The following is a 140,347-nucleotide window of genomic DNA, read 5'->3' as shown; positions in this document are numbered from 1 at the left end:
CAGAGGGGGAGTGGCTGACCTGGGGGAGCGGGCATTGACGGCACCCATCTTCCTGGCGAGACACCACCCGCAGGGCCCTCAGGAAGGGAGGCAGTGGGGGGATGGAGGGCCGCCAGGTGGGGTGTAGTGGAGGCACATTGTTGGGGACCCTGGTGGGGGGGCCAGAGACCCCCGGACTCTGGTGGCTGTTACAAGTTCCTCTCTGTGTTATCATGCCCTCTGTTCAATGGTTTCAGTCAAAGTTTCTCTTAGTAAATTTCTCTGAAAGTTTCAGCTGAGTCTGGCCTCTGCTGTGGGCAATGGAGGGAAAGGGATGCTGCAGGTGAGGGCGGGGGTCAAGCGTCGGAGTCCTGCTCAGCACCCATGGGACACCTCTCCAGTGAGAGGGTAGGGTAGGCACTTTGCAGACCCAGAGATGGTGAGCGCTTTTTTCCATTTCATAGGTGAATTGTAAAGTTTTAGTGAAAACTGATAATTGCCTAAGAAGGCAGTAGAGAAGTTAAAATGTAAATGAAAACCTTGAGTATCTCAGCAGGAAAAAGGGGACATAGGAGCAACAATAGTTGGACAGACACTGCTATGGACTATTTGTAAACCTCTCCCCCTCATTCACCTGTTAAATTCTAACCCCCAAAGGGATGGGATTTGGAGGTGGGGCCCTGGGAAGTGATTAACCCATGAGGGGGGAGCCCTCATGAATGATTACCTCCCTTATAAAAGAGGCCCCAGACGGCTGCCTCATTCTTTTGTGCCATGTGAGAAGATGGCTAGTTGATACAACTAGACAAGAAATCAGTCCATATGAAGAAGAGCTTTATTACTATTATTTATTACTCAGCTGTACAAAGGAACGAAATTGGGTCATTTGTAGATGCGTGGATGGATCTAGAGACGGTCATACAGAGTGAAGGAAGTCAGAAAGAGAGAAACAAATATCGTGTATTAATGCACATATGTGGAACCTAGATAAATGGTACAGATGAACCGGTTTGCAGGGCAGAAATAGAGACACAGACGTAGAGCACAAACATATGGGCACCAAGGTGAGAAAATGGTGGGGGCGGGCGGGGGGTGTGATGAATTGGGAGATCGGGATTGGCAAATGTACACTAATATGTATAAAATGGGTAACTCATAAGAACCTGCTGTCTAAAAAAATACATAAAATAAAATTCAAAAATTAAAACAAACCAAAGAAATAAGAATAGGTTTATGACATTATCAATCACAGTAGAAAACCACCTGTGAAGACAAGTGGACGTACCTGCCACAATGGGCTCTGCATCGCCAAGTTTGCTCCCCCAACTCCGCAGCCTTGCAGGGAGGCCTTCCTATTGGTGGAAGGCCAATGGGCGTGTCTTTTGCTTCCGGAGGCGCCAAGCCTTGGGACCTCAGGCCCTCAGTGCGCGTGGCTATTGGTGCTTCCTTAGCAAAGCCCCTCCTCACGTGCTCTTCTGATCCAACCACTTTCTCTGTAAAGAGACGTCTAGAACTTTCTCCCTCATCTTCCTGGGGCTTCCGGGAGCAGCCGGAAACGCACGTGGCGTTCGCACAGACTGCCTGGGACAGTCGGCTGCACAGTTCCTGGCTGCTCTGCTGAGACGAGCTCTTCAGCCCCTCGTGAGCCGGACTCCGGAGCCACCCACAGAGTCAGAGCAAGTCAGGAGACAGGCGGGGGCTTTGCCGGGGGCTGGACTCCGCAGGTACCGGGGGCCCTGGGAAGGAGTGGAGGTCGGGGGAGGGCTACGGGCTGCTTGGTTGGGAGTGGGGGAGCGGCGGCGGAGGGTAGCGGGCTGAAGGGGGGCTGAGGGACGGGTCCCCCAGTGAGCGGGTCAGAGGGGAGGACCGCTGGCTTCCGGGGTGGCTGGTGGGGGGCATTCTGGAGTCGGGGTGCAGAGGGTGGGGCTAATGGCTAAGCGTGGGTGGGGGGCCGGAGGGGAGGCCTTCCTGCCAGTCGGGTGGGGCCGGCTTTGGGGCCAGAGGAGAGGATGACTGGCTGCGGGGGTGGGGAGCACGGGACGGGCGGGCCCGATCCCCCACCCCCCCACCCCCCACCCCCGGGGCCGAGACCGGAAGGGAGGGCTAACGGCTCCTGCGTGTGGCGGGAGGAAGGGGGAGCTACTCCTGGCTGAGGCGGGGTCGATGGGGAGGACTCCCGGGCGTGGCTGCGGTAGGCGTTAGGGGAGCTCCCGCCGGGGCGGGGCGTGGGGTGGGGGGGAGGACGCTCGTGGCAGTTAGGGGGCTCCGGCTTCCGGGTGGGCGGGGGCAAGACGGGTGGGCTGTGCGTCTGGGGTACGAGAAGCGAGAGCCCCCGGCGCTGAGTGTGCTCGGGGGAGGACTCCCCGGTGTGGGGAGGTGAGAGAGGCAGTCTGGCCCGTACGCATGGCGGGGCGCCCGGCTTCCAGGGCCCAGAGCGGAGCGCCACCAGCTGGTGGGTGGGGGAGGGTGTATGGAGGGGATGTAGTGCGAGGGGCCGGGGAGGAGCCGCCTGGCCACGGGGGGCGTAAGTGATGCTGAGAGGGGGAGGCGCTGGGGCTGCTGTGATCTGGTGGAGGTTGTTGGCCATGGCAGATGGATTTGTGGGGGTCCAGGGAGGGGCTCTGGCCCACTGCATGAGGCATGGAGAGCTTCAGGTCGCTTCTGTCCGGGTGGCACAGGAATTGCAGAGGTGGGTGGGCAGGGCAAGGCCCTGGCCTCCACACAGAGTACACAGATTCCTTACGAGGGTGCTTTGCACATTCACCCGGACACGCCGTACCAGAGTTGTAAAAAAGTCTCCATAAATTTACCAGTATTGCAAGTTTACATGATAAGTTTTCTCGTCACGGGGGAATTTTATTTGATGGTACTAATGATAATATATCTTCAAATATTGGGAAACCCATGGATCAAAGAAAAAAATCACAGAGGGACTTAGAAAATATCTCAACGTGAATACTAAGAAAGCACAACTTACCAAAATTAGTGGGAGGCAGCAAAAAGCGACAGGAGGAAACTGCATTCCTCTAAATGCTTCTGTTAGAAAAGAGTCAGGACATAAAATCAATGAGCTAACAGTCCATGTAGAGATGCTAGAAGAAGAAGAGCAAAGGAAACATAAAATGAAGTAATAAGAGAGCTAAGAGAGGAAATCAGTGATCGAAAGCAAATTATGGACACGACGAACAAAGCCATGCGCTTCTTTCAAAAGAGCAAGGAAACCGAGAAAGTCCTAGAACGATGAATCACGGAAAAATAGAAAGAACGCTGATCACCAATATGAGGAATGAAAGAGGGCCAACGTTACGGATCAGATGTACATTAAAAAAGGGGATATAGGGGAATATTATGGGATATTATGGAAATATTTATGCTAACAAATTGGAAGACTTGAAAAATTCCTTGGGAAAAAGGCAGCTTCCTAAAACTGAGGCCAGAAATGTAGAAAAGGTGACGAGCCTTCTATCTGTCTTTTTTTTTAAAATTATTTTATTTTATTATTGTTTCTTGAGTCGTCCGCAACAAGTGCTCTTTTGTTATTATTTTTAAATTTTATTCTTTCTTTTGGCTGCGTTGGGTCTTTGTTGCTGCGCGCGGGCTTTCTCTAGGTGCAGCGAGCGGGGGCTACTCTTCGTTGCGGTGCTCAGGCCTCTCATTACGGTGGCTTCTCTTGTTGCAGAGCACGGGCTCCAGGCATGTGGGCTTCAGTAGTTGTGTCACATGGACTCAGTAGTTGTGGCTCGTGGGCTCTAGAGCGCTGGGTCAGTGGTTGTGGCACGTGGGGTTAGTTGCTCCGCGGCTTGTGGGATCTTCCCGGGCCAGGGATCGAACCTGTGTCCCCTGCACTGGCAGGTGGATTCTTAACCACTGCGCCACCAGGGAAGTCCCTAGCCTTCTATCCTGTAAATAAATGTAATTTATAAAAAAAGTTTTCTAAAGTAAAACAAACCAAACAGGGCAGGGAGGTGCTCCAGGCTGCTGCTGAGAGGGGCACTAGGGTGGGCTGTGTGGCACAAACATGATCCTCTCCTCTTTGCACCCACAGGCCGATTCCCACACTTCAGCAGCCTGTGCACACCTGTTTGATCGCTTCCCCCCACCCTCAGGTCCTCGAAGATGGCGATGGCTCTGGCGGTATTGCGGGACTGGTGCAGGTCGATGGGCGTGAACGCTCAGCGATCTCTGCTCATCCTGGGAATCCCAGATGACTGCAAAGACCAGGAATTCCAGGAGGCTGTGCAGGCTGCCCTGCGTTCCCTGGGCAGGTACCGAGTGCTGGGCAAGGTCTACAGAAAGGAGCTGGGGTCGAGTGTTGCCCTGGTCGAGTTTGCTGAGTGTTTAAATCGAAGCTTGCTCCCCCGCCAAGTACCAGGCAAGGGAGGGCCCTGGACTGTGGTCTGCCTGCCCCAGGCCCCTGATGCTGATTCACAGGATAGACCCAATTTCCCTGAGCAGCCCCAGAGACAAGCAGTGGTTGGCAGGGCAGGTGAGGCAGGAACTGCAGGTCACTCAGGAACTGCAGGGGAGGAGGAAGCTGCAGGGGAGGCGGGAGTCACAGGTATGGAGGGAGACACAGGTGAGGAGGAAGCCTTAGGTGAGGAGGGAGCCGAAGGTGAGGAGGGAGGTGGGGGTGAGGAGGGAGCTGCAGGTGAGGAGGGAGCTGAAGGTGAGGAGGGAGCTGAAGGTGAGGCAGGAGCTGCAGGTGAGGGAGCTGAAGGTGAGGGAGGTGCAGGTGAGGAGGGAGCTGAAGGTGAGGGAGGTGCAGGTGAGGAGGGAGGTGCAGGTGAGGAGGGAGTCGCAGGTATGGAGGGAGACACAGGTGAGGAGGAAGCCTTAGGTGAGGAGGGAGCTGAAGGTGAGGGAGGTGCAGGTGAGGAGGGAGCTGAAGGTGAGGCAGGAGCTTCAGGTGAGGAGGGAGCTGCAGGTGAGGCAGGAGATGCAGGTGAGGCAGGAGCCGCAGGTGAGGCAGGAGCTGCAGGTGAGGAAGGAGCTGCAGGTGAGGAAGGAGCTGCAGGTGAAGCAGGAGATGAAGGTGAAGCAGGAGCTGAGTCAGATGAGGAAGGAGCTGCAGGTTACAGAAATGTTGCAGGCGTGGCAGGACTTCTGAGTATGGCAGGACCCACGGGCGAGGCAATGACTGCGCCTGAGGAAGCAGTTGTGACAGCGGCAGGCGCCATGGGTGAGGCAGGGCCCGGGACCCAGCAGTGGAGGCAGGCCTTGCAGCCCATGCTACACAGCATGGGCTACCAGTAGCTGGGAACCTTCTCTGGGATGGAAGAGCCGGGCCACGGGGAAGAGTCCTCTGAGAGCTGGCTGGAGCAGGCCAACGACATGCTGCACCTGTGGCGCCACGTGTCTGAGAGGGAGAGGAGGAGGAGGCTGGTGGAGAGCTTGCGCGGCCCCGCGCTGGAACTCGTGCGCGGCCTCCTGGCGGAAGATCCCGAGCTGGCTGCCCAGGACTGCCTGGCCGTGCTGGTGCAGGTGTTTGGGAACAAGGACCCCCGGGGGAGTGCTCGGCTGAAGTTCGTGACCTGTGCCCCGCGGCCCCAGGAGACTCTCTCTGCGTACGTGATGCGCCTGGAAGGCCTGCTGCAGTCGGCCCTGGAGAAGGGGGCCATCCACCCGGCCATGGCGGACCAGGCGCGCGCCCGGCAGGTGGTGATGCGGGCCCGGCTGAACGACACGCTCCGGGACACGCTGAGGATGATGCGGCTGATGAGGAGGCCTCCCGGCTTTGCGGGGATGCTGCGGCTCATCCAGAAGACCGAGGCCCGGGAGGCCGACCCGGCTAGCAGGGAGCACTTCCCAGGGCAGGAAGAGGCCCGTGTGGACGTTGGAGTCCTGGCAGCAGCCGCCCAGGCCGCCGCGGCCCATGAGGCCATCACCGCAGGCACCAATGCACATGGCACCAAGGCCTCCCCGGCCGGTGAAGATACCACCGCCCAGGCCGCCCGTTCCAAGGAAGGTAGCGCCGAGGACCACCCGGCACGTGAGGAGGCCAGTGGGGCAGTTGCCGGCACTGCCAAGGCTGGCGAGGCGGGCCCTGAAGACCATGGTGCCACCAGGGCAGCCCCTGGCCCTGGGGAGACCAGCAAGGCATCCGCGGCCACTCAGGAAGACGGAAGTGCTGCCGCCCCTGCGGGCCTAGGTCAGGCAGGACCCTCAGATGCCCCCAGAGTCCCCGTGCCTGGCCGGATGGGCAGTGCTTCCCCGGTGGCCCCAGGAGGTCTTGGCTGGGAGCCAGAGGGCCTCGCCCAGGCAGTAGGCCAGGAGGCCGAGGAGAGCCCCGAGGAGGGGCTCAAGCCCATCCCAGAAGAGCCGGGAAATGAGGACGGGGCTGCGGAGATGAGCCCCCCGGGGTCCACCTCGGGCCAGTAGGCTCAGCAGGTCCCGGGGCCCCCAGGCTTGGAGGCAGGGGGAGGCCAGGCCTGGCAGCCTACGGGCCCCATATTACGGGCCAGTAAATGTGTCTGGGCCTCCCTCCTGAGAGGGGACCCCTGTTCATCATCCCCTGGGGCAGGTTACTCCCTGTACTGGCAAGCCCAAATGTGTCCCTGTAGGCCCCAGAGGGACCCAGGTGTCAAGGAACCCCCCCAGCCCCCGCTCCCCTCCCCCCAACACACACACCCTAGCCATCGCCCCCCACCCCCACCCCCCCCGCAGAGCCCTGAGGTGCGCCACGTGCCAGCCAAGGCTCTGGTCTCTGTGGGCCAGTGTCGTGAGCTCGACGTGTGCTTTCTGGGCATAGATTCAGGCCCAGTGCTGCCTGTTGTTGTGGAAATGTGCGTGTGTTCTCCTCTGAGCAGTTCCCCCAAGCCCTGCGCGGCGTGGAGACCCCGAGCCCAGTCCCAGGAGCCGGCGGGAAGGACGGGATGGACGAGGTCACAGCCAGCACCCACCCCAGGACCTGGGATCCCACCTGGGACCTTGGGAAGGAAGACCTAGACCGGGCCTGCAGGAGGTCTGCGGGAGGCCCCCCAGGGCTTGTGTTCTGCTGGGGCACCCCGTTGTTCCTCGGGACTCCACGTCCCCGGCTCGGTGGCGCGCGCCCTGCTGTGGGACTGTCCTGTGGCCGCCATAGGGCAGGGCCGGGTCCCAGGCATGTGGGCCAGAAATGGAGGGTCTGCCCTGGGGGGAGCGAGTATGGCCGGCGCCCATCTTCCTGGCGAGAGGCCACCCGCGGGGGACGATGCCAAATCCCACGGCACAGGATGAGGGGCTGAAACAGCAGACACAGATTCTCACGGTGGTTCCGACCAGGAGGCCGAGAGGGAGGGTCCAGCAGGGGTGGCTTGTACTGCGGCCGGTCTCCTTGGTTGCAGGTGGCCGTGCTCTTACCGCCCCTCACGTGGTCACCCTCTGTGCACGCACCCCCAGCCCCTGCCTTCTCTCCTTGCGTGTGCTGATCCGCTCTTCCCTCAAGGGCACCAGCCATCTTGGATTAGACCTCATCCTAATGGCCTCATTTCAACCTAAGAACCACTAACTCCAGTCACAGTGACATTCTGAGGTTCTAGAAGATTAGGGCTTCAACATGCACATTTTGGGGGGACGCAGTTCAGTCCATAACAATAGCCCAGGGAACGGACAAGACATCACAAGGGAAATTAGAAAATACTTTGAAATGAAGAAAACACATAGCAAAGCCCCCAGGACTTATGGCACGCAGCCAAAGAGGCACTTGGGACCTAAAGCTACAAACACCCCTGTTCCAATGGAGGCGACACCTCAAATCAACAGCCTCATCTTGAACAGGGACAAGCGAGAAGAAGAGGAAGGCGAGCCCAAGCATCCTGACAACAAATTTTCACGAGAAAAGAAAAACTGCGCTAATCTACGTACGTGGGATCACAAGATGTGTACTGGTTGGGAACCTTCACTACATGGGGGAGGGCGCATCTTTCTTACACACTCAGTAACAAGAGCTACATCCGCCGACCACTTCATTTGGCCCAGGCTTTTTACAAGCAGGTCACATCATGGGGAAATTCACACCAATGCTTTTGCCTTGTACTATTAGGAGGCCCATTTCACAGATGGAGAAATCGAGGCATAGGGAGTCTCCATGATTTGATCAGCTTGTCACTAGAAGGACTCTTATTCAAGCTACACATCATATGCGTGCAAAGCCCCATCCCCGCACTGGCCTGACCTGTCTCCCCAACAGTCAAGGGGGGTTCAGCTGTCCTCCACGGGGTCCTACTAGCTGATGCCTCAGACCACATAATGGAGAAAACACAGGGAAGCCAGGCATTAGTGCCCATGAGAGCCTGACACTGGATTCTGCCCACGTGGCCTCCCCAGCCCCATCAGGTCACCATCTCTCGTGAAATGGACACGAGGGCCAGGGAGGAGGGTGAGGGTCTAGGACTGAGGGCGTGAGGATGGAGAAGGGTCTTGGACGTGGGGGTCCGAGGCACGGCCCTCTGAAGGCGGCTCCTATGCTCAGGCTTGGGCCCTGCTCTCTCCTTCCACTGCCCACTCTGCTCCCTTCTGTCCCAGCGGCGTGGTGGCCCCACGTTCTCCTGCAGGCTCACTTCCCCGGGCAGACTGGCTGTCAGGCAGGCGGCAAGCCTGCATTCAAAGCACGGGGACCGCCGGGCCGGCGGACTCTCCGCATCCCCACGGGGCGTGAGTGTCTGTGCCCTTCAGGGCCCTGCGGATGCACCTCCTCCTGGATGCTTGCTCACACGTGGCTTTACACCCTGCTGCTGTCTTCTGAATGTCACTTGGCTTCACACCCTGCATCCCGCCACCAACCCAGCCCTATCCCTGTGCCCAGCCCCAGCTCAGGGACCACGGACAGGCACAGGCCCGTGCCCCCTCACTTGCTCACAAAGGCCCCTAAAGCAGCAGCCGGCGATATTTGCCACACAGGAGGGTAGGCGAGAGCCAGGCAGGAGGTCAGCCCTTTGCCAAGGAGGCTGGAGCTCAGAGCAGACTTTAGCTGGGGCTGGGGAATGGGGGCTTCTCGGGAAACAGGGCCACGGCTGAGACAACTCACACCAGCCCCTCAGGGGGCAGGCTCAGCGCACGTAGAGAACGTCAGAGCTTCCCGCTGACGGGCAGCAGCTCCCGTGTGCCCTGCCCCGCCCTGGTCAGGACTGGCTGGGTGCCGGGGTGGTGTGTGCTCGTCCAGAGTCTACTGGGGAGGGTGCTGCTGCCCCCCTGAAAAGTGCCTCCCTGAATGTCCCTGGGGCGCTCTTGGCGTGTCCCGGCCGCTGCTGCGCTGCCTGCCACGGCCGTCCCTGGGCTAGCACTGTCCCCCATCAGTCAGTTCACTGCACGAACGGGCACTAGGAATCCCTGCTTTCCCCCGGCAGTGCCCCACGGGGCTCTGGTCTTGGAGCACCCGTTGTCCCAAGAGCACCCATTTCCTGCTGGGGTCCAGGGCTGCAGCTCACCGGCAGAGGCATCTGCTCCCGCCTGCCTCCCCCGGCCAGCCCAGGGCAGGTCAGATGGGGTCTGGTGGGTGCTGTTCCTTCCACCTCTCTGGGGCGGCGGACCCTCTTCACAGCCTGCATCACCGGGACCCCAAAGCCCTCTCCTGCCTGGCTCCTTTCCAAAACCCTCATGCGGGTCTGCGGGTCTGCGGGTGGCTGGGGCCTGGGGGAGCGTCCTGGGGACCACCCCTGCCATCTGCTACAGCCTGTCCCTCTGCTCAAACACCCTGATCGGGGACACCAGAGTCCTAGGCGGCTCTGCGGGTGGCTGACAGGACACGCCTGTGCCTCTCGCACTCAGGCTCAAAAACCAAAACCTCACGGTCACATTCAGAAGGCCATCAGTGTACTCAAACATTTGGGCATTACGTAGGGAATGATTTCAAAATAAGTCGGAAGCACAGAGATTCGCCCCACATCCCCGCGGCAATGATCATCACTTACCAACCACGAGGAGGCTCGCCGAGTGGCTGCATCACGTCCTGCCAGCTCCACCCGAACCATGATATTGGTGGGGGGGGGGGGGGCGGGGGGTTATGCTTCTCTGGGACTTTCAGATAAACATACATGCACGAGGTCATCAGGACCGGGGCCTAAGCGGCTCTTAGTCGGGGGACAGGCAGGGCAAAAGCCAGGCTGTGCAGACCGAGGCCAGGTTCCGGAGAGAGTGGGCGCTGTGGGCAGCAGGGTCACCCCTGAGGGGGACTCGGGGCTGGGCCCCACGAGGACGCCCCCGACCCCAACGGGGCCGTTCGGCAGCTGGCGGCTGCCCTCCTGACAGAGACTCAGCACAGCCCCGCGGGGACGGATGGGTGCAGCTCAGGGACCTAAGGGTGCGGGTTGCTTGAGGGAAATGCCCTCCGCCAGCTCCCTGTGGGGCAGCCTCTCTCTGGAACACCTCCAACCCTGGCCAGGGCCTTAAAGGCACAGAGTCTGGCATCTCACATCTAAGGGTCAGAGGCGCAGGACTTAAGACCCTGGGGGAGGAAGCACAGTGGTCTGTGTCTGTGTTGTCATGGCTTGAGGACTAACCCCCGACCCCGGTGTGCCTTCGATACAGATGGCCGTGACAAAAATGCTTCTGCTCAGAATTCAGTGGCAAAGGGTCATCCCATGACCCCTCCTAAGTGAAGAGGACTCTGGCAGTGCTGTGTCCCCACTTGTGCGGGGAGGAGAGGAAGACAAGATGGGGACGAGCACCTGACGGCTCTCCAATGCTACACTGCCTAGTAGAGGCTCAACAAAAGCAGGGCTTACCTTTTGTGATGACAAAGTCCCCTTCTTTTCCGGCAGGAGTGTCTGAGCAGGTTACATTGGCCCTGAAATTCTCCACCTTTTCCAAGTGCCCACCTGCTATATGGCAGGTGCTTCAAATCCAGGATCCCACGTAAGGTTCACGTTGTCGTACGGCGCTCAGCAGGGAGGGCCGCCTCTTTAGCCCCCGGCGCCGTCTGCACCTCCCACTGCAGTGACCTCCCAATCCCATTAGGCCCAGAAGTTGCTCCTTCCTTTCGATGCCAGGTCACAGCCCAAACCTGTGGGTCTCTGATGCCGCCATATTTCTGCACCTGCCTGAACGCGGGGACACTGGCGGACGTTGCTCCTTAGTGGCTAGGACTTATTTCTAGTATTATTCTGATCCCAGACTCTGTCCTTCTCCCCTCTGGAAGTTGCTTTCTTTTCATGACATCTCAGAGAATTTGCAGCTCCATAGGAAACGGAATAGAAAACCAGTCAAAATTGCTGTTCTGTGTGTTTTACTCCTGCAGGATATATTATTCAATTTGGATATGTGTGTGTGTGTGTGTGTCTGTCGGCATGGAGGGAAGGGTGGTGATTTCCCCAGCTGGGTGCAGCTCACGCAAAGCTCCCAGGATTCCAGTCACACGGCGACTCCTTTCCACTTCGGCAGCCTCTCTTCTTCCAAACCCCCTATTTTCATCCATTTCATCCCACTGAAATCTAGACCTTGCTCACAAGTGGCCAAAGTAAACTCCAGGTGACTAAAATGGTCGTTTCCATACAGTTGGTAATTGGCTCTCCCAGGGCAGGGAGAGGAGGGCCAGCCCCGGGAATACCGAGCAGGGCTTCAAAGAGCAAGACCCTCATTTCTCTGGAAATCCTTGCAGATGGCGGGTATGAAACACCTACCTCTTCACTGTGGCGCACTGCAATGCAACAAGAGCCAGCACCCCTTCCTTCCTGCCCCAGGGCGAGATTTCTCTCGGCTTTATCCGTGACCCAGAAGGACATCTCACAGCAATGTCCCATTTCAGACTTTCCCCTCCAACCCAAGACACACCCTCTGCATGTCTGGCTGCTGCCACCGCCCAGCTTCATCACCATCACCTCCCACAGAAGGAACCCCCACTTCCCAAAGGCCCAAAGTGCCCTGGCTCGGGGCACTTAACACTCCAGGGCTCGCTCCTGGAGCCCCACCGCCTCGTCCCATGTTGTCTTATTCTGTGGGACTTAGGGGACGTCTCACCACCTTCCTCATGTGACAGTGGCTCCTAGACCATCACTCTAGGTGTGGGTGTGTCCTGCTTTTCCTAGCGTTCCAGCTACTAACACAGGCCCTTCCGGAGAGCAGAGGCTCCGTGGAGGTCTGTGGAATAAGCAAGCCAGTGGGCAGGGGGCTTATTGACAGAGATGAACCTTCTCCTACTTTCTTAAAATACCCGTGCAAATCCAACTCAACAGAGATAGTTCGTTTTATTTGCAGAATGACAGACAAGACAGGGAAGCAAGAATTGGAACAACAATGGCTTTTATTTTTCTATTTCTTCCCCCATCTATATCACTGCTCAGTACTTCCACGTTTCCAGAGCAGTTCTGATTCCAATTCCGTTATCTTGAACACGGTCACAAAACGAACTGGGAGATTTCCCAACCTCTCTTACAAAACAGCAAAACTCTTGTTCTTGAACTGAATTAGCGCAAATAACTGTGGGATTAACGTCATACACAAAGTTAGACACTGAAGCTTGTTTAGTCTTCTATTCAAAGAACCAACATTTGAAAAATTCCTAAAGAAAACAGACATGGAAGTCCATGTCAACATACGCAACAGGAACCCAAAATGCCGCACGCCGGCTTCCCCCACCTCGCCCGGCTCCCACTGCTTAGAAGGCTGACCGCTCCCTCTTCAAACTCAGAGTGAAGGATCAGCCCCCCTTCCTGCCCCACGGGAGAAGCTGCTGGACGTGGGACTGGCTGCTGCACTGGCTGAGGCTCCCTCTTCCTCATCGCTCACGCTCTCTGCAGACACGGATGGGAAGAACCTGGGATCCATGCTATTGACCCTGAGCAGATGCTCCAGGACCTGCCACTTGCTGGCCTCCGCGTAGGCCCGGGGACCCCACAGGAACTCGTAGCGGGCAGGGTCGCTGTGGGGCACCTGCTGGTACTTCAGGTAGCCAGCCTGCACCCACACTTCGGTGAGCAGCTCCCTCCTGGCACACAACCCCAGCTTGCTGAGCGCTCCCCGCAACTCCTCCTCAGGGGCGCGCTCACCGAACAGGGTGATCATGGTCAGGACCATCACCAGGAGGCCGTCCTCGCACGTGCGCTGCCCGGCCCTCAGCACTGCATCCCAGGTGAGGCCCAGGGTGGGGACCAGGACGTAGGTGCGATCGCGGGGGCCCACCTCCCTCACATCCAAGCCAAACACCACCTGCAGGCACTCGCAAGCGTGGCGGAAGACCTCGGGGAAGTGGTCCCGATGCTCCGGGAGGACCGTACTCAGCATCTCCACCTCGGAGGTCGGCTCCCCGCTATGACACTTGAGGAGCAGGAACACCACCAGGTCAACCATCAGCGAACCAAGTGCCTCCTGGGGCAAGGGCTCGGCATAGGCGGAGACGGAGGGGGCGCCAGGGGAGGCGGAGGACGAGGGGGATGCGGCCTCCTCCCCCGCAGCCCCCAGCAGCGGCGCCTCCACCGGACCCTGGGCCGGGACTGGGGCCTGAGGGTCGGCCTCAGGCTGGCAGAGCTCACTCATCTCGACCGGGGACCTGATCACTGGGGTCGAGCCGCCCACGGGAGTGTGGGCACGGGTGACAGGCGTGGATCTCATACCTGAGGAAGAGAGGGGGTGTGAGCGGCCTCGGCGGAGAAAGGCCCCCTGGGCAGCCCTGACGAAGGCCACTTACAGGTCTCCTCTTAAGGACTGCCCTCGGGCCTCACAGGGGCGCTCCTATTGGGCAGCCTGTCCCCTGCCAACCTGAAGAAGGAAGTGAGGGGGCTCCTCAGGGTGCAGCCAGCACAGCCCCAGGTTCTGGGGCTGACAGGGCAGTGGGGTGACTTGAGTGTAGTGCGGTCCCCTCAGTTCTGGAAGGGGGAGCCCCTGGGTACACACTCAGGGCACGCACCTCCCCTGGACTCCTGGCGCTGCCTGGGCCTCCTCTGCTCTGTGCCCTGACGACACGGTCCTCAGACCTGGGCCTTCGCCTCCCGGTTCCTGGAGCCCCTGTAAGAGGAATGGAGGGCGCACCTCTTGTGTACACTGTGGCACAGTTCCGGGCCTCGGTGCTGGCAGGAGAATTGGGCCGGACTCTGTGAGGTCCCCCCAGTTCTGAGTTCCGGGGTGGGTGGTCCCCTCGGGGCTCGCTCGTCGTGCTCACTGTTCCCCTTAAGGGCCTGGACCCTCCCCTTTGCAGGCCGGAGGAGAAACTCAGAACAGGACCCCGAATCTGAACAGAAAGCAGGGAGGGGGTCCCACAGGTGGCCGCACCTGCCCAGGGCCTCCCGAGGGTCCTAGGATGGGGAGATGCTGGGTCCTCACCGCCTCCTCACATCCTGCCTGGCCTCCCAGCGCTGACCACAAGGGCAGGTTTCTGTTGAAGCCCCTGTTCCAGGGCTGGGGGTCTGCTCAGTCCTCCCTCGGGGGCCTGGGAGTCCACCCTCTGCGGACCTGAAGGCTCACCCCTCACACCAAACACCTGACCTCCTGAGGACCCCGACCCAGAGGTCAGGAAACATCTCATCTGCTGACCGAGCTCTGGCGCCTCCAAGGTCCCCGCGGAAGGGCAAAGGATCCCTCCCTGTGTTGGGGGTCTAACATCCTCAGTCCTCCCTTCCTCGCGTGCAGGCTGGACTCTGGGCAGGACCTGGGATTGTCCCGTCTGCCAGTGTGAGTCCCTGCTCCTTATACCAGGTCTCCAGTCTCTCAGAGACCCTGACGTCAGGACAGGCCTACCGTGCTCATCCCGCCCCGGGGCCTCCCACGGCCACCTGCAAGGGCGGTGATCTGGTGGGTCCCTTTTCTCCTCCCTCAGGGTCCCCTCAGTCCTGCCTAAGGGCCCTAACCTTAGTCCACCAGGGACCTGACATTTTACCCTCTGCGCTCATGAGACCCCGCCCCTTATCCCAGGTCCCCAGCTTCTCTGAGACCCGGATGTCAGGAAGTGCTGCACGTGACGGCCCCCCAGGACCAACTCAATTCTGGGATCCAGGTTGCCCTCAGTGCTCCCTCAGGGCCCTCACCTTGACTCCACACAGGACCTGGGATTCTCTCCAGTGCCCACCAGACACCCCGCCCCTTATACCCCCTCTGCAGCCTCTCTGAGACCCCGCCCTGTGCTCCCCCTCCGCAGCGTCTCTGAGACCCGGATGTCAGGAAGTGCTGCACGTGCTCATCCCGCCCTATGGCCTCCCAGGGCCAACTCTGTTCTGGGGTCCGGCCCCACTCAGTCCTCTCTCAGGCCGGTCTCCTTGACTCCACGCAGGACCTAGGATTCTCTCCCGTGCCCACCAGACACCCTGCCCCTTATACCCCGTCTCCAGTATCTCTGAGACCCCGCCCCTTATGCCCCCTCTCCAGGGTCTGTGAGACCCGGATGTCAGGAAGTGCTGCACGTGCTCATCCCACCCTATAGCCTCCCAGGGCCAACTCTGTTCTGGGGTCCAGGCTCCCCTCAGTCCTCCTTCAGGGTGCTCACCTTGACTCAGTGCAGGACCTGGGATTCTCTCCTGTGCTCACCAGACACCCCGACTCTTATACCGCTTCCCCAGGCTCTCTGAGACCCCGCCCCTTAGTCCCCTCCCCAGCGTATCTGAGACCCGGATGTCAGGAAGTGCTTACACGTGCTCATCTCGCCCTATGGCCTCCCAGGGCCAACTCTGTTCTGGAGTCCAGGCTCCCCTCAGTCCTCCCTCAGGGCCCTCACCTTGACTCCACGGAGGACCTCGTTTTCTCTCCCGTGCCCACCAGACACCCTGACCCTTATACCCCCTCCCTAGCCTCTCTGAGACCCCGCCCCTTAGTCCCCTCCCTAGCGTCTCTGAGACCCGGATGTCAGGAAGTGCTGCACTTGCTCTTTCTGCCCTATGGCCTCCCAGGGCCAACTCTGTTCTGGGGTCCAAGCTCCCCTCAGTCTTCCCTCAGGGCACTCGCCTTGACTCCACGCAGGACCTGGATTCTCTCCTGTGCCCGCCTGAGACCCCGCCCCTTATACGCCCTCCCCAGGCTCTCTGAGACCCCGCCCCTTACACCCCCTCCCTAGAGTCTGAGACTGGGATGTCAGGAAGTGGTGCAGGTGCTCATCCCGCCCTATGTCCTCCCAGGGCCAACTCTGTTCTGGGGTTCAGGCTCCCCTCAGTTCTCCCTCAGGGCCCTCACCTTGACTGCACGCAGGACCTGGATTCTCTCCTGTGCCCGCCTGAGACCCTGCCCCTTACACCCCCTCCCCAGCGTCTCTGAGACTCGGATGTCAGGAAGTGCTGCATGTGCTCATCCCGCCGTATGGCTTCCAACGACCAACTCTGTTCTGGGGTCCAGGCTCCCCTCAATCCTCCCTAAGTGCTCTCACCTTGACTCCACGCAGGACCTGGGATTCTCTCCTGTTCCTGCCTGAGACCCCGCCCCTTATACCCCTCCGTAGCCTCTATGAGACCCCGCCTCTTATACCCGCTCCGCAGTCTCTGTGACACCCTGACCCTTATACCCTTCCCCCCTTCAGAACTGGGGGGACCTCACAGAGTCCGGCCCAATCCTCCTACCAGCACCGAGGCCCGGAGCTGTGCCACAGTCTACACAAGAGGTGCGCCCTCCATTCCTCTTACAGGGGCTCCAGGAACCGGGAGGTGAAGGCCCAGGTCTGAGGACCGTGTCGTCAGGGCACAGAGCAGAGGAGGCCCAGGCAGCGCCAGGAGTCCAGGGGAGGTGCGTGCCCTGAGTGTGTACCCAGGGGCTCCCCCTCCCAGAACAGAGGGCACCCCACAACACCCAAGTCACCCCCATTGCCCTGTCAGCCCCAGAACCTGGGGCTGTGCTGGTTGCACCCTGAGGAGCCCCCTCACTTCCTTCTTCAGGTTGGCACGGGACAGGCCGCCCAGGAGGAGTGCCACTGTGAGGCCCGAGGGCAGCCCTTAAGAGGAGACCTGTAAGTGGCCTTTGTCAGAGCTGCCCAGGGTGCCTTTCTCCGCCGAGGCCGCTCACACCCCCTCTCTTCCCCAGGTATGAGGTCCCCGCCTGTCATCTGTGCGCACACTCCCGTGGGCGGCTCGACCCCAGTGATCAGGTCCCCGGTCGAGATGAGTGAGCTCCGCCAGCCTGAGGCCGACCTTCAGGCCCCAGTCCCGGCCCAGGGTCCGGTGGAGGCGTCGCTGCTGGGGGCTGAGGGGGAGGAGGCCGCATCCCCCTCGTCCTCCGCCTCCCCTGGCGCCCCCTCCTTCTCCGCCTATGCCGAGTCCTTGCCTCAGGAGGCACTTGTTGTGCTGATGGCTGACCTGGTGGCGTTCCTGCTCAAGTATCGCCCCAGGGAGCCGACCTCCAAGGCGGAGATGCTGAGTACGGTCCTCCGGGAGCATCGGGACCACTTCCCCGTGGTCTTCAGCCACGCTTGCGAGTGCATGCAGCTGGTGTTTGGCTTGGATGTGAAGGAGGTGGACCCCCGCGAGCGCACCTACGTCCTGGTCCCCACCCTGGGCCTCACCTGGGATGCGGTGCTGAGCGACGGGCAGAGCACGCCCGAGGCCGGCCTCCTGGTGCTGGTCCTGGGCGTGATCACCCTGTTCGGTGACCGCGCCCCTGAGGAGGAGGTGTGGGGAGTGCTCGGCAACCTGGGGGTGTGTGCCGGGAGGGAGCCCTGCATCTATGGGGAGCCCAGGGAGCTGCTCACCGAAGTGTGGGTGCAGGAGGGCTACCTGGAGGACCGGCAGGTGCCCCACAGCGACCCTGCCCGCTACGAGTTCCTGTGGGGTGCCCGGGCCTACGCGGAGACCAGCAAGTGGCAGGTCCTGGAGCATCTGCTCAGGGTCAGTATCTTGGATCCCAGGTCCTTCCCATCCCTGTGTGCAGAGGGTGTGAGCGACGAGGAAGAGGGAGCCTGAGCCAGAGCAGCAGCCAGGCTCCTTCCAGGCCCAAGTTCACTGGTAGCAAGTGAGGCTGGTCCTTCACTCTGAGTTTGAAGAGAGAGCGGTCGAGTTTCCAAGTAGTGAGGGCCCCTGCGAGTGGGGGGAACATGGTGTGTAGCATCTTTGGGTTCCTGTTGTGTAAGATGACGTGGAATTTCATCTCTGTTTTCTTTGGGAATTTTTCACATATTGTCTCATTTAAAAGAAGGCTTAATAAGCTTCAGTATCTACGTTTGCAAATGACATTAATCACACATGTATTTGCATTAGTTCAGTTCAATGACAAGAGTTTTGCAATTGTGTAAAACAAATTGTAAGATTCCCATATTATTTTGTGATGGTGAACAAGATAACATGGCATTGGAATAGGAATTTCCTTGGAAATGTGAAAGTAATTAGCAGTACAACTGAAGGCCACCACGTTGTTCCTCGGGACACCCCGTCGTCCGCTCAGTGGTGGGTGCCCTGCTGTGGGACTTTCCTGTTCCAGCCATAGGGCAGGGCCAGGCCCTGGGCATGTGGGCCAGAGGGGGAGTGGCTGACCTGGGGGAGCGGGCATTGACGGCACCCATCTTCCTGGCGAGACACCACCCGCAGGGCCCTCAGGAAGGGAGGCAGTTGGGGGGATGGAGGGCCGCCAGGTGGGGTGTAGTGGAGGCACATTGTTGGGGACACTGGTGGGGGGGCCATGACCCCCGGACTCTGGTGGCTGTTACAAGTTCCTCTCTGTGTTATCATGCCCTCTGTTCAATGGTTTCAGTCAAAGTTTCTCTTAGTAAATTTCTCTGAAAGTTTCAGCTGAGTCTGGCCTCTGCTGTGGGCAATGGAGGGAAAGGGATGCTGCAGGTGAGGGCGGGGGTCAAGCGTCGGAGTCCTGCTCAGCACCCATGGGACACCTCTCCAGTGAGAGGGTAGAGTAGGCACTTTGCAGACCCAGAGATGGTGAGCGCTTTTTTCCATTTCATAGGTGAATTGTAAAGTTTTAGTAAAAACTGATAATTGCCTAAAAAGGCAGTAGAGAAGTTAAAATGTAAATGAAAACCTTGAGTATCTCAGCAGGAAAAAGGGAACATAGGAGCAACAATAGTTGGACAGACACTGCTATGGACTATTTGTAAACCTCTCCCCCTCATTCACCTGTTAAATTCTAACCCCCAAAGGGATGGGATTTGGAGGTGGGGCCCTGGGAAGTGATTAGCCCATGAGGGGGGAGCCCTCATGAATGATTACCTCCCTTATAAAAGAGGCCCCAGACGGCTGCCTCATTCTTTTGTGCCATGTGAGAAGATGGCTAGTTGATACAACTAGACAAGAAATCAGTCCATATGAAGAAGAGCTTTATTACTATTATTTATTACTCAGCTGTACAAAGGAACGAAATTGGGTCATTTGTAGATGCGTGGATGGATCTAGAGACGGTCATACAGAGTGAAGGAAGTCAGAAAGAGAGAAACAAATATCGTGTATTAATGCACATATGTGGAACCTAGATAAATGGTACAGATGAACCGGTTTGCAGGGCAGAAATAGAGACACAGACGTAGAGCACAAACATATGGGCACCAAGGTGAGAAAATGGTGGGGGCGGGCGGGGGGTGTGATGAATTGGGAGATCGGGATTGGCAAATGTACACTAATATGTATAAAATGGGTAACTCATAAGAACCTGCTGTCTAAAAAAATACATAAAATAAAATTCAAAAATTAAAACAAACCAAAGAAATAAGAATAGGTTTATGACATTATCAATCACAGTAGAAAACCACCTGTGAAGACAAGTGGACGTACCTGCCACAATGGGCTCTGCATCGCCAAGTTTGCTCCCCCAACTCCGCAGCCTTGCAGGGAGGCCTTCCTATTGGTGGAAGGCCAATGGGCGTGTCTTTTGCTTCCGGAGGCGCCAAGCCTTGGGACCTCAGGCCCTCAGTGCGCGTGGCTATTGGTGCTTCCTTAGCAAAGCCCCTCCTCACGTGCTCTTCTGATCCAACCACTTTCTCTGTAAAGAGACGTCTAGAACTTTCTCCCTCATCTTCCTGGGGCTTCCGGGAGCAGCCGGAAACGCACGTGGCGTTCGCACAGAGTGCCTGGGACAGTCGGCTGCACAGTTCCTGGCTGCTCTGCTGAGACGAGCTCTTCAGCCCCTCGTGAGCGGGACTCCGGAGCCATCCACAGAGTCAGAGCAAGTCAGGAGACAGGCGGGGGCTTTGCCGGGGGCTGGACTCCGCAGGTACCGGGGGCCCTGGGAAGGAGTGGAGGTCGGGGGAGGGCTACGGGCTGCTCGGTTGGGAGTGGGGGAGCGGCGGCGGAGGGTAGCGGGCTGAAGGGGGGCTGAGGGACGGGTCCCCCAGTGAGCGGGTCAGAGGGGAGGACCGCTTGTTTCCGGGGTGGCTGGTGGGGGGCGTTCTGGAGTCGGGGTGCAGAGGGTGGGGCTAATGGCTGAGCGTGGGTGGGGGGGCCGGAGCGGAGGGCTTCCTGCCGGTCGGGTGGGGCCGGCTTTGGGGCCAGAGGAGAGGATGATTGGCTGCGGGGGTGGGGAGCACGGGACGGGCGGGCCCGATACCCCACCCCCCACCCCCGGGGCCGAGACCGGAAGGGAGGGCTAACGGCTCCTGCGTGTGGCGGGAGGAATGGGGAGCTACTCCTGGCTGAGGCGGGGTCGATGGGGAGGACTCCCGGGCGTGGCTGCGGTAGGCGTTAGGGGAGCTCCCGCCGGGGCGGGGCGTGGGGTGGGGGGGAGGACGCTCGTGGCAGTTAGGGGGCTCCGGCTTCCGGGTGGGCGGTGGCAAGACGGGTGGGCTGTGCGTCTGGGGTACGAGAAGCGAGAGCCCCCGGCGCTGAGTGTGCTCGGGGGAGGACTCCCCGGTGTGGGGAGGTGAGAGAGGCAGTCTGGCCCGTACGCATGGCGGGGCGCCCGGCTTCCAGGGCCCAGAGCGGAGCGCCACCAGCTGGTGGGTGGGGGAGGGTGTATGGAGGGGATGTAGTGCGAGGGGCCGGGGAGGAGCCGCCTGGCCACGGGGGGCGTAAGTGATGCTGAGAGGGGGAGGCGCTGGGGCTGCTGTGATCTGGTGGAGGCTGTTGGCCATGGCAGATGGATTTGTGGGGGTCCAGGGAGGGGCTCTGGCCCGCTGCATGAGGCATGGAGAGCTTCAGGTCGCTTCTGTCCGGGTGGCACAGGAATTGCAGAGGTGGGTGGGCAGGGCAAGGCCCTGGCCTCCACACAGAGTACACAGATTCCTTACGAGGGTGCTTTGCACATTCACCCGGACACGCCGTACCAGAGTTGTAAAAAAGTCTCCATAAATTTACCAGTATTGCAAGTTTACATGATAAGTTTTCTCATCACGGGGGAATTTTATTTGATGGTACTAATGATAATATATCTTCAAATATTGGGAAACCCATGGATCAAAGAAAAAAATCACAGAGGGACTTAGAAAATATTTCAACGTGAATACTAAAAAAGCACAACTTACCAAAATTAGTGGGAGGCAGCAAAAAGCGACAGGAGGAAACTGTATTCCTCTAAATGCTTCTGTTAGAAAAGAGTCAGGACATAAAATCAGTGAGCTAACAGTCCATTTAGAGACGCTAGAAGAAGAAGAGCAAAGGAAACATAAAATGAAGTAATAAGAGCTAAGAGAGGAAATCAGTGATCGAAAGCAAATTATGGACACGACGAACAAAGCCATGCGCTTCTTTCAAAAGAGCAAGGAAACCGAGAAAGTCCTAGGCGCGCGCCCGGCAGGTGGTGATGCGGGCCCGGCTGAACGACACGCTCCGGGACACGCTGAGGACGATGCGGCTGATGAGGAGGCCTCCCGGCTTTGCGGGGATGCTGCGGCTCATCCAGAAGACCGAGGCCCGGGAGGCCGACCCGGCTAGTAGGGAGCACTTCCCAGGGCAGGAAGAGGCCCGTGTGGACGTTGGAGGCCTGGCAGCAGCCGCCCAGGCCACCGTGGCCCATGTGGCCATCACCGCAGGCACCACTGCACATGGCACCAAGGCCTCCCCGGCCGGTGAAGATACCACCGCCCAGGCCGCCCGTTCCAAGGAAGGCAGCGCCGAGGACCACCCGGCACGTGAGGAGGCCAGTGGGGCAGTTGCCGGCACTGCCAAGGCTGGCGAGGCGGGCCCTGAAGACCATGGTGCCGCCAGGGCAGCCCCTGGCCCTGGGGAGACCAGCAAGGCATCCGCGGCCACTCAGGAAGACGGAAGTGCTGCCGCCCCTGCGGGCCTAGGTCAGGCAGGACCCTCAGATGCCCCCAGAGTCCCCATGCCTGGCCGGATGGGCAGTGCTTCCCCGGTGGCCCCAGGAGGTCCTGGCTGGGAGCCAGAGGGTCTCGCCCAGGCAGGAGGCCAGGAGGCCGAGGAGAGCCCCGAGGAGGGGCTCAAGCCCATCCCAGAAGAGCCGGGAAATGGAGACGGGGCTTCAGAGATGATCTCCCCGGGGTCCACCTCAGGCCAGTAGGCTCAGCAGGTCCCGGGGCTCCCAGGCTTGGAGGCAGGGGGAGGCCAGGCCTGGCAGCCTACTGGCCCCATATTATGGGCTACTCAAGGTGCCTGGGCCTCCCTCCTGAGAGGGGACCCCTATTCATCATCCCCTGGGGCAGGTGGCTCCCTGTACTGGCAAGCCCAAATGTGTCCCTGTAGGCCCCAGAGGGACCCAGGTGTCAAGGAACCCCCCAGCCCCCGCTCCCCTCCCCCCAACATATACACCCTAGCCATCGACCCCCCGCAGAGCCCTGAGGTGCGCCACGTGCCAGCCAAGGCTCTGGTCTCTGTGGGCCAGTGTCGTGAGCTCGACGTGTGCTTTCTGGGCATAGATTCAGGCCCAGCGCTGCCTGTTGTTGTGGAAATGTGCATGTGTTCTCCTCTGAGCAGTTCCCCCAAGCCCTGCGCGGCGTGGAGACCCCGAGCCCAGTCCCAGGAGCCGGCGGGAAGGACGGGATGGACGAGGTCACAGCCAGCACCCACCCCAGGACCTGGGATCCCACCTGGGACCTTGGGAAGGAAGACCTTGACCGGGGCTGCAGGAGGTCTACGGGAGGCCCCCCAGGGCTTGTGTTCTGCTGGGCCACCCCGTTGTTCCTCGGGACTCCACGTCCCCGGCTCGGTGGCGCGCGCCCTGCTGTGGGACTGTCCTGTGGCCGCCATAGGGCAGGGCCGGGTCCCAGGCATGTGGGCCAGAAATGGAGGGTCTGCCCTGTGGGGAGCGGGCATGGCCGGCGCCCATCTTCCTGGCGAGACGCCACCCGCGGGGCCCTCAGGAAGGGAGACTGTGGGGAGACGGAGGGCCGCCGGGTGGGGTGTAGCGGAGGCATCTTTTTGAGGACCTTGGGGGGAGGGCCGGGACCCGTGGGCTCCGGTGGCCGTTAGAAGTTCCTCTGTGTGTTGTTATGCCCTCTTTTCAATGGTTTCAGTCAGTGTTTCTGTTTAATAAATTTCCCTGAACGTTTCATCTGAGTCTGGCCTCTGCTGTGGGCAATGGAGGGAAAGGGCTGCTGCGGGTGAGGGCGGGGGTCCAGAGTCCGATTCCTGCTCAGCACCCATGGGACACCTCTCCAGGGAGAGGGTAAGGTAGGCACTCTGCAGACCCAGACATCGTGAGGGTTTTTCTTCCAGTTCATAGGTGAATTGTAAAGTTTTAGCGAAAACTGATAATTGCCTAAAAAGGCAGTAGAGAAGTTAAAATGTAAATGAAAACCTTGAGTATCTCAGCAGGAAAAAGGGGACATAGGAGCAACAATAGTTGGACAGACACTGCTATGGACTGAATATTTGTAAACCTCTCCCCCTCATTCACCTGTTAAATTCTAACCCCCAAAGGGATGGGATTTGGAGGTGGGGCCCTGGGAAGTGATTAGCCCATGAGGGGGGAGCCCTCATGAATGATTACCTCCCTTATAAAAGAGGCCCCAGACGGCTGCCTCATTCTTTTGTGCCATGTGAGAAGATGGCTAGTGGATACAACTAGACAAGAAATCAGTCCATATGAAGAAGAGCTTTATTACTATTATTTATTACTCAGCTGTACAAAGGAACGAAATTGGGTCATTTGTAGATGCGTGGATGGATCTAGAGATGGTCATACAGAGTGAAGGAAGTCAGAAAGAGAGAAACAAATATCGTGTATTAATGCACATATGTGGAACCTAGATAAATGGTACAGATGAACCGGTTTGCAGGGCAGAAATAGAGACACAGACGTAGAGCACAAACATATGGGCACCAAGGTGAGAAAATGGTGGGGGCGGGCGGGGGGTGTGATGAATTGGGAGATCGGGATTGACAAATGTACACTAATATGTATAAAATGGGTAACTCATAAGAACCTGCTGTCTAAAAAAATACATAAAATAAAATTCAAAAATTAAAACAAACCAAAGAAATAAGAATAGGTTTATGACATTATCAATCACAGTAGAAAACCACCTGTGAAGACAAGTGGACGTACCTGCCACAATGGGCTCTGCATCGCCAAGTTTGCTCCCCCAACTCCGCAGCCTTGCAGGGAGGCCTTCCTATTGGTGGAAGGCCAATGGGCGTGTCTTTTGCTTCCGGAGGCGCCAAGCCTTGGGACCTCAGGCCCTCAGTGCGCGTGGCTATTGGTGCTTCCGTAGCAAAGCGCCTCCTCACGTGCTCTTCTGATCCAACCACTTTCTCTGTAAAGAGACGTCTAGAACTTTCTCCCTCATCTTCCTGGGGCTTCCGGGAGCAGCCGGAAACGCACGTGGCGTTCGCACAGACTGCCTGGGACAGTCGGCTGCACAGTTCCTGGCTGCTCTGCTGAGACGAGCTCTTCAGCCCCTCGTGAGCGGGACTCCGGAGCCATCCACAGAGTCAGAGCAAGTCAGGAGACAGGCGGGGGCTTTGCCGGGGGCTGGACTCCGCAGGTACCGGGGGCCCTGGGAAGGAGTGGAGGTCGGGGGAGGGCTACGGGCTGCTCGGTTGGGAGTGGGGGAGCGGCGGCGGAGGGTAGCGGGCTGAAGGGGGGCTGAGGGACGGGTCCCCCAGTGAGCGGGTCAGAGGGGAGGACCGCTTGTTTCCGGGGTGGCTGGTGGGGGGCGTTCTGGAGTCGGGGTGCAGAGGGTGGGGCTAATGGCTGAGCGTGGGTGGGGGGGCCGGAGCGGAGGGCTTCCTGCCGGTCGGGTGGGGCCGGCTTTGGGGGCCAGAAGAGAGGACGACTGGCTGCGGGGGTGGGGAGGACGGCACCGGCGGGCCCCACCCCGGGGGCCGAGACGGGAGGGGAGGGCTAACGGCTGCTGCGTGTGGCGGGAGGAAGGGGGAGCTACTCCTGGCTGAGGCGGGGGTCGATGGGGAGGAGTCTCGGGCGCGGGTGCGGTAGGCGTTAGGGGAGCTCCCGCCGGGGCGGGGCGTGGGGTCGGGGGGAGGATGCTCGTGTCCGTTAGGGGGCTCCGGCCTCCGGTGGGCGGTGGCAAGACGGGTGGGCTGTGCGTCTGGGGTACGAGAAGCGAGAGCCCCTGGCGCTGAGTGTGCTCGGGGGAGGACAAAACAGTATTTCCTCAGGCAAGTCTGAAAATTGCAGACCTGGTTAGCCTGCAAAAGATTTCAATTTGAGCATGTTTGTTCACTTTGCAAATTAAGTATTGAGGTTCTATGGCCACAGGTATTTGGGCCCTTGAAGCTAATAGCTAGCCAGCCCAGACAGCTTCTATGCCCTGGACGGGGTAGTCAAAGAACTAAAATCTTAAACGCACCAACACCATTAGCTGTCCATTCTGTGCAGTGACAGCTTTAGTGCCCTATCCCTGCATGGGTTGCAATGTCAAATCCGGGAGTCTCCTACAGGTTGCTGCAAAGGTTAATCCTCACTCCAGAAGCCTTCTGGGTGCAGTGTCTTTGTTGCCACTAACCACAGACTAGGGACGTATCTAACTAACCTGGAGAATACTAGAGGCTAATTTGAAAAGAAGTCATGGGAATTCTTGAAGTTTAAAACTTCTGTTGCCTGAATTAAGAAAATATTCTGGTTCCCTAGTGGCTCAGCGGTTAATAATCTGCCTCCCAATGCAGGGGACACGGGTTCAATCCCTGGTCCAGGAAGATCCCACATGCTGCGGAGCAGCTAAGCCACCGTGTGCCATAACTACTGAGCCTGCACGCCACAACTACTTAAGCCTGCGTACTCTAGGGTCTGCACACCACAGCTACTGAGGCCTGCATGCTCTAGGGCCCGCGTGCCATAACTACTGAGCCCGCGTGTTGCTACTACTGAAACCTGAACGCCTAGAGCCCGCGCTCCACAACAAGAGAAGCCACTGCAACGAGAAGCCCGCGCACCGCAAGGAAGAGTAGCCCCCGCTAGTGGCAACTAGAGGAAGTCCAGCGCAGCAATGAAGACCCAATGCAGGCAAAAATAAATAAAATAAAATAAAATATTCCGATAGAAGGAAGGATACCACTGATGACTAAATTAGATAGCTGAAAGTTAACACTGAGTAACTCTCCCAGGAAGACAAAGAAGTGGAAACCGTGAGGAAAAGAGCACTAACAGCATTTCCCAAAAGAGAAACAAAGGAAAAAGGAATACAACTTCTTCCCTTGGGATGTGGAGAGCTCCCTGTACCGCGTGTCTCCGCTCCTCCCGCTTCCACGCCTCTCCAGCTGCAGTGTTCCATCGGATCTTGTCTTCCTCCTTGAGTGTTCTCAATGGGAAAAAGCTGTTCCAGAGCGTTATAACCTGGCTGAATCCATTGCCGCCCAGAGCAACTCCCCAGAGCTGCCTCGGCAAGCCTACTTTAACTCTGGTTGGGACATCCGGACTGGTTGTGATCCGCCCCCATTTGGACGGTATGTGTACCGCACACACGTGTTCCCTGCAGGAATCGAGGAGAAACACCTTCTGTTCCCCAGCATACTGTGGGGAAAGCACTTCCTGAGCCGTTCAGGCTTGTGAGGGGCTGCAACAAGCTTAGCAGCATCCTCATCACTTCTCAGAGCCTTCCCCCTCGGCCAGTCAAGAGGCCGCGCTGTCTGGACCACTGCCCCCTGCTGGTGGGAGGTCCTAGTGCGGTCACAGACTTGGAATCTAGCCCCCTGTCTCTGAGAGCCTGACAGTTAAAGCTTCTCTCCTCCAGGCTTTTAAGGGTATTTGAAACAGTAAAGACAGTCCGATATACAGGTAATTTTCCTTAAATGCTTAGGAGTGTTTGATTAGTTTTGTAGTCAGTGTTTAAAGGTTTGGGGAAAGTTACTTTGTCAAATCCAGAACTAACAAGGGAATATTCATTCAGAGGAATCTTGGCCATTTGTCTTTCTAAAGTTATTATTATTAACTGGTTGCTTTAAAGTTCATAAGATTGATTTAAAGGGCATTAAACAGAGTACAAATAGCAGTGACTATTTCTATGTCTTCCCCCTTTCCCCTGAACCTTACATACAACCATAGGCGGCCTCTGACGTGGTCTAGGGCGTCCTGATCTCCAGTCAGTCTCTGTCTCCATTTTCCCAGCATCCTGCCATGCATAGCCATCCCATGTCCCCTAGATTTCTTGTGCACCACGGTGCACAGACTCATTACAGCTTTAAGATTCTGCCAAAGTGCCACTAATTAATTAAGAATTTATTAATATGGCCCCTCGAATCATTGGCCTCTGACCAAGCCTCTCCCCTAGAGTGCTCGCTTAAAGAATGAGGACCCTGTAACTCTATTCACTGTTGCCTTCCTTTGTCTACCTCACAAACCACTCACAGGGGAGTAAACATTGATCCAAGTCCTCAGATTCCCCTTTAATTTCTCTTTCCATTCCTCAGTCGCAGGGAGACCCCCAAGGTCAAAATCTTTATGCATTGTTCCTACTGCTGGAGCCTGTGGATCCAAGCATGTTGGCGGTTGCCTCTCCAAAGCTCCTACCTCCTCTGCGAGCATCTGACATTTAGCACTGGCACACTAGGTGTGTATGGAAGTTGTGGCTGACACTTAAACAGTTAGACTTGGTCCCGTATGAGTTTCCTATGGCTGCTCTAACAAATTACCACAAACTGGGTGGTATAAAACAACAGAAATTTATTCTATCACAGTTCTGGAGGCCAGAAATTCAAAATTATTATCACTGAGCTGAATCCAAGGTTGACAGGGCTGAGCTACTTCTGGAGGCTCTAGAGTAGAATTCTTCTTTGCCTCTTCCAGCTTCTGTTGGCTGCCAGCATTCCTTGGCTTGTGTCTGCATCACCTCAAGGTCAGCATCTTCCAATCTCTTTGTGCTGCTTCACATCACCTTCTCCTCTTCTGTGTGTGTGTGTGTGTGTGTGTGTGTGTGTGTGTGTGTGTGTGTGAGAGAGAGAGAGAGACAGAGAGAGAGACAGAGACAGAGAGAGAGATCTCCTCTGCTTCTGTCTTATAAGGACAGTTGTGATTGGATTTAAGGCCCATCCTGATAACCCAGGATAAGCTCCCCATCTCAAAATGCTCCCTTCCCCTGATATCTTCTGTTGGAAAGTTCCTGCAGATAATTGTGTAATAAATCCACACAGTAAAACAAAGTCTTGGCTTTCTGGTTGAAAAATTATTCTTGACCTTTATATACCCATCCCCCAACCTGGGAGCTAATAGCTCCTGGCCCCAAGTTTGAAGGGAAAGGGTGATGCTTACAGCCGTCAGCCACCGACAGTCCTCCATAGGAATAGTCTTAAACTTTTCATATGCTTCATAGTGTCACACTTGCAAGACAAACAACCTTCTCTCTTATTAATATAGACTTTGTCTCATGACATAATCTCAATGTCATAACATGCCATTCTTGACATAAGTTATGCAGGGGTAAAGATGGAGAAGAATAGAGCACACGAAGGGGATGCAGAGTCACACTCTGTCATCTTCAGCTCCGTGTGTAATATTGTGTCCAAAGTTTGCATGTGTACACACCAAACGATAACAGTGTTTACCTTTGAGGAAGAGAGCGAGGTTCAGGAAGGGGGTCAAAGATGGACTCTTGCTTTTCACTCAATTGTATCACCTAATATTGTAAGCACTGAATAAATGTTTTGTTTGTCTAAGTAAAAAAATAAAAGATAAATATATGTGACTTACCAATCAAGAGGGAAAACAAGACACAAGCAATACTTATAGAATGATCCCATTTAAATAAAGTAAACCAAATTTTTATATATATATATATATATATGTATATATATATATATATATATTTATATGTATGAATGTTAAAGGAATAGGCAGTGCTCCGGAAGGATGTTCACTGAGAGGTTGACAGTGTTCATCTCTGTGGAGGTAAAGGGGACAGAGGTGGGAGTGTGACTCTCAGTGTTTCTTCTCTATACTTCCCACTGTTTGCATTCTTTACAATGAAAATACAGTCAGGTAGTATGGTGGGTGATTTTATGTGTCAACTTGGCTGGGCTGTACTGCCCAGTTGCTTGGTTACACATGTCTCTAGATGTTGCTGTGAAGGTATTTTTAGATGTGATTGACATTTGAATCAGTGACTATAAATAAAGCTGATTATTTTCCATAATCTGAGTGCACTGCATCCAAAGAGTTGAAGGTCTTAAGAGAAAAGACTGAAGTCCCTCAAAGAGGAAGAAATTCTGCCTGCAGACTGCGTTCGGACTCAAGCTGTAACATTAACTCTTCCCTGGGTCTCCAGTCTACCTGCCTGCCCTGAAGAAGTCAGGTATCTATATATCTATATCTAACCTGTTTCAAACACGTACATTGGAGCTGAAAAGGCCTGGCTTGGAATTCCAGCTTCACCACTTCTAACTGTGTCCTTAACCAATTAAATTCAGCTTTATAGATTTCTACTTACTCATTGGTATAAACAAGGGAAATAATGGAAATAATCATTTGCATTACTATGAAGGTCAAACGGTACTGTGCCTGGTACATGGAACATTATCACAACTCAGCCAATGCCATTTATTGTGATTAAAAATGTTTTTCATTTTATGCTAAGAAAGCAGTAGGAAGAATTGAAGGGTTTTGAGCATGGAAGTAACATAATATGATTTGTTTTTTAAAAATAATTCTGGCTGCTCTATGAGGAATGCATAAGAAGGAGGCAAAGTGGATACAGATCAATGTAGGAGGCTACTGGACTAGTATAGGGGATATGTAGTCATAACTTGGACTACATGGTGGTAGAAGAGATGAGAACAGGTGGTAAAATTTGAGAAACATTGAAGGTGTCATGATTTTATTGATTTGACTTCTGCTTAATGGGTACGACAGGGTAGTTTTTGGCAGACAAACGCTCCTATAGAGAACAACAGGAAAATCCCATTAAAACATGACGTGTGTCCCCACCACAAAAAATAAATGATAATTATGTGATGTGACAGACATGTTAGCTAACCCTAAGGTGGTAACACATTGCAACATATAAATGTATGAAGTCAACACATTGTACGCCTTAAACTTACACAGTTATACGTCAATTATATTTCATTTTAAATGAATTTTTTAAAATAACAATAATGTAGAATAGTTGCATGAGGGTGGACCGGGACTGAATATAAGTGAGGAGGGTCAGGGGGCCCTGTACCTAAAGCTTACCTTCATGGTGGATTTGTTACCGAGTCCAAGCTCATACTATTCGGCACATGACAGGCCAATAAATGGAGACACAAGGTGTTGAGGCAAGGAACAGCGACTTTATTCAGAAGGCCAGCAGACTGAGAAGATCGCAGATTCATATCCCAAAGAACCATTTTACCCAAGTTAGAATTCAGGCTCCTTTTATACTAAAAGGGGAGGGGGTGTGGCTGGTTGTTGCAGACCTCTCGGTGCTGGCCAGACCTCAGAGAGGACGTGATAGTCTCTTGTTCTCGCAGGTGTCCAGGTAGGTCAGGTCACGGAGTTCCTGTAAACCTTCAATAAGACAAATTTTACTTGCTGTTCTATAACTTTTTCTGTCTATATGAATGAAAGTGTTATGGCTTTAACGGTTAAGCCTGGGAGGCAGAGCCTTGAGAAAAGACTATTGTATATTTCAGGCTATAGGCGATGTTCTTTTACTGATTGAAGAGACAAAGGTTCAGAGCCAGCATGACTAAGCACAGAGATTAGAGCTAAAGGAATAGATCGAATATGGAGTTAGGTTTGTTCTTCTCTGTTACAGATTCATGGGCGTTTGGTTTTCTACTATTCCTTGGACTGTTAATGTACACGATACATTATCTTTCTTTTGTATATGTGCAATATTTAATAATAATAACATTCTAAATAGCAAAAACAATTTTTAAAAATATGACGGAAAAGATCAGTTTAAACCACTGGAGACCTCCTGAAGTGATCAGAACTTAAGGGGCCACCGTGCAGGAGGAGAACCATGGAAAGGTACACTGGTATTTTGCAGCTGCTTCTCCTCTGGGGACGTTTGCCAATTCTAGGGCAGTGAAGGAGGCTGAGAATTCAGGCTTCATCCAGGTAGATGGATATATCTGGGGACCAAAAAAACAGCACAGCTTTCAGTGGTCTCACGGGCCTGGAGACACAAAATTGGAGATTTAAGGAGCCAAGATTGCAATGACAAAGAAGAGATAGAGGACTGAGTCAGAAGCTAAGGAGCTGAGCAGAAAGCCTTTCTAAGACAGAGAAGAGTTTTGTCTCATGTTAAGAAAAAGAAATAAAAGGTATTCATTATTAGAAAAGAAAACTGCTGTTATCTGAAGACAACATTTTCTGTGTAGAAAAATCTCATAGAATCTACCAAGAAAAGGCTGCTAGAAGTAATAAGTGAGTTTAGCAAGGTTGCAGGATACAGGAGGGAGGGACTTCAAAAGGGTAGGAGAAGGGCTTCCCTGGTGGCACAGTGGTTGAGAGTCCGCCTGCCACTGCAGGGGACACGGGTTTGTGCCCCGGTCCGGGAAGATCTCTTCCACGTGCCGCGGAGCGGCTGGGCCCGTGAGCCATGGCCGCTGAGCCTGCGCGTCCAGAGCCTGTGCTCCGCAACGGGAGAGGCGGCGGCGGTGAGGGGCCCGCGTACCGCAAGAAAGAAAAAAAAAAGGATATGAGAAACCTTTATCAAACTGTACACTTTAAATATGTGCATTTTAATTATACCTGAGTAAAGTCATTTAAATAAAGATTAAGTGAAAAAGGAGATGGCTGACAGGTAGAGACAGAGAAAGGCAATGCCTGAAGGCCCTGAAGAGGTTGGAAAATGACCACAGCGGGGATGCTTGAATCACTGATTATCAAGGTGGGGGCAGTTACAGGAGATGACAAAGCCTGGAAAGTGACAGCAGAAGTGGGTGGCTGAGGTAGAGGTCACTTTTGTGCCCACTGCATACTCTGTTCTTTTTGCCTGAGCACAACCTCCCTCACTCTTTGCCTGGCCAACTCCTACTCATCCTTCAGGTCTCAGCATCCATGTCCCTTCACCAAGGGCACCTCAAGTGGCGCTCCTGCCTCCATCTAACTTAAGTTCCTCTCTAACACACTCTTGTAGCAGTCTCGTAGTACTTGCCTTTCTCAAGCACTTAACATAATGATTACATATGTATTTGTGCAATTCCTCCCGCAATTCAAAGCTCCATGATGGTAGGAACCATGAGTGGTTTTGCTATCCATTGTACTTCTAGCACCTGGGGCAATGCATGGCAGAACATAGCTATATACATATTTATTGAATACATATTTATTAAATATGTAACAGGATGTTAAATGGAATGTTGCCCATCTCCTCAGGGTTTTAGCCCAAACCTGAGGACAGGAGGTGCTAAGTCCCTGCACGGTCTCCGTTCTCAACAGAAATACATCAAAATGCTTGTTATATAAATCAGCCTCAGATGGCCTCTGTGTATTGGCCCCTCACTTTTCTATTTCTTCATTGCAGGCTGAGATTCATTAGCTCAAAATCCCACTGGTGCCAAACTCCAGTTTTTACACATTAAATTATTTTTAAAATAGCCCAAGCCAGAAGATTATTAGTCAATTAGGGCCTGCCTGCCTTGCAATTCCCAGGACACCTTACCCCACATCCGCTGGTCATTGATAAGACGCCAAGCCACTGCTGCCCTTCAGAATTCTCTGACCTAGAGACTCCCTGCCGTGCTGCTGAGTGCCATCACCAGGACATTTAAGCCTCCTCTCTGATTCCTCTCCCTTAACAGTTACCTTACCCTCCTCTCCTTCTGGGTGGTGTTTCCTTAGCCCACCCATAAGCCTCTGGATGGTCTCACGCTACGGAGCACACGCAACCCAATAAAGCTTGTTGCGTGTGAGCAGCTCCCAAATCCCTCAAACAAACCCCCTACAGTGCTGAATTTACTAAAATATGGCAAAGCCACTTCAGCAAGCACCATCCCATCAATGCTATTTAAGAGAAGATAAAATATTTCGAAGGTAATTTTTAAAGGAAATTTTTAGGAGGAAAGAGTGTTTTGGCTTTTCTCCTACCTTCACCATGAAAGAAGAGGAGTACTCTCTAGCCTCAAATGAAATGTGTCAGTTCAGGTCCGCCAGGAAGCCAATATGGAGTTAGAAAGTGCAAAAGATTTACTGAGAAAGATAAAGGGGGGTAGGCAGGAAGAGCCTTCAGACCACAGTGAATGTAAGACACCTGTGGAAGGAGGGAGATGGAAGAAGGGCTGGAAGGGAGCGCCTTAGACGATGGTGCAGCTTTGAGAAAGTCTTGGCCAGCCCACTGGGAGCTCTGGTGCAAAGACGGCCCATTGAGGAGTCCCACACTGAGCAGAAATAATTCTAGTAGCCCTGCTGTGCTAAGTCGTAGACTGGGTGCTGCCTGGGAATAGCATGACCTCTGTGCAAATGCTGCAGTGGATCCTGAAAGCATTGCATCTGGGTGCTGTCAGCTGACTGCACTCCTGTCTTAAAGTGACATCTAAGCAGTGAACTTCCATAGCTGCCCCGGTCCACCCCTTGTGCCACACACATCCACTATTCCATATACATATGTTCAGGGAGCAGTTTCTCTATGGTTCCCATGTGCCTGTCTTCTTGAGTGTCCACTTAGAAGAGAGAAATTGGTGGGACACAGTACAACGCCATTGATGCAGTTGGTCTTGCAGCTGTGACAGCTACTCATTACCTCCCTCCTCCACTGCCCATTCTAGGTCTCCCTCACCCTCTGCTATCACCTCCGCAGTCTTGGTCACTTTCCTTCATCCCTGAGGTCTGAGTCCCTGGTATCCATACCCTTCTCAGGGCAGAATTGCTGCACTTGGCCATTCACAGGCACAGCTGGGCAAATGAGTACCAAGAGTCACGTAAGCACATCATCTGTGTTCCGCACATATTCCAGCTGTAAGAGCAGTTCTCCCTCTTCCTTGGTAAGTGTTGGTTACTGCTGAAATGGCGACTCTTCCTGCCTGCCGGTCTCTGGACACAGAGGACAAAAAAATGCCGGGCAGCAGTCATATCTATAAGCACCACAGGACTCTGGCTGTGTCTCCTGGTGAGCTAAGGAGATGTGACACACGATGTCCACCTAAGTAGGTCACTAGGGAAGATGGAAAGTGGGGCCACTCTGGCTTCCACCCCTCGGCTCCCAGTCCCACGTATTCTTCCTATTGGGGACACAGTGCCACATGGAGGTCTCAGATGCAGTGCATATGTTGCATTCTGGAGGATGGCACCCCATCACTGCAGAGTATCGCCTCTAAGCATGTGCTTCAGCTGGGTGATGGAATGTGTGATACCAGAGGATCCCATGCTCGTGCGCCCACTCAGACACATCCTTCAGTCTGAAGTATATCCCCTGACAGTATACCATCTTGTATGGGATGCCAGGCCTGCATTTTCGGTCCCGGCGGCAACAGGGCTGACCAGCAGTGCTCACCCTCCAGCTCTCTGTGCCTCCACTCTGTTTTCCACTCACTGAGCTGCCCGTTCTGCCACCACAACGAAACAGGCCCTCTCCTTTGCCAAGGACTTCCTGGCCAGAGGCATTGCCGCCACCATCTCCAAGATGGCTGTGGCCCCGATGGAGTGGGTAAAACTGCTGTGCAGGTACAGTACACCAGCAAGCAGATCACAGCCGACGAGCAGTACAAGGGCATCGTGGACTGCATCGTGCGCAGCCCCAAGGAGCAGGGTGTGCCGTCCTTCTGGACGGACAGCCTGGGTCATACACTACTTCCCACTCAAGTCCTTAACTCCGCCTTCAAGGATAAGTACAAGCAGATCTTCCTGGGGGCCTTGGACAAGCACACGCAGTTCTGGAATTATTTTGCTGGCAATCTGGCCTCCGGTGGGGTGGCCAGAGCCACCTCCCTCTTGCTTCGTCTACCCCCTGGATTTCACCAGAACCCACCTGGCGGCTGACTTCGGGAAATCTGACATCGAGTTCAAAGGATTAGGAGCCTGGTGAAGATCACCAGGTCTGACGGCATCCGGGGTCTACGCCAGGGCTTCAGCATCTCCGTGCGGAGCATCGTCATCTACCAGGCCACATACTTCGGCATGTACGACAGCACCAAAGTCACGCTCCTTGACTCCAAGAACATGACAGTGGTGGCCAGCATGGTCTCCTGCCCCTTCAACACCAAGTGGCGGCAGATGGATGCAGTCAGGGCACAAAGGAGCCAACATCATGTACAGGGGGACTCTTAACTGCTAGCAGAAGATCTTCAAATACGAAAGGGGCATAGCCTTCTTCAAGGGCGCCTGTCCAACGTCCTCTGCCTCATGGGTGGTGCCTTCATGCTGGTCCTGTACGATGACCTGAAGGAGGTCATCTAGGCCCCACCCCGCTGGACACACGGACCCAAGAGAACCACATAGAATACTTAACTTTTATGGACCATTGACCTTCGAGAAATTTCACCATGTTTGTGGAGAGCTGGAGGTGGCTCTGGCAAAAGGCTCATTGTGATCACGACCGTTGGCACCCTGTGTCCATGTATTGATTAGGGAGGGAGTGGAATTGTGATGTCTTCATGGGTCCACAGGTGAGGCAGCTCCTACCAGACCTAGACTTCAGGTTGTCATAGGACCAACTTCTATTTAAGTATTTATTTTAAAAAACCATGTCTCCCATTTGTACTTAAGCATTATTATCTTTGGCACAGCCACGTATTTGCAGTTATGTTCAACGTTGGGCATTCTGCTGCAAAACAATAAAACCAGGACACAGACAAACGAAAAACAAAAAACACCCTTTGTCCCTCCACCCTAACCCACGTAGGGGTTTAGATCTTCCCTCCCCCTTTTCTTTCAGGGACATCCCTAGGTGTGGCTAGAATGTAACTGCCATCCATTTCCAACTTGTATCCAAAGACCAAGCAAATCCATCCAAAAGCCAAGCTTAGGCCTTTTCCTCCTCCTTCATCTGGCTGTATGGGATCATGTGGCCATAGTGTGAGCTGAGGGAGGAGCTCTGGTATGACTGTGACGCGTAACGTGAGGGCCTGAGCTACTGCTCACAAACCTTACTCACACCTCTGTCCCTGCCCAGCCCGCATTCCAGATGCACCACTGCCATCCTACAGTGAGTTGCCATCTGATTTTGACTTGGCAGGACCCAGCTCATGATGAGAAGTTCCAGACACAGAGTCAGTTGGTGTCCCATAGTCAAGCATCTGTCTCTACCGGGGCCCAGAAACACACCAGAGGCTATTTCTAGAAAGACATAGAATCTCTGATGCTGATGGCATGACCCTCCTCCAGAACCCCAGGGGACTGAGTGGCAATTCTCTTACAGGGGCTGGCCTTGAACTTGACACTGCATCCTTGCCCATTACTGATACCTCTGACACCATGGGGTCTGTCGTATAAGATGGTCCACACGGCTACTTCCACCACAGCCTGGACCTGCTGCAGGTTTCTCTCCCGCACCCCACCTCTGCCGCAGGCTCCTCTCCTGCACCCTACCTCTGATGCAGGCGCCTCTCCTGCACCCCAACTCTGATGCAGGCGCCTCTCCTGCACCCCAACTCTGATGCAGGCGCCTCTCCTGCACCCCACCTCTGCCGCAGGCTCCTCTCCTGCACCCCACCTCTGATGCAGGTTTGTCTCCTGCACCCCAGCTCTCAGCCTTCTGTGTAACCTGATATATGGACCGCAGCAATAATCCTGGGGCCTACCAGGTGTGCTACTTTCTTCTTTGTGCTGGAGGATCCAAGACGCAATGATTCGTCTTGTACTTTGGAGGGGGCATCCTGGCATGCCTCTGATTACTGGACTCCTAAAAACTTCACTGAAATGTCAGGTCCCTGAATCTTCATAGGGTTTATCTCCCATGTTCTTGAGACGCCATGTGTCTTAGAGAGGCCTCTTACTCTTCCTGTCCAATCAGTATGATGGTGTCAGTGTAACTGATCTGATGTTCTATGGGCTGTCTAGATGATACACATCTCTTTGTACTATGTTATAAGAGAGTACAGATATGACATAGGGCAGGAGAGTTAACATGGTAGTGGACCAAATTGTAAATAAAGATGTCCACATAATTGTGAACTGCTTCTTATCCTCTTTCTTTGATTGGTTGGAATAGAAAGGAATGCACTCATCAAATCAATGGCCACGTAACATGGACCTAAGGCCTTATTCATCTGCTTGAGCGATTATACCACGTCCAGCACACAGCATCCACAACTGGAATTAATAGTTGGTGAAGCCTGGGGTATACAGTCACTCTATGGAATTCATCCAATTTCTGCAGTGAACAGACTGGCAAAGTAAATGGAGATATGATGGGGACCACCACCCCTACATCTTTCAGAGCAGCTCTAATCTCTGCCATGCTTCCTGTGATATTGTCTGTAATTGACTCTCTTGGTTGTGTGTGGGGGGTGGGGGGGCAGTTCCATAGACTTGCACATAATTTCCACCAACGTAACCTGAGAGACAGACAGACCCCCCACCCAAAATTTGCTTTGGACATGGAGACCAATGACACCACACACACACACACACACACACACACACACACACACCAAGAAGTCAAGAAATGGTTCATTACTTACAGAATCAAGGGTTCTCAAGAGAGCAGGGCAAGCCTCTCAACCAGTTGTAAAGTGACTTGTGAGAACAAAGGATAGAGAGTGGCCTGGGATTTTACCATGTGAGGGGGCGGGGCCGAGGTGAGAGTTCTCACATGTGGTCAGGGGCATACATGGTTCTAATCTCCCTCTGGTGCCAAAGGAAGGAGCACCCAGGCTTTCTTACCAGCTTGCCCAGATATCGGGCACAAGGGGAAGACTGAGGGCTAGCTGAAAAAGAAAGGCCCGATTCTACCGAGAATAAGGGATGGAGGCGGTACTCTTCCCTGAACTGCTGGTGCTATGGGAAATGGGGGCTCTTAGGACTTGAAATATAAACCTCAAAATTACCTGTGCTGTGCCTGGCCTTAATTCAGGGAGAGGTTTTGCTAGAAAGAATAAAAATCAAATAAGGCTGAAAGGCAGAACCTGACTGTGGAAAGGGAGACAACGAGAGCCACAATCATGTCACCCAGAGTGTAACAGTTGAGTTTTAGTTAAATGACACAGAGGGTCTGTCTGGCATGAATAGTAATGTTAGATGTCTACATAGAATAGAGGTGTTGGCGCACCATCATTAGCATCTGGGAGGCAGGAGGTTAGATGACAAATAGGACAGGTTAAGAGGCACCCCTCCCTTACGTTTGGACAGACTGCCAGAGCTATCAGTATGGGTCCACCAGGCTCACCAAGGCCTTAGGGGTAATAACTACCCACGAACTGGGAGCAATACATAATGTGATGAAAGCAGCACAGGTCCCGGACTTAAGAAGCCTATAGCTCTGCAACTCGGTAACCTGGACAATCCCCTCAGTCCTCTTCTACTCACTTTCGACCACAGAACAAGGAAAGGCTCCATGAACTCTGAGCTAGGAAAAGGCTCCACTGCTCTGCAGGAGGTCCCTGCCCACCCCATTCCCCTCCTTCTCCCACCTCTTAGGAAAGAGGCCCCTTCCCCACGGAGCCCCAGCGCCCAGAGCAGCATCTCCGCCCGAGGTCCCTCGTGGTTGGAGGGTCGAGCCGCCCTCCCCGCGTGTCCACAGCTCCTGGCCCCGGCCAGCTCTGAAGGCCAGCGCCCAGAGACCACCGACACCAGGGCACCCCGCCAAACAGCCCCCCGTTGGCTCCTTGCGGGCACCCAGCTCCCTCCCTCTCTCCCGCCTCCGCCGGCACTGCGGCGAGGGTGCACACGTGGTCGGGGGGCGGGGCTGCTTCAGCCGCAAGGCCGGCGAGACCACCCACGTCCTCCAGGCCAACGGGGGAAGGGCAGCAGGAGGCCAGGGTGCCCGAGACGGGCGGCCCGGCCCAATTGTGATCCTCGCGCGCCATCTAGCGGCAGGAGCGGGCACGACCGCGGGAGAAGCGACACTGAGGCCTCTCGCGCCCCCGGTAGCCATTTCGCTGTGTGGACGGTCCTGTTTCCCGATAGGCACCGGACACAAGCTCGGGGCTGCAGGAAATGGCGGCGCGCGCAGGCGCACACTCGCCGAACGCAAACGCGCACCCTCCCGGGGCACGCACGCGCAGGACCACAGGGCACGGTCTCAGGGTCAGGGAGGCTTCTCCTGGATCACTAGGGCCCCCAACCCTGGCCGATGCCCTCGGGTGGCACCGAGGGCCCCGGGGGTCCAGAGCCAGCTTCTGGTCAGGAAGGGGTCATCCCCGGGCCCCATCGCAGCCTCCCACTCACAGGACCCCAACCTCCCCCCCCCCCCCCCCGCCTCCCCCCCCCCGCCTCCTGCCTGCTCCCAGGACACAGGAGTGATGCAGGGGAGTGGGACAGGGTGGGGGCGCCCCTGCCCCTCGGGGAGCCGCCCCGCCCAGGACTTAAAGTGGAGGACAGATCTCCCTGCCTTTCTGTGCCCCCACCCAGGGCCTGAGGGCTCTGCAACTCCTGCTGGGCGGCCCTCCTTCCCTCAGCCACCCCATAGCCCCAGGTCTCCAAACGTCCCTCAGCGCCTAGACCAGGGCAGGCCGCTGTGGGCCGGCAGGGGTAGACGGATCTCAGGCAGGTGGGCAAACACCCCCCACCCCGGAATCCTGCACTGCGTTCCGGGCAGGGGCCTCTGACCTCACGCCCGGACCCTTCTGTGGCCGGCTGGTCCTTGGGAGGGCACACGTGACCTCTCTAAACCGTCTGGGTACCCCGAGCCCCACAGAGCTGCCAGGGATCCTGGAGCTTCTGGTCCTACCTGCCGTCCCTCCCCCTCCCCCTGACGCCTAACCCACTGGTTCCCGGGGACTCCCCGAGTTTCCCGGGGACCCAACCAGCCATGGCCCGTGCCCACAAGGCCCTGCTGCCCGGCTCCATCCAGCCCAGGAGACCACACGGACCCTCTTGGACCCTGCCCGGACCGTACCTCCGTGCCGACTCGGGGTGCCAGGCCACTGCTGCTGCCCCCAACCATGACCCCACCACAGCAGCCCCTTCACTCCATTGCCCACAGCAGAGGCCAGACTCAGATGAAACGTTCAGGGAAATTTATTAAACAGAAACATTGACTGAAACCACTGAACAGAGGGCATGACAACACACAGAGGAACTTCTAACGGCCACCGGAGCCCACGGGTCCCGCCCCCCCCCCCCCCCCCGGGTCCTCAAAAAGGTGCCTCCGCTACACCCCACCCGGCGGCCCTCCGTCTCCCCACAGTCTCCCTTCCTGAGGGCCCCGCGGGTGGCCTCTCGCCAGGAAGATGGGCGCCGGCCATGCCCGCTCCCCCCAGGGCAGACCCTCCATTTCTGGCCCACATGCCCGGGGCCCGGCCCTGCCCTATGGCGGCCACAGGACAGTCCCACAGCAGGGCACGCGCCACCGAGCCGGGGACGTGGAGTCCCGAGGAACAACGGGGTGGCCCAGCAGAACACAAGCCCTGGGGGGCCTCCCGTAGACCTCCTGCAGCCCCGGTCAAGGTCTTCCTTCCCAAGGTCCCAGGTGGGATCCCAGGTCCTGGGGTGGGTGCTGGCTGTGACCTTGTCCATCCCGTCCTTCCCGCCGGCTCCTGGGACTGGGCTCGGGGTCTCCACGCCGCGCAGGGCTTGGGGGAACTGCTCAGAGGAGAACACACGCACATTTCCACAACAACAGGCAGCGCTGGGCCTGAATCTATGCCCAGAAAGCACACGTCGAGCTCACGACACTGGCCCACAGAGACCAGAGCCTTGGCTGGCACGTGGCGCACCGCAGGGCTCTGCGGGGGGTCGATGGCTAGGGTGTGTGTGTTGGGGGGAGGGGAGCGGGGGCTGGGGGGTTCCTTGACACCTGGGTCCCTCTGGGGCCTACAGGGACACATTTGGGCTTGCCAGTACAGGGAGCCACCTGCCCCAGGGGATGGTGAATAGGGGTCCCCTCTCAGGAGGGAGGCCCAGGCACCTTGAGTGGCCCCTAACGACTCCCAGGCCAGTGTGGGTGGCAGCCATCTGCAGGTGCCCCTCACCTAGGCCGGGGCCGGCCACTCAGGGCTGCTCCCAGGTGGCAGGCTTTGGGGCTGGCCTTGGCATTGGCAGCTGGTGAGCTGTGGTTCTCCAGGCCAGTCCCAGGACTCCAGTGGCCATGCACAAACCTAGGGAGAACAAAACACTCCTTCCTCCCGCCAACTAATTCTCTTGGACCCTGCCCGGACCCCCTCCCCCTCCTGCCCCTCCCCCTCCCCCTCTTCTCCAAGTCTCCCTCCTCCTCCTCCTTCGGAACAAACGCTTCCCTGCACCCCCACTCACACCAAAGCCAGTTGTGGGGTACTGGGCAACCAGGTACTCAGCGCCCTGCCTGCCAAGCTGACCTGACGCTCTCGCGTGGGATCGTCTCCTCAGTGTTTGCTGTCCTTGCCCCTACTGCCCTTTCAGGCTGCAGGGGGAGGACACTTGCTCCTGCCCTCACCTGCGCAGAGGCTCCAGGGTGCTGCCTTCCCGGGGCTCCCCTCGAGCGGTGTAGATGATCCTGAAGTTGGACCCTGCGGTGTCCCTCCGGGGCATCTCCTCTCTGCGCCACAGCCCTTCCACGCCAGCGCCAGCGCCGGCTCCTTCTGACAGGGGCGGCCCCGGGGGAGGCGCCTCTAGGCCCCGCGTGGCCTGGGGGCCCATCAACACCCGTAGCTCAGAGCCCCCAGGGTGGGCGTTTGAGGGTGGCCAGAAGACAGGGCTGACGCCAGAGCCCCCGACTATACCTTCTTCAGCCTCTGCTGTGTTGGGGTCTCTGTCTGAGGCTCGGGTACGCCTCGCGCTGCGTATGGTGGCTCCCCGCTTGTGTCGCCGGTGCCTCCCTGAGCTGATGTTGGCTTGCTTGGTGGAGTCCCTAACAGCTGGTGGATGCTGAGGGGGTTGGGGCGGGGCCTCGGCCTGGCTGCCCTGCCCCTGTGCCCCAGTCAAGGCCCCCACTGTTTCTGTGGACTGCCCCTTCCCCTCGTTAAAATAGCTGTGTTGCCTGCTAGGGGAGGGGGTGCCTGGATATCTTGAGCCTATGCTTCCTAGGGCTTGGGGTGGCTCACGGCCCCAGCCCGCATCTCGTTTCCCGACGCTTCTGCTGCAGGCTGAGGCGCCTGCTTTGCCGGGGGCTGGTCCTCGGCCCTAGGACACGCTGCCTGGCTGTGGCCTTCCTCCCCAGTCTCGGGGCAGCATGGCACCTGCCTGCGCTTCAGTGGCAGGGTGGCCCCTTCCTGGACGGTCTGAGTGCTGATGTCATGGAACTGCCCTGCCCGCACCATGACCGGAGGGGCTGGGACACTGGCTTCTGCCGCTACCTGGGTGCCAGAGGCCCTGTGGCCCCCTCCTACCTGCCTCTGCCTCTCCCTGGTCACTGCCATGGCGGTCTGCCACTCCTCCTCGTCTCGAACGAGCTTCATCAACTCCAGGAAGGTGGGCGCACAGCCTCGCTGATCCAGGAGCCTGAGCTTGCCCTGGAGGCCGGTGCTCACGTGGGCCTGGGCTAGGGTGTGTTTCAGGCGAATCGCGTCTGCGCTTCTCACTGACGAGGGGCTGTGCCGCACGGCGTCCTGCAGCACGGGCTCTAACCGTAGCAAGAAGGCAGAGGCTCTCTCTCCGGGCTTCTGCAAGGTCTGGAGCAACTTAAAATATGAGGTTCTATAGTTCTCTTTATTCCCGAAGATCTGCTTCAGGGCGTCCAGGCACTGTTCCACGGTCATGGAGTCACTGGTGGCCCGGAGCATCCGCATGATGGACAGGGCGGGGCCGCGCAAGCTTTCCAGCAAACGCCGCTGCTTCTCTACCTCAGACACCCGCCACATCTGCAGCACCTCAGTCACCTGCTCCAGCCAGGCTTCAAAGCTCTCTTCGCCCGGGCCTGGGGAAGTGCTTCCCGAAAACACCTTCAGTTTTCGGTACCACATGCTTTCCTGCGGAGGCTGCAGGTCTGGTGGCCTGACTTGGGCCAAGCCTTCTGGCTGTACCTCCTCAGGGCGAGTGCTATACCCCAGGGTTTTGACCACATCTACCATCCTCCGGCCCTCAGCTTTCAGGAAGTGGTTCAGTCTGTTGATAAGTTCATCATCTGGGCTACGGGGTTTCACCACCACTTCCCAGGTACCTCCCTTTCCCGGGATCTGACTCGGCACCGTGGCATAATTGACCTGGTCGGCCAATCCAATGAGAACTGCCTTAGAGCTGTCTTCCCTTCGGAACATTCTGCCCAGCACACTGTAGGCACACAGGGGCTGTAAGCCCGCCTTCAGGGTCTCTTTAATTTCCTCTTCACTACACTCCACAGGGATGCCCACGATCAGCAGGGCCTTCCTGGGGTCCAGGTCCATGCCCTTGCACCAATCCTCCAACAGATTCACAGGCATTGCTCCCACTATCTGTGGACTGATCTAATACTAGGGGCAGTAGTCAGCTCACAGAGTTTGACCGGGACTCAGGGAATTCTGAATCAACGCCAAGTGTGGAGGCAGAATCGTTCCGGGTTTGCACAGCCTATAATGCAAATGGGGTGAGAGCACCATTAACTCCCACCCTCCCACCCCGACTAAAAGCCCACGCACTACCCCCACTTCTGGTCACAGAGATTCAGGCCCTGCTTTTCAGGGCTTCCCCAGTCATCTGCCGGAGAGGTGTCTTTAGGCCAAGCTCCCCTCCCTGCTGACCTCGGCTTGCCGTGCACTCCTCCTCAAAGTCCGAGGACTCCTCTGTGTGTACTGCAGGTGCCTGTGGTGAAAAGGTCAGCGTCAGGAGGAGGGGCCTGACAAAGCCCGCCAAACGGGAGAGGACACTGCTGTCCCACTCCCTGGCTCAGGGCTGTTCAGGCCCAGGGCACCTGGTACCCACTTCTCTGGGGCAAAGGCTGGAGGACGGAGATGTGCAGTTCCCTCCTTTCTCAGAGAATGTCTGACAAATGAGAAAGATGGTTGGAGCTCTCTCTGCACAAGGCAATGAAACTGGTGGGTGTGGAGAACGTGTGACAAGCTGCAGTGTTGCCGTGGATACTGAGAACAGCGTGGACCATGGGTTTCCATCGCAGAGGGGTGCTATGTGGTAAAGGTTAAGGAGCAACAGGGGATGTCACTGGCCTCCAACCAAAGAAGTGTCCTGTTGTCGCTGGAGGGGAGGGGACATGGGGGGTGGGCGGCAAGGATCACGTGCTGAAAAACAGTAGCCTACCGTTTCAAACCGCGTGGAAGCTAGAATCAGGGACAGAAAAGGGACCCAAAAAGGGTCTACAGTGCCACACTGCTGAAACAGACAACCCTCACCCTAGGTGTGACCCTACCCTGTAGACCCTGTAAACCCTGGCAGGCAACCCCACCCCTCCCGCTTTTTGCCAGGAAGTTACAGAAGCCTCTCCCGACATAGGTCTACGTCACAGCTGTTCACCATGCTGACTAGGGACCCACGGGCAGTGCAGATACGGGGATTCCACCCACACTCAACACCAGGCCTGCCCTCTAGCTCGGCCCAGAGGCAGTTCCTGGTGCTGGGGAGGTGGTACTGCTTCACTGCATCTGTCCAAGGCAAGGCAGAGGTACTTTGCTCTGGTTCTACCCCACACGCCCCTGCTCAGGCTGTGCCAATTCTGAGCCTACAGAGGCACTCTGGTACAGGGATACAGGAAACTGCTCAGGGGGCGGGGGGGGGGGGGGTGGGACGAACTGGGCGATTGGGATGGACATGTACGCACTGATGTGTATAAAATGGATGACTAATAAGAACCTGCTGTAAAAAAAATAAAATTCAAAAACAACAAAAAAGAAACTTCTCAACTGGTATACAGTGCTAGCACGGGAGGGATCCTACAGTGATTACTGCCCCGCCCTCAAATCCACCCCCTCCCTCAAACTTTGCCCCCACTGACACACGACGTAGGACTTAAGCCCCACCCCTGACGCCAAGCCTCCCCTCACGGAAGTTTGATCCCTGTCCCCCCTCCAAGTCCCACCCCCACCCAAGCGCCACCCCCACCTAAGCCCAGCCCCTGACTCCAAGCCCCACGCTTACGGAAGTTCGATCCCTGCCCCCACCGAGCCCCACCCCTCCCCATGTCCCATCCCCCACTCAAGTCCGATGCCTAACAAAGCCCTGCCTCCACCCAAGCCAAAGCCCTGCCCCCACTCAAGCCATGTCCCACCCCTTCCCAAGCGTCATCCCTGTCCCAAGCCCTGACCTCACGCAAGTCCAACTACTGTCCCCAAGCCTCCCACCCTCATTCCCCTGTTGTCCCCACCCACACCTAAGCCCACCTCCCTAAGTCCCCACGACCCCTCACACACCCGCTACCTCAAACATCCCTCATTCCAGAGCAGGAATACACGTGGTCAGTGGAAGTTGGTGGAGGCCAGGGCAGGAAGGGCTGAAGCCACTTTCCCTCTAGGATAAGGCCCAGAGCCACTAGTCCTGACCGCAATGGCTGTGAGCAGGGTTAGGTGTGGAATAGGTTCCCCTGCGATTCCTAGGCTGGTCGCGGTGCCTGGAAATGGCACGGAATGGATGCGGTGCCATGCCTGATGTAGTGGGATCCCATTTCCAGGGGAAACCTGGAGCCACCAACCCCTGGGACGCCAAGGGAGATGGCAAGGGTCACTGTGCGGAACCCCACGCGGTTCGGATGGCTCTCTGTGCCCCGGGCCCCGACCAGTACCTGCTGGAGATGCCTACAGGCCGAAGCGCCTGTGCACCACGACCACCACGCGTCCGTTACCACGGCTCGCGCGGTGCACACTGGGCCGGCAGCCCGTGGAAAGGGGCTGTCGGGCTACAAACTCCCCGCCCCCCCGCCCCCGCTCCCCGCCCCCCCGCCCCCGCTCCCCACGCTCCCCGCCCGGCAGAGCTGCACACGGCCCACTCGCGCCTGCGCCCTAGCAGCGTGGCGCCCTAGCAGCGTGGCGCCCACCATCCCCCCCTCGGAAGGGGGAGCCCTCGCCCCGCCCTGCGCCCGTGTGCGCAACTAGGCGGACGGAGTTCGAATTAAACCGGGGCACCTTAAACTGCAGAGCTGGACGGAATCCAGCCTTGGACTGTGCGCGGGGTCAGGTGTGGAATAGGGTCCCCTGCAATTCCTAGGCTGGTCCCTGGAAGGAGACCGCCAGACCCACCACGTGCCACGCCAGGCCCAGCAGCCATCTTGGCTCTTGTTTAGCATGTCTAGTCCCCATTGAACGGGAGCTGTGGCGTGACAGTCACCAGTCGCTCTCCCTATTTGAATATTCCAAGAGGTCAGCGTAGGGCCGGGTGCAAAAGTTAAAGCCCGGTGGGTGCTTACTAAATGAAATCCTGATTGTTTTTTTAATTGGTCTGTTTTCTAGGGGAGGACAGCAGAAATACAGCTGCTTCCGGTAAAAATGCAAGGGCACGAAAATGTTTCGTATTCACCAAGAGACCGAAAACTTTCAAAGAATTACATTCTCCCATTATTCCCTCGACTTCACAGCCTAGTACTAGCCACCTAGTGCTACCCACCTAGTACCCAAACTGCCTCCCGCCCTTTTCCAAAGAAAATTTCTTCCACAGAAGGAAGACTGGAATATTTTCCCTGTGGCCCGCGGGACTCGCTGTTCCAGAGAACGGCGTGGGGGGAGCTCAGGTTATCGCACTGGAAATCTGCAAATCTGGTAGATCTTGGTAAAAATGAAAGTTCTGATTCAGGAGGACCGGGGTGGGCCTGAGATTCTGCGTTTCTTGAAAGCTAGGTGACTCCCATGCTGCAGATCCCTGACTACGCTTGGAGTACCAAGGCTCTGAAGCCTGTAGTCACTTTTCGGACCAGAAGTTGTGGTCATCTGGTGACAGAATAGATTTCTTTTGCTTTATTCGGGACACAGAAGAAGAGGCTTTTCGATAACGTTTTAATAAAAATATTAAAAGCGGACAAAATTTTAAATTAAAGATTACCTTTAAGTCCAGATATTTCCTATATCAGAGAAGGAGAACACAGACCTGAACATGCCTTACTTAATTGGAACGTACTGTTGAGAGGCTGTTAAATCATTCTCCTTCCCATGCCAAGATAAAGGGGTTACCTGCTGGTGTCAGAAAGTTATGGACTCCAAGTGAGACATTTTACTTGAGGGATCTCATAACACTAGCCCACTGTGGCTCCATGAAGCCCCCACTCAGCCACGTAGCATTACAGGTATGAGAAGGTGTCATAAAGGGTGATACCATGGGAAGAGGGGTTCTGACCGCCATGCTGGAAGACAGCGGAGGTTAAGAAATATGTTTGAAAACATGTAACATTATATTAGTTTCAGGTGTGTTTGTATATGTTGCAAAATGATCACCATGATAAGTCTAGCAAACATTTATCACCACACATAGCTTTTTTTTTTCTTATCAGGAGAATTTTAAACATCTACTCTCTCAGCCAATTTCAAATATACAGTACAGTATTATTAACTACAGTCTCCATGCTGTACATTACATCCCCAGGACTTATTTATTTTATGCTTTTGTGTGTATGTATGTGTATATAATGTTTCCTACCTTGATGGTATTACCAAATTAGATTATAAAAGTCTTTCAAGGAGCTCCATTATTATTGCTTTAGAGATACTTAAGTGCTTTTATAAATTGAATACTCAAAATCCTCAGGAATTAGTGACAGTGAATTTGTCCTCACAAAACTTTATTTTAGCAGTAATTTTTTCATATGTAGTATGTCAGTCTTAAAGATAGTTTCCAAGATCTTTTGCTCACTTAAAACATTACACTTATACTAAATTAACTATGCAGGATGTGTTTTTGTTAAATAAAAGACTAAAGTAAAATGACTAGTTGTTCCAGAATGAAAAAGATGGAAGTGTAGGACAAAACCTGAATGGATATAGTTCTCAGAGGAGATTTTATCTCTTGTGGTCAAAGCTGGCTAAAGTTCAGTGGGTTTGTTTATAAGATTTAAAAAAATGAGCTATAATATCAAATAGTACACTGATGCAAAACTAGAATTTGATTTTCTCTGTTAAAATGGAAACATTTCCTTAGATTATTGGTCTGCTCTTCATAAGAGGTAGTAGAAGAGTTTTCTTTACATTTTGAGTAATCTGCCTAGAAAGCAAAGATTCTTTCTTTCTTCTTCTTCTTTTTTATTCAAGACCCTTTTATTCTCTAGTTCTGCCCACATGGAGACAGCCTCCTTGAAAAGGCGCTAAATCCTTCCATTCACTTTAACACCTTGTGCTGAAAACACGTGTTCCAAGGTTTCAACTACGAGATCCACATTCTTAAAGCACTGATTCTTAAACCTCATCTAGATTTCTCCCCTTGGATGGGGGGAGATGACCCAAACACAGAGAAGAACAGCTCAGGACCGCGGGCTCTGCTCGCCCAGAAGACCTTGCCAGCTCCCCTGACCACCCGGCTGGGGCCAGGATTAGGGCCCTGCGACGAGGAGCGCCTGCTGGGCTGCTGCCGCCACAGATGGGCCACACTGCCGTTGGGCGCCTTCTTGCCCCACCGCCCCCGACCCCGACCCCCGTCCTCTTCAATAGGCTGGCTGTCACCTCTAGTTTCCCTGGAGTCTGGGGATTCCAGACAGTCTCTGCTCACACTTCTGTATCACACCTGCTGCCTCAGCACTGCTGATCCACACCAAGGGGGAAGAGCACACAGAACTGCTTTTCAGCACACCAACGTTCCACACAGAAGTTATTTGATAAGCCTGCAGGCTCTTTTTTCATCAGAGGACACTCCCAAGGCCATGACTTCCCCCGGCTCCCCACTGCCCTTGCCAGCAGACTGGACGTGCGTGGTCGCCCGTGCTGAGTCAGGCACCCCCCCTTGGCTCCACCCCGGCGCACTCTCCTGGAGAGCTGAGGACGGTGCCCTGGGCTCATCGGCAGGATCTGTCCCGAAGCCAGTCCTAGAGTGACGAGAGCCACACCTGCAGGTCTGTTCCACCGACCAGCCGCACAGGACGGAGCTGGGCCCTCGGACCCGGATCTGGATTGTGTTGGCTGCTCGTTCTTGCCTAGGTTCACAGGCCAACAGCCAGTGTCCTTTTTTTCCCCGCTCATCACCGCACCAGCGGCTCACTCCTACCTGCTGCCGTCACACACCTGGCAACCTCATGTTCTGGGGCCAGCCAAGAACTGAGACCCCAGCAGGCCCCTAGTTCCCAGCAGGCCAACTCCCCACTAAAGTGCCGCTGCCTAGCCGTGTTCTCGAGGCTGCAGAGCCGGGAGAGTGCAGAGAGCATCGCAAGCCCGGACGCCCCCAGCCCCGGACCCACGATGCTCTCCGGCAGAACCGCTGGAACCTCGCCGCAGCCCCGCCCCCCAACACAGGCGACCTCTGCGCCCGCTTGTCCCGCGGCCCCGGGGCGCACCTCTGGCCAAAGAGTCTTTCTTATCAGAATAATTTTTTTTGCTTTATGTTGACTTTATCATGGCCTTCAACCAAGTCTTGTCACTTTTGAAAGAACTAAGGTTCTTTATAATTGCATTACTTCCAAAGATTTACTTTTAAAATATTTTGTCACTTTGGTTAAATAGACAAGTAATGTTTCTTACTGACACATGATCTTATTTAACCAAGTGTTCAAACGTTCTGACAACTTTTTTTTTTTTTTTCTTTTGCGGTACGCGGGCCTCTCACTGCTGTGGCCTCTCGCATTGCAGACCACAGGCTCCGGACGCGCAGGCTCAGCGGCCATGGCTCACGGGCCCAGCCGCTCCGCGGCATGTGGGATCTTCCCAGACCGGGGCATGAACCCGTGTCCCCTGCATCGGCAGGCGGACTCTCAACCACTGCACCACCAGGGAAGCCCCCTGACAACTTTTTTATCTTACTTTCCCCACGCTCAAATCCTAAGCGATATATTCTTTTCCTCTTCTTTATTTTTCGTTGCACCCGGTGGCTTGTGAGATCTTATTTCCCTGACCAGGGATTGAACCCTGGCCCTCGGCAGGGAAAGTGCTGAGTCCTAACCACTGGAACGGCAGCGAATTCCCCTGAGTGGTATATTCTTGATCTCAAAGCTTATTTGAGTTTTCCCAGATAGAGCCTGGAAAATCACAAAGTATCTCTTCCCTTGTAAAAACAGAGATGCCAGAAATAATTAGGTTTATTTGATATATTGAGTTTCATGGGAGGCTTTGTCATATCATAAGAGATGCCTAACCTTCTCTAGGTTACGTTTGTGTGAGCGAAATATCATTAATATAAATGTTTCAGAAACCGTATTAACTTCCTGGCGGTTTGTCAATGCCCTCAGTGTTCATGATACATCCTGGTATTGCTTTGCCTGATATTAAACAGTGCAGTGTTATCAATCATAATTGTAGTTATCTTTTAAAACGTTGCATGCCACAGAAACAACAAAATTTCCTTGTCAATTGCATCATTTTTGCAATGAGCTCTCATCAGATCTTTAACCATGAGCATTTAAAATCTTTTGTCCTGCACTAAGGCTTCCCTGAAAGTGCTTGCAATCAGCTACAGGCCAGAATGCTTCACCTTCAAGAAAAAGGGACCGCCTCAGACCCCCATGGAAAGGACTACGCCAGATGCTCTGAGGCACAAGGTTCTGATGCCATCACTTAAATAGCTTAGAAATCCTGTCACTGGACTAAGCCAGAATTCCCAGAACTCTGGTGAAGAAGCTGATGGATATAGGGAACCCTTTCTCATTTCTCTTAAGCTATCCATAACTGATAACAATTTAGTAGACTATACTTTCATAAATGGACACAAACCATTTATTTTTTCCTCCCTGCCCAATCTCTCTAGAATTTGGAAATTATTTTTCAGCACTCTTATTTTCATGGTCATACAGTTATATGCCTAGGTTCAATAAGAACCTGCCTTTCTTATTAACAGGACATAATTGGAAACACTGGTTATATAACCAAGGCTTTGACTGGAATGTCATATTTGTAAATGATGTTCATAGAATCACATATGACCTGACAATTTTAAGGAACTCGGGTTGAGTTTATGAAGCCAAGTCTTATAAAACTCCCTTGGGAACCTGGTACTTGGCTTACAGAGTTCCCAGCCTTATAGATGAGTAAGGAAGGTCTCTTCTTGGCAAGTCCAGGAAACTCAGGTTGTTTTGGGTACCTTGAGAAGAGAGGAATTCACCAATATGTATATATAGGAACCACGGGTGATATCTGGTGGTGAGTTCTTGGCTTGGTTTACTAGCTTCGAGAGGCTTTAAAAGTCCAAGCTGAAATTCTTCATAAAAACTTCAGCAAAGCAAACTTACAAGGCCTGTATGGCCAATGACCATCCTGGCTGCACCTGTGCAATAATCAGGTCAAATCTAGTAAGACCAGAGTTAGTTTGCAATCAAGAATAACCTTCCTGGAGATGATCTTTGATCAAAAGGAGGGTGAGCATTGACAGAAATTTTGCATTTCATTAGAAAATACTATGAGATGTGGGTTATGACATTCTGGTCCTGTTCGTTGTCTCTGAGCCATTTTGCCCCTCTTTGTAAAACTTCATGGTTTTGTTACCATGTAAGAATTTGTGAATTGGACACATTGTCAACACTTAAGAAATTTTCAGTTATTCCAATTTCTTTCGGTATCTGGCTACAACCCTCCAAACTAACATTTCTCATTTTCCTCTCTCCCTCCTGATTCGGCACCACAGACCTGAAAGCTGACTGCCTAGATCCTTAGGAAGACTCTAAGTTGTCTTTAAGCATAGATGAATTGGAAAAAAAATGCTTGTTAATCAAAGTTTGGTTCAGCTTCTCTCCTTCCTCCAGGCCCCTGAACTTTGGCCCACCCCCAGCCTGAGTCAGCAGACAGCCCCTCCTGAGAATAGACTGGCCTCTCTGATCTGCTACGCAATCATGCCGCCACTTCATCCCACTTCCCCACATCCAATTCTTTCTAACCTTGCTTACTCTTTAAAAAAGAAAAACTTTTTTCCTAACTTTTCAGATGCTTGCAGAATTTACTAGCACAGCATTCTCCCTATTGTAAAAGTCCCCCTCCCTCTGTTGCAAAAGTCCCTTTCCCCTCTTTCAACAATTCTTCTGAATAAAAGTCTCTCCTTGGGCTTCCCTGGTGGCGCAGTGGTTGAGAGTCTGCCTGCCAATGCAGGGGACACGGGTTCAAGCCCTGGTCTGGGAAGATCCCACGTGCCACGGAGCAGCTGGGCCCGTGAGCTACAAATACTGAGCTCTGCGCGTCTGGAGCCTGTGCTCTGCAGCAAGAGAGGCCGCGACAGTGAGAGGCCCGCGCACCGCGATGAAGAGTGGCCCCCGCTTGCCACAACTAGAGAAAGCCCTCGCACAGAAACGAAGACCCAACACAGCCAAAAATAAATAAATGAATAAATAAATTTATAATAAAAAAAAAAGTCTCTCCTTAATGAGTCTGTATTTGTTTTTTATTTGACAATACTTAACAGACAATAAAACACATCCATTTTAAGTGTACATATGATGAGTTTTGACAAATGTATACATTCGTATATGCTCACCATCCCAATCAAGGTTTAGAATGTTTACATCCCTCCATCTAAGGGTGCATACTGTATGATTCCATTTATGTCAAACTCTTTATATAAAACTTTCTATGTAAAATGCTTTAAAATACAAAGTAATGCACAGCAGCAGAAAGCAGATAGGTGGCTGAGGATAGAAGGATTACAAAGAAGCAGGAGGAAAGTTTTGAGGGTGATGTATATATTCACTATTTTAATGGGGTGATGAGTCCACAGATACATACATGTGTCAAAACTAATTTTAAAAAGTGAACACTTTTTTTTTTTTTTTTTTGCGGTACGCGGGCCTCTCACTGTTGTGGCCTCTCCCGTTGCGGAGCACAGGCTCCGGACGCGCGGGCTCAGCGGCCATGGCTCACGGGCCCAGCCGCTCCGCGGCATGTGGGATCCTCCCGGACCGGGGCACGAACCCGTGTCCCCTGCATCGGCAGGCGGACTGTCAGCCACTGCGCCACCAGGGAAGCCCAGTGAACAATTTTAATGTGTGCAGTTTCTTGTATGTTAAATATATCTCAGTAAAGCTTTTAAAAATATGAGTGTGCAGGCAATCTTCACTAGAATGGCCTGTAGCAATGTCTCACAGCCAGAGGACTTTAGAAAGAGACCCACACGTTCCCAAGCAGAGAGTTAGACGCAGAAAGCACCCAGAGGAGGAGGTCACGCTGATTACGTTATGAAGAGTGCAGCAGACAGGAGTTCCTGGGCAGTGGGGGGTGGGATGGGGAGGGAACACGGGCAGCATTCATGAGCAGGGCTCAGTGTTCAGAGGATGTTCAAAAGGAAAGGAATCCTGCAGATGGCATTAGATAACGGGCCTGGCACACAAAGTGCTCCTTGGGCGACAGCACTGTGCAGAAGGTGTTCAGAGACAGAGTGTACAGTGAGGAAGGGCTGGAGCAGGGATTCTTCATGGGACAGATGGCATGGTGGGAAACACTCACAGGTAGAGTGCATGCTCCGGAAGCCATTCACAGGCAGGACACGCGGTACAGAAGAAGGTTGGGTGGAGACAGCATTAACGGGGAAGCCCATCAGGAAAGCAGTGCCACTCCTTCCCTAGCAGGAAGGGTTGAGAACAAGGAATCAGTGGCTTACACAAGCAGTAGAAGGCTGGAGCAGTGAAGGTCAGGGAAAGTCTGCTGCTGGTACACGAGGAAAAAGCCCCCAGCGGTTCCACCCGCAGGAGGTTTCCCAGAAGGCACCGGGGAAAAAGCCAGGTGTAGCCTCTTTTGGACACCCCATATTTTTCTTACAAGTGATAACAACAGTGACACTATGCTTCTGCTTAGCATGACGCAACCATACCTCACATACGTGAATATGCCTTTGCCTTCTTCAAGAAGGGGGGACGTCAAAAGTCCCATTAGATACACTCTCATTCTCTGGGGGATGTTCAATTATATGATTAAGCACCACCCACACAATTTAAACGCGAGATTTGGAAATGGGAGAAAGAAAAGTAATGGGGCAGATCTAAATATATAATAGCAAAGCAAGACGAAGTATGCATAGCTTCTGTAGCTGTTATTTTTGCAACTGGCTGTGAGGTCATAGTATTCGTAACTTCCTTTTCCACTAGCATTTCAGTTCCCTATGACCTCGTCTAGCTGGCTGTGGTTGTCTACCAGGCAGTAAGATACGAACCTCTATTCCTAACCAAGCTGATCCCTTAGTGGTCCTGCCTGCATGAGTCATCACAGTCATCCGTTATCTTACGTTATTGCACGTGGGAACACTAGGAGACACTCCCAGAAGACTCTCCTCCTGGGTTTGCTATGTGGTCCTTGCAGCGACCCTTTTCCCCTCGATCGTCAGAGCGCTCAGCCGGCAGGTAAATAACACCCTTCTTGTTTATTCAGTGGCAAGAGGGGCCCCAAATGGCCACGTAGTGATCTCAACTTTGAATTCAATGTAATCAGCGTTGGGTCCCCTGGTGGAAGCTTTCCTCCCTTGGGAAGTTCATGGGAAAAGGATACTGCACAGAGAAGCATCACAAGAGAAATGGGTGTATGGGTTGGGGGCCCTCACAGGTGTGGACCCATAAAGGGGAAGGAGGAATGGGGGAGGCTGGGTACTGGGGATCAACCGGCTTGGTGGGAACCTGGTCTGCTAAGCCATTTTTCAAAATAACTCTACCCTACTTTTTTTCTAGGTCCTTGTGTCACATGCTATCACCAACAGAGACTCCAGGTCCTGGTTAGGAGCTACTGTTATAGTTCTTGCCTTTGAAGCGGTAAAACCTCTTCTTCCTTTCCCAAATGTACTCATGTAGCCAAGATGGTGGCCGAGGTTGGGGTGAGAAAGTAGCTACAGGGACACTAGTTCAATACCTACTGAATGCTGGGTCCCAACGTCCCTGCTCAGTTGTAGAGGGATTTCTCTGTCATGTCTTCTATCTTTGGACTGACTTCCTGACCACCCTTTTTGGCCCCAGGCTGGATCAAGACATCGATGACACGCAAACTATATTTTCGGAAACAAAACCTGGAAGCATGGATCACATGATAGGCAGAATGACTGTTCCACAGGATTCTGACCGCTTGGGCACCAGCCTTAATGAGCGAGGTGAAAGTCCTGCCTGTCGGTACACATCTGGAGGAATGGGTTCGGACGTGCGGTTGGGGGCACCTCTGAGGGTTAAGAGATGCATACGCAGAATTCCTGTCAGAGTTGATGGGACCAGGGGTGTTTAAATGGGAGAAGAGTTGACAGAGGAAGAACCCAACAAGTGTATTTACCGATTTTAGGGGTTGGCATATAAAAGAGGGATTACAGATTACCAGTGGGTGATAGTTAAAGGGAACAGGTTGTAAGTCAGCTGAGGAACGCATTTCCACAGACAGAATGGGCTTGTAAGGGACTGAGCTCTTGGTCACTGCCAGAGTTCAATAAGGACTGTCGACAATGAAAGGAAGGATGGGCCCGAAAGAAAATCTCCTTCATGCGATCTGACAGGTCTAGAATCGCACACTCGCTGTGCATGCATAGTTTCTAGATAATGCTGTTGTTTTCTCTTTAGATTTGATACTTCTTAAAAGTATTTGCTTCTGTAGAGAAAACTTTGATACTCCTTAAAGTATTTATTTGCTCTTGTAAAGAGAGTGGCTTCAGGTAATAGGAGAAAATAAATCACACAGCCAAATACACCAAGTTATTACACCTATAAAAGGGAACCTTAACATTTACACATGAAATGTCTTACCATTTATTATAATTGTGTACATTAATGAGTTAAGCAAGTATGATTAAAAATTCTAGGCAAATGAAAAGAAGCGAAAGTGTAATGCAACCACCTCTCTTCCTTAAGTCCGAAGAATTCTGTGCCATTTAAACATGAAAGAGACTTTTTCAGATTGGAGTCAGTATCTTGCATGTTGGTTCTAAAACTCTCTTAAAGGCAGAGTGTATCTAGAAGGCGGGGAAGCCAGCCTATCTTGTACCTCTTGATCCTGCCAAGACTCAGGGGTGCTACCTCCCACCCAGAGGCACGACCTTTCTTTCCCTTTCACTCATTCGTTCAGCACCTATGTGTCAGTCCCTACCGTCGTGAGGAAAACCAGCTCATGCTTTGTGCGAGTACACGGCCAGTTTTCCACTCCACAGCGAATCTGACGCACATCTATGGAAATAAATGGAACATTCCTCTCTGATCATTTGGCAGGAAGAAGAAGTCCACCAGCCAACGTGCACAGGGCTCAGAAACTGGAGAGAGATGGAGAGGCATTTTCTAATTAAACCAAGAGAAAACGCCCTCATTTTTCATCAGAAAAACCGTCAGGTTGTCCTTTCGAGGAACTTACACAGTGATGCTGGTCCCAAAGGCAGAGGGGCCCAGTGGAACCTGAGCAGAGCATCAGCTGACTGCATGAATGGGCCTGCATCTGTCCAGCTGGCCGACAGGTATCCCTGTTCCAAGTACCTGGGGTCTCAGTAGTTGCCACTAGCATGGGACAGAGTCTGGACCGGAAAATGGGAGGTCACTGAGGGCCCTGTGCCCAGATCGGCTAGCCTACTGGAGCTTCCCCTGGGTTGACAAGCTCGTCTTTGGGAAGGTCTGTGAGTCAAATCTGTGCCCAGCTGACAGTATTTCAGTCCAGAAGTGTTTTCATGGAAAAGGGAGGTGAGAGGGCCAGTTTGGCCCTTCTGGTGTTTTATGGGGACCCAGGATGCCCAGAGGAGGGGTGCAATTCCCCACCTTCCCCTCTGTAAAAGTGTGCGTCGGGTGTCACCTCCACACAGTGTTTCACGCGTACTCAGCATGAAATCGATGTGCGTGTTTCTCATTACTGCTACTGGAGAGGGCATGGGTGCTGGCGAGTGTTACATGGGTGCATTGTGCAAAACGCAACGACCGCCTCCCCGAGCCTCAACACCCTCACTTGCAAACTGCGGGGAAGAATGCCCTCTGTACACGACTAGCATGGGCGTTAACGCCCCCACTTCGCGATAATGCCTGGTACGCGGTAAGGCCTCAAGAAACGTTAGCTCATTTTCTCCCTTCATAATCCTGCTGGGGTCTATAGACCCTAAAACTGGCTTTAGGGGATTTCTGTGTAAAGTTGAGGGATCGGACATTGAGGGCAAAGGTATTAATTAGCTAGCAAGATTCAGACACAGATGTCCCTTTGGTCAGTAGCCTCTTAAGAATCACATCCTACAGAATTTAAACCTAACGTGTAAACTTTCTAATACATGTCCACATGCCTGCAGGACAAAACGCAACTATACCGAAAGGTAGGTAGGTAGGAGGTCATTAAAATCCGCTACGTAACTCAATCAAAAGCAACTAACTAGTTGTAAAAGTATACGGAAAGTTTCAAAAATATATATGGCAAATAGACAAGCTGAACATTAGCCTATGTCAATCCCTAGCATTCAGCGTCTGCAAATTACCCACCAGGGATCGTCAACAGTCTTTAACCCCTCAGAAGCTTCAGGAGGTCTCCTTCTTCTGTCAAGTTCCAAAGGTACACTCAGAGCTGCGAACCAGAATGTGATTTGCTCTCTGTCCCGAGAGTCAGGATACACCGCACCCCACGCTCTTGTCCGTGACTATTGTACCAGGCCACCTAAACTCATCAGGAAGCTGACCAGTCTGAGGGAAGCCAAAATGGAATTACTGTTCAATCCTCTTTGCTTGAGCCGGAAGTAACATAATGGATGGGAAGTGCTTTCTAAGCTCTAAAAAGCCACACACACACAAGTAATTATCATAACATCATTAAGATATGCTCCTGGATGTAAGCAAGTTCAACTTAAGAAGAGCAGAAACGTGAAGCAATCACATGGAGGAGAGAGGAAGTGAGGGAAGAAGAGTCAGCAACTGGGGGCTCGTGGGGACAGTCAAACTTGTCCAGGAGTTATCAGCTTCTTCTTAGCCTGGAGGAGCTAAAAGAAAATAGAAGGATCCATGAGATTGGAAATACACAGCCGATCCAGTGAGCAGTCAGAAGCCCTTGGCGAGGGTGACTGCTCCAGGCACCGGGAGTGACAGTCCAGGTCAACGTGTCTTCTGGAGAAAAGGCGGAACAGGCCTGTGGCTGGTGGAGGGCCCGGTTGGTACCATTCCCACTGCCTTCAAGGGAGATATTCTGCTCTGTGCTTCTGGCTGAGAAGGGTCACTGGGCCCCGTGAAGCTCAGACACCGGGGTCGATCCCACGGGCTTTCAGCATGCAAACCTGACTTCAGGCAGAGTTCACAATGTGGCCCGGAGGCCGCCCAGGCACCGGGACGGCACCATCACCTCCCACACACGCCTGCGTATCCTGGCCTTTACCTGCTGCTGCTACCCAGCTGTGTATCTGTTTTACTGAATACCTCGGCTGAGGCCTGATCTGATGCTATATGAGCAATGCTGGAGGCGACTCAAAGGAATGTGGCAGAGAGCCCCGGACCTGAATCTGAAGTCCTGGGTTGAGGTCCTGACTCTGCCATCTACAAGCCAGGTGTTTCCCCATGTCCTTTTCCTTTCTGGGTCTTCACTTCCTTGTTCCCAAATGAGGCTAACAACATAGGCCTGGCCAGCATTTCAGGGCAGCTAGAGGGCTTAGCTGAGGTGCCGCATGGAAGGTGCTTCTTGACAGGAAGAGACAATGACTCCTGCAACTTGGAAATGTCCATGGGGAGGGTCTTTATCTGCGCCACCTAAGACTTCAAAGTATCACAAGGCATAGGGACACAAGGACTCGGGGTCCCCTGAACATAAAGGCTAAGAGAGATAGCACTGTCCCAGGTCAGGACTCAGGGAGAGACCAGAGCACATTTCTGCCCTCTAGTAAGTTTCCAGCACCCACCTAGAAGAGCTTCTCATAGCATTTCCCACAGTGGATGGAGTCACGGTGAATGAAGATCTGATCCAGAAGCTCACCCATCGGTTTACCGCAAATCCCACACTGAAAGAGAAAGCAAGCTAGAGGTCAGCACACAAGTGAAGCAATATAAACGAGTGGAGTGGGCAGGCTCCAGGCTGATGGCACATCCTGGACTTCGAAGCAGACAATTTAAAAATGGCTAACAGAGACAAAACCCAAACACAAACAAAAAAAAACCTAACAGGCAGAATGATCACACAGTGGTTAGGAGCCCAGGTTTCAGAATTGGGCCTGGGTTTGAGCCCTGAATCCACTACTTATTAGCTAGGTGAGCTTGGGTAAGTTACTGAGGCTCCCTGAGCCTCCATTTCCTCATCTACAGGAGGGTTTTAATTGTGACATTTAAAGTCCAAAAGAAGGTGACATGAAGGCCCACTGAAAGGTAAAGATATTTCAGCAGTCCAGCCGCTCCGGCGTGTCTCTCCAGCGAACGTCTAAAGGATGAGAACAGTCAGCCATCTGCAGCAGAGCCTCCTGGTACGAGGAGTCAGAGCAGGGTGGCCTGCAGACAGTCTCAACTAAGAGGAGACCAAGAGTCCCCATGTTTCCGAGACTCCAGCTGTCTTCAGGCCCAGCCTGGCTAAGGCTGCTGGCTTCCAGCTGAAAGCAGCGGAGAGCGGCCACAAGGGTCCCCAAGTCCCTCTGTGGGTTCTCACCAAGCACCTCTCTAGTGGCTCTTTCTTCCGTTTTTCAGTTCCTGTCTCCTGGCCATTTATTTTTTGAATTTTATTTTATTTACTTTTTTATACAGCAGGTTCTTATTAGTCATCCATTTTATACACTTCGGTGTAAACATGTCAATCCCAATCTCCCAATTCATCCCACCACCACCCCCCGTTGCTTTCCCCGCTTGGTGTCCATACATTTGTGCTCTACATCTGTGTCTCTATCTCTGCCATGCAAACCGGTTCATTTGTACCATTTTTCTAGGTTCCACATATATGCGTCAATATACGATATTTGTTTTCCTCTTTCTGACTTAACTTCACTCTGTATGACAGTCTCTAGATTCATCCACGTCTCTACAGATGACCCAATTTCATTCCTTTTGATGGCTGAGTAATATTCCATTGTATCTATGTACCACTTCTTCTTTATCCATTCGTCTGTCAATGGGCATTTAGGTTGCTTCCATGACCTGGCTATTATAAATAGTGCTGCAATGAACACAGGGGTGCATGTGTCTTTTTGAATTATGGTATTCTCCAGGTATATGCCCAGTAGTGGGATTGTTGGGTCATATGGTAATTCTATTTTTAGTTTTTTGTTTTTTTTTTTTTTTTTTTTTTTTTTATTGCGTTACGCGGGCCTCTCACTGTTGTGGCCTCTCCCGTTGCAGAGGACAGGCTCCGGACGCGCAGGCTCAGCGGCCATGGCTCACGGGCCCAGCCGCTCCGCGGCATGTGGGATCCTCCCAGACCGGGGCACGAACCCGTGTCCCCTGCATCGGCAGGCGGACTCTCAACCACTGCGCCACCAGGGAAGCCCTATTTTTAGTTTTTTAAGGAACCTCCATACTGGTCTCCATAGTGGCTGTATCAATTTACATCGCCACCAATAGTGGAAGAGGGTTCCCTTTTCTCCACACCCACTCCAGCATTTATTGTTTATAGATTTTTTTTTTCCCGGTACGCAGGCCTCTCACTGCTGTGGCCTCTCCTGCTACGGAGCACAGGCTCCGGACGCGCAGGCTCAGTGGCCATGGCTCACGGGCCCAGCCGCTCCGCGGCATGTGGGATCTTCCTGGACCGGGGCATGAACCTGTGTCCCCTGCACTGGCAGGCGGACTCTCAACCACTGCGTCACCAGGGAAGCCCTGTCTATAGATTTTTGATGATGGCCATCCTGACTGGTGTGAGGCGATACCTCATGTTAATTTTGATTTGCATTTCTCTAATGATTAGTGATGTTGAGCAGCTTTCATGTGCCTCTTGGCCATCTGTATGCCTTCTTTGGATTGGGTTGTTTGTTTTTTTCAATATTGAGCTGCATGAGCTGTTTATATATTTTGGAGATTAAACCTTTGTCCGTTGATTCATTTGCAAATATTTTTTCCCATTCTGAGGGTTGTCTTTTTGTCTTGTTTGTAGTTTCCTTTGCTTTGCAAAAGCTTTTAAATTTCATTAGGTCCCATTTGTTTATTTTTGGTTTTATTTCCATTTCTCTAGGAGGTGGCTCAAAAAAGATCTTGCTGTGATTTATGTCAAAGAGTGTTCTTCCTATGTTTTCCTCTAAGAGTTTTATAGTGTCCGGTCTTACATTTAGGTCTCTAATCCACTTTGAGTCTATTTTTGTGTATGGAGTTAGGGAGTGTTCTAACTTCATTCTTTTACATATAGCTGTTCATTCAATCCAGTACCACTTACTTAAGAGACTGTCTTTTCTCCACTGTATATCCTTGCCTCCTTTGTCATAGATTAGCTGACCATAGGTGTGTAGGTTTATCTCTGGGCCTTCTATCCTGTTCCATTAATCCGTATTTCTGTTTCTGTGCCAGTACCATATTGTCTTGATTACTGTAGCTTTGTAGTACAGTAGGAAGTCAGGGAGCCTGATTCCTCCAGCTCCGTTTTTTTCCCTCAAGACTGCTTTGGCTATTCGGGGTCTTTTGTGTCTCCCTACAAATTTTAAGATTTTTTGTTCCAGTTCTGTAAAAAATGCCATTGGTAATTTGATAGGGATTGCATTGAATCTGTAGACTGCTTTGGGCAGTATGGTCATTTTCACAATATTGATTCTTCCAATCCAAGAACATGGTATATCTCTCCATCTGTTGGTATCATCTTTAATTTCTTTCATCAGTGTCTTATAGTTTTCTGCATACAGGTCTTTTGTCTCCCGAGGTATGTTTATTCCTAGGTATTTTATTCTTTTTGTTGCAGTGGTAAATGGGAGTGTTTCGTTAGTTTCTCTTTCAGATATTTCATCATTAGTGTATAGGAATGCAGGAGATTTCTGTGCATTAATTTTGTATCCTGCTGCTTTACCAAATTCACTGATTAGCTCTAGCAGTTTTCTGGTGGCATCTTTAGGATTCTCTATGTATAGTATCATGTCATCTGTGAACAGTGACAGTTTTACTTCTTTTCCGATTTGTATTCTTTTTATTTCTTTTTCTTCTCTGATTGCCGTGGCTAGGACTTCCAAAACTATGTTGAATAATAGTGGCGAGAGTGGACATCCTTGTCTTGTTCCTGATCTCAAGAGGAAATGCTTTCAGTTTTTCACCATTGAGAAAAATGTTTGCTGTGGGTTTGTCATATATGGCCTTTATTATGTTGAGGTAGGTTCCCCCTCTATGCTCACTTTCTGGAGAGTTTCTTATCATAAATGGTGTTGAATTCTGTCAAAAGCTTTCTCTGCATCTATTGAGATGATCATATGGTTTTTCTCCTTCAGTCTGTTAATATGGTGTATCACGTTGATTGATTTGCGTATATTGAAGAATCCTTTCATCCCTGGGATAAATCCCACTTGATCATGGTGTGTGATCCTTTTAGTCTGTTGTTGGATTCTGTTTGGTAGTATTTTGTTGAGGATTTTTGCATCTCTATTCATTAGTGATATTGGTCTGTAATTTTCTTTTTCTATAGTATCTTTGTCTGGTTGTGGTATCAGGGTGATGGTGGCCTCATAGAATGAGTTTGGGACTGTTCCTTCCTCTGCAATGTTTTGGAAGAGTTTGAGAAGGATGGGTGTTAGCTCTTCTATAATTGTTTGATAGAATTCACCTGTGAAGCCATCTGGTCCTGGACTTTTGTTTGTCAGAAGATTTTTAATCACAGTTTCAATGTCATTACTTGTGATTGGTCTGTTCATATTTTCTGTTTCTTCCTGGCTCAGTCTTGGAAGGTTATACCTTTCTAAGAATTTGTCCATTTCTTCCAGGTTGTCCATTTTATTGGCATAGAGTTGCTTGTAGTAGTCTCTTAGGATGCTTTGTATTTCTGTGCTGTCTGTTGTAACTTCTCCTTTTTCATTTCTAATTTTATTGATTTGAGTCTTCTCCCTCTTTTTCTTGATGAGTCTGGCTAATGGTTTAACAATTTTGTTTGTCTTCTCAAAGAACCAGCTTTTACTTTTATCGATCTTTGCTAATGTTTTCTTTGTTTCTATTTCATTTATTTCTGCTCTGATCTTTACGGTTTCTCTCTTTCTACTAACTTTGGGTTTTGTTTGTTCTCCTTTCCCTAGTTCCTTTAGGTGTAACATTAGATTGTTTATTTGAGATTTTTCTTGTTTCTTGAGAGAGGCTTGTATAGCTATAAACTTCCCTCTTAGAACTGCTTTTGCTGCATCCCATAGGTTTTCAACCATTGTGGGTTTTTTTTGTGTGTGTGGTACGCGGGCCTCTCACTGTTGTGGCCTCTCCCATTGCGGAGCACAGGCTCCGGACGCACAGGGTCAGTGGCCATGGCTCACGGGCCCAGCCGCTCCATGGCACGTGGGATCCTCCCAGACCGGGGCATGAACCCGTGTCCCCTGCATCGGCAGGCGGACTCTCAACCACTTGCGCCACCAGGGGAGCCCAGACCATCGTGTTTTGTCATTTGTCTCTAGGTAGTTTTTGATTTCCTCTTTGACTTCTTTAGTGATCTCTTGGTTATTTAGTAAAGTATTGTTCAGCCTCCATGTGTTTGTGCTTTTTATGTTGTTTTCCCTGTAACTGATTTCTAATCTCATAGTGTTGTGGTCAGAAAACATGCTTGATATGATTTCAGTTTTCTTAAATTTACTGAGGCTTGATTTGTGACCCAACATGTGATCTACCCTGGAGAATGTTCCGTGCACACTTGAGAAGAAAGTGTAATCTGCGGTTTTTGGATGGAATGTCCTATAAATATCAATTAAATCTATCTGGTCTATTGTGTCATTTAAAGCTTCTGTTTCCTTATTAATTTTCTGTTTGGATGCTCTGTCCATTGGTGTAAGTGAGGTGTTAAGTCCCCCACTATTATGGTGTTACTGTCGATTTCCTCTTTTAGAGCTGTTAGCAGTTGCCTTATGTATTGAGGTGCTATGTTGGGTGCATATATATTTATAATTGTTATATCTTCTTCTTGGATTGATCCCTTGATCATTATGTCATGTCCTTCCTTGTCTCTTGTAACATTCTTTATTTAAAAGTCTATTTTATCTGATATGAGTATTGCTACTCCAGCTTTCTTTTGATTTCCATTTGCATAGAATATCTTTTTCCATCCCCTCACTTTCAGTCTGAATGTGTCCCTAGGTCTGAAGTGGGTCTCTTATAGACAGCATATATCTGGGTCTTGTTTTTGTATCCATTCAGCAAGCCTGTGCCTTTTGGCTGGAACATTTAATCCATTCACATTTAAGGTAATTATTGATATGTATGTTCCTATTACCATTTTCTTAATTGTTTTGGGTTTGTTCTTATAGGTCCTTTTCTTCTCTTGTGTTTCCCACTTAGAGAAGTTCCTTTAGCATTTGTTGTAGAGCTGGTTTTGTGGTGCTGACTTCTCTTAGCTTTTGCTTGTCTGTAAAGCTTTTGATTTCTCCATCGAATCTAATGAGATCCTTGCTGGGTAGAGTAATCCTGGTTGTAGATTCTTCCCTTTCATCACTTTAAGTATATCATGCCACTCCCTTCTGGCTTGTAGAGTTTCTGCTGAGAAATCAGGTGTTAACCTTATGGGAATTCCTTTGTATGTTATTTGTCGTTTTTCCTTTGCTGCTTTCAATAATTTTTCTTTGTCTTTTTCTTTAATTTTTGCCAATTTGATTACTGTGTGTCTCGGCATGTTTCTCATTGGGTTTATCCTGTATGGGACTCTGCATTTCCTGGACTTGGGTGGCTATTTCCTTTCCCATGTTAGGGATTTTTTTTTTCTGCTTTAAAATATACTCTTTATTTTTTCTCAGTTATAAAAATAATACATTATCTAAACAGATAGCTTAGGAAGCACAAAAATCCACCCAGGTAAACGACAACAAGAGCCCCTCCATCCCACCAGCCAGAGATAAGTGCTGCTGGTGTCTGTGACAAAGGAGCACCTGAGGCCGTGCACCGTGTACAGATGATGCCTTTTAAGTCCGGGCAGAAGACAGAAGAACTCACACTAGAAGGAAGGCTGAATGCAGTAAGGCTCCAAAGTTTCTGCACCTAGAACAGTGGCCTTAAAGTCTCCTCCCCTTGACCATTTTTGATGCTGCAGAGCCCCACCCACCCGGGGACACAGGAAGAGCTCGTCCCGGCTTCCTGGGGACAGGGCTGGCCTCTGCCCCTCTCAGCCAGACGCCCATGTCCATGGTGACATGAGATGCCCTAGGGCTCCACGGGGCATAGCGGGGACCTGCGGGTAGGGACCCCCGAGACTGTGGGTGCGACTGTGCATTCCAGAGGGGGCACCAGGAGACAGGGCTGGAGTCCCAGCTCTGCCGCCCACTGCCCTTGGACCAGGCAGTCTCTTGGGCCTCAGTTTCCTCGTCTATAAAATGGGAATAACGCCTACCTCCTGGGCTCCTGAAGGGACTAAATAAAACAGGAGAAGCAGGTCACAGCACTGGCACATCTCAAGGGTCAATAAATGTCACAGTACCCATCGCTCCTTCCCATTAACCTGCTTCGTGTCAACCCTGTGGCTCTCATTTTTTAAAAAACCATCCCTCTGAGCGCTGACCGAAGCCCGGGGGGTAAAGGGGAGGTTTATCCTATCCAGAGCCAACCCGAGTCTAGATCCAGCCAGGCCTGCCAGGTGACGAGAACCCGTGAGCCAGGGGCCTGGACCCTGGCTGGACCAGAGAAGAGCAGCCCGGTGAGGGCTCTGCCAGGGCCGCGTTCACGCTGCAGAGCAGACAGGGCCCAACAAAGGACGGGCCTGTGTGGAGGGGCCCCGTGGGGGACACGGAGGCCACCCGGCAGACCTCGGGGGAAGGAAGCCCTTTCAGTGGCCAAGCTGGAACCCTCCCTGCAAAACAATGAATCCCCCATCATTGTTTTGCCCTTAATCACATTTTTAAACACTTAACATATGAACATCTGTTCCCTGATGTTTCGTCTTTGTGTGTCTGTCATCCTCAAGATGAAAGTCTGGAACCTTCTGCACTAATTTTAAAGTCGGGCTGGATGTTTAGTAATGAACAAAGCTGCTTAAATTTCCCTCTAATTCTGTCTAAGTCTTCATGAAGTTTATCGTAAGTAGGGTCATCATAAGGGAATTTCTGAATCATTCCAATCAACGATTCTAAGACCTTCATCTCTTTGCTGTCTTTCTCAGTGGCCCAGCCGTGCAGGAGACATCTCCATGCAAAAGCAAAACCTTGGTAGCACCCGATCTCAGATCCGATTTTAGCTCCATGTAACATGCCATACTGTCTTCCTTCAATCATACCCAAACTACTTCCTTCTTCATAGCCTTCCTGATAACCTTCCCCATGAAACCGGGCTTTCCATCACATCTCAGGAGACTAGCAAGGAGAAACGTCATCAGATGATCACAAAATGTACCGTGACTGTGGCGCCTGCAGTAGAATAAAGGCTCTAACTTTGAAGGCCCAGCTGTGTAACTGGCACCATCATAACCTCTCATCCGCCATCACGATGGCGTCGAACATGTCCTGACTCCCGGGCATGGCGGCAGCCAGCCCACCCCCAACCCCCACCCCCTTGAGCTCCGGCACCACGCGCTGCGGCCGCAGACCCACGGGCCTCGGGCACGGACACTGGGAAGTTTTTGACTATAATTTCTTCAAGTATTTTCTCCGGTCCTTTCTCTCCCTCTTGTCCTTTTGGGACCCCCTATAATGCGAATGTTGTTGCGTTTAATGTTGTTCCAGAGGTCTCTTAGGCTGTCTTCATTTCTTTTCTTCCTTTTAGCTTTATTTTGTTCCGCAGCAGTGAATTCCACCATTCTGTCTTCCAGGTCACTTATCCGTTCTTCTGCCTCAGTTATTCTGCTATTGATTCCTTCTAGTGTAGTTTTCATTTCAGTTATTGTATTGTTCATCTCTGTTTGTTTGTTCTTTAACTCTTCCAGGTCTTTGTTAAACATTTCTTGCATCTTCTCGATCTTTGCCTCCATTCTTTTTTCGAGGTCCTGAATCATCTTCCCTATCCTTATTCTGAATTCTTTTTCTGGAAGGTTGCCTATCTCCACTTCATCCAGTTGCTTTTCTAGGGTTTTATCTTGTTCCTTCATCTGGTACATAGCCCTCAGCCTTTTCATCTTGTCTATCTTTCTGTGAATGTGGTTCTGTCCCACAGGCTGCAGGACTGTAGTTCTTCTTGCTTCTGCTGTCTGCCCTCTGGTGGATGAGGCTATCCTCCTGGCCATTTTTTCACTGTAAATTTATCAGCCCTCGGTGATTCTAGTTACCGTAGACCAGGACTTGAACCTCAACTTAGCCAGCTAATGGTGCTGATCCGTTTAGGGGGTCACCTCTGGGAACACAGGAAAAAAATCAACAATCTGGGCTTGCAACATGCCTCACACTGCGGAGAACAGGGACCCTAAAAGGTTGTTGTGATGCTGTGGCCATAAGTGTCTGCTCTTTCTTCCTAAATATAACAAAACTAACTAGTATTCCATTTTATTTATTTATTTTAGTATTTATTTATTTTAATGTTCATTTATTTATCTATTTTGGCTGCACCAGGTCTTAGTTGCGGCACGCAGGATCTTTAGTTGCGGCATGCGGACTCTTAGTTGTGGCATGTGGACTCTTAGTTGTGGCATGCAGACTCTTAGCTAAGGCATGCATGAGGGATCTAGTTCCCTGACCAGGGATTGAACCTGGGCCCCCTGCATTGGGGGCGTGGAGTCTTACCCACTGGACCAGCAGGGAAGTCCCCTACAAACTAGTATTTTAAAATGTTATGTCAATCTAACAAAGGTAAGATAAACCTACAGTTGAGGATAGTGACAGATTAGTTTATACAAATGAACTTGAGCAATGGAATGGCATATCCTGGGAGGCTGCAGGGTGTAGCTGAGACAACACTGGCTCTGATATCGGAACCGGGATTTCCACCCTCGGTTCTGAGCAGCTGTGTGATCTTACGAAAATAATATCCTCTTCACCTCTGTGCTCATGGACCCCAGGGGTGGCTCTCAGACACCCTGCCCACATTCCAAGAATTCCCCAAGAATATCAGGCTTATTTTGCCACAACTCCAAGTTCCCCAGCCCTGTGTGAGCTCCAATCAGGCAAGTTTAAAATCCCTGCCATTCTGTGCCTCCTCCTCCCAGGCCTGCCAGCCTCCTGCCTGCCTCTTCATCCCTATTCCCTCTGTACGCATGATGGAGACCTGTTTAGCCACTTGGAAAATACCCTTGGACACCTCTTCACCTCTGACTCTGGACCCACCTCCCTCACAAAGCCTTCCTGGGACCCCAACCCACTCCAACTGCACCCTTCACCCAACACTTGGCTCTGTGAGACCAAATGTGCCCAGAGTTGCTTAGGTCTGAGACTCCCGTAATTTTGCTCTGTTTAACAGGGGTGCCCTGTAATTAAAGTATATAACCAAAAATTGACAAAATATTCTAGATCTCTAGAACTTACTTAACTTGGGTACCTGACACGTTGTACCCTTTGACCATCACCTCCCCATTTCCCCCTCCCCAGCCCCTGGCGACCACCCTTCTACTCTCTTCTATGGGTTTGGCCGTTTTAGATTCCTCACATAAGTGGTACTAGGTAGTATTTGTCCTTCTGTGTCTGGCTTACTTCACTTAGCACAATGTCCTCCATGTTCATCCATGTTGTTGCAAATGGCAGGATTTCCTTCTTTCTTTAAAGGCTGAATAATATCCCATTTTGTGTATATACCACATTTTATTTTTTTTAATGTATTTTTGGCTGTGTCGGGTCTTCGTTGCTGTGCGTGAGCTTTCTCTAGTTGTGCAGGTGGGGGCTGCTCTTCATTGCAGTACATGGGCTTCTCATTGCGGTGGCCTCTCTTGTTGCAGAGCACGGGCTCTAGGTGTGTGGGCTTCAGTAGTTGTGGCACACGGGCTCAGTAGTTGTGGCTCGCGGGCTCTAGAGCGCAGGCTCAGTAGTTGTGGCACACGGGCTTAGTGGTTCCATGGCATGTGGGACCTTCCCGGACCAGGACTCGAACCCGTGTCCCCTGCATTGGCAGTCGGATTCTTAACCACTGCGCCACCAGGGAAGTCCCTATATACCACATTTTCTTCAGCCATTCATCAGGCAACGCACAATCAGGTTGCTTCCATGTTTTGGCTATTGTTAACAATGCTGCAATGAACAGAGAATACAGACACCTCTTTGAGATCCTGATTTCAATTCCTTTGTGTATATACACAGAAGTGGGATTGCTGGATCATCTGGTAGCTCTATTTCTAATTTTTTGCCTGGCTTTGGTGTCAGGATAATGCTATCTTCATAAAATGAGTTTGGAAGTGTTCTTTCTTCCATTTCTGGAAGGGTATAAAAAGGATTGGTATTAATTTTTCTTTAAATGTTTGGTAGACTTGCCTGTGAAGACCCAGCCTCGAGTTTTTCTTTGTTGAGAGGTATTTGGTTACTGAGTCAATCTTCTTATTTATTATTCGTCTGTTCAAGCTTCCAATTTCTTCTTGGTTCTGTCTTGGTAGGTTGTATGTTTCTAAGGACTTATCCACCTCTTCTAGGGTGTCCAATTTATTGGTATGTAATTGTTCATAATAGTTTCTAATAAGTTTTCATGTAAGTCCAGGAATCAGGGAAACAAAATGTTCTTTGCCAAATGACATGTCACAGTCTCTCCCTGCAGCACTCCTGAGTCAATTCTGGATCCACGCAGATGGAAGAGCTTCCTACCACGTGGCCTTTTGTTCCTTTCCTCCAATGTTCTGGGCCCCTCTCTACCTCGGCCACTGCTCTGGCCAGACTCTAGGTGGACAAGCAGCCTCAGCATCGCCTGGAAACTTGTTAGAGAGGCCAATTCTCAGGTCCCACCCAGACGTACTGAGTTAGATACTGGGCTGGGGCCCAGCACTCTGTGTCTTAACAAGCCCTTCAGGGGCTGGTCAAGTGTGAGATGCACACTCCAGAGTGAGAACTGCTGCTCTAGATCTCGTTACAACCAATAAGTCATACACCCCACTGCTGGACTTCCATGTTCTCCAGCTTATTTGGCTGGTTTCTGCCACCACTGGAACCTCCATCACTGGACCAGCTCACCGCCTCACTGTTACTGTTCCGTTGCACACAGACCAAACCCTGCCAACTCACCTGGCATAATCTCCGCCCCAGTAAATGCAACTGCCCCTGCTTCACCCTTGTGGCTGAGCCTGGCTAGGGAACAACACAGTACGTGCTGACCGGTCTCCATAGGAACGAACGAGCCCTCCCTTCAAGCGGGCTCTGCACAGCCCATCCACCCTCCCTGTCTCTGAGACAACATTTCACAGACTCCCCTTTCTTCTCGAGTGGCCAACACCCCTCACCCACCCTCACTCATAGAGGATCATGTTTTCTAATCAACTGAGAAAACAGAAGCAAGTACTGAAGTTCTTCATTCTTCCACCAGCCAACTTGGGAACCTCTCTGTATGTGACGCAGAGATTTGGCCTTTCCTATTCCTGCCATGTGTCAACTGGTACCCATCTTTCTCTCCTACAGACGTACATCATGATCACCATCAACATCTCTTTCTCCTGTGTCATCAGTGTCTGCTCACTACTGTATCGCTCCCATCTGCACCAACCCAGGCCTGGCACCTCTGCCCCACTGTCTGCTTGCACTGCTCCCTTACAAAGCCAACCCATCAGGAGAGTCTTCCAGGCTCACTCTGTCCATTTCCACATGATCCCACTCCAGTCAACCTTCTATCCCCGTCACTCCAGCAAAACTGCTCCAACTGAGGTCACAGATGACCACCATGCTGCAAAATTCAAGGTCAGTTCTCAGGCTTCATCCCATTTGATCTCTCAGCAACCACTGACAGGGTGACCAATGCAGTCTTCGGAGAAATTGTGTCACTTGGGGCATTGCACTCTGTGTCACTTCTCACCCTCCTCTGTGGACCCCCTCCTCTTCCCAACCTCTAAATGCTAGAAAGCCACAAGGCTCAGCGTCAGCCCCCCTCTCCACCCACTCACACCTTAGGTGATTTCATCAGGTCAGGGATGGCTCAGGGAAAAAGCATGCCCTGCGGACTCCCAGCTCCAGCCTTACCCTGGAACACAAACTCACATATCCAAACGACCATGTGAGCTCCTCACATAGCTCTCACTGAGGCATCTTCAATTTCACTCATCTCCGCCTTCCCTCTGCTCAAACCTGCTCCCCTCTAGTCCTTCCCTTCTCGGTAAAAGGTGCCACCATCCATTCAGCTAATGGCCTGGGCCCCAAACTTTGCAATCTCCTTTGACTCCTCTCATTTTCTCATAGCCACAACCTACCAGCTCTATTTTCAAACAGTATCCCCGATCCAGGCACCATCCTGACATGTCCCCTGCCAACTCCCTAATCAAGTGACTGCTTTCTCTAGCTTGATCTACTGCAGCAGTTTCCTAACTGATCTCCCTTTTCCCATTCCTGCCCCTCTACATTCGCTCCTTCATCTAGCAGTCAGAGGGATCCTTTGAAAAGCATGAGTCAGACCCGGTCTCTCCACCATCCAAACCACCCAGTAGGTTCCAACTGCATTCAGAATAAAACCCAAAGTCTCTCTGTGTCCTGAAAGGCCTGCATGATACAGTTCTTAGCCATCCTTTAGACTTTATCTCCTACCACTCACCCCTCACTCATGTCATTCCAGCCATGCGAGCTAAAATACTCCATGCTGCTGCCCAGGGCCTATGCACTTGTTGGCTGTCTGCTGGGAATAGTCTTTCCCCAGAAGAATGCTTTTGTTTCCCTCAAAGTATTAAGCACATAGTACTCCTTTTGACTTGGGAGCCCATTCAGCTCCCAGTTCTGCACAGCCTTTGAGATGGAGCACACTCATACAGAGATAAAGCCTTCTCCACACTCTCTGCACCCATAAAGGCTCCCCAGCTCTGGATGACGTTCTCAGCAGCACCACCTGTCTTCCTTACCTTAAAGCAATAGTCATGGCAGCAAAGGCCGAGATGTTCTAAGGTAATCTTTGGACAGTCTCCGATCTCCTGGTTGCAGTAAGTACAGACCCCTCCACTTGTTCTGGGAAATGAAAAACAAGAATCCGCGGTCAGGGTGGTACGCAGACTATTGCTGTGACGCAGCCAGGTCCTGTGGTCTGACGCAGCCAGGCTTAGGCTGCTGCCAGGATTCCCAGCCTGCCATCTTTTCCTGTGCTGTGAACTGGCCACATAGCCTTGGGCCAGACTGGACCGCAGCCCACTGTAGACCGTCACATTGTTTCCAGAAACCAGTCCTGTATCTTCACCCTACTCTCTATCGTATGTTTGGACACCGCGATCTGATTCTTATTGCAGGCAGCTTGTTTGTCTCTATCCCTCTGCCTAGCATATCTGCTTGGGGGGCTGTTCCCACCTAGAATAGGAAGACATACGTCTTCTCCTACAGCAGACACGTCTCTGTATGCTCTACCTGGCCCCTTGTCTTGATGGCCCTTCTCTTCATGCCTGGGAGCACTGAGTCCTACCTGGAGTATCACAGAGGCAGCATGGGTCCAAGGACTATCACAAAATCAGTGTGGCTGCAGAGCCTGCTGGGACCTCATACTGAAGTCCTAGACACCGACTTGTAGATTGAGTATCTCCCCAGTTCCAGGATCCCTGCCTTTGTTCCTCAAGTCACCCCCTGGTTTTCCTCCTCAGACAGAACCTGTCAAAAGTCCCTGCCTGCCTTGCTGCTGGTCCAGGGCTCAGGCTCTTGACAGTGTTGCCCTCGTCACAGCCCTGTTCCTACCTCCTATTTTGCCACCACCAGTCCCAGCCCACAGTTAGTCAGATGGCAGAGTAGAAACACCCCTTACCTGGGAGTACTCAGGGCCCTGGGGTTTAGCCCTAGCTTTGCCACTAACTCACTGTTTTTGCCCTTTGGTCTTAGCTGGTTTCAAAGGCTTTCATTGCCACAAGTGTGACACCCCGATGAGGGAAGCAGTGCCCTATGCTGTGGTGTGACACATCCCATCTGGAAATGGACCAGAAGTAGCAAAGCGGCAGACAAAAGCAAATGGACTTTCAGCATGTAAATCTCCCTTACCTGTTTCTCCTTCTGGAGACCTGTGAGCTCCCTGGTAACACAGCAGACTTACCTCTCAGAGTATGGAGTACTGTCATGTGGGAGTTTCTTCTCCATGTTGCGTGAGTCCTCAAGGCTGCTGACGCTGCAGGGAGTGTGATGGGAGAGAGGAGAGCAGTCATGAGTGGAGAATGCTGATTAACACATGACTCTGCATGACCAGCCATCATCTGTTATGGCAAATGAACTTGGTGCCAACGAGGCATAATTCTCTCAGAGAAGAGCTCTTACACTGGGGGCAAAGAAGACCTGCTGTGGTGAGGAAGATGAGAAGGGGGTGGCTAGGGTTCTGGAGAACTGTCAGTTTCACGGACCAGTGGGAAAGGACCATGGCTTTTCTCCCCACATACGGCCCTTGGTTATAATGTGACAATCGCCAGGGGCCCACTCACTGCAGGAATCAACTAAGAATGGGAACAAAAAAAACAAGGAAACATTCCAACATAATACTGTGCTGGGTTACACAGTGGAATTAGGGGTGATTTTTAATTTTTTTCCTTTTCGCATCTTCATTTTTCAATAATATGACTTTTTAATAATAAAAAATAATGATCAAAAAAACTATTTCCAGGGAAGGGCAACTAGCTACAAGCTCTGGGATATGGCTTAGTGAAGCTGTCATGCTAACAGGAGCTGTGTGATGACCTTCTGTGGTTAAGTGACCTGCCTAAGGTCATGCTTGGAGTAAGGGGTGAGCCAGAATTTCAGCCCAGCTTCTGATTTCTTTTGAGATTTAAGCTTACCTCTAAGCCTCCTGGAAGGTAAAGCAAAAGGCGAAAACATGCTGGACTACACAACTCTAAGTGCCCCATTAAACAAAATACTGGTGGGACTGGAAGAAGAAAAACCAGGAGATGGACAGAGTTCATAGAGGCAAACGCTAGATGGCACCACAACAAGGGGACTTCCCTGGCGGTCCAGTGGTTAAGACTCCGAGCTTCCACTGCAGCGGGCACAGGTTCGATCCTTGGCTAGGGAACTAAGATCCCACATGCTGCGTGGCATGTCAAAAAAAACCCCAAAGAAACAAACAAAAACAAAAAACCACCTCCCTGAAAAAAGCTATAGAGACAGAAAATAGTGGTAGCCAGGGGCTGTGGCTTGTGGTGCTGGGGGCGCTGCTAACGGGTCTGGGGTTCCCTTTTTGTGTGATAAAAATGTCCTGGAATTGGATGGTGGTGATGATTGCACAACATTGTAAATATACCAAAAATTACTGGACTGTACACTTTAAAGAGTGAATTTTATGATATATCAATTATAACTCAATAAAGCTACTAGGAAAAATCACTCTAAGGAGTTACAAGTGAAGAAGCTGAGGCTCATAAAGGTTGAGCATCTTCTCCAAAATGACCCAACAAATGGGGGTTGAGCAGGCACTTGAATTTGACCCCTACGCCCATGATCATCATTCCACAGCAGCAGTGAAAGCTGGTCTGGAGTCCCCAGAGGCCCAATCCTGAAATAAGGCCAGGATGCACCTCTCTGTTACTAAAATCCTCACCCTAGCAGTGGGGTGATGGACGTGTCATAAAAAAAAAATCCCAGGAATACACTGCCTCAGTGTGGGTTGGTTTTCAGCTGAGGTGGCATCCGGAAGCAAGCAATGTGTGTTCAAATGAGGCAACCTGGCATGCTGGAAGGAGCATGCGAGCTGAAGAGAGGAGCCCTGAGTTCTGGAACAGGATGGAATTAACTAGATGGTTCTTAGGGGCCTCACCAGCTCTATCATGAGTGATGCTCTCAGGATTTCACAAAAGAAAGCCTGTAGTCTACCGAGAAACAAATACAGGCAGAAACAGCTGGTGCTGGAAGTGGAGTGTAGGATGAGTTAATGACAAAAGGGGAGTGCAAAGGCACCGAGTCAGGTAGAACGTCTGGAAATGCATAAATCTTGTCCATGAGCAATTAAATCATCTACCTATTCAATAAATGATTACACAGAAGGTACTCTGGGTGAAGTACTTAATGAGGTACTGGGGATGCAGGAATGAGGACAACACAGGGCCTGGCAGGAGAAGGCCATGACATGGAAAGATCTGGGACTTCTCACCTGCTGTAGAATGAAGACAGTGGCTTCCCGGAAGATACCTCACCAGCATTCACGTAATCCTTCATAAAGAGAATCCCTTTGCTGTAGAAAAAAAACACAGCAGAACAGAAAGAGGTATACTGGAAGATTCCAGGGGACTGGGCCTGACCCAAAGCAGGGGTCCAGGACAGGAAGGACCCCCATTTTGTTTGAAGGACGTGCAGGAGCTCATGGGAATGCCTGGGCGCAGAGGTGCCGGTGCTGTAGCCCCCGGCGGGCAGCAAAAGCAGGGAACAGGAGCTGCTAGGCTGCTGAGCCCACCGTGGACTCGGGCTGAACTCAAAGCCCATGACTACAGCCTGCTGTGTATGGATGTGAGAGCGCTAGAAAGATGCTCCCCGCAGCCAGCGGTGGGACGCTACCATCCTGAGACCTCAGTCCAGTGGACTTTCCATTCTCCTCTCTGACCACGTTTTGTTTCCCTTCTGCCTGGGACTGAGATCACCTCTAAGCCTCATCTTACACTGTCAAATCTCCAGCAGCAGTCCAACCTCTCCCTTCCCACACTTGGAGCTCCAGGGTGAGCTCAGGAAGTTGCCTCACCCTGGACAAGCCCCTGGCAACTTTGGGAACAAGGTCTACCTCTCGATGGGCTCACCATGACACCAAATTTGGCCCCACTTTCATGCTCTGCACTCCAGCCTGCTGGCTTGGTGGCAGTAGGCGCTCCTCTGATCTCTCCTACACACACACACACACACACACACACACACACACACACACAGTTCACTCAGCCTCCTTGTAATGGCTCCCTTCCTGCACTCTAAGATGGCAGGTGAGGACAGAAGCTCAGGTGAGGCAGTGGTTATGCGCCTCTTCTCACAACAGATAACGTGAGAGAGACAGACATAGGCCCTGACCTCAAAGGGATTTCTTTGGACTTCACAAGCATGTTCCCCAAGAAACATTAGCAAGGTCCAAAGGATGGCAGAGCCCTAGGAAGTGCCACCTCAGCTTCTCATTGGGAGACTCTGTTCAGGCCCACACACAGGAGTTTATATTAGGGGAACTTGGGCTACACTCTGTGGCCCCTCGACCAATGGGCTGCTGAGAATTGGAGCAGGTACTAGAGCTAATATCAGGGAAGTAACGTGGGACAAAAGCCGAGTCCCTTAGCTCCAGGGAGGGAATAGCCCACAGAACATCTCCCAGATTGTCCCTTCTTACCTGGTTGAGTTAGACTCCAATTCACTTGGGGAGCCTGGCACGTAAACCTGAGGCTGCTCAGAGGTGGCAGTGACAGTAACAGTGACCATACAGCTTGAGGGGTTCTTCACCCTGAAAGAAGTGGAGGGAGCAGCAAGGGTGTCGACACTGAGAGCTGGTGCCTTCCAGGGTCCAGCAGGGTTATCAGGGGCTAATGCCGAGACCGCCACTTCAAAGAGTTTAAAAGAACGCTGACGTTTTTTAAACAACCCTTGAAAATCACTCAGCTGTTTGTTCCTTGAGGCTCCTGAGATCAATGGGTAGAAGTACTCATTTTATAGATGAGAAAACCCAGGCTATGTGACCCAGGTTACATTGTAAGTTGGTGGCAAAACTCCAGCCTTCCAGTGTGTGCCCAGAACTATCCCTGCAGCCAAGGGCCTTGGCCTATGACTCACTTGGTTACAGCAGAGCTATGGGGCTAGCAAGGACTTGACAGACACAGCCCCGCTCACCTCCTCAGTGGGTGGGGCAGCCCCTTCCTGGAATGAGATCCCTGCCCCCAACCTCCAGTGAAGTTTCTGGAGAGCACAAGGCTGAGGGAGAGAGGGACAAATGAATTTAGGTGTCACCAAGGAAGAGATGTGAATGGACCTCATTCTGGAAGTCACCTACCATAAGAAGAAGCAGGAGACTGACAGGTATAATGGTTTTTCTGAATCTCCACCCCTCGGCGTAGCACACAGCCCCTGGCTTGGAATCCAGTGCCCAGGACTTCAACTCGTTTAAGAGTGGGGAGGGTAGAGAACAATCATGACAGCACCTGCCCAGCTTCCCAGCCTCATCTTCCCAGACCATGTCACGTGGACCTGATCGCTCTCGTACCTTTGCACATGACACTACTTTCTCCTCGGGGAAGCCATTCCCAGAGTACCTGCCCTGTCACCCCGGGCTGGGTGAGGTACCCTGCCTCAATGTGCCCGGTCACCCTGTGCCTAGTCCTATGTCACTCTAGGACACAGGAATGCACCATGCAGACTGAAGGAGGTGGACGGGCTGGGAGGGAAGGCCCAATGGGAACGTGGAGAGACAGACGGGGGATAAAGTACAGGACCAGACAGTCAGAAGACGACTGAGTACAAGAGGAAGGAAACAGCATAGTCGAGGGGACAGAAGAGCTGAGGGGGCAAGGAGACCTGAAGCACAAGGAGAAGCCGGCTTATCAAAAATGGAGAGGCAGCGGATGGGCTTCCCTGGTGGCGCAGTGGTTGAGAGGCCGCCTGCCGATGCAGGGGACACGGGTTCGTGCCCCGATCCGGGAAGATCCCACGTGCCGCGGAGCGGCTGGGCCCGTGAGCCATGGCCACTGAGCCTGCGCGTCCGGAGCCTGTGCTCCGCGACGGGAGAGGCCACAGCGGGGAGAGGCCTGCGTACCGCAAAAAAAAAAAAAAAAAGAAAAAAAAAATGGAAAGGCAGCGGATATAGCACAGTGATTAGCAATACAGGCTCTGGGCTGACTGCCGGGGTTCTAATCCCTGTTAGGCCACCGCCTGGCTGGGTGACTACTGGCCAGCTATTCAACGTCCCTCCGCCTCAGCCTCCCAACTATAGAACAGATATAATAATAGCACCTCTCTCATAGAGTTGGTGTGAGAACTAAATGAGTGAGGAAACATAAAGCATGAGAAGGAGGCCTGCACATTCTCAGCACGCAGCAAATCCTAATGGTTCCTTCTGTGGTGTTACTGCTGTGGTATTTGTCTGCTTCCTGAGGGCGTGCTTGGGGGCCTGGCCATCGTGTTCAGTGTGTGTATGGCCGCTACCTACAACTGGTTCATGTGAAGTACTTGTATATCGTCTCTGGGTTATTCCCAAACTCATGACCACTTTGGGCAAAGATCTCTGTAGAGCTAAGAGGACACTGAAATGGTACCATACAAGGCACAGCTTAGAAATCTTCCAGCCCCACGAATGGCAAAGCACCCCGTATCCTTCTGCCAAGCCAGGTCTTCACGCTCCTTGTGGCTACCAGATAGCGTGGTTCTCTGGGCACCTTCTCTGTCAGGTTTGGTGTAACAGATTTGGTACTGTGGCTCCAAACTCAGGCCACAGAGATCTACCCTGGGATACTCATTGCTTGTCAGCCTCCCATGGGCTCCTAGCCCATCACACCTACAGAAGGTAGCTGGCATGCCTAGCGTGTTAGGGCTTGCTCTGGGCTATGGGCCCTGACAAAAGTCAGGTTCAGGCAGGCAGGAGTCCAGCACAGAGTGGCCCTTACCTGCTGGCCTGGCTGTCCACTTCCAGGTGCTGGTCAGGATTCCTGGGGCTGCCCTGCTGCTCGGGGCTGCTGGGGTCTGCCGGCTCATGGGTGGGTGCAGCTGGGTCTCCCTGGTCATCTTGCTGGGCTCCAGGCCTCCCCTGCCAGGCGTCTCCCACCTTGGTGACCACATTCTCCTCCTCAAAATCAGCCAAGGTACTGAGGGAAAATAAGCCCTTGGTTACCGACTACACACCGATATCCCCTCCCGTGGCCATAGCAGGCTCCTCTCCCAGGAGGTGGGGCAGACAGGAGCCCGGCATGGCCCCCACCTCGGGGAGAGCTCGTGTCTTCCTCAGGGGGACCCCAGCGCCGCTGCTCCCCTCCCACCAACAATGGCTGTCCTCACGTGTATTACACGAAGCCTGAGCCCAGATGCTTTTGTCACCCCCTCAGTCCAGCAAGGGGGGAGCGCCTTCCCTGCTGTCCTTGGCATCAAGCTCTTTGGGAGCTCTTACTTCCTTCCTGGCCTCACATCACAGCTACCCCTGCACATCCCTGCCATCACCATCCCCACCCTGAGGTGCTTCGGAGGGCCTTGTTCTCAGTGCTGCCGCCTTCTCCACGTCCCATGGGACGGCGCTGCTGCCTGGTGGCCTCAAGCACCAAAGATGTCATAGGCCCACTGGCCGGGGCCAAGACTGAGTGAGATTATTGAGAACATGAGGCTAGCATTCCAAAAGGTGAGTATCTAGTTCACCATCACCTTGATCCTGGCCCATCCTGATCTCAACCCTCCTAACAGCAGCAGCCTGCCTCCAATGGCTGGTGGGGCCATCTAAGGACAAGATCACACCACCAGCCACCTCCAGCCCTGGGGCTCTATTCATGGAAGTTAATCCCCTAGTAGGCAGGCAGGCTCGCTGCCTTCAAGCTGGAATAGCAAGGGGTGTGGAGCTCACACCTTTCGGAGGGTATGCTCTCCTCAGATAGTGCCAGCCCCTTACCCCAGAGTGCCCGGACACACCCACCCCACCTCTGCCTGTGACATACAGGCTTGAGCTAAAGAAGGCAAACCAAGAAGGCCTTAAGAGTTTGTTTCCCAATTCTGGAAGCCCTGAGCTAGCTTTACCATGGACTTAATCGGAGTCCTGTACCAACCCATATCCCCTACAGAATTACGGTAATAGAAGTTATCCCCACCAAGTCTGTGAATAAAGCCAAGATTCTCAGCAAAGAGCAATTTGGATGTCCACTGCGACACATGGACAAGTGGATGAATAAAAAGGAAATCTTAGTAAAACAGTCACGGGAAGTCTTGCTGAGCAGTGTAACAACCCAGAGGTCTTCCAGGCCCCTAATGAATTGCCTGGAAGTCAAGTGTTTAGAGATAGGGAAGGTAATACTTGTGGCTGTAACCAGACCAAAGATCCAGAAACCTAATACAGCTACTGACAATTCTGGACACAATCACACTCTCTACGTGGAAGAACACAGCCCCTTCGACTCTTGTGCTACCTCCATCACACTCCTCCAATGGTTGACAGTTGTCTGCGGAGAACAAATGTGGTTAAAGTTCACCTGTTCTTAATGCAGAGAGAACAGAAACCTGAAAATCCCAGACTTGCAACACAGAGGAAAACAGCATATGCTTTAGATGTAAAGTCTAATAACACAAATTTAGTGGGGAGAAGGTGAGCTAATCTATCTTATTAAATGAAGTCAGGCCAATACGGCTGGTAAAGGGACCAGAGGCCAGCTTTCTGAGTGTCCTTAAATAGTTCTGGTGGAAAGAGACAGTCCTCTGGGACTGCTTTATTTGGCTGTGACTTCTTATAAAAGGAGAATCCAACATTTATGTAGTACTTTGTGCCAGGAAATGTCCTACATGCAAACGCATTTAACCCTCACAACAACCCTGCGTGGTAGGATCTATTAGGCCACTATTCTACAAGTAAGGAAACTGAAGCACATAGATGAGTACGATACCCAAAACCGCATAGCAAGTAACTGACAGAGCTTAGGCTTGAGGCCAGGCACAGGAGTCCGTGCTCACTATACTATACCACCTCTTCCTGTACTGTGATGAATCAAACCAAGTTAGAGTAGGGTAGAGTTCCTCAACTTTGGGACAGCTCCACTGCTCTGCAGGAGGTCCCTGCCCACCCCATTCCTCTCCTTCTCCCACCTCTTAGGAAAGAGGCCCCTTCCCCACGGAGCCCCAGCGCCCAGAGCAGCATCTCCGCCCGAGGTCCCTCGTGGTTGGAGGGTCGAGCCGCCCTCCCCGCGTGTCCACAGCTCCTGGCCCCGGCCAGCTCTGAAGGCCAGCGCCCAGAGACCACCGACACCAGGGCACCCCGCCAAACAGCCCCCCGTTGGCTCCTTGCGGGCACCCAGCTCCCTCCCTCTCTCCCGCCTCCGCCGGCACTGCGGCGAGGGTGCACACGTGGTCGGGGGGCGGGGCTGCTTCAGCCGCAAGGCCGGCGAGACCACCCACGTCCTCCAGGCCAACGGGGGAAGGGCAGCAGGAGGCCAGGGTGCCCGAGACGGGCGGCCCGGCCCAATTGTGATCCTCGCGCGCCATCTAGCGGCAGGCGCGGGCACGACCGCGGGGGAAGCGCCGCCGAGGCCGCTCACGCCCACGGTAGCCATTTCGCTGTGTGGACGGTCTCGTTTCCCGACGCACACCGGACCAAGCTCGCGGCTGCAGGAAATGGCGGCGAGCGCAGGCGCACACTCGCTGAACGCAAACGCGCACCCTCCCGGAGCACGCACGCGCAGGCGCACACAGGACGATCCCACGCTGGTCTAGACCCAAAAGCGTGCAGGCATGCGCGAGTCGGGGACGCACGCACAGACGCACACGTTCTGTGACGGCGCGCGTGCGCAGGCGCACACTTCTGTGCCGGTGCGCGTGCACAGGCGTACAGTGCGTGCCGGCGCGCGTGGGCAACCACATTGCGTGCTGGCGCGCGCGCGCAGGCGCACACGTGCGTGCCGGCGCGCGTGCGCAGGCGCTCACATTGCGTGCTGGCGCGCGTGCGCAGGCGCACACGTGCGTGCCGGCGCGCGTGCTCAGGCGCAAACGTTGTGTCCCGGCGCGCGTGCGCAGGCGTACATGTTCGTGCAGGCGCTCGTGCGCAAGCGCACACGTTCTGTGCCGGCTGCGCCGTTCCCCGCAGAGCAGGTGGGGACTCTGTCCACCTTTTTTTCTTCCCATTGCAGAATCTCCTGGCCTCCCATGACATCGTGACAGCTCTAGGACAGAGTTTGTCAGCCTCACCATTATCGACATTTTGGACTCGATAACTGTGGTGGGAGCTGTCCTCTGCACTGTAGGACGCTGGGCAGCATCCCTGGTCTCCACCCACTATTTGCCAGTAGTACCCTCTTCCCAGTTGTGGCAATCAACAGTGTCTTCAGACATTGCCAAGTGACTCTTGCGGGGTTGGAGGTGGGGGAGATGCCCCTGTTTCAGAACCACTACCCTAGAACAATTGAATCTAAATCTCTCCGCGTGGGTCACAGGATACTTAAAAAAAAAACCAAAACACCACTTCTCAGGTGATTATCAAGTGCAGCCAGAGTTGTGAAACACTGATCAAGAAAGTTTGTTTTGATTTTGTGAACTTTTAATCAGAGAAAATTAGTTCTAAGCCTGGGCTCTACAGTTAGCCAGATCTGAGCTCTATTCCTAGCTTTGCTCTTCATAGGAGCCCACCGTTTCCTCCACTGTCAAACTGCGTAATAAGAAGCCAGATCCTTCCCCAGGTTTGGGGAATGTTACACGCGATTGTGCAGATGGCATGCTGTACACATTAACCATCTGACAGTTACTGGTTCTGGGTCTTGAGAATAGGCTCCAAAGAACAGAGTTCATAAACTAGCTTTTCAAAGTTTTTCCTGGGGTTTTTCTTAGAACCTCTTCAGTTGCGACTCAGCTCTGCCATTTGGAATCCCTTGACAAGTCAGTTAACATTTCTATGCCTCAGTTTCCCCATCTTATCAATTTCACAGGGTTGCTGGCAAGAGCAAAGCACCTGGCAGAGCGCACTATAGGTGTCAGTTTTTGTTTTCACTCTGTTAATTGTCAGGGCAATTTGAAACAAAAAAGTCACATAATAGGGCCTCATACCTGAGAGATCCATTACCCACCCCACCCCCAGCATCACAGTTTATGTAGGGGTGACAAATGTAAAAACGTAGCTGTAATGTGGTGTGAAATTGCAAACATTCACTCACTTCTTAAACACCTAAATCAGACCGTGTTCCTCTCTGGCTTAAAACTTGAAAGAAGATCCAATCTCCCTCTCATGGCTTTTACCAGGGCACGGTTCCATCTATGGTCCCCCTCACCGGGTAGGCTACTTTATGCTTTGGAACTGCTAAGCGTGTTCCCGAAGCAGGGTTTTAAGTCTGTGTTTCCCTATCTGCAGCTCTTTACTCCTTGCTCTTCCTAGAGTTGTTGGTTCCCCCACTCGTCTAAGTAGTACCCTCCTCACCGCCATTACTCTCTATCTTAGCACCCCGGCTATCTCTTTCAAAGCACTGTTCTTCCCAGGAGTCACAGAGACCTGACTTCCAGTCCTTTGTTATTCATTATAGCTAGGCACAAAGCTCACATGATTGTGGGGAGGGCCGTACGAGACACTGAGCACAGGGCTGTGCACACAGTAGGTGCCCCAAAGTGAAGTAGCTGTGGTGATTATTAACGATATCTGATAGAAAAGGCCAATCAGCCCCTGCCTACCTTGACAAACCTCATGTTCCACGCCTAGCTACTTACAGTGTCCAGTAAACACCAGGTTATTTGGAGACCTTTGTACATCCTGTACCCTTTGCTTGGAGAACTCCTATTCACCTTTCAAGATTCAGCTCAAAAGTCACCTCTCCCATGAGGCTGTCCTGGGGCCCCCTTCCCCTGTTCCAGTCTGGACCAGGTTTTGCCCCCCATTAGCCCTGTCCGATTTGTCTGTGTACTCGTCTCCAGCACAGAGCAGGTGCCTTCCAAGTAGTTGCTGACCGAAAGAGTGGTTGACTTCCTGACTATGGAGGACTTCCTGGCAGAGGCCAGAGGTTTCCAGCTGGGGCTTCAGCCCTCGCCACGTCCCTTGGGCCAGCTCACGGGCCTCACTGGCCTCACCTTCCCAGCCAAAGGCTAATGTACACTTGAGCCGCCTCTCTCCACCGCACGAGCTCAGCACTGTTAGCTGATGCCTTACCCCTTTGGGTCCGTCTCCATGTCCTCCAGGTGTGCCGGGCTGTTGCTCTTCCTGCCAGCCAGGACAGCAGAGGCAGAAGTGGCACCAGAGCTGAAGGAGGAAGCACACAGACCTTCTGAAGCCTCAGACCAAAGGAGACTCGGAGCCCAGGTCTTCCCCTTCCCAGCTGCATTCTCACAGGAAAGGAGGACCTACATCTGGCCGTGACCAGCTTGGAATTCCTGGGGAAGTGTCCTCCTAGTTTGGGGTTCCAGCATCCTTGCATGACCTACACCTCCCGGGGCTCTGTGGGAATCTAGAACGATCGTTCCTTACTAAATGTTGCACACACCCACAGCAAAATGGCCACTTCCCACTGGTGGATTGGTAGAGGAAATAGGGCAGAAGCCTGCAGCCTGGGAATGCACAACCTCCTCCCACTGCACCTTTGCACCTCTCCAGCCACCTCCACACGCTCCCTGGGGCTGAGCCCGCTGCTGCCGGCTGGCTGTCCCTGGGATTCTTCCCACCGACTTCTCCTAGCAGGGTCTCTTCCCAAGCTACACTTCTCAATGCCCTCTTCTCTGCCACCTCAGCTTGGGTCCCTCTGGGTAGGTGCTGAGTTGTCTGGGTCCCGTGACTTATCACCTGTACCCACTCCTCCACCGCCCCTGGTGGGTGGGTTCGCCTCCCAGCCTTCTCCGTCCTGCAGCGATCACCTGATGTGAAGATGCCATGAGCTGAGAGGTTCAAGGGGGACCCTGGGGTGCTGGACGTGAGGATGAAGCCTAAGGCCGTCTGGCAATGGGATTGGTCATTGAGCAGTTGCCCCACCCTTACCTGGTGGCCGCTGGTCCAGGCTTATGAGGCTGCGAGTTGGCACCGGGCACCTCCTGATCATCCAGCAGAGGGGTGAAGACAGCAGGTGAGCACAGCCTGTGGAAGGAGGCCAAGCCCGGTCTCGGTTCAGGACTTTGCGTCTTTATGTCTACACCCCCCGAGAGCGTGGCTTCTGTACTCACTCACATCCTACAGCTGACCGACACCAGGACAGCGTGGCCTCGTGGTGAAGCGCACACTCCCTGGGGGGGCACATTACTCTGATTCAAATCACAGCTTTATTAAGCTTCTGGCTATGTGACCTTGGGCACGTCAACTGACCTCTTTGGGCCTCAGTTGGATCATCAGTGAAATGGGGTGACAACTGTGTCTGCCTCATACATTTTCTGAGAGGAGTAAATGAGTCAATAGATGCCAAGTACTTAGAAAAAGGCCTGGGCCCCAACACGTGCTAAAGTGCTCCTGTGATTATCACCGGGCCCTGTGGCCATTTGTAGAAGCAGCAGCCCTTTGCGGTCCGTCTGTGCCCGTCAACTTGATACAGATTCAGTGCGTGCTGTGTTATGCAGCCTTCCCAGGTATAGGCTGAGTCCCATGTCTCTCTGTGACTCACAGCATGCCGAGCAGTTACCTGTGCGAGCCTGCACCCTCCACTTGAATAGCATGCGTGTTAGGAGTTCCTCATGTTTGTTTCCATACCCACTTACACCAGTTGCACGTGCAACCATAACCACTGAATTCAACCATTAAGTAAACTCATAAAAATGAATGGAAAAGGAGAGTGGGTGCTTTTTTTCATGACAAACAACCTTTTCTTTGCAAAGACTATAAAAGCAAGTCTCTTAAAAATCATTGTCTATAGAAGAGACAGTGTAAAAGACTGTTAAAAGTCATAAAAGTCTAGAAGATATTAAGATAATTTTGCAAGTTAATATGAGCTTTGGCTTCATTTTAAGGAAACAACGCAGAAAGCAAAGACTTCATTTTTGCGAGGGGGCAGAGGCAAGAAGGAAGTTCCGGCCCAGTCACGTTGGACCGGAGAATGGAGTCAACCTGCAGGACCGTGCTGGCCGGCACCGTGATGCAGGCCGCGGGTGTCGGGCTCTTCCACGGTCCTCCCCACTAGCGGGAGCTCAGAGAACCGAGGCCCCGGCCCCGTGGCGTTTCCCGGCACCGGCTGAGGCACAGTGGGCAGACGCTGGGGCCTGTCATCCTCTTCCCGTGTTGGCTTGTGCTCCTGATTTGGAAGTCGGGCCTTGGCGGTCCAGGCATCAGTTGCAAACTAGTAAAGTTAGGGCAAGGGGCTCCCGGTGGGCTTGGGCGAGTAGGGGCAGCTGAGAGGGCCAGTTGGGAAAGCGGAGATTCTCTCCTCGGCCAGACTGCTGTAGGGCAGGGGTGCCGGCTGGCAGCGTGCCTTGGTGGCTCTCTGTAGACACCGGCTTCACCATTCCTCCCTGGCCATCTGTTCTGAACCATAAGGGCTCTAGCACAGCTTGCAGCTGAATTATCTGTGCCAACATCTGTACACCTAACCTTTGTCCCCAGGGATGAGTCATGCTTGGTTTGGAACCACCTGGGGACAAGTGGGACCTTGCCACTCCGCATATCACCTGAGAAAATGGCCCCTGACTCTACCCAGGTCCAAGAAGTCAGAGCCCAGCTAGACACGCTTGCCTCCTACTTTGTCTCACTGTGGCCACTGCTTTTCCACTCACTGAACTTGAGAGCAGAGCTGGCCAGAGGAGGAAGGTGGAGGAGGCTCTGGGGCTTCTGGAAGGGATGACGTAAATCTCAGAAGTGGAAAGTCAGGGGACAAAGGATGTGCTGGCGGCGGGAGTGCCGGAGATGGGAGAAGCAGTAGACGGGACTATGGGAAATGACCAGTGCCCCACCCCCAGGAGCCCAAGCAGCTGTGGCGACTTGATCAGGAACGGGAGAGAATCAACAACTTGGGGCCACGGGCCTCCCTCAGGTAGCTCACCCTCCTCTCCCAGAGCTGATGTCTGCTCCAGCCAGGCCTTCAGGTGTGGAGCCCATGGCTCCGGATCCCACGTTGCCATCACTTGATCTGTCATGGGAAGAGAAACATTTGCTGGCTGATTGGGTTTCCATTGAATGTAACTCATATGCCCTGAGAGTGGGCGCCTTCAGCGGCCACCCTGCACTGCTCCAACTGAAGCCAAGCTGATATCAGCAATATTTCTGCCTTTTTTCCTAACTTGGTGGGCTGGGAGCAAAAGTGGAGCCAAGAAACAGCCCAGGGCTGAGACAGGCTCCCCGAACAATCCTGGGTCCCCTTCCCTCATTCCAGTGCTGGGGTTCCACAGGGCCTAGGGCTGCGCACTAAGAAGACAGTGGCCGGCAGACAAGGCTGTGGGCTCTTATCCATTACTTCCTGTTCAGGAAGTGCCCAACTGTGAGCGACTAGTCACCATCCCCAGGCTCCCCTGGTCTGGCTTGAAGGACAGGTCAGTGGGATGGCTGTGGGGTGGCTGGCGCACAAGCAGCCCCTCTGGACTCAGCATCCCCGGCTATCATTCTGCCTCCTATCCCTGCATCCCCTCCGCATCTCCCTTCGCCTACAGGCCACCCTGGAAGGCCCTGTTAGATCCTCTGCTGGGGTCCACGAATCCTTTGGTCACTGACTTCCTGAAACCTCTAGCTTGGCGGCCTTGCTGGCCTAGAGTTTTGTCCTCCTCTGCAGCTGGCTCCCTGAGGAATCTTGGCAGGGGCCTGCCCTTCTCCAGGCCTCATGCATTCCTTCATTCATTCTCTCAGCAGATATTCATTGAGGACCTGCACTGCCCCCGACACTGGGGACACAGTGAAGAATGGGACAGTCCTGGTCCCAGCTCCATCCACTGACCTTGGATGGGGGGGGGCTACGTGGGCTCCGTGTCCCTGCACTGAGTTACCTTTCAGAGTCTGCACCAAGGCCCTTGAAGGCCCTTTCACCAGTCAAGTCTGTCTTGGGCTCTCTGGGGTTGGGGGCTTCGTTGTCTTTGGAGCCTGGGGAAGACCTATGGTAGAAAGAAACATAAGTTAACTACCCATCAGCCAACCATACTTAGGTGGGGGCAGTTACCTCATCCCCAAATGCCAGCTTTCTCCAAAGAGCGCAGAGCCTGACATCGCAGGACTGGCTGATTATCAAAATCTACCAACAGCTGCTGTTGACTGAGGGTCAGACCCCATTCTCATGACTCTGAATGCATTAGCTCTCCACATCAACCCCACAACATGGTCACTGTTCTTAGCCGTGCCCACTCTCCAGATGAGCAAACGGAGGCACAGAGAGCCTGGAGTGACTTGCCCCGAGTTCCACAAGTAACAAGGGGAAAAGCTGAGATTTGAACCCAAGCAGTCTGATCCTAACTCCTGATTCAACCTCCCTCTATGCTCTCTGAGGTCACCAGGGAGCCTCATGGTGTCAAACCCAACAGAGACACTCCCATCATTCTCACCATTCAGGACCACTGACCCAGTGGGCCACTCCCGCCTTCTCTCCCCCATCCGTCCATCATGACTCTGTGTCACTGGCTTAAATGTTGGTGTTCCTGGCGTCCCTCTCCATCTGAATGCTCTGCCACCTACCTTGGTCACCTCCTCTGCTCCCATGGCGTCAACTGTCATTCTTCAGCCAATGACGTCTGCCTGTTCCCACCTCTCCTCTGTGCTCTGACCCGTACCCTCACTGCTTCCGGGACTGGCCCTCAGGCACCTCACCCTCAACATGGCCAGAACTGACCACCCTCACCAGCTGCCCTCAGGGGAATGACCAGGCAGCTGCCACCTCCACGATACTATCTGTGCTCAGTCTGCTGGCTCCTCTCTCCTCGAGTCCCTTGACTTTGTACCCCATGTAAATATCGACGTTGAACCCCATTATTTCTGCTCTCATCCCTCTGCACAGAACATGGAAATCTCTTGAGCCCTGATCTCTCTGCCAAAGCTCAACCAGAAACCCTCAAAAGCCTCCTGGTAATTTGCATTTGGATGCCTACAGATAAACTCATCACATAGTCATTTGTAAAGTACTAAGTATTTATAGCACCCCTTCCTGCCCCCTCCCCTTAGTTCCCACTACTGTAGTGACTTATGGAGCAAAAAGCACAGGGAGGGAGTCAGGCAGTGGGGTGGGAGTCATGGATCCGCCTACTCTTGGCCGTGTGGCTTTGAGGAAGTTACTTAAGCATTCGTGGTCTCAGTTTCCTCATCTGTAAAATGGGCATAGTGATTGCATCTACATCCTGCATGGGGACACGTGTTAGGTTGTTTGGGACAGGGCAGGGCTTAGTGAATTCTAGCTTTCCCTCTTTCTTCCTTTTCTCCGACATGACTTTCCTGTTGGAAAGTGGGGGAGGGGTGCTCCAGAGGATCTCCAAGGGCTGTTATAGCTTTGTCACTCCCAGACAAAATGCCAGTGGCCTGGCTTCCTGCTGCATCTCTCAGGGGCAGTGAAGCAGCTTCCAGTGTTGCCTTATTAAAGACGCTGTCACACTGGGTGATTCTCAGTCATTCCAGCAATAAGTGCTCCTGCAGTCCTGTTCTGGGCCAGCCAGGCCTTGAGCTCTCCAGGAGCTTGGAGTCCTTGGGGCAGAGCCATCTGGGAGTGGACAACTGTGACTCCGTGTGGAACACTCTCTGGTGGAGGGATGAACACAGCGCTGTATGAGCTCAGCGCGGAAAGCCCCTCACGGGCGCTGCCTCAGAAAGAAACACAAGTAAAGGAGGTGCTACAAAGGGGAGACATCTGAGCTGAGACTGGAAAATGCAGATGGGAAAGGGCATCCTACAGCCTGCACAGACGAATGGGGCTGGGGGAGGCTGGTGGGGAGGGCCCAGGGAGGAAGGGTGTATGAGGGGATCCTGGGGAGGGGGTGGATGAGCCCTGCCGGGCAAGGTAGAGAGTTCAGGCTGCGGAGCCTAACGGGGAGGGGGAATTGCAGGGTTTTTCCCCAGGGACTGGCATAGGACTACTGCTGCTCTTTAGAAATGGCACCCAGGTAGGAATATGAAGGAGATTCTGGGATGGAGCGAGTGATGAAGGAGGCCTGGCCCCAGGGAAGAGGCACGAGGGACAGAAATATCTCTAAAATAGAATGGACAGGACTCAGTGCCCGACTGCGGCGAGGGTGTAGAGAGGGAGGGGCCGGTGCAGACAGTCAACGGCCCCAGAGATCAGAGCTTCCACCGCCCCAAGGATTAGCCTGGGCTTATGCTCTGGCCTCCGTCCCCAGACGCTGGCTTCACAGGGTGGGGTCCCAGTCTGTCGGCTTCACTGCTGTGAGCTGGGTGAGTAGCTAAATGATCAGGAGCCAGAGCCCCTCCGGGAACAAGCGGCCCCTCCCTGCTCGCATCTCCCTTTGCCCCCACCCAAGCTTCCCTGGGGCCCAGCTCCCAGCCCCCCGAACCCTGCCTGCATGTTACCTGACTGTCTGCCCCCTACCTTGGGGCAGGGGCTGGGCCTGCCGTGCTCCCTGCCGGTTGTGCCCCCCCCGACCCCCTCCCCTGTCCCTTGAACTGTCAATGCTGACCTAGTGACCCTGCCCTGTTCCTGGTGCCTCCCCCCGCCACGGCTGCTTCAGTGGCTTCATGGGGCTCTGCAAAGCCCAGATCCCCACCCAGCACGGCTGGCTGCTCCCATCCACAGGGCCCAGCAGGGTGAACCATCACTTCCAGGGGCTCCTGGCACACGCTCAGCATCTCACTTGTGTCTGCATCTGCCTCCCCCAACTTCAGCGGGGGGTGGCTGCCGCTGGGTCCCCAGGGCCGGGTCTGGTCTCCCATGGACCAAGTGCTCGCTCCCCAGGACTTGTGGAGTGAAATGGGATGGGGGCAGAGAACCCAGGTGGCTCCTGCCTCCCACCAACCAGCCCCCAGGCCTCATCGCTTGCACCCTGACCCTGCTGCCCCCAACTCTAGAATCGTGTGTAAGGAGCCCAGGCAGCAGCAGGGCCCCTGTACCTCATTTCTTCCAGGTCTGGGGCCACCAGGCGGAGTCCCGCCCCGGGTGTTGTGATCTGCAGGCGGACAGTCTCCTCACCTCTTGCGCTATGACCAAAGGAGAGCGTCAGAGAGTCGGTGGTAAGAAAGGCCTCCGCTTCTCCATCTGTGCTGGGGATCCAAGGGTGTCCTCTCTGAGGGGCCTCCTGGCTAGTGCAGTGGCACACCCAGACCCATTGCCTTCCCCCCATCCCCTTGTTTTTTCTCTCTTGTCTCCTCTTTGGGCTGAGCTCAGGCCACTGACCTCCAGGTCCCAGAGGAAAGGCATTGGAGGACCCCCTCACCAGTCTCCCATCCTCGACCCCAGCCCCCTTCAGACCGTGCTGCTGATCAGTTGCAGAGGTGCGCCCTGCCCGTGGCCGCACTGCAGCATCCAAAGTGGCTATTTGTGAGTTCAGGGGCTGAGGGGAACGGGTGATGAACAAAATGCCCAGGAAACCTACAGACCGAATTTGGAGTGAGAGCCAGTGGAAGGGGCATGTGGGAGACTCAGGGGATGAAGGTCAGAGAGAAGGTGCCGGTGAGCTTGAGACCAGGGAGGATCAGACAGTCTCAGCCCTCAGAGGGTCCCTTTGAGGGTTCCTGCGCTCAGAGGCTGGTCCGAGGGTGACTGCACACAGCCCTCCAGTTCCAGTGTTTTGGGGCCCCCACTGCAGCTCCGGACACCCAGCAGGAATCGGGCCGTGGTGATGGCTAGGGCTGGAGAGAATCTAGAACTCCCTGGCTTTCTGGGGCTCCCCCTCACTCCAAACCACACCTACCCAGGTCCACATCACAGACAGTCACTCTTTCCTTCGGTTGCACCTGGCCACTGGGCTACAGATGGGGGTGAGCCCCAGGTCTGCCTTGGTGAAGCCCCGGCCCAGCAGGGGGCAAGATGAGGGCTGAGTGGCATGGGCTGTGCACAAGTCCAGCCCCAAAGGCACCCGAAAAGCTCCATGGAGGAGTAGGCCAGCCCAGGCCAACTGCGGGCATATAAGGGTAGGAGGTGGAGGCTGGCGGGGGACTTAAAAGCAGCGACCAGATTGAGTGCGGCAAAGGGAAGCCACAAGATGGGCTTGAAGTGGGGATTCAGGGTGGGTCTTGAGATGATCAGCCTGGCACGTTAGAAAGGACACTCTGGGGTCCCAAGAGGAGGAGGGGTGGGGGGTACAGGGTGGAGACAGGGACTTGAGTCGTCCGAGCAGTCCCCCTGGAGTTGACCGTGGCATCTGGCTCCAACCTAGACTAGGAGCTCGTGGAGGCCAGGTCAATGGGCTGCTCATCTCTGCCCCTCCTGGACACTGCAGATGACCAGAGGAAATGGAAGGGCTGCCAGAGACAGGGCCTCTCTGCACATGAAAGACCAGCGAGGGCCTGGTGCACGCAGGTAGCTCTGATCTGCGCCTGTCTCCGTGATAACCACGAAGACAGCGTAAAGCCCCGGGCTGCTGTTGCTACTCTGTCCCATCTAAAGCACATGGTGCCGGGGAACAAGGACACGTCCCACTTGGGGACGTCACAGACAAGTAAAGCATACCTTCTCCCTGGCGTTTCTAGCTATGTCAGAGAGGAAACAGGGACCCCAGCTGGCGCCTGGCCCTCAGCACCTTGCTCCTGAGCGATTTCTTCTCAAAGGCCCAGCTCAAATGGCACCTCTTCCAGGGGTCCTGTTACAGGTTGCATTGTGTCCCCGCTAAAAGATATGCTGAAGTCCTAACCCAGGTATCTGGGTGAACGTGACCTTATTTGGAAATAGGGTCTCTGCGGAGGTAATTAGTTAAGATAAGGTTGCACTGCAGTAGGATACATCCTAATCCAATATGACTGGCGTCCTTACAGAAAGGGGACATTTGAACACAGACACACAGAGGGAAGACAGCCACGTGACGATAGAAACAGAGGTTGGAGGGATGCATCTACAAGCTAAGAGGCGCCAAGGGTTGACTGCACTACCAGAAGCTGAGAGAAAGGCCTGGAACAGATTCTACCCCAGAGCCCTCGGAGGAGCACACAGCCCTGCTGACACCTTCCTTCATTTAACTTCTGGCCTCTAGAGCTGTGGAAGGACAACTTTCTGTTGTTTAATCCACCCGGTTTCTGGTACCTTGTCACGGACGCCCCAGCAAATTCATACAGAGGCAGTAGCTCCTTTTCAGGCACCCACAGCGGCATTTCCCTCTGAGACCAGCAGGTGCCGATGTTGGTCTCTCAATTTGTTGAAGGGCCCAGCAAATCAGGAAGCGCCCAACCACACCAGCACCCAGGCAATGTGCAAAGGGCTTTATGTGTACTATCTCATATGGGATTTGGGACGGTCTCTGGAGGTACGTATCACTGCTCCCTATTTCACACGTGAGGACACTGGGGCACAGAGAGGTAAAGTGACTTACTCAAGGTCACACAGCCAGTACGGGGCAATGCCAGGGTTTTGCCTTGTGCCAGAAGCTGTGCTCTTACTCACTGCTCCCCAGCCCCTCTGCCAGGCAGCATGTTGGGGCCCAGCCTCCAGGCCCCACCTTGATCAGGTGGGGCAGAGAGCCAAGAAAGCCTGAGCGGCGCTGTGATGGGGCAGCAGCCAGGCCTGGGGCTCTCACACAGGCCAGTTTCTCTGACAGAAGGTATCTGAGTGAGTTCAGTTTGGAAGGTGGGGAAATGAGCTGAACCCAAGAAACCAGCCCCATGGCGCCTGGAGGGAGGGCCATTGCCACAGGTGAGCGGGGGAGGGGGGAGGGGAGGGGGCTGATGGTGGAGACAGGAGCTCAGATTTGTACACTTGGTGCTGAGAAGCCTTTGAGGCACCCAGGCAGGTCAGGGGTCCGGAGGAAGACAGGGCATCCTTGTGCGGCACTCCTTCTGCTCCCCTCTGAAGTCCCTAAAGGGTTTGGTGCCTAGACAGGGGAGCCCCTCCTAGGTGGCTGAGAAGCTGACCTTCAGACCCAAGCCAAGGGGGACGGGGCAGGGACACGCTTGCGGAGGGGCCCGGGGACCAGGCTGTGAAACTCTCCTTTCCTACTTTGCCATAAACCAGCCTCCAGAACTGTGAGACGATACATTTCCATTGTCTGAGCCACCAGTTTGGGGGACTTCGTTATGGCAGCCTGAGCAGGACAGACAGCCATCTTGCTATGACAGCAGGTGACGGGTAGTAAACGTCCAAAGGAATATTCTGGAATAAATGTTAAAATGCCTCTCAAATGATAATATAGCACAACCTACTTCCTCCTCCTATGTTCTTTCAGAAGGCATCTGAAACCAACATTAATCGCTTTCTTTTATTCAAAAGAGAAATTAAGGAGAATTCAGACACGTGCATTGTTTTTGCTGAATTGTGTCCCCTCCAAAATTTATATATTTAAGTCCTAAACCCCAGTGCCTCAGAGCGTGAGCTTATTTGGAATAAGGTCGTTGCAGATATAATAAAGATGACGTCATACTTGAGTAGGGTGGCCCTTAATCTAATACGACTAATATCCTCGTAAGAAGAGTAGGTCAGAACACAGACACACAGAGGAAGACCTTGTAAGAGACGCAGGGAGAAGACAGGCGTCTACACGCCAAGGAGAGAGGTCTTAAGGAGAAACCCTGACAACACCTTGATCTTGGACTTGCAGCCTCCATAACTGGGAGACAATAACTGGGTTACCTGAGTCACCCAGTTTGTGGTACTTTGTTACAGCAGCTCTGGCAAACTAAGCACCCATATTCCATCGATCACCATGTCCCATCAATGCTACCTCGTGAAGAGCTCTCAAATTTTCCTACTTGTTCAAAAGTTCTTAGGGTGTCCTGTCTCCCTCCCGGCACAGAAGAGGTGGCCCCAAGGACCGAGGTCACATACAAATGGTTGTGGGGCTTGAGTCGGGGAGGGGCGTGTGGGACATGCAGTGGCAATTCCGAGACCTGTAACAGCCCCAGAGGCAGCGGCACCGTCGGCAGGACTTAGCATGATTCAGCTCAAAGTACAAGGAGGTATTGATTGCCTTTGGCCTGCAGACAAGAGAGAGCCATTATCTGCCCGGAGACTCTGGGGCTCAGAAATCAGGGCAAATCAGAGCCCCACCTGGAGTGAGATTACCCACGCTCAGCCTGTCCCTGCCCTGTCACCCCACTGCCAGACCCTCCCACCTGATGGCCTCAGAGGCCAGAGCCAGTTCTTGGCACCCACCTGAGAATAGCAGGGCTAGTGCCCTGGCCACAGACCCCCCTCACATCCCACAGCTGGTACTTTTCCTCGGGATGCTGCGGCTGCCACTGGACTCAGTGGTGGAAGGGTTAAGTTGACACAGATAGGCACCAAACAGACAAGACTGAAGCACTGTCTCCCAGGAGACCAGGCTGTTTTGCGCCTTTCAACCCCAGGACATCCAGCCAGAGAGGCCCTTACTGATTTCTGGGCCCCATCCTGTCACTGGGCATACAGGGACACTGACCCTGAGGTCCTGTAGGGAGGTGACCTGGCAGTCACCAGCCCTGGGCAGGGATGAGCAATTGATTACCTGCTCGAGCCGGGAGGGGATCGTGCCAGAGCAGGTGGGTCCTGGCTTTTCTTGGAAGGCCCGTCCTCATCCACCACCTCAACCCTTTGGGCAAGAAGAGAAACAGATGCACCGCTATCCTCAGGGCACTTTTGGCCTGCGAAGCTGCCCCGGAGCTTGCAGACCCTGAAGGACATGCTGTCTTTCAGTGGTGTTTATGGCTTAGCAACTCCAGCTTGGGATAAGGGCAGAACACTGGGTTGAATAGCATCCCACCAGAATTCATGTCTTTCTGGAACCTGGGAATGTGATCTTATTTGGAAATAGAGTCTTTGCAATCAATTTGTCATCAAGTTACAATGAGGTCACACTGGGGTAGGGTGAGCCCTAAATCCATGACTGTTGTCCTTATAAGAGGGAAATTTGGACACAGACACACAGAGAAAAGAAGGTCATGTGATGATGGGGGCAGAGATAGGAGTGATGTGTCTACAAGTCAAGTACTGCCGGCAACAGCCGATGCCGAGAGAGAGGCCTGAGAAGGCTTCTCCCTCACAGCTCCCAGAAGGAACCAAGCCTGCCCACACATTGATCTCGGACTCGTAGCCTCCAGAACTGGGAGACAATCTGTTCCTGGACCTTGTGCCGGTTCCCGCAAAGTGCCGGTTCCCGGTACTCTGATATCGCAGTCCCAGGAACCTCATGCAGCCAGGAGGAGGACAGCATTATCTGGATATCTTCCCTCTCTACCCAGTAGAATACCCCTAAATTTCAACTGGCCAGAAGTTTCTTCCCTCTCCTCCCCAAATACTCCCCTTTCCCAGAAGATGTCCTGTCAACTGATGGTGCCATCCCTCCCTCATTCAGCTGGAGTGTCTTGATATCCCGATCATGGCCCATTGAACCCTGTTCACCCTTTAGGGTCCATCTCCAGTGTCATGGTCACTTCCAAGGGCCTGGTCAGGCGGGGGCTCCCAATGACAAGCCTCTGGACTCCAGCCCAATGATCTGTCCTACCAAGGCACTGTCCGGCCCACCCCTGGTAGGGTGGGCAACAGGGCAAAGGGACAACTTTTCTGTAGCCCAGTAGCTACTTTTGCTGCAAAACCCCAGAGGCCTTGGAAACACTAAAGCTCCATCTTGGGTCGGGGGCCGGGTTCTCTCAGCCAAGCTCCTGCCTATGCAGCGTTGGTTGCCAGGGTCTTATGTGCCACCACAGCCACCCACGTGCTTCCTTGGCTTCCAAACAGAAGCCACCAGCCCCTCACAACTCCCTCTACTCAGGGACAGTGACCACATCCCACCCTGTGCCTGCTCTCCCCACACTCCACCCCTGCCAACGGAAGACCTTCCCTTTGCCGACATTTACCTCTTTGCGATGAACGGGGCCTGTGTCTCCTGGGCAAGGCTGCTGGAAGAAGGCAGAGAGGTGACAAGTTGGGCAGAACCCACAGACAGGTGACATCACTCCCAGCACCTTGCCTACCCTGATGGCGGCAGCCAGACCTCTCAGGTTTCCAGAAAGTAGATCTGAGAGTCCCAGAAGGTCTGGTTAGGAGGGCCCTCTCAACCCGCCCGTCACCAGCCAGAGGAAGACCAGAGCCCTGAAGGGAAAGGAAGTGGCCCAGAGCAGGGAGCGGGCTGGTGGCTGAGCCACAACTCACCTGGCACTCTTCTTGGCCGCCGACAGGACGTAGGAATGCTCCCGGGGAGCTGTCTTCCTCACCACACTGCTGGCAGCCTCTGACCTGGGGTGGCACAGGGAGGGGGCATCTGATGGCGTGAGGAGGGGCTTGCTCTGCCAGCCTAGCCAGGCAGCTACTCGGGAGGCAGGGGGAGCTTTAGGGAGCTGCCCGAGACCCCACACCTAGAGGGCGGCAGAGTGGGCAGTCGATGCCCGGCAGCCTGGCTCTGGAGCTCTCGGCTCTTCCCCGGTACCTCCGAGGCCTGGGGACCCCTGCTACTGTTGACTCTGCCCTTAGGACTGCCTGTCTGCTGGGCCTTCAGCGTGGGGGGCTTTGGTGTGTTTCCTGAGTCACGGAGGGGCCAAGCATCCAACCCTCACTTTGGGACAAGGGGCATGGGCACCTCTGGAGCCTGGCCCTGCCCCCAGGCACACACAGGAGGCTTCTCCCAGGGCACCATGCACTGCCTATCTTGGTCCAATTTGCTCAGGAACCTTTTTAACAAACTATAGAAATTCCTCACAACCTAGGTTCTGCCCTCTTAGAAGGTTCATAAGAGGGTCCCCTGGGCTGGCCCAGCACTGAGTGGGTAGTTCTGGGGTTCCAGGAGTGCCACCTGTGCTGGCAGCGACCCTCCAGCCAACAGACCAGCACCGATGCTCCGCATGTGGTGCACCAGGCTTCAGAGACTTGAGCCCCGCCCGGTCCACGGGACGCCCAGCAGGCACCGTTACCTCCGTTTCTGCTCATCAGAAGAGAAGGGCACCTCCTCGTCTTCAGCAGCCCCTGACGCTGAGCTGCGCCTGACGTTGTAGGGTGCCCTGCGGGGGGGTGGTGAAGAAGCTGGCAGTTATGACCCCTCCTCCCTCTACGTCTGCCCCTGCTCCCTGTCACAGGCCGCCCCCCTCAGCGGCTCGGCTTCCTGACTCTGCTCGCGCCGCTTCTTTCTCTTCGAAAGCTACCCTTACTGTACCCCAGGACCCAGTTCAAGCCTCATCCCTTCTCCAGAAAGATTCCCTAGCTGCTCTGTGTCACTGGATGATGGTGACAAGGGACAAAAAAGATAAAGACGTGGGGCCCTGGGAATGCAGGCCCTGGGCACACAGGACAGGGGCTTGGACAGGGGCCACAAGGGGAGCTCCAGAGGGAATCCCAAAGATTTATATCCAAGAAGCAGGCCAGAGTTAGGCACCAAGTGCCCATAGGTGACTGGCTGCCAGGGCCAGCAGCATGCTTGGGCTCACCAGGTGCCAGCCCAGTTCGGCCCAGCCCAGGAAACAGCTAGGGCCATGACCCATGACACTTTCTCCAGACCCACTAGCTCCTTCTACAAGCTTCCTACAGCCCCTGCTTTGCTTCAGATCAGAAGTACAATGTGCGCACTGTCCAATTTTCTGGAGCTTGTCAACCTCTGGTGGGTTCCAGGCCACAGTGGCAACTGGCAGGGATGTCAGGCCGACAGGACTTGCACTCCTGGGCTGTGCTCAGACCTGGCTGTGCTCAGAGGCAAGCAGCCAGCTGCCCTCAGCGGGCCCAGGGTTCGGGCTCGTCCTTGGAGGAGGGAACCAAGTTGAGTCTGTGATTGCATACTCACAGCTTCTTGTAATCCTCTGTGGTCATCCTGTAGCCAGAGGAGGAGGGGCGGGGAGGCCCGGCAGCGCTGCAGAGGCAAGGAATTTCTGTGAGTCCACCCGCAGGGCCCTCTTGCTTCCAGATTTGCCTACATGGCCCAGCGGGCATGTGGCAGGTGGACAGGGGGTGCTGGCGCCCTTTCCTCTCTGCTCTCAGCCCTGCCAGATACCCAGAACAGCTGTGCAGGGCAGCCCTCTTGCCACAGACAGACTCAGCCACCTTGGTCCTGCTTTTCTGATGAAGCCCAGGTTCAGCCTGGTGCCAGCTCAGCCCGTTGGGAGGAAGGTGGCCTAAAGCACACAGCTCAGTGCAGTTATCAGCGAGTCAGGGCTCCCACCCAGCCTCCTCCCGGTGCCTCTGTCTCAGTGACCAGGGCCAGTCAGGACTGGCCCAAGGACAAGGGCACTGGTAGTGGTCCAGGGCCTTGCCTTACACAGGAAGAGACCTGCCACCCACCCCCTCAGTGACAGGCAGAGGACTCTCTCTGGCCTGGGCGTGGCCTGGGCCCTCACACCTCTCACGGGCCAACTGGCCAGCACCCTGTGAACACACCGTTTTGGAGCTCCGTTGGCCTTGGGTAAGTGCTGCTGGGGCTGAGACGAGCTGTCTACAGGCTTGGTGAACACTCCCCTGAAAGAGAGCCCGGGAGAAGCAGCACCGTGAGCCCCCCTGGGAGAAGCTGGGGGCAGCGCGGGCGGGCATGGGGAGGTGGGCAGGGTCCTGTGGTCACCTACCGGATGATATAGCCGGTGGGAGCCCTCGTGCTCGGGGGCCTGCCAAGGGAGAAGAAGGGATGGTGTGAAGCCAGGCTGCCCAGTGACGGCAAAGTGGGTTGGCTGCTGGGCGTCCCAGTGCAGGCAGAACGAGGGGAGCGACAGTGGCCAGCTGCTTCCCAAGAAATCCAGCCACGCCTGCACCCCTAGCTGGGCTACCTGTCCTGCTCTGCCTGTCGCCCTCATGCCCCCCAAGAAAGGTACCCCAGGCCGATTCTTCTGGGCCCTGGCTCACAGCAGGTGCCCAGGAAGGGCATTTATACAGAGCTGTCCCCTCCAAAGTCCGGTTTCTCCCTGTCCTGACAGCCCTCCTCACCTCCCCTCTCAGAGCTGACCCAGCTCAGGCTGGAGGCTCTGTGCTCAGAGGTCTGGGGCTGAGGTGATGTCAGGCAGAGCCCCTAACCTGATCTGACGCCCTACTCTGCCCAGCCCCCTCCAGGAAGACTCATGAGGGCCCAAGGGGCAGAGCCCAGGCAGGAGCCAGCCGCCCTTTCCTTCCCGCTCTGCTTGAGCCTCCCTCCCCCAGCCCGTGCGATGCCCACGTCACAAGTCTTGATGGAAGTTTGGGACCGGAGGGCACGGCCAGGGCTTGGTCAGTGCCTGGAAAACATTAGACTCCATGTGCTGGGCACCTTCCGCCTGGGAGGGGGCTCAGAGGACTCGGGTGAGGGGTGTGGCCAGGCAAGAGCTGGTAGTGATGGGGAAGCAGGGCTGTGAGTTCTGGGATCAGAGGCAGGAGACAAAGACTCGGCAGATGGCTCTTCTGTCCAGGAATAGGGGAGCTTGGGGCTGGAGCAGCTGGGAGGGCAGTGCAGAGCCCCAGTGTTCTCCATCCCCACGGACCCTGTCCTTAACAGGGCATGGCCTCCTGGAGGTGACCAAGTTACAGGAACACTTGGAGCGGAACCCGAGAAAGAAAGGTCACTTATCCCGCGTGTTTTCCAAATATACTCCCAAACCAAAGCCCAGGCTGAGAACTGCACCCCCAAAGTAAACATACTCTCCAACGAATAGATTATCTTTGAACTGTGCTCAGGCTCTGGCCAACTGCCGCTATCACGATTCGCAATTCTCTCTTTCACGCTCATCTCTCTACTCAGGATGTGCCCGTGTTCCTGGCTAGGATGTCGGTTCCCTGAGGAGAGGGTTGTGTACTCTGTGCCCAACACAGGACCTGGCAGGTAACAGGTGCTGAGTCATTGAGAGATTACGGGCAAGGGCATAGTTGCCGGAGGGAGCCCCTGTGGCTAGCAGTGAACTTGGACCCCTGCCTTCCAGCTGCTGCCACTGCCTGTACCACCACCCCAGGAAGGCACTGGCCCTGCACTCAACTGCTAACTGCTGGCTCTTTGAAGCAAGGATCAAGCCTGAATTGAGTGGTCCCCCTAACCCTAACCCCGCACTTCTCAGGAGTAGTTCCTCCCCGTATGGGCAGGATGTGCCCACCCTTCAGAGCCTCCCTGGATGCCATTATGCCAAAGTCCTTGAAATAGAGAGAAGAGCTGGTTCCCCTCGGCCAGCTGTCAAGATATGTCATCTTGAACCTGGGAGACAGTTGGGGCAAGTGTGTGAGTCTCCCCTGGCACTTGGGATGCTGTGCTGATACAACAAAAAAGTGACAAGTAAGCACGTCTTAGAGCTTGCAGAATTTGCATAAAACTGAAGCTGTCCAGACCTGTGGGTATTGCCTTTTTAAAAATGTGCCTGGGCTTCCCTGGTGGCGCAGTGGTCGAGAGTCCGCCTGCCGATGCAGGGGACGTGGGTTCGTGCCCCGGTCCGGGAAGATCCCACGTGCCGCGGGGCGGCTGGGCCCGTGAGCCGTGGCCGCTGAGCCTGCGCGTCCGGAGCCTGTGCTCCGCAACGGGAGAGGCCACAGCAGTGAGAGGCCCGCGTACCGCAAAAAAAAAAAAAAAAAAAAAAGTGCCTGATAATGTGTATTATGCAGAATGCAGAATGCGCATTTGCTTTTATAATCCCATATGCTCTGGCAGAACTTAGCATTTTGGGGCTAAGACTTTATTATTATGCTCAGTGACAATTTTGATCCCAGTTGACAGCTGAAGCCATGGACCTGGACCCAGTGACTCCTGCACTCCTTTTCCCAAGAAGGAGCAGAGTGGAAAAGCCGTCCTTCCTGTGGAGTTCAAATGACTCAGCGTCCGCCAAAGGCTGCAGCGCAGGGCCCGCCCACCGGCCACCTGGGCACCACTTCTTACCTGGCCTTCGGGACCTCCCCAGCTGAAGAAAAAGATATGGCACGACTCCGGCCCGAGGGCAGCTCGCTGAGGAAAGAGGGGACACAAAAGAGGGCGGGCACTACATGTACCCCAGGAACTTGGCCCACCGTTCCCATCTTACCTTCTCCTTCCCTGGCCTGCGTCCACACTGCAGAGGCATGTGTGTCCACGCACGCCCTGGCAGCCGTGCCTTTGTCACCCTGTGATTTAGACTGAGTGTGGCCCATGGAGCGCCACCCCACGCCCAGCCTGTCGCTGCCGGCCCTCCTGGCCTCCTGGACTTACAGGGTGTGGCTCTCCGATTCATCCTGCTTGGTGATCCAGCTCTTGTCCCCCTTCAGCGTGGTCCGAACCTTCATCTGCTTGAGGACATTATTGCGTTCCTCCTCGCCTGGTGGGAGAGGCTTCCCTGGTGGCGGCAAGGCCAGGCAGCATCAGAAGTGCGGCCCAGCCCCAGGACCCCGAGGCCTCCTTTCCAGCCCTCCCAATACGTGCTGTCACTCGGCTGCCCGGGCAGTGCTGTGGCCTTGCAGGGCAGGCCTGGAAGGAGGCAGCCACGTACCAAGCCCAGGACGATAGGGCACCCAGGCCTCACCTCTGCTGCCTCCTCCGAGAGCTGAGATACTCATGGTGTTTGCTCTGAACGTCCCTTCTCGGTGGATTCGACAGGGCTCCTGGGGGCAAAGGCAAGCACATGGCTTGTCACTTCATGCATTTATACTGGCTCGTGGGTCACCGTATGGTCCTTGGCAAATTGAGACCATGCAGGCTGTCCTTTGGGTGGAGTCTGGGCAGAGGCCGCCGCTGGGCCGCACGCTGGGAAGCATGGCACGGCCTGCCAGGGGCTCTCTGTTGGAGAGATGGCTGAGACAGGCAGACCACCAACTCTCTTAGAGACCTCTGATGGCCAGACTCCCGCCCAGCGAGTGTAGGGGAGGGGCGGAAGCAGTGGCCGACACTGGTGGACCCAGGAGGAGGGATGGGGGAAGGAAGGGTACAGGCTGGGGGACGGTCGCTTTGGGGGACCGTCTCTCTCGCTCCTTAGTCGTCATCTGACAGACCTTGAACGGGTCATCTAACCTCTCCAGCCTGACCCAGTGTCTACCCTTCAGGACTGCTGTGAGGACAGAAGGCACCAATGTTCTTGCAACTGCCCAACACTCCCCAGGACAGCAAAGATCGCCGTGACTCTCAACCTATCCTTGTTGGGAGAGACCCTCGCGGGTCCTTAATCAGCACAAGCACAGCCTGGAGGTGTCAGCCCCGTGTGGTTCGGGGGTTGGGTCCATCTCCGGTGGGGAAAGCCTGGGGCCCCACTGCCAACTCCTAGTGACCCTCGGGCACGAGGTCATGTTGGGGAAGCAGGGAACGTCCTGTGCTCTGCTTTCTCTTCCTCTGTCTTTTCGCCCTGCCCTCCCCCATTGTCTCCTCTCTGCCCTTGAGCCAGGCGCTGCCCTTCTGTGGCCCGTGAAGGGGGGGCCGTCATGGTCCCCGACACCTTCCAGCTCCAGGAGGCGCTGGGGTGAGGAAGTCGGCTCTCCAGGATGGGACTGGCCCAGCACGGGTTTAGTCAAAGCAGTGACCCGCCACAGCCGGCCCCTTGGGCCTCAGGAGAGGGGCTGGAGGCTCAAGCGAGTGGGCGTGACAGGAAGCAGGGGCCCTGGCTCTGCCCACACAGTCCTAAGGCACAGCGACCTCCCTCTTAGGGGCCTGCCACCCTCTGGGCCCCTCCAGGGCCAGGCCCTGAGCAGCCGGGCCATGCTGCCAGCTGGCAGAGTCCCGGGAATGTTTTCACGGAGGTCACGGGCATACTAAAACGGGCAGGGCAGGGGGCCAAGAGGAAACCAAATTTGCCCCGTCAGCAAGAGCTGGATTTCCCATAAACTGCACCGAAAGAGCAGCCCAGCAGGCCCGAGCCCTCTGAGTGCCAGGAACGGCACCTCATCACTGCGAACGGGAGCCCCGCGTGCCTAGCCCTGCACCAAGGATGCCACGTCAGAGTTCTATTGAGCAGAGCTCACTCCATAGGTGACCGTTGGACCACACTGCCCAGTTGCCCCATCCCGGCAGCCCCTGGAATGGCCCCACTGGGCCGCCTGAGATCTCGGCCCCTCCGTCTCCTGGGGCTGCTGACTGACCGCGTGGCCTTGGGGGAGTCCCTCACGTCCTCTGGGCCTTAGCTCATCAGTTTCCCCTCAACAAGCCCGTTGGCCACGTTGCCTAGAAATTTTCTGTCAAATCAGAAGCAAATAAGCCACTTACTTCCAAAATCAGGGCAGATGCATGAACATGCAGAATGACAGAGGCAGAGGGGCCTCTGGGGACTCCCAAGCCAAAGGGGCAGGGACGCACACGAGAGCCCACAGCAAGGGCTGGCTTTACAGCTTCTTGTCCCACCTCGCCAGACAAAGACCAGGACCGACGCCTCATCTCAGAAGTCAAATGTCTTTTTTCACGGAACAAGAAATCTGAGTCAGGAAGTAGAGTCTTCTCATGGGACTGAAGAAGAACGCAGCGCTTTAGGACAAGGAGACTTTAAGGTGATGAGTCCCAGCCAGATGGATGCACACATGACATTTGAACCTATGTCCCGGCTGGACAGCTGGCTTCTCCCTCCACTTCACTGCCTGCCTTCCCTCCCCACAACAGCGCTGGTTCAGGCTGCAGTGACTTCTGCCTTCCTCCTTGGTCCGCTGGTTTCCATCTGTGCCTCCTTCTGGCAGCACTCATCGGCCCCTGATCCCTCCTGCTGGTCCCCCACTGTCTCCAAGACTGGGGGCAAACTCCCCAGTCCCCTGACCCAGCCACTTTTCACACCTCAATGTCAACAGTGCGCTCCAAGCGGACCACGTGCCTCAGCATCCCTGGAACGTGGCCCTGCCAAGTCAATCCCCGCGCCTTTGCTTATGCCGCTGGGCTGGAGGCTGGCGGGGGGGCCGTGCTCCTAACTTATCCAATAGCGCCACCACTCCTTTGAGCCAGGTCTCCTCTCAGACCCACCATCCACTCCCCCTCCTCTGACCCTTCTCAGAAAGCAGGGCAAAGTAGCCGCCCAATCCGTGGGCAATCAGAAAACCCTCACTGCAGACAAGAGCAGCTTTGGAGGATTGAGGGGGGGGTGGACCACTCAGGAGGGCATTTCCTGGGCGGCTCTCAAACACTGCTGGCGGGCAGGTCAGTCAGGGCATCTTTTTGGAGGACAGGTCTCCGCGTGTGTCAAAAGCTTTGGAGAGGGCAAGCCCATTGATCCAACAGTTGCCCTCACAGTAACCTCTCCTAAGGACTCAAGGGCATAAGTACAACACAGTATACAGGAGGGTGTCATGCCAGTGTAGGATATGATGGTGAAAATTTGGCAATAATCTAAATTCCCAATAGTTGTATTTAAACATATTATGATCTACTGTTCAAGCAGATAATACACACGCCCATTACAAATGATATTCATATATGCGATATTCAACAAGCCTTCAGGTATATTGGTTTCCATATATCATTAACTGCAAGGCAGCTTTTCAAACCAGATGTGTAGGGTGCTTCCATTTCCTTAAAAATACATTTACATAAAAATGCCCAGGAAGAGAAACAAATGAAAGGACATATACAAAAAGAGTTTGCAGAAGCACCCTTGGGAGCAGGCTCAAAAACACAAGAGACACAGTAGCAGAGAATGAACGCATTTTGCACGTGCAGGCTCTCTGCTCCCTCCCTCACTCGGGGAGAACTGACCAGGCATCGAGGATCCACACCACCCCCCTCCAGCCTGGCTGACTGGAGCCTTGGTCCTGCCCATCCATGGGGCCTTGGGATGTGGGGTGCCAGCATCTAGTCCAGGCATCAGGGCAACCCGCCAGCAGTAAGTATACCATCGTCCTGCTTCACTGTGAGCAAACTGGGATCGGGGAGGTTGGGCAACTGGCCCCAGGCCACGCTTCCAACACTTTCAGAGGGTGGTGGGCCCAGCTAGAATCTGGGCCCCAGCCGTGGCCGCACAGTAGCCCTGCTGACCCCACACACGACATCACGGAGCAAAATCCTGGGGTCCAGGCAGCTCACCACCAGTATGATTCCTGCAAAGCAAGGCACATGGCCCCAGCAGCTGGCTCACACCTGCTGCAGGGAGGAGACTCTTGGACTCAGGCCAGCCACGCACACGGTGCCTGCCTGGACTCTCAGCCTCACTACCAACTCCGAGCTCCTGACTCCAGCATCCTCTCTGAGCTGGGCAGCCCTCGCCCTGCAGCCCCGGACTCTACCCTCTCCACATCCAACATGCCAAGCTCTCTTATGCCCAGGGCTTGCACCTGAGACGCAGGATGCAAAATTCAAGAAGACACGGGAAGAGAGAAACTGTTCTGCACCTCCCCACTCACCCCACACAGAAGGTGGAGAAAGAGGCGAGATGGACGCTACATCACTGGAACGTTCCATCTCCAGCTGCCTTCAAAAGTGGGGCAGGAGGGCTTCCCTGGTGGCACAGTGGTTGAGGGTCCGCCTGCCGATGCAGGGGACGCGGGTTCGTGCCCCGGTCCGGGAAGATCCCACGTGCCGCGGAGCGGCTGGGCCCGTGAGCCGTGGCCGTTGAGCCTGCGCGTCCGGAGCCTGTGCTCCGCGACGGGAGAGGCCACAGCAGTGAGAGGCCCGCGTACCGCAAAAAAAAATAATAAATAAAGTGGGGCAGGAGGCCTCCCAGCTGCCCAGGCCTTCCAGTCTTCCTCTTCGTCTGGGCACTTGGGCTTCTCCCAAACCGTCCTAGGCCCTCCTGGTGCACGAGGCCTGCCATTAGGAAGGGCCCCCCAGCCTGAGAGCAAACCCCACCCAACAGGCTCACGGCTCTGTTCCTCGTCCCTAAGAGGCCTCACACGGCTGCAATGACTGCTAGCAGGCCTGGGGTCTCCTTTTTGGGTGGTGACAATGTTCTGGAATTACAGAGCGGTGAGGGACGCATCCCTTTGTGGACAGACTAACAACCACTGAACTGTACACCAACGGAATGTGAACCTACTTGCCGGGTCTCCTCTTGGCAGGACGCCTCCAAGCCAGAGCATGTGCCACTCGCTGGAATTTGGTGCCAGTTCTGTCCCATGCCATGGCTTGGTGTCTGGATGCTGGTGGGTGTCCTAACCTCCCAAATGGCCCACGTGAGCACCGGTCTAGTCAGGGCAGCCACTCTGTGTGCCGTTTCAGGACGATGGCCCCACTTCTACCTTGAGAGGGAGAAGTCTTCTGACTCTTTAGGAATTCTCACATCGCCTTGCCCAAGGGCCTGGCCCGGGCCACCAAAGGAACGGGTGGCTTACGTGCCACCTTCTACCGCAGCTATCCCTCACGGCACAGCCCTGGATCCTCACTAGATGTAGCCTCACTAGGCAGGACCCCTTCCAGTGCTAACTTCCAGGGAAAGGGCTTCCAGCCCTGATTGGATAGACAGAAGCAAGGAGTCAATGAGGGGCGTGCACGGAGCCTGTGGTCCCGGCCACAGCGAGCCTGGTGGCATCAGAGGCCAACAGAGCTGATGCAGGCAGACTAGCATGAGGGAGGGACCCGGGAGAGCTGGCAGACAGTGACACAACTGCTTGGCTGATGTGTGAGGAGACAGAGATGGAGAGAGAGACAGCGAGGAGGGGTCACCCCGTCACCGCACAAGGACGTGCTGTGCCTCCAAAATGAGAAAACTAACTCAGAGAAAGTGTTCTAGAATCGCCGGCCTGCCTGACACCCCATGTCGTGCACATCCACTTTCCCAAGCAGGCCTCTGTGCGTCTCCCCTTGCTGCTACCAACTTGACAAATGGCCCCGAGCTTCAGCCCAGGAGGCATCTCCCAGGGGCGCCCTCAAGTCCCCCTGGGGCTGCTCTCCCCACACCTTTCCCGGCTCCCCCTGGCACAGCTGGGACGGGCTGGCTTCTTCCGGACAACAGGACTGCTCTTGCCCCACCCTGGATGGCAGTGAGATGAGTGGGGCCAGCGCTGGATGCCAGGCAGGGACCTCCTAGGTAAACTGCGATGGAAGAGGAACAAAACACCTTTAGCCGTGCTTTCCAGGAGCACAGGACACCGTTTCACACACAGGAGCTGCAGCCAGAGGGCGCGGCTGTTGGGGCTTGTCTGCAGGTGTGTATGCTGGGCGCTGGCCACTGTGAACAGGCAGGCGTGGGTGCGCCACTGGCAGAAGAGCGAGGGGCACGGCTTCTTCCCCAGAGGTGAGCTGTGACACTCTGCACCCAGGGAGCTGACAGGAAGCCCTGCTGTGTTTCCTCACACGTATCGACCTTCTGCGGGACCCCATCTCTGGCTGGCAGGGATCAGACGCAATTCTGTCTCTTGGCACCAGAGCCCACGGCTCAGCTCCGGGCAGACTCGTTAGGTGTGGTCACAGTGTGACCCATGCAGCCAAGCCCAGTGACCAAATACAGATGTGACGAGGACATCTGGAAGATGTCATTGAGGCTTTGGGCCCCCCGGGGGGCTGCTTGCTGGGCCAACTTTAGGCCATGTTTCAGTAAGGCTCTGTCTGCGAGCATTTTTATGCGGCTCTGGGGCAGGGACTGCTAACAGCCGCAGGGCCCCGAATATGGCCTCCCCCATCACTTCAGCAGAGACACAGCACTCCTATCTGGGGCGGGAGGGAAGAGGTAAAGTGGTGAAAAGTCCCTTGTTTCCCAGCAGCTTGTTCCTGAGACGGGCGGACCCAGCCAGTTCTGATGCCTTCAGCTGGGTGCTGTCGGGGGGTCTCAGAGAAGACAGCTGGCCTGGGAGGAAGGAGACTCCTTCCTTCCACGGGGCCTTGGCTCCAGATGAGGGTGTCATGACTAAACCATGAAGAAACAAAACCTGCCAGGGGGACCTCAGCTGTCACGTCTGTCCCCTCTGGCCCTCTATGACAAACAGCCTGGCCAGAGTCCCTCCACGCCGCCCTCCCGGCCCAATTCAGCCTGGGGGCTGCCACCGGCAGCGAGAAGGGGGTGGGAGGGAGGGAGGGAGGACACCTACGCATGACCTCCCAGGCCGTGCCCCTCCTCACCTGTCCAACAGCTCTACCCACCGGAAGACTTGCCCCGCCGATGGTGGCTACCTCCCATAAGAGACACCTGGGCCCTCTTTCGGTGTGTTTCAAGCAAATGCCTTGAAGCTTCAACATAAGGGTCCTCCCTAGTGTGTAAGTGCCCGTGAGAGGCCCCTCTCAAGGTCCTTCAGGGTAATGAGGTGTCCCAGAATTGGGGCAGTCTGCATTACCAGGGGACGGGTGACACCAAGGTAGTCAAAGCCCACCTGCTGGAGAGCCCTGCCTCTACCCAACGGGCAGCAGATGCCTTCACCCACCCTGTCCGTCCTTAGAGAGCTTCCCTCCACGGTTGGCCTGGCAGCCCCTTGAGCCCGAAGGGGGCAGCAGAAACAAAAGCTGACGAGGCAGTGGGGACACTGCCTGCTCAGAGATGAGCTGGCCAGGCCCATCGTCCGTCCCTTCACAGGAGGGGCACACATGCTGTTTCTTCCAACTCAGGTGCAAAGGAAAGAGCAAGAGACACGGAGTCCAAGTCCTGTTCTGTCAGAAAAGGTCACCGGACATGTCACTTACCCCCTCCGGCTGAAGATAAAGCCCCAGTTTCAAAGCGCTCGCTGACCCCTGCACCTGGCTGTGGGGGTAAGGCACAGGCTTCAGAGCGGCTCATCACCAGAGCCACAGCCTCCTGTCCCTCCTCTGCAACATCCCCGGAGGTCAAGGGTCTAACACCGTAGGGAGGGCCCAGGTTGCGCTGAGCTAAGAAAGGCCTGGACCCAGATGAACGACGCTGAGGCCCCAGGCAGGACGTATGAGGGGGCTGGGGACCCCTGTTTGGGTGTCCTCGTCCAGTCCTTTCTCAAGGCACACACTTGGCTGAGTGTCAAAGTTTGGACCCAGGCTGACTTAAGCCAGCACTGGGTCAGCTGACCTGATTCCCCAGGCCAAAAGGGCTGGAACGATCAAACGTCCCATTTTATGAGGCGGTCTCCTGAGACCAAGTCTCATGAATGAGGACATCCTGATTCCCAGTCTCAGCAGCTGGCGAGAGGACAGCCAGCAGATGGGCTGCTTTCCTCCAGGGGTTCCTGGGATCCGGAGATTCTCAGCAGCAGTCCAGGGGGACGGGGCCCTTCAGAGGCCTTCCAGATCGATGGCTGAGCAGCTGGGTTACGTCCAAGCCCCTCAGTTGGCTGCACAGCACACAGCTCCCAGGAGCCCTGGCTGGCCTCTCCGGCCTGTGCGAGCGACAGAGTGGAGCATCTTGCCGGCCCGTGATGCTCCAGTCCCAGGCCTCCTGCCTGGAAGCCAAGGGGTGGCAGGAAGGAGGCGCACCACATGGAAAAAAGAGCTGGAGGAGACTTGGGTTCCAGAGAGGGAAAATGTAATATGGAAAAAAAATGCATTGACTGGGGGGGAGTATTTGTAAATGTGCTTTACAGGTAAATGACTTCTGCATGAAAGTCTGGAATTTCACCTCCCCTCATCCCACCCCCAACACCCCAGAATCTAGACTTCTCGGCGTCAGCACCAGAGGGGCCCTGGGAGGCAGACATCTGAGGCTGGTCAGCTCCCTCCGGGCGGTGGGGAGCTTGAACCCCAAGAGGACAAAAGGAGCCACAGCCGCCCAGGCACACGCCACTCCTGTGCCCATTTGCTAGCTCTCAGCCAGCCAGATACAAGCGACTGCTTCGGGCAACTGGGCCATTTCAGAGGTGGCTTGGCCTCAAGGGCCAGCAAGGTTCCAGCAGGACCCTCTGAGATGTCTCTGTGGAGGCCAGGGGGCTGGGCGGGGCCAACATGCTGGGGACAGCAGGGCCCATGCACGGGCCTCACCCCACACAGGACCCTTTGCCGGAGCCACGTACAGGAGCTATTCCCAGGGCCGCGACCTCCCCTGCTGTGCCAGGAGAAGGGGCCCAGACAAAGCCCAGGAGCCGTCTTGTGGGGCCTGGGCCAGCTCTGTCCCTTCCACCACACACCCCAGTTGTCTCTGCAGCCCGGAACCAAGGTGGTCTTAAGCTCATGCCAGTGGGGCAGAGATGCTGTCCACATCAGCACACAGACAGTCAAGGGGGTTGAAAGGGACCCAGGGGTCACTGGAGCCCACTTCCACCCCACACAACTCTTCCCACCCCAGGAATACCCCCGCACCCTCTCTACTGCCACCCATTCAGCCTTTGCCAGAGCAGGCCCGGTGACAGGGAAGTCCCTTCCATTTTCCCCTGACTGACACTGGCCAAGGCTGATGCCTTCTGTCCTAGTCACAGGTGATCACGAGTGGCGCTGCCCTCTCCCTTCCCAGTCCCCTCCTTCCTCACCTTCCTGTCCAGCCCAGACCCAGAGTTCCCTGAGCTCCACCCCGACCTCTTATCGCTGTCCGCACTTCTGGGTGAGAATACGGAGACCCGGAGAGGAGAAAGTGTTTTCCCAAGGCCACATATTCATTTATCCCATATGCCTTTAGAGAAAGTAGAAGGCAGGCTGGGTGCTGGGCAGACAGGCAGACAGGAGCCTAGAGCGGCACCGCGTTTCCCAGGAAGGTGCCCTTGGCTCGGGCCGTCTGAAGGAATGAAAGAATGAGTAGGAGCTCACTGGGCAGAAGTGATAAGGCAAGTCCTGGTTTTTTGTTTTGTTTTGCTTTTTTCAGTCTTAAAGCGGGCGCTGCCTGAGGTAAGCATTTACACCAGGGATACCCGTTCTGCTGCTGGGAATCCTCGGGCCTGCTCTCTGCGCCATCAAGCTCCGTGGGAAACTGACCTAGTCATCAGAAAGTGGCGAGCTGAGCCAGTGATCACGGGGACCAGATCAAGGCTGCTGGACCGAGCACCCGAGCTGTGCCCGCAGACGTGGCCAGGGCCAGGGGCTGCCAGAGACAACCAGCAGCAGCGTGGGGCCTGTGCACCAGTGGCCCTGGAGGCCAGGCCTCCTCTTGGACCCAGGGTGTGCCACACAGCCCCACAGCCACCTCGGCTGCCACCACCAGCAGCCCCAGTTCCCGGCTCCCTCTTGAAATGGGAAGTGAGCACCCTCCCCACAGGAAAAGCCTAGGCAGTGTTTCTGAAAGTGGCCTCTGGGTCCCTCTGGCATCCAGGTCACCGGGGACGTGTGCTTACCTTGCAAATTCCTGCTCTCCCCACCCGCATTAGACTTTGAGAATGACACCCACAGGGCCTCTCGTCCTTTCATTTTCCAGTCCCTTCTCCACCCAGCCCTGCCCCTCCTGCTTCCCTACCCCTGTCCTCCTCAGCCCTCAGTCCGCCCTGGGCCCCAGCGCCAAATACGGACGTGCGTATCTGTGAGATAAGGCAGCCTGGCTCTGTTCCTAATCCTCAAATGAGTATTGAGTTCCTCCCTGTGCCTCAGTTTCCCTTTGGAAAAATGAACTGACACCAGCCTTGCCCACCTCCTGACCCTGCCATGACCACTGGAAGGTGACAGTCACACAAGTACTCCCACGTCAACTTCCCCCTTCCTGAAGAAAACGATCAGAAATGTTCACACTGGGGGATGCAGATAAGGGAGTTCTTGGTACCATTTTTACCACTTTTCTGTGAGCTTTTGATTAATCCAAGATAAAAGTTAAAAAGAAAAACACTGAAAATTGTCAAAGAAAGCAAATCAGATGTTAGTAGGCATCCAGAAATGACCCAAGAATTAAGTGCTCTGTAGCAAATCACTGAACCGTGGGTAGACACGGTATGCATCGTCGGCATAGACTAGCAGGGATTTTAAAACAGTTTCTCCTCAGGTGGGGAGGCCACAACCCTCCCAATCCGGCCTCAACCCCACTCCTGGCGACCACGGCTCCTGCAGGAGGACAGCTCTGACAGCATACGGGTGACAACCCGGGGCCTCCAGAGCTTTCGTGATGCACTCAGGTTTGCACAACTAGACAGTGGCCGAGCTGGTGTCTTAACGCAGTCTGACCTCTGAGCCGCATTCTCACCGCTAGGCTGTAAAGGCGCCTCTGTGTCCCATCACACACCCTACGACCAGCCATCTCCCGTCGCCACTTCACAACCCTCACTTTCAGGCGCATGGGTCCCTGCGTGGCTGCTCTTGTCCTGGCATCAGCCAGCTCTCTGCGGGCGCAGCAGGAATGAACGCAGAATCCCTGATGGATCCCAACCTTAGGGGCCCAAAGACCCGGGGCGCTATGTGGGTTGCTGCTCACGGTCCTGTCCAATGCCAGGGGGGCCTGGCTTTCAGCAAGCAGAAAGCAAGCTGGTGTTACACATGAGCTGGCACCTTATGAGCTGTGGCTTGAAGCAAGATCCAGACCAAAGGGATCAGTCAGCCGTGGAGGCGGAGTGGGGATGGGAGACGGCAGGCTTCCAGCTTCCAGAGTGCACTGGGCCAGATCTGAAACTTTTTTGGGCATGCAGCTGAGGGCAGTTTGGGGACCGGGTGCCAATGTCTATGTAGCCAGGTCCCAGGCCCGCTGCTGGGGGCCCAGAGTCTCTGTCCTGCTTGGTCTTAGAAGGCCACAGGGGCGCTAAGCAGAAACGCAAGGCAGGCTGAAGGAGGCTGAGGTGAAGCACTGGCTGCTCCTGGGGTCACTGCACTCCGTCTGGAATCTGGACTCGAGTTGACGAGGAAAGGAGGTTGGACAATTTCTTTACTGAGCGGCCTGTCTCCTTGGGGCAAGGCTTGCACCTGATTTCTCTCCAGCGCCCCGCTGCCTAGCTCCGGGTGGAACACAGAGGGCTTAGGAAGTTTTTTCTGATCCTCCCCTACCCCAGACTCCCACAGCCCCTCGTGCTTATGCCTCCTCTGTCGCTGACTTGTGCGTGTCCAGAGGGTGGAGATGAACAGATCCAGAGCACCTACTGTGTGCCTGGCCCTGTGCTGGGTGCCTCTCATCAGATCCCCACACTTGAGTACGGAGCCCCCAGCCCGGCCCCGGCTTCTCAAGGCCAGGCCAGGAAGGCACACGGGCTGGGGCTGGGAATTGATGGAAAGTGGGGGTAGGGCAGGTGAGGTGGATCTTCTCCTTCTCATCCTGGGGTGGCCCAGGGGTGATGAGGTGAACAGGCCAAGTACCAAGGCCTACTTGCAAGCTGGCTCCTGGTCTGTGCATCCATCTCCCGGCCACTTGCTTCTAAGTGGTGAGCAGGGCCTCTGAGCTGCCCCTGGTTTTATGGATGAGGTAGTGGAGGCCCTGGGAAGGTAGGACACTCCTCCCCCGCCCCCTGCCGCCTTCCACCACAGCTCTAAGTGACCTGGTGAGGAGGGAGTGGGAACCCAGAGCCCCTCCCCACTGTCCAGGCCTATTGGCCCATGGGGCCCTGCCCCCTGTCCCCAGCCAGGTACCACGATCAGAAGTCCAAAAGGCCATGAGGCCCAGGCACGACTGGGTCCAGGTGCCAGAGGCCTGAACCACCGCTAGGTGGGTTGTGAGGGGCTCTCTCTCAGGGTTCGCTGAGTGGTCCTGAGATGCGGCCTTCCACGATGTCAAGACTAAGTGCAAATGGCTCAGTGCGAACACAATTCCTATTGCGCCTCAGATGTCCCAAACCCCAGGCACAACCACCACCGACCTCATCTGAGACCCCAGCAGCCCCGGGTGGGAAGCGACCTAGTGTCTTACCCCCTTGGACCGTGGAGCTGCTGCCTGGGTGCCCCCGGCTCAGAAGCAGCAGAGTGGACAGAGCAGCTGAGCTTTCAGTCTCTTTCCAAGGCAGAGGTATCACTCTGCCTTTCCAAAGAGGACAAGGCTCTTGGCTCCCCTGCCCCCATGAAACAATCCAGCCACAGAGCCTGCTCACTGCAGATCCCGTCGATAACACCCAGCGGCGCTTGATTCGGCGCCTTCTGTCTGAGAAGCTACCTTCCCAGTGGCCCTTCAGGGACTGCCCTGTGCCCAGCACATGCTCATCACAAGCAACCGGTGAGCCTCCTGCTCTGGGCTCCAGGGTGAGCTGGACTCTGGGTCTCAGTTTTCTCATCTATAAAATGGACACAGGGAGAACTAGCTGATGTGAGATAGCACCCTGGCTCCAGGCCATTTACTAACAATCAAACCCTCTCTTCCAGAAAGAGTGAGGACGCCGGGACCAGGCCAGCCTTAGGTGCCTCTCTCCTTAGTCTCTTTGCTCAAAGTGAAAACCAGAAAACTAAGTACCCTGCCTCAGCCGGCGGAAGCCCGGGAGGGATGCTTAGAGAGGGTGAAGGTTATGGATGGGGAAACTGAGGTCCTGAGTTGTCCCTGTCACCCGGCTCAACACTGGCCGGGTTCCCCCCGCTGACTCTGCCGGCCGCGCCAACGGCAACTCGACAGTCCTACCTGGCACAGGTGCCCAGCTCGCGGGGCGGGCGGAGGGTCGGGCGGGCGCGGGGCGCGGGCTCCCTCAGGTGGGCAGCGCCGGCCGGGCCGGGCAGCGGACGCGGGGTGCGAGGCGCGGCGTGCAGCGCGCAGGTCGGCGAGGAGGAGCGGACTGGGCTCCGCCCGCAGGAGAACAAACAGGTTTTCTCCTGCGCCCGAGCCTCGCCCCTCGCCCCTCCCCTCGGCCGGCCCCCTTCCTCTGCCCTCTCCCGGGGTAGGTAGATGCGCCTGGCACATTCCGCGCATTCTCCCGCCAGTGTCCTCGGCCCGCCCGCCCCTTCCCGGCCCCGCCCCGCGGGGCTACTGGAGAAATCAAGGCCCGGGTTCCCCGCACCGAGCCCAAAGCGAGCTCCGGAAGGCTCTGCCGCGGTGGAAAACTTCCAGGCAAATTCCTCCGGGCTCGCGGCCCCGGGCTGGGAGGCCTCCGCCACGTGAAGAGCCCGGGCTGCCCAGTTGCGCCCCTGCCCGCGCCCGACGCGATCTGGCCCCCGCTCGGGGCGATGACTTGCACAGATGCCGCGGGTTAATTCTGTCGAGAACTACTGTTCCTAGATCCATTTTACAGATGGAGATCCCAGACAGGGGCGGGGAGGGGGGGCGCTGGGGGCTGTCGGCTGAGATCATGCAGGAAGTCCCGGAGGCCGGGAAGGAGAAAAAAGTGGAAAAGCCTGCTCCCCGGCCGCGCCTGAGAAGTTCTCACCCTGGAAAACCATCCTGGGGGGACTTGGGGTTCCCAAGACACTGCAGTGAACACCCTGTCAGCCAGCCAGGCCACCCCCACAAGCTGGGTGGGGAGACACAGGCAGACCCCGAGGGCCAGTGCAGTTTGATAAGTGTCATTCAGTCCTGCTTTTGGAGTACTTGTGTCATTGTCATGCTTGCGGAGTACTTGTGATGGTTAAGGCACTGGACTGGGGGCCAGGATGGAGGGAGCGGCAGAAGAAGCCCCTAATCCTACCTGTGGGGCTTGTCCAAGAGACGAACAGAGTTGGCCTATGGGGATGACAGGATCAAAACGATGGACCAACAGGTTCTTCATCGATCCCTGGCAAATCGACGTCCTAGAGGGCCCTCCAATCCATCCACTTCCCTCCATGCCCACTGCCATCACCCTGGTCCAGGCCTGGGCTCCAGGATCAGCTTCCTCGGTGGTTTCCCTGCCTCCGGTCTTGCCTTGTCCCCGTCCAGTCTCCACACAGAAGTCACTTTAAGACTTTACACGTGGCTCCACTGCCTGCAGCTCTTTGATGGCTTCCCACTGCTCTCGAGATGAAAGGAAACTCTTTAAGGGGCTCAAGGATTCGGCTGCGCCGACCTCTCTCTCTGCAGACCCAGCCACTCTCTCCCTCGGTTCAATACATTCCAGCCACACTCACCTCCTTCCGCCTTCTGAATACATCCTGTCTCCTTGAGGCTTTTGCTCCTGGCACCACTCAGACTCCCTAGAATGTCCTTTGTCCCCTTGTCTGGTTAGTGAACTCATAGTCATTCTTCAAAACTTTACTCAAGTGTCTGTAAATCCTCTCCTGACTCTACAGGCCACCCGGGTTTCGGGGTGGGGGGGAAGATCACTTTCTTCTGTGTACTCCCCCAGTTCCCTCCGATTACATCAATCAAACATAGCAGCTGTCACCTTTTATTGTTCTAGATGATGAGCTTGGGGAGGGTAGGGCCCTGTCTGAGTCATCACTGGGACATGGAAACCAACATGGCAGGTTGGAGGGGATTGAGAGGCGATTGAAACTCAGGAAGCTGTCCTTGTTATTCTTGGGCTTTATCACGTAGGGAGGAGACTGCCCTGTGTCTGTGTGGATATGTGTGTGGGGTGTGAGGGTGGGGATCGTATATAAAGTATAACGTCACCTCAATTCATCTGTGTCTCTTGCCAGCAAACGTTTCTCTGCTTCCAGTCTGGTGGCCAGTGTCTAACGCCTTCCAGACCCCTGACCCCAGGCTGCTGGTGGCCATGGACTTGGCTTGGCATCCTCGCTCCGAAACATACTCACTATATGACCTAGCGTGTGTTTCCTCCCTCTCTGGGCCCCCTTACCCTTCCGGAGCCCCTAGCTTAAAGAGGTAGAATGGAGAGGAGAAGAGGTGAAAGAGTAAAGGGAAGGACGAGACAGAGGGTGGCCCTTCCCTCTAAGGCCACCAGTAGGAAATGGCAAGCTCACCCCCGAGCCCTGAGTCTGGGTTAGCCAGCTGGAGACTACAAGCAAGCGTGCTATTCAAAGCCACCAACGACCAGTGAGCGAGGGCTGCCCTGGGCTGGACTGCTCTGGGGTCTCAAGCTCTTCCCATATATCGGGTGATTCAGCCCCTGCCAGGTCAGATCTGCCATGACAGTGCCAGTCAGCCTTTCCTTAACTCTACCCTCCCTGCCAGGCTTCCAGGCCCTGCATCTGATCTTGCCTGCAAACGGGTTTGACTCGAATGGTAAGCGCCTTGCCCTGCCCTGCCCTGCCCTGCCCACCTGTTCACTGCCCCAACACAGCCCCCACCGCCCCTGCCAGGGCCACCCGAAGTCACGTCAGCCAGAGTCCGTCAGCCTCCTCTTTGACTCCTTGCCCTCGGGCACGTGGACCCAGACACAGCAAGTGCTCTCGTCCCAGCAGGCCCCTGCACGAGATGTCCCCTTGGTGATGACCTCCCCCCCATAACACTGGCTCCGTCATGAACTTCCCCTTCGCCCAGAGCTCGAGGGCCAAGACCCTTGTGGCTGCTGGCTGCCCCCAGACTGGGCTCTACCCCTGTCTGGCTTGAGCTTGGCCCTGTCCTTTTCTACTCTCAGCTCCTCTTGTGCCTCGACACCCATCTCTAGCTCCAAGGCTGGCCAGCCGCCCAGGCTCTGGCGGAGTCCTCCCGAAGGCCCCCAGCTCGAGCAGTCTCCCCACGACAGGCAGGCCCTCAGCAAGGCCCTGCTCTGAGGCTACAAGTGCTGCCTCTAAGTAGGGTGGGCTGGAGGGTAGGGTCAGGCTGGGCTGCCTGGAAGGTAGAGGCAGGAATGGGCAGGTGTTGACCCCCTATATGCTGAGGGGAGCCATGAGCCTTGAGCCGGCAATGGAGGCAGATTCTTCGGGAAGCAAGCAGATGACATGGGGACAGGTGACTGTCTGGAAAGAAGTGGCCACCAGCGCTCCTCAGCCCCAGGATGGCCCCATTCAGATCTCCAGGGCTGGGAACAGAATGTAGGCAAGCCAGTCTAGCCGAAGAGTTCCCAGGTTAGGGAGGAGGACCGTGGGTGGGGCCCTGAAGACTGTCAGGCCCCAAAGCCAACACAGGCAGAGTGTCCCCACATTGGAGGGGACTGGAGACCAACAGCTGACCCAAACCCTGCCATGGTGCAAAGGGGGAAACAGGTCCAGAGAGGGACGGCATGCAGCAGCGGCTACACAGCCAGTCTGAGGCAGAGCTGGGACTAAGACCAGGGCTCCAGTTGCTGCGGATGGATCCCTCACCCAGCTAGGGTTCTCAGGTTCACGTGTAGGGAGGGCCGGGCTTCTGTTTGCACCCTAATCCCCTCCTTCCTTCCCTTCTGCTAGGGCCCGCCCTGACACCTCATCCTCCTAAGCTCTTCAACCAGTCTCCACTTGCTGGGTGACTCCATTGGCTCCAAGCAGGGTGGGTCCCCTCGGGGCAGGGGTCCCCAGGCGTGGTTGTAAACCGCAGGGGCCCCTGCGGAGCCCCGAACCTGCAGGCCAGACCTCTGAGTCTGTAAGCAGCTCTCTGTGTTGCTGGGAGGTGGTCCGACCCTGCAGTGCACGGCCTGAGACACCGCCTGCCCGGTCTTGCCTTTGGGGCCCCAGCCCTACCCTCAACCTGCACCGCCCCTCCCTGGCAAACATACATACTCTCGCTCACCAAATGCCCCGTTTAGGACCTCCTGTCCCCCACTGCACTGCAAACCCCACTGCACCCAGAGACCAGTCAGACCCAGTCCTGGCTTGGAGTAGCTCCCAGTCTGGTAGGGAAGGCAGACCAGTTCAGCTCCAAGGGGCAGAATGCACACCCGAGGATTTCCTGCTCTGTGGACAGTGGCCCCACCAGGAGCGGGAAGGTTGTACAGGCAGGCCTCCCCAGCCACATGGACATCTCCCACCCCTGCAGCCTGGACTCCCCACTCCCTTTTGAATCTACTACTTTGGATAAGCCCAGGAGACGCTCGGCCGTCAGTCTTGGCCTGTGTGACCTGATGCCCCCAGAACGCAGACTGCCTTTTGTCTCTGGCTCTGAAGCAGCCCCAGGCCAGGCCTCTGGAGCACGAGTGCAGAGCCGAGCCAAGGCCTCGCTGGCGGATAATCCCCACATGCCCTGAAGAATGGCTTTTTGCTGCTTTAAGAATCATCCACAGATCGGAAAAAGAATGTTCTAATTGGAAAACCTCCCCGCCATGGTTTTCCGGAGTTTTAGCACAGTTGGCCGGCAAGGAGGCTCCTGGGATGAAGAGGAAGGGAAATCATGAGGAGGAGAAAGTGGGCTGGCTGCCCAGCGCCCCCTCGTCCCCTGAGCTCAGCAGCCTGGGGAATCTGGCGGCTGTCTGGTCCTGCTGGGAGGCCCTCCCCCGAGCCGGGCCCGAGCCCTGTCCCCCAGAGACCCCACCGTTGCCCCAGAAGCCGCCCAGGCCCCCAGGACCCTCTGGCAGGACCGGGCCAAGGAGAGGAAAGGTGTGGAAGCAACCACCTGCTCAAGAAACAGGAAGGTGCCCCAGACCCGACTGGGGCCCTGGGCTGGGAGACCTAGCCGAGGATGCAGGATGCACGGGGAAACTGGCTTCTGAACAGCCAGATCTGTCTGGAGAGGGAGGACTCTCTCGCTCAGGGGCCCTGCTAAGCCTGGGCTGGCTGAACCACTCGTGGGAGGAGCCGAGGCTACAGCCACCTGAAGGTCTGTCCAGCTCCAAGAGTTGCTGATTTGTTCCTTTGGGTCAAGCATTGACCTTGCACTTGGGCAATGCCCACCTGGGAAGGGGAAATGCAGTGGATCCTTGAAACTCCTTCACACGGGAGCGCCAGGTTACTGAGACTCACCTTAGTTTTTCCAGAAACCTCCCTGTGTGCGTAGACAGTATCCTGTACTTGGGGACTAGGAACTTGACCACGTGGCTCTAGGCTCCCTGGCATTGTGCCCTCTACCGTTCCCCTTTCTCCCCCCCCCCCCCCCACCGCTTGCCCCCTTTGTGACCTTGAAGACTGCAGCTCCCTCCCCAGCACACCTCTGTAGAGCTCCACTGGCCACACGTGGCTATTTAAATTTAAATGAATTACAACAGGATAAAATTGAACCTTCAGTTCTTCGGTTACAATAGCCACATCTAGCCCCATGGACATCGCCACTCTAGCTGCTTCGCTTCTCCTTAGAGGGAAGCGCTCAACTTCCTCCTTAACTGAAGCCGGGGTCCCTCCACTAAGCGAGGTGCCCCCGTAACCTGACCCAAAGGAGGCGTTTCCTTCTCCCACACCCCACTTACCTTGGGGTAGGCTAGTCCGTCCTTGGATGAAAACCTCTCCTCCTTCGAGGCTCAGGCCAACTGGCTAACGCACTCTCCAACATTCAGTCAAGTCTTCGCAGTGACGTCACTGCATGTGAGAAAGTGATTGCGAGAATGGGACAGGACAGTAGTGACGTGGAGTAGTGAGTGTGAGACTTCAGCATCCCTGCCTGTGGACCATCGATCCTCAACCCTCAGGCCTCCCAGTTCTTCGAACCTGACATCTCTGAAGACCCTGTCGAGTCCACTGCAGCTGCCTCTTGCCACAGGGGCAGCCTACATCTTGTTGCCACCTCTGGAGACTCTATGCGGGGCTCCCACTTTCTGACCCCTGTCTCCTCTCTTTCTACTGGGCTTGTTCAGCTACCTCCTGATGAAAGACACCACCAGCTACCTTTCCAGCTTGTGGGGACCTCCTGTCCGTTGGTCTGCTTTCTTCCCGCCCATTAGCCCTTACTTCCCTTCCTTTCTCTCCCTATCCAGCATAGAGTCAATGGCCCATCACTTCAACGCCTCTTTTGCTAACGTCTGAATTTCCCTTGCTTTGCTGTCCCTCTGTCACCTCCACCTGACACTGCATCAAATCTGGACAAATCTAACCATCTGCTTTCCTCCTGCCTGCCCCAAGGTGATGGAGGTGCTGGCAAAGTTCACACAATCATGCAGAATGGTGCCAATGTAAATTCCTGGATCCCACCCCTTCTCACCTCCGCAATGACTTTGTCTTTGTAATTATCCCTTTCTCTTCTGCATCATAAGAAGGTCCATTTTATTTGGAGCATTCCCTTCAAAGTGAAAAAAAAGAAGAGTCTCACTTGACCCCACTCCCACCTCCAGTCAGTGTCCCATTTCTCTGCTCCTCTACTGAGCAAAACTCCATGAAAGAGTTGTCTACACTCTCTGTCCCTGCTTCTTCTCATTCTCTCATAAACCCATTCCCATCAGGATTTCAACCCTACTTCTCCCTTAAAATCGTTCTTGTCAAGGTTACCAGTGATCTCCATGTTGCCAAACCTGGTGCTCACACCTCTGTCTTCGCTTAACCTCTAAACCACAGTTGATCACTCCTTTGTTCTGGAAAAACATGCTTCTCTTGGCTTCCCTGACACTCCACTTCCCCCAAGGTATTGAAGGTTAGGAGCACAAACTCTGGAACGGGACTGTCTGGGTGCAAATCCTGGCTGTGCCAATTAATAGCTGTGTGACCTTGGGCAAGTTACTTTCCCTCTCTAGGCTTCCATTTCTCACCTGTACAAAGGAGGTGAGAATACCAGCATCTACCTCCTGGGGTTGTTGTGAAGGTTATACTGGTAACAGATAAAAGTACTAACAATAGAGCTTGTTACATGGAGAGATGCTCAATGGAATCACCACATGGGCGTTGATGGGGTTCAAGACACACTACCCCCAAACATGGCACCTTGGCATGTTGAATATTTTAAGATGAAGGAGTTTGAAAAAATGGCAGAAGCAAGAAGGTCTCTCTGACCTTCCCCACACTCCTGCCCTTCTCCCTGGAAGCAGGTCATAAGCCCCTCATGTAAGAGGTGCCCTCCCCATGCCTGGAGAGAAGGAGTATCCTTATCTCTAAGACAGGGGTAATGCCAAGAAGAATCCACACGAACAGGCCTTGCTGAGCTCCCCCCAGTTTACTACACTTTGCTCAAACTCTTCGTCAAACCTAGCATCAAAACACTCAGGATTGACCGTTCCTCCAGGTCTTCATTTCCTTATGAAGGCTCCCAAGCTTATGTGAAATAGACGTGTGTGCTTTCCTCCTGTCAATCTTTCTCTGTCAGTCTAATTTTCAGACCTAGCCGGGGACCCTGAGAAAGTCGAGGAAACCTTTTTCCTTCCCTACAATGTCCAAGGGTTGACTCAAACTAAAGACATACAAATAGAGCTCTTGTGCCCTATTCCACACCCTCCAAACCTCTCTTCTCTAGGTCTTCCTCATCTCCATCAGTGGCACCTCCCAGATGTGCACGTCCAAAGGCCCAGGTGGCAAACTTGATTTTCTTTCCTTCCCTCATCTCCTACAGCCAATCAATCAGCAAGTCCTGATCACGGCTCCACCTTCAAAATATACCCAGAGCTTGACCGCTTTTGCCCGCTTCCACTGCCACCACCATCTTACTCCAAGCCACCACTCTCACTCACCTCCTCCCTGGTCTTCTGGCTTCCACTCTTGTCCTGCTGCATCTACTCTCCTCGAATCAGCCAGAGCAATCTCCCCCTGTGCTCTCAGTCTGAGCGATGCGGTGACTTAATTCACCCAGTTCTCCAAGCTGGGAATTGGGGTACCATCTGACACTCCTCTTTCCCTCTCTCCCTCCAGCCTCTTCTCCCAACTCTCAAGCTCCAAGGTCCCGTCACACTGGACTTCTTGCTGATCCCCACATAAGCCTTGTTCTCTGTCTCCAAACCTTAGTGTTGACTGAGGTCTCCCTGCCCTGGTTAACTCCTACTATGTGCAAACCTCTAGCACGAAGTCATCCCTAACCACCAAGACCTGGCACTCATTACCCTGCAGCGTCACTGTCTCCTGTCTCTCTCCTCCCTTCCACTTGGATGTAGGAAACATGTTTCATGCTCACCTGCTCACCCAAGCACCTGGTAGGGTTCCTGAGCGGGCACACAAGGAATATTTGCCAAATGAATGAAAGAAGGGATAAATGTTCATGTCAAATGTAGTGTATTATCAAATAATACACTGGCTTTTCAAATCAGTGAACTAAAAGTGTATCACTCAGCAGATGACGTTGGAACGACTGCCCATGTGGAAAAACAAGCTGGATTTCCTACCTCATACTCCACACCGAAATAAACTCCAGATGGCTCAGAAATTTCATGTAAAGAAAAATGAAACCATAAAAGTACTAGAAGGAATCCTGGGGTGGGGACGGCCTTTCTAAGTATGTCATGAAAACCAGAAACCATAAAAGAAAAGACAGAGAAATTAAAAACTTCTGTATGGCAAAACCCATCATAACTGTAGTTAGACAAATGACAAACAAAGAAGAGTTATTTGCACTGCATGTGACAGTGAAAGACTTAATTTTCCTAAAATAAAAAAGGGCTCCTTTCAAAGCGAGCAATAGGAAAATGGGCCAGCAAAGAAGGGAACAGACAATTCACAAAAGGAGGCTTGCAGGAGCCTCCATTAACCTCATGTGAAGGAAATACAAGTACAGACTCAGAGAAGTTAAAGTTAAATTAGATCTGCAAAACCCGGGGTTACCTGAGGTGTGGGGAAATGGTCACCCTCAGGCCCCAGGGGCCCTAGAGGTGGGAGGATTAATTGTTGTGACCTTTCTAGAAATACGTAACAAAAAGAACGTTGAAGACTCCCTTTGACCTAGCAATGCCAACGTTCAAAAATTCCTTCTGGGGGGCTTCCCTGGTGGCGCAGTGGTTGAGAGTCCGCCTGCCGATGCAGGGGACACGGGTTCGTGCCCCGGTCCGGGAAGATCCCACATGCCGCGGAGCGGCTGGGCCCGTGAGCCACAACTGCTGAGCCTGCGCATCTGGAGCCTGTGCTCCGCAGCAAGAGAGGCCGTGGCAGTGAGAGGCCCGCGCACCGCGATGAAGAGTGGCCCCCGCTCGCCGCAACTAGAGAAAGCCCTCGCACAGAAACAAAGATCCAACACAGCCAAAAATAAATAAATAAATTAATTAATTAAAAAAAAATTCCTTCTGGGACTTCCTTGGTGGTCCAGCGGTTAAGACTCCGCGCTTCCACTGCAGTGGGCACGGGTTCGATCCCTGGTCCGGGGACTAAGATCCCGCATCCCGCATGCCGTGCGGCGCGGCCAAAAAAACAAAACAAAACAAAACAAAATAAAACTGATTAATTGTGCTGTACACCTGAAACTAACGCGACATTGTAAATCAACTATACTTCAATAAAATTAAATTTAAAAAAATCGTTTTATTATCTGATATGTATATGAAATGACATATATGTATATTATATAAAATGTGATGCATCTAAACGTCTACCCACCAGCCAGTGCCATTACCTACACCTTCTGCCCTCTGTCCTAGTACTTGGGATGGCCTGTCCTGGCTTGGGCCCTTGATTCCATCTCCTGCCACCTAGTCGGGGACGGCCCGCTAACATTTTTTTCCTTTTCTCCTGGATCATCAATTATTTCTATTTGGCTGGATCATTCTGATCAGCATGCAAGCATGCTGTAATTCTTCCTGCCATCAAAAAGCTTTTCCTCGTTTGCATCTTCCCCTCCAGCTACTCTCCATTTATTTCCCTTGTCCGTTTCTCCGTAGCAATCCTGGAGACAACTATCTACACTCTCTGTCTCTGACTCCTCTATCTCGTGGCCAGCACTTCACAGAACTGGCTCTTGTCAAGGCCACCGGTGCTCTCCATCTTGCGAAATCCAATGGTCAGCTTTCAGTTCTCATTTTACTAGATATGTCAGCTGCGTTGGACACAGGAAACACTCCTTCTGGAAACACTTTTCACTTGACCCCTTCTCATTTTCCCCACCCTGTCCAACCTCTTCACTTCGGAGGGTCCCAGGACTCAGTCCTTGGAACTCTTCTCAATGATATTCATTTTTATGGTGTTTTCTATCCATCTCGTGTCTTTAAACACCATCTGAAGACTGGCAGCTCCCACATTTACATCTCCAACTCAGGCCTTTCCCCTTAATTTCAGATTCCTATATCCCAAGGCCTATTCTATGCATACTTATTAGGCACTGTACTTGGTGTCCCAGATGAAACTGTTATCGGCCCCTCCAAACCTGTTCCTTCCACAGTTGTCCCCACCGAAGTTGGGGATACAGAAATCTGGCCACTTCTCCCCATCTCTACTATCCGGTGGTTTTTCTGTTAAGAACAAGGCTGCTCTGGAATTCTTGTACACATCTGACCACACGGGAAAGAGATTCTTTAGATGAGTGCTTCTCATGCTTTGGGGGCTTCAGAATCCCCTGGAGGGCTTGTTAAAACCCAGAGTGCTGGACCTCACCCCCAGAGATGCCAATTTGGTTAGGAATGTATTTGCATTTCTAACAAGATCCCAGGCCACGTTGATGCTACTGGTGGGGAAATCACACTTGGAGATCCACAGCTCTAGGGCGTATTATGCCCAGGAGTGGAAACGCTGGGTCATAGAATACGTGCATATTCAACCGCACGACGGAACACTGATCTTCCTTTCGATCAGCAGTGCCCGAGAGTGCTCAGCGTTCCACATCCTCACCAATATTTTGTGTTGTCAGAGGTGCTACGGTTACCAATGTAAAGGATACGAAGTGTTAGCTCATTGTGGGTCTTGAGTTACTGGCATTTATCTTCAGGTGGCAACTACATGTTCTCTCTCTCAACCCCATGGAAAATGCCTATAAAACATATTGTTGAACAAGAGGGAAAAAGCAGTTTCCATGAGATACGTGACAGCATGTATAGCGTGATTTCATTTCTGTAACATTGTCTGAGGCATTGAGAAACACCTTGGAGAATATTAACACTTGATATCTCTAGGAGATGGATTTTGAGTTACCTTTACTTTCTTTTTTGTTTTTCTGCGATGTTTGATTTTTTAGAAAAATGTGCGTATCTCTTTTTTGTTTAAAAAAGTGATTTTCAAAAACTACATCATTAAATTTCTGGAAGGTTTCACATGAAAATGATCAGAGCGGCTGCGTCTAGGCAGTGGGTTGGTGTGGGCCGAGTGGGAAGGTACTTTGTCATTTCTTGAGGGCCACGAGAAGGGGCTGCTTCCTCCTCACAGTAGCCCCTCTGAGCTACTGGCCACTGCCGTGTCAACATACATGGCTCAGTCCCTTCACAGAGCACGTCACGTGGTGGTCGTGTGGTTTGCCTCTGTTTCCCCCACAGCCCGTGAGCTCTAGAAGGCGGAAACCGGCTCCCATTCATACCCCCCCCTCTTCGCGACAGGCCCGGGGTCTGGCACACACTCAGTGCTCAGTAAGTGTTGGGTCAACGGAGTGGAATCATCTCCAGTATAGAAAGAAAACGGAGATGCCATTTTGCAAATGCTCATTTTCAAAAGTCAAGGTAGAGTCACAGCTGGAGGTGTACCAGCATCACTGTCCAATCTGCAGTGGTCCAGCAGGCCCTCCCCAGGGAGTGGCTTGGAGGAAGTGACACTCTCTTGAACATATACTTCCCCTTTAATAGAACAGCCACACAGAACACAAAGTGTATGGGACTTCACAGTGCCCACCTCCCTCCCCTCCCCCACTGTGGGCGGCAGGCAGAACCAGCCTTCAGCTGTCCTTGCATGATTACTGAGTTTGGCCACTCTTAACACTTGTGTGAGGATAATATTTGGAGGAGCCCAGTAAATACTTGGTATGTTTATTAAAACAGGTTAAATTGTGCTTTTTCAAGTTACATCTTAAAAGTCATACATACTTGCTCTAAAATATCAAAATTGCATAGGATTGTATGACGTCACCCCAGAAGGTGCTCCTGGAGCTTCCGCCCCTGCCCTCTCCCCATGACGCAGGACAGAGGGAAATGACATTGGAAGGCAGGCTTTGGGTGGCCTGCACGTTTGTCTCGTACGGGAGACAAAACTGCAACAAGTCACTGAGTCCTGAGGCAAGAACTAGTGCCAGTTGGGAGCGGGCAGAGGGCTGTTGGGGGAAAAGTGAAAGAGATGGTCATGGGAAGAGTGGACTTCAGGGGAGCCTGGCCACGGCAGAGACCCATTTGCAAAGAAGTTCCAAGCTCCCTTTAGCCTCAGGCCTCAGGGAAGGAGGAGACAGAGATGGCAGGTGAAATCACGTCCTCCTGGGGTGGCAGAGAGCTCCTTCAGGTCATAGGTCTTGGCCCCTGGCTACACCACGGGGGACATGGGCCGCTCGGTCGATGTTTGCAAAAAGATGGAGAGAGGGAGAAAGGGAAGGAAGTGGGAAGTCTCCTGTCGATGAAACGCCACCAGCATCAAGGTTCTTTGCTGTTTATTCCCTACGTGTAAAAGTTGGACTCACAGCAGCTTTTCCAAGGCCCCCCTCACTATGAAATCAAGACTCCATGTAAAACTAAGTAACCGTGGAGTCACATTTGTCTGTCTTCAATTAGCTCATCTTGTGGCCACTTTGGTGCAGGTTTCTTGCAGCGGCAGGAACATTCCGATGTGGCTGGGATAGACTTTCATCTCCTCTTTCCCTGGCCCCCACTCCCAGCTTTGACAAGGGAGACCGCCACCAGCCCTGTCCTCCCTAGGTTCAGAGGAGTTGAACCGTTTGGCCCATCCACAAAGAGAGAGGCAGGTGTTTGGGGGCATTAGAACAAGAAATGGGCTGAGCCCAGAGGGGGTTTGGGTCGGGAACTGGAGAGACACAGAGAGGGTGCCTGCTTGCTTCAGTTGCTTGCACAAATCTTTTATTCGGGACTTAGAGAAGCCTCGTGAAATAACTGAGGAAGGGAGTGAGACTGAGGGGCCTGTGCAACAACCAGGTGGGGAAGACTGACACTCAGATATTACGGGGCTGGGGCTCGGAGGCACCGTCCAGGGTGGAGGCCAAGTGTGTGCGGGCAGAGGTAGCTTGTGATGGCCGCTGGGCAGTATGGGAGGGTTGAGTGTGTAGAATGATAAGGAAGGCCAGGGAGGAGCCCCGCCCAGCTAAACTGAAAGGGAGCCCCCATGAGGAAAGAGCCTTTGAAGCAGGGGTCAGAGATCAGGCGTGAGCAGTCACATTTGTCAAGACTCATCCGGTTGCCAGGAAGCCGGAGCAGAGGGGAACAGGACGCCTGCAGCTCTGACCTGCTTGCTCCCAGGGGCTATTCGCAAATGACTGATTTGTTCCCACTAAGACCCGGGCACTCTTCTAGCCCCACGCTGAAAATGAAGCGTGCGGCATTAAGTGTCCTCACATCCACCAACAGTGGCAGCCAGATACCTTCCACTGAGATGTTCAAAAGGTAGCAATACAGTGGAGATGCTCCCAAAGAACCCTTAAAAGAGCTCACAACACCTCCCCCCACGCATGAAAGTGCCAGCATCCCTTAATTTTCCCAAAGAGGGTAGAGTGGCAGGAGGGCCTCAGACAGCCAGGGTGGGCGGGAGGTGGGGAGGGGAGAGTTAAATCCAGTCTGAGATTGACATTTTAGTCTCCTCTGAACTTCAATAACCAAAAAGGAGAAACTTCTGAAACCTCACCTCTGAGGGCAATTCTGTGATTATCCCCATTTTACAGTTGAGGAGATGGAGGCCCAAGCTTACACAGCTAGTGCACGGTAGAGGTAGGATTTGAGCCTGGGCTGTCTCCACAGCCTGGACTCCTAACTTCTACATCTATCACCTCACCGGGTTCAAACAAATAAGCCTGGAGGACTGCGTGTGGAGTTTCAGGAAGTTGGAAAGGATACCAAGGATATGAAGGTAATTGAAGGACGTGCATTGAGTTCAAATGCATTTCGTTAGAAAGTTTAACTGTTGGTGTGCTACTTACTTCCCAAATTGAATTTCATTACTTACATTAATATGAATTGGCCCCGCAAGACCCAGTGTGCCACTTCACTCTGGTGCCAACACACTTGGTCATGATATAAGATCCTTTGACTGTGGCCACTTGGCTAATATTTTGTTGAGGGTTTGTGTGTGTGTGCGTGCGTGTGTGTGTGCATGTGTGTTTATGGTGAGTGGGATTGGTCTGTCATTTTTCTTTTCCATTCTGTTCCTATTAGGGAGGCTTCCTTCTTTCCCTAGTCTCTGGAAAGTATTGTTTTTGTCAGACTGGAATTTTTTCCTTGGATGGTTGATAGAATTCTCTACTGAAACCATCTTTGCCTGGAAGTTGTGTTTGGGCGGGGAGTGTATCAGTCAGGGTTCAACCAGAGAAACAGAGTCAGTAGGAGATATATGAAGATATGTATTGTCAGGAATTGAGGGTTGGCTAGGAAGCCTGAAATCTGTAGGGCAGGCTGTGAGGAAGGACAGGCTAGAACTCTCTGCTCTTAGAGCTTTTCAATGGATTGAATCAGGCCCACCCAGATTATCCAGGATAATCTCCCTTAAAGTCTATTGATTATAGGCTTTAATCACATCTATAAAATACCCTCACAGCAACACCTAGAAGAGTGATTGAGTGACTGGGGACTGTAGCCTAGTCAAGTTGGCACGTAAAATTGGCCATCACGGGGTTGGGGGACTTCTAATTGCTGATTCAATTTTTAAATGGTTATAAGACTATTTGGACTTTTCTAAGTTGCCTTTTTTTCTACGAATTGTATTCTATTTCAAACTTTCTGTTTTGGCTCATAATTTCCTCTTATTATCATTTAAAGTCCATAGCATTTAAAATCACAGTCTCTTTTCTATTCTTGGGCTTTCTGTCTTTTTTCTTGATTAATCTCACCAAAGTTTTGCTAATTTTATTAGTCTTTTCAAAGAGTAAATTTTGGTTTTGTTAACCCTCTGTATTGAGGGTATTTCCTTTTTAATTAATTTCTGTCCTTCTCTTCATTCATTCATTCTTTTGGGGGGTTTATTTTGCTCTTCTTTTGCTAATTTCTTGAGAGGAATACTTAGCTCATTCATTTTAGCCTTCTTTCTTTTTGAACCACACACATTTGTGGCTAAAATTTCCCTCTAAGCACGACCTTGACTGTATCCCACAAATTTTGGTATGTAGTATTTTCCCTATCAAACATTCAAAATATTTTCAACTTTCTATTATGAAATTTTGACCTACAGTTATTTAGAAGCATGTTGCTTAATTTCCAAACATGCCACAGTTTTCCCAGCTATTTTTTGTTACCAATTTGTAGCTTAATTGCATTCTTGTCACAGGGTATATACTTCATATGATTTCAATCCTGTTCCCTGTAGATATTTTTCAAGTTTTTCATTCATTTCCTTAAACATAATAAATGTAGTTCTTTTATAGTATGTGTCTGATAAGTAATGGTGTTTGGGGGGTACCTGCCACAGGGGAGCTAGAACATTTATTGGAGGTCAGTATTGCCCACCCTTTAGTCACTTGCGTGCTATTTTCACCAATTTTTGCCATAAAAAGAAACATTACAATAAAAAGGAAACAATATGACAAATCGTCTAAAATACTATTATCTGATGAATGCTTTAAGGCTGAGGTCTGCTCTCTTATTGTTAAAGATAGAAGATTTAGCAAGTGTTTGAGGACCTAGTGAAATACTAGCAGCACAGTGCAAGGCAGTAGGAAAAGGATGGATTTTCCAATAAATATTATCTGTAACATGACATTAAAAACACTTTTCTCATCATTTTGCAAAATCATCATTGCAAAAATCATCAATGGATGCTAAATATGGGGGAGGGGGGCAAGTTTCATGAAAATTATTTGCATATGGTCCTGAAGTGTCTCTTGCAGATTGCTTATTAGTTGTAAGGGGGGAAAGTGTAACTACACAGGGGAGAAATTGGCTATCACTTTGATTGGGAAATCAAGTCTGATGAATCCCCACTGCACATCACATTAAAAAATTAGTTCCAGACAGGCTGCAGATCTAAGTGTGAAAGATAAAACAACAAAGCTTTTTGAAGAAAAACATAGGAGAATATCTTTGTGAACTTAGAGTAATCAAGCGTTTCTTAAACACAACAAGAAAAGTGCAAAGTATAAAATAAAAAATGGATAAATTGAACTACTTGAAAATGAAGAACTTCTGTTCATCAAAACACACTGTTAAGAAAATGAAAGGCCACCCCCGTTATGGAAATCTCCACAATACAGAAATCCAGAGAAACACTCGTCCAGAATATATTAAACAAATAACTACTATAAATCAACAAGAAAGACAATCAACCCAATAGGAGAATGGGTAAAACATGTGAACAGGTATTTCACCAAAGAGCATAACCAAATGGTTCAACATATGGAGAGGTGGTCAGTCTCATTAGTTCGCAGGAAATGCAAATTAAAACCATGAGATCTAAAATTAAAAAAGACAGAGAGGGCTTCCCTGGTGGCGCAGTGGTTGAGAGTCCGCCTCGCGATGCGGGGGACGCGGGTTCGTGCCCCTGTCCGGGAAGATCCCACATGCCGCGGAGCGGCTGGGCCCGTGAGCCATGGCTGCTGAGCCTGCGCGTCCGGAGCCTGTGCTCCACAACGGGAGAGGCCACAGCGGTGAGAGGCCCGCGTACCGCAAAAAAAAAACAAAAACAAAAACAAAAAACAAAAAGACAGAGAATACCAAGCGTTAGCAAGGATGTGAGGGCAACTAGAACGCTCATGCATGGCTGGAGGGAGGGTAAATGGGTACAAGAACTTTAAAAGACTGCTTGACCTTGTCTACTAAAGTTTAATATGCATGTTCTCTGACCGTTATAGAAGCTGGGAGTGGGGGCCAGGGAAAGAGGAGGTAAAAGTATATCCCAAACACTCTGAAGTGTTATGGGTTGAATAGCGTTCCTTCCAAATTCCTATCTTGACGTTTTCACTCACCATACCTCAGAATGTGACTGTAGTATTTGGAGACAGGGTCTTTACAGAGGTAATTAAGTAAAAATGAGGTCACTAGGGAGGGCCTTAGTCCAATATGCCTTCTTATAAGAAGAGAAAAGGAGGACCCGGACACACACACAGGGAAGCCCATGTGAGGACACAAGGAGAAGACAGCTGTCTAAACGCCAAGGAAGGAGGCCTCAGGAGGAACCAGCCCTGTGCACACCTTGATCTCAGACTTCTAGTCTCCAGAGCTGGGAGGAAATAAATTTCTGTTATTTAAGCCACTCAGCTTGTAGTACTTCGTCATGGCAGCCTGAGAAGACTAACACAGTACACATTTAACACCATTGCATATATGTGTTCAGCAAAAGGCACACACAAGGAATATCCATAGCCGCATGATTTATAATAGTCAAAAGCAACCCAATGCCCATCAGAGCATTTCCACAGAACTACAAATGTATGGATGAGGCTCTCAAACATAATGCTGAGTGAGAGAAGCCAGACGTATAAGAGCACATACCGTGTGGTTTCATTTACGTAATACATAAAAATGTGCAAACCGAATGTCTGCTACTAGATATCAAGAGAGTGGTTCCCCTCAGGGAGGGGACCTGGCAGATGGACTTGTGGGGTGCTGGTAATATTCTGTTTCTTGATCTGGGTGCTTTCGTACAGATAGTGTCCTCTTTGTGAGCCGACATCAAGCTGCACACTTGTGTATGATATGCATACTCTTTTTAGTGTCTATTTTGCTTCGGTACAAAGTAAAAAAAACACAAGGGCACCAAACTTGGAGTTTTTGTTTTTTTAAAAAAATAATCTGAAGGATTGGCAGAAGAATTGTGCAGGGATGGCCTTCCTTCCTTTGTTATTGGACAACGATGGTTTTGTACCACCGATGGTATCCCAGGGCACCCACTGGGACACACTGGTGAGGGCAGCCGGAAGCCTTTGCCTAGTGTTTGGTGGGGATTGGCAGGACCAGACCCGCCTGGTGCACGGAGCCCCTGGTTGTTGGGTGGGGGACAAAGGGGAGCCTGTGCGGAGTCAGGGAGACCTTGCTTCCCTCCTCCAGGTTAATCAGTGGCGTGCCCACTGTTTAATCTATTGGGGCCCCCAGTGCTGTGGGGACAGCCGCAGCCCTGCCCCTCCCTGCTATGCCCAGTGGGCCTTGGTCTGAGTTTCTCCCCACTGACTTAGGGCAGGATCCTGCCTCCAGGCCTTGCAAGCAACTACTTGCCCAGCTCAAGTACTGATCACCCACTGAGGTCCTGAACATAAAGGGTGGAGGGATTCTTCTCTTTGGTTCTACAAGGCAGGGGGTGCCCAGACCCTGAGGGTCGCAGAACAACAGAAGGCCATCCTGTGGTGGAATACTTGAAGATACACCTGAATTTTTGTAGGCTGTTGTTTAGAACCTCCAGTAAGACGATTTCAGTGACGTGGAACAGTTCAGGACTGTGTGGTTCTTCCCCTCTCTCTCTCTCTCTCTCTCTCTCTCTCTCTCTCTCTCTCTCTCACACACACACACACACACACACACACACACACACACGCTTAATCACAGAAACCATTTGGGTCACATGTGCTTGATTGACCAAGAGTGCCCACAGCTGGCGGTTTTCTGAAGCCCGTGGAGCTGAGGGGTAGAGGGGCCTCCCAGACTGCTGTTCCAGGGATGGTTGTGAGAGGTACAACATGTTACCACAAGATGAAGCTCACAGCCCAGCAGTCACCAGACTTCACTTGTGGCTAGATCACAGAATGGAGATGATGTCATTAGAGCTTCACATTGTTTCTTCCAAATTAACCGAGAGTTAATTAGTATGTCCGGAGTGCTTCGAAGCCGAGGAGCGCTGTTTACTCACGGTTGGGGCGCAGCAGTGACTTTGGAATGGGAAGGTAAGCAAGGCTTCTGTCCCTGACTTGCTGTGAGGCTACTAGGAGATAAGTGTCAAAGCGCGTATAGGAGTGTCCTGGGCCTGCCACAATAAAGTGCCGTACGCAGGGCAGGGTGCGGGGGAGCTTTAAACAACAGACATTTATCTTCTCAAAGTTCCGGAGACCAGAAATCTGAAATCAAGGTATGTGCAGGGCCGTGCTCCTTCAGAAACCTCTAGGAGAAAATACTTCCTGCCTCTTCCAGCTTCTGGTGGCCCTAGGCTTTCCTTGGCTTGTGGCCGCATCACTCCCAGCTCTGCCTCCGTCTCGACATGGCAATCTGTGTCTCTCTTTCCTCTCCTCATTAGGACATCATCTTATCGCATGAGGGTCCCCCTGAATGCCCTCGTCTCAACTTGCTTGTCTACTAAGACCCCATTTCCATATCACGTCCCGTTCACAGGTACTGGGGGTTAGGGCTTCAACGTGTCTTTTGGAGGAACACAAGGCAACTGGTAACAGTGCCCATCTGGTTTCCAGTGGCCAGTGAGGGCTTTATTCCTGTGACTTACCCTCCCTCACTAGTTTCCTCAGCACAGACTTCTAGAAGGAGCTGGACAGAAGACTCTAGGATGAGATTATCATTGTAATAGCTATTCTTTCATGAATAGGCTTTTCTTCTTAGACTAATCTCAGCCCTCCCTGAGTCTTGGCCCCTTATCTGAGCAATGAAGGGGCTGACCTAGGTGCCCTCACTCAGTTCCAGACCCTAGAGTAGGAAGCTTAGCCGACTGGGTGCTGGACTCTGGCCCCTGAAGACCGCTAGGCAGAGCCTGGCTGTTCCCAGGCAGTCTTAGGCCAACTTGGACTCATGGAACTTGGGTCCTGGAGAATCCCTTCAGCCCTGGGTAATTACTACTTTCTCATTACTGTATTGCTCTTCAATTCCATTTAGTTCAGCTCTGTGGAACACTCATGCTGAGGTGGGGAGAGGTAGGCTCCAGGGTGCCAATGCCTGTACTGGCAATTCAAGGGTCACAGGGAGGTTCTGAGTGGGCCCTGTCTTGGAGGACTCCTTAGTCTAGACGGATACAGGCATAAGAGCCAGGAATCTTGGGCCAGTGCCAGTGGTAGAGGAAGCAGGCACAGTGGGAGCTTGGGGGAGGGCACAGCGGGACCTTCAACTGGCCAGGCTGCCAGCCCAGGCAAAGGGGACAGGAGGCATTCCAGGGAGAGGCTGAGCAGAGTGCACGTGGAACCCCCCGGCCATAGATGTCAAAGGTTACCTTGGGCCCCTCCACACCAAAAACAGCCTCTCAACACCCAGTGGTCTGAGCCAGAACTGGCTTTGGAAAATTGAGCAATCAGACAGTCATGTTAACAGGACAGGGACCTCTGGAGCCCTTGGCGCTGCAGCGGCATGGGGCACCCTCTCCTGAACAGCCTGCAGTGCCATCGAGCCTTGGGTCTTGTCCCTGCCTCTCTGGCAGGGCCCAGTCTCTACAGGTTTGTTATCAGCACCACATGGGCCCATACTGGGAGCCCCTTTAGTTGGCTATGGCTAGATGGCCTCTGGCTGGCTGGCCTCAGCTTAGCCTCTGAGCTTCATTCCTCTGAATGCTAATCCCAGCCTCAAACAGGGCACAAAGAGCATGTCCAAATCCCAGTCCCTCCCCTACTGGGACCCAAGGCCCAGTCCGGGATCAGAGGCCCTGGTCCCGGGCCTGGAGACAGTGTTGGAGCAAACACTTGCTCACCCGGGCCACTGGATTCTCAGGCCTTTCTGAGCCCACCCTACAGGTCCACCCACATTTCTCAGCACCTTCTAAGCCAGTGCCATCCTATCAGTGACCTCCGTACAGGTTTTCCAATCTAGCCCAGTGAATGATCTGAATAATATTCGGCAGACAGGGCCCCAGGGATGTAGCAGTTTGCTCAAAGCCCTTGGCCCAGCAGAGGCAGGTTAGACCGTTAGGTAGGCAGCCCTTTGGCGCTTTACTCAGGGCCTCGTCTCTCCCAGCCAGCTCTGCAGGAGCTGCCCCACACTGGATTCATGGCTGTTGAGCCTGTCAGGACTTGTCTGCCCTTTGGCCCCCTCTTCCAGCTGGGCCTGCCACGTACCTGGACCCCTCCCATGCCCCAATGGCCTGCTCAGCACGCTCTGTGTGCACCTACCCATAGTGTTGCAACTCTACCTGGCCACCGCCTGAGCTAGTTGTCTCACCGCCTTGCCCTTGGGTTCAGACAGAACCTCATGCTTGACTGGTTTTTCCAGACGAATGTTAGAGGACCAGGACACTCCTACCCCACTGATCACCAGCCCAGAGGAATCCCTTTCTAGATCCCATGTACCTCATTAGCCACTGTGGTAGGTTGATTAATGGCTCCCAAAGATGTCTACATCTTGAGGAGAAGGAGATGTGGCAATGGAAACCAGAGACTGGAGTGAAATAGGCAAGAAAATGGATTTCCCCCCCAGAGCCTCCAAAAGCAACCACCCTGTTGACACTTTGACTTTCTGTCAGTGTAACTGATTTTGAACTTCTGATTTCTAGAACTGCAAGAGAATAAGTTTCCATCGTTTTAAGCCACTAAGTTTGTGGTAATTTGTTACAGCAGCCACAGGAAACTCATACATCCAGTACTCCCATCCAGTGCAGGGGTTAGGGGCTCAGGCCACTCAGGATTATCCTGGGAGAGTGGAAAGCCAGTGGGGAAAAGAATGTTGGGCCAGAGGGCAGCCAGCCTGGGGTTAAGGCACAACTGTGACTCAATCAGCTGTGTGTCTCGAGAAAACCCCTCTCCCCCGCCCAAGGCTTTGGGCTTCCCTGTACAAAGTGGGGATTAGAATAAACAGGATTGTTGTGAGGATCAAAGGAGGGAACACTGACCCGTGTGTCTGTTCATCCGTATATTTGGGAATGTGCTGGCTGAGGAGGTGCTGAACAAAAGCCAGCCCTCTGCCCCGCTCCCGAAGACCCTGCTCCAGTCCCCTCCTATCAAAATCATTTAACAAATCTGGAGTGTCATTGGTGCGAATAGCATCATCTGGGTCAGGAGCTGGAGGGTTCTTTAAAGTCAAAGAAAATCTGCCCTCGAGAAGACGACCATCAAAGAAGAATACAGAGGGGAAGACGGAGGAAGGATTCGAGTTGCCCGAGCGGGACGTGGAAATCTGCCTTGACTGACAATGCTTGCTGCCTCAGGCTGCAGCTTCTCTGTCATCACGGAGCCCAGTTGTAATGAACTGTGATTCTGTCATTAATAACTACCTCTTCCTCCCTCACCAGACCGTGAGCTCCATGTCACTCTCCAGGGGGCAAGAAAGTCAAAGCTCCTTGACCCCTGCAACCTCGTCTCCTACCATTTCTAGCCAGAGCCCACGGTGGTTCCCTTAGCCTGGAAGGCGGAATGCTATTCTTCCTCAGGTTGGCCAAATCGGTCTCATTCTATTTTGTTTTGTTTTGTTTTTTTGATAGTAGCCATCCTAATGCGTGTGAGGTGATATCTCACTGTGGTTTTGATGTGCATTTCCCTGACGATCAGTGATGTCGAGCAGCTTTTCATGTGCCTGTTGGCGTATTGGCCACTCTTAAGCAGACGCTGGCAAACTTTTTCTGTAAAGACGAACTATTTTAGGCTTGTGGGTCACATGATCTCTGTCATAACTGGTCAACTCTGCCGTGGTAGCACAAACACAGCCATTGACAATATGTAAGAGAACCAGGCAACAAGCAGGATGTGACCCTGACTTCACGGTTTGCAGACCTCTGCTCTTGACGCAAGGAGCACTTGAGTTGTTACTTTCTCCGTGGGACTCACTGAGGGTAAGGGCTCTATCTTGGTCACTTCTGTATCCCTTTGGGCTTAGCGTGGTCAGTTAATATTTTCTGCGTTGATGGTCCCCGACTTCCCCCGCCACAGCCGACGGCGCCTGCGTCTCCTAGTACCTGCTAGACGAGGCATATTGCGAGAGTTAGTTGGGAGACAGGCTGCAGTAGAGGACAAAAGGAGGGACACTTTTCCCTCCTTTTCTCCCTTACCCAGGTCACTCTAGAAAGTTCTCTGGGCTGAAGCAGCTAATGTGAACAAAACTGCTGGGGCTGAGTAGGTGCGAGGCAGACACAACAAAGGGGAGTCTACTTTGTGGCCACCGTAACTTGGAGTCCTTCGAGATCAACAACTAGGTAGTGCTTATGGAAAGAGGTGAATGCTGGTGATGGAAGGTTCTAGTGTCTCCCAATATGCCTCTTTTGTGCCCTTTGAGCCCTTCACTTTGGAAAGCCTCAGATGAGAGCCTGTGTCCCTTGGTGGTGTGTTAAGCTGCCTGGGGAATCGGGAGCCCATGGTCCAGCCCTGGCTGTGCTCAGGGCCTGAGTGCCCTTGGCTGCGGCTGCTTCTCTCTGGGGCTCCCCCAGCTGGTCAGTGTGGGTGTTACTGGCTTTCTCCTCTCAGTGCCCTTCCAGTCTGGTGACACTTACTGATCACCTTCTCGGGAGTAAGCACTACACAGGACTCCAGGGACAGAGAAATGAATGAAAAGCCCCTGGCCCTTGAGCAGTGTAGCGGCTCATGGGAGATCTGGGCAGCTGAGCCAGTGATTACTGTATGATCGAGGAAGTGCTCAGACGGCAACGCAGGCCAGGATTTGTAGGAAAAGCCAGAAGAGAGAGATCTTCATGGGGGGGAAGCTGCGAGGAGGAAATGCTGCTGCAGGTGAGGTTTGAAAGAAGAGAGTGCCGCTGAGGAGCCACGAGGAGCTTAGAGGCTAACTTGCTGGGGTTGTGCGGAGGGAGGGAAGGCGAGGGAAGTCACATCGAGAGGCATTTCAGTTCAGTAGAAGGGAGAACTTTCTAGCACCAAGGCTGTCTCGCCCGGCAAGTAGAGAGGAAGCCTAGAGCTCCTTGTCAGTGAGGAGAAATGCACACCAGAGTTTAGAGGGCTGTGGCCAAAGGCCTCAACCATTCCTGTCCTGTCTGCTGAGCCAGCGTCTGCCTTGGTTCCAGTCCTTCCCTGGTTTGGAGTCATGGACCCCACAGATGGAACAGCTGGCCACAGGCACCCCCTGTCCCAGGAACACACGCAGATGGGGGTGCCCATGATGCCTGGGAGCCCCAGTCTGGGCTCTGCCCCCTCGGCTTGTCTCTCTTGGACCCTCCATCCAGGGCAGGCTTCTCTGCAGCTGCTGGCCCCCAGCCCACTGGCTCGAATTTTGTGTTGGGCCACAGTCATCTGTGAAAAGCTGATGACAGCTCTGTGCCTCTCCTGCCAAAAGACACACACTCACAGATGCCCCAAAGGCCATGTCCAATTTATGGGGTTCACAGACCTCCCGAGTCCACGCACGAATGCCAGGCCTGGAACCTCTGCTCCAACTAGGCCCGCTGGCTGCTGTTCCCCGTTCCTTGGACTGTTTCCTCTGCTTGCAGCTGTTACTCCGGGATTCTAGGCCAGGCAGGTGCTTACCCACGCTTCCTGACCTCCCCTCTGTGCTGTGGGGACACCGGTTGCCTCTACCTCCAAGGAGCTCCTGCCTGGTGTGGGTAGGAGGAAGCACACAGAGGGAAGACAGTAAACGACGTAAAGATCGAGAGCCTCGGGCTGGGAGCCCAGAGGAGAGAGATGGTTTCCAGTCGGGAGGCTCAGGGTAGGCATTGGCGGGGAAAGGGAGCTGGCCATTCTGGACTTGGGGCCACATGGGGGAGAGGACACTGCAGGCGGCGGGGGCAACCTGGGCAAGGGGATGGATGACACGGCCAGAGAAGTCTGCCTAGGGCACAGCAGGTGGGAAGCCCAGGGGAAGAAGCTGCAGAATGTGCTCAGGAGAAAACTGGGACCCACTGAAGTATTTCCGGCAGAGGAGAGGCAGGATCTAGTTGTGGTTTAGGAAGGACGCCTGTATGGGCGTAGAGTCTGCATTGGAGGGGACACACAGATCAGCTCAGCCGTCCCAGTACACCTGACCCAGGTGCGCACGGGGCCGCGTGTGCAACTAGGTCAGCACGGATGGGGAGGGGAGAGGGCCTGAAACAAGAGAGCTCCCCAATGAACATGCAGAACCGGGCCTGGACTTGTAGCTGTCCCCGAGCTGGGAGACAACGGCCTTCCCTCAGGCCTGAGGCTGCACAGGGGTGAGCCACAGGCCGGGTCGGTCATCCAGTGTGTCATTTTAGGGACGTGCACTGCACTGCCAGGCTCTGGTTGGCAGGAGAGGGACGGGGTGGGAAAGCGGAGGGAAGGCGGTGGTCCAGGGATCTGGGCAAGTTCAGTCTTTCGGGGGCTGACGCGAGGTTCTAGCTGTACTCAGTGACCTGGTGGGAGACCACTTCCGTTGTTCTGAACCATCGGGGGGGCTTGTGAAGCAGAGTGCCAGGCCTGCCCTCCAAGTCTCAGTTCAGGTCTGCGGTGGGGCGCCAGTTTCTAACAACTTCCCAGGGCTGTGCAGAGTCTGTTTTCCTGGCTGTCACACCTTCTACAAACGGGTGGGGGGCCGAGAGCATTTTGGTCCTCGGTGCTCCTCAGCGAGACCCGCCAGCTTGTCTTCCCGGCCTGAGACCCTCCTTCCAGTAGCTCCGAAAGCGGAGTCTTCCCTTCACTGCCCTGGCCTCCTCCTGCCTCTCACCCCCCAGAGGAATCCTGACTCCTTTCCAGGCCCTTCCACTAAGGCTCCATTTCTAGTTCCATGGACAGCTGCAACATTGCTCAGAGTTTTGTTACTTCCTATCTCGTCTCTCAGGCTCCACATAG

The 140,347-nt window shown here is 53.7% G+C and overlaps 5 protein-coding genes and 2 pseudogenes across 6 annotated transcripts; 3 read left to right on the top strand and 4 right to left on the bottom strand.

Moving 5' to 3' along the window:
* Positions 1 to 4,086: 4,086 nt before the first annotated feature.
* LOC116747261 lies at positions 4,087 to 6,357 on the top strand (annotated as a pseudogene).
* Positions 6,358 to 12,576: 6,219 nt separating this feature from the next.
* Positions 12,577 to 13,425, bottom strand: LOC116747260 (melanoma-associated antigen 8-like). The gene has a single exon (XM_032619036.1). The coding sequence runs from the start codon at positions 13,423 to 13,425 to the stop codon at positions 12,577 to 12,579; it is 849 nt and encodes a 282-aa protein (XP_032474927.1).
* Positions 13,426 to 16,958: 3,533 nt separating this feature from the next.
* LOC116747259 (melanoma-associated antigen 8-like) lies at positions 16,959 to 17,756 on the top strand. Its single transcript, XM_032619035.1, has one exon. The coding sequence runs from the start codon at positions 16,959 to 16,961 to the stop codon at positions 17,754 to 17,756; it is 798 nt and encodes a 265-aa protein (XP_032474926.1).
* A 12,920-nt stretch (positions 17,757 to 30,676) lies between these two features.
* LOC116747544 lies at positions 30,677 to 35,463 on the top strand (annotated as a pseudogene).
* A 5,976-nt stretch (positions 35,464 to 41,439) lies between these two features.
* Positions 41,440 to 43,838, bottom strand: PNMA5 (PNMA family member 5). The gene is made up of 2 exons (XM_032620196.1): positions 43,797 to 43,838; positions 41,440 to 43,626 (listed from the first exon to the last, which is right to left on the bottom strand). The coding sequence occupies exon 2, from the start codon at positions 43,497 to 43,499 to the stop codon at positions 42,165 to 42,167; it is 1,335 nt and encodes a 444-aa protein (XP_032476087.1). The 5' UTR covers positions 43,500 to 43,626; positions 43,797 to 43,838; the 3' UTR covers positions 41,440 to 42,164.
* Positions 43,839 to 55,670: 11,832 nt separating this feature from the next.
* On the bottom strand, positions 55,671 to 114,794 carry ZNF185 (zinc finger protein 185 with LIM domain). Of its 2 annotated transcripts, none has more exons than XM_032620475.1 (23): positions 114,761 to 114,794; positions 102,065 to 102,143; positions 101,755 to 101,878; positions 101,449 to 101,514; positions 99,194 to 99,232; positions 99,012 to 99,089; positions 98,422 to 98,487; positions 97,562 to 97,648; positions 96,807 to 96,890; positions 96,512 to 96,553; positions 95,164 to 95,247; positions 90,647 to 90,733; positions 87,595 to 87,699; positions 86,661 to 86,747; positions 84,680 to 84,775; positions 83,861 to 83,950; positions 78,660 to 78,857; positions 76,400 to 76,510; positions 75,194 to 75,274; positions 73,154 to 73,225; positions 71,991 to 72,093; positions 58,900 to 58,998; positions 55,671 to 57,993 (listed from the first exon to the last, which is right to left on the bottom strand). In XM_032620475.1, exons 2-22 carry the CDS (start codon positions 102,096 to 102,098, stop codon positions 58,900 to 58,902), a joined length of 1,833 nt encoding a protein of 610 aa, XP_032476366.1. In that variant the 5' UTR covers positions 102,099 to 102,143; positions 114,761 to 114,794; the 3' UTR covers positions 55,671 to 57,993. The 2 variants fall into 2 exon arrangements, with proteins under 2 accessions (XP_032476366.1, XP_032476368.1); XM_032620477.1 differs by having other exon boundaries at positions 96,512 to 96,550.
* On the bottom strand, positions 65,997 to 66,573 carry LOC116747869 (protein LTO1 homolog). The gene is made up of 2 exons (XM_032620478.1): positions 66,526 to 66,573; positions 65,997 to 66,384 (listed from the first exon to the last, which is right to left on the bottom strand). Exons 1-2 carry the CDS (start codon positions 66,571 to 66,573, stop codon positions 66,019 to 66,021), a joined length of 414 nt encoding a protein of 137 aa, XP_032476369.1. The 3' UTR covers positions 65,997 to 66,018.
* Positions 114,795 to 140,347: the final 25,553 nt, after the last annotated feature.

The sequence above is a fragment of the Phocoena sinus genome, chromosome X, assembly GCF_008692025.1.
Source record: "Phocoena sinus isolate mPhoSin1 chromosome X, mPhoSin1.pri, whole genome shotgun sequence".
NCBI lineage: Eukaryota > Metazoa > Chordata > Mammalia > Artiodactyla > Phocoenidae > Phocoena > Phocoena sinus.
This window is presented reverse-complemented; position numbering and strand designations above follow the sequence as displayed.

Coding starts and splice junctions, on each gene's coding strand:
- ZNF185 (XM_032620475.1), bottom strand. CDS start 102,098: ATGAGTATCTCAGCTCTCGGAGGAGGCAGCAGAG. Junction 84,776..86,660: donor ATCAGCTCTGGGAGAGGAGG/GTGAGCTACCTG, acceptor CTCCTTCCACAG/GCTGTGCTCACCTGCTGTCT. Junction 58,999..71,990: donor GCCATGACTATTGCTTTAAG/GTAAGGAAGACA, acceptor TTTCTCTTTCAG/TGTGGGATTTGCGGTAAACC.
- LOC116747260 (XM_032619036.1), bottom strand. CDS start 13,425: ATGAGTGAGCTCTGCCAGCCTGAGGCCGACCCTCAGGCCCCAGTCCCG.
- LOC116747869 (XM_032620478.1), bottom strand. CDS start 66,573: ATGCCCGGGAGTCAGGACATGTTCGACGCCATCGTGATGGCGGATGAG. Junction 66,385..66,525: donor CCATCGTGATGGCGGATGAG/AGGTTATGATGG, acceptor TGATGGAAAGCC/CGGTTTCATGGGGAAGGTTA.
- PNMA5 (XM_032620196.1), bottom strand. CDS start 43,499: ATGCCTGTGAATCTGTTGGAGGATTGGTGCAAGGGCATGGACCTGGAC.
- LOC116747259 (XM_032619035.1), top strand. CDS start 16,959: ATGAGTGAGCTCCGCCAGCCTGAGGCCGACCTTCAGGCCCCAGTCCCG.